At 38.6% G+C, this 144,179-nt stretch overlaps 3 protein-coding genes across 8 annotated transcripts; 1 reads left to right on the forward strand and 2 right to left on the reverse strand.

Moving 5' to 3' along the window:
- Positions 1–9,656: 9,656 nt before the first annotated feature.
- Positions 9,657–45,403, reverse strand: AGL (amylo-alpha-1, 6-glucosidase, 4-alpha-glucanotransferase). 4 transcript variants are annotated; one of them, XM_066192378.1, is made up of 34 exons: positions 45,191–45,403; positions 43,801–43,950; positions 40,844–41,054; positions 39,822–39,988; positions 39,178–39,381; positions 35,674–35,855; positions 35,353–35,464; positions 34,930–35,050; positions 34,648–34,750; positions 34,446–34,543; positions 33,708–33,847; positions 31,809–31,996; positions 30,155–30,278; positions 29,424–29,587; positions 28,788–28,889; positions 28,400–28,552; positions 28,169–28,319; positions 26,916–27,040; positions 26,691–26,803; positions 26,460–26,594; positions 25,839–25,969; positions 25,142–25,278; positions 23,372–23,505; positions 22,039–22,214; positions 20,286–20,388; positions 18,839–19,064; positions 18,326–18,437; positions 17,817–17,952; positions 16,509–16,621; positions 15,581–15,792; positions 14,962–15,059; positions 14,307–14,394; positions 14,082–14,215; positions 9,657–12,716 (listed from the first exon to the last, which is right to left on the reverse strand). In XM_066192378.1, the coding sequence occupies exons 2-34, from the start codon at positions 43,880–43,882 to the stop codon at positions 12,599–12,601; spliced, it is 4,593 nt and encodes a 1,530-aa protein (XP_066048475.1). In that variant the 5' UTR covers positions 43,883–43,950; positions 45,191–45,403; the 3' UTR covers positions 9,657–12,598. The 4 variants fall into 4 exon arrangements, with proteins under 4 accessions (XP_066048475.1, XP_066048476.1, XP_066048473.1 ...); XM_066192379.1 differs by lacking the exon at positions 45,191–45,403 and adding an exon at positions 45,091–45,146; XM_066192376.1 differs by lacking the exon at positions 45,191–45,403 and adding an exon at positions 44,367–44,673.
- An 8,394-nt stretch (positions 45,404–53,797) lies between these two features.
- FRRS1 (ferric chelate reductase 1) lies at positions 53,798–69,344 on the forward strand. 2 transcript variants are annotated; one of them, XM_066192382.1, is made up of 18 exons: positions 53,798–53,927; positions 54,033–54,107; positions 54,837–54,985; positions 57,529–57,718; positions 57,950–58,086; positions 58,719–58,813; positions 59,140–59,290; positions 60,122–60,301; positions 61,133–61,231; positions 61,757–61,904; positions 62,429–62,545; positions 62,854–62,969; positions 63,250–63,336; positions 64,261–64,358; positions 64,532–64,590; positions 65,339–65,482; positions 66,553–66,614; positions 66,720–69,344. In XM_066192382.1, exons 3-18 carry the CDS (start codon positions 54,938–54,940, stop codon positions 66,810–66,812), a joined length of 1,824 nt encoding a protein of 607 aa, XP_066048479.1. In that variant the 5' UTR covers positions 53,798–53,927; positions 54,033–54,107; positions 54,837–54,937; the 3' UTR covers positions 66,813–69,344. The 2 variants fall into 2 exon arrangements, with proteins under 2 accessions (XP_066048479.1, XP_066048478.1); XM_066192381.1 differs by having other exon boundaries at positions 53,798–54,107.
- A 1,639-nt stretch (positions 69,345–70,983) lies between these two features.
- PALMD (palmdelphin) lies at positions 70,984–118,523 on the reverse strand. Of its 2 annotated transcripts, none has more exons than XM_066192383.1 (9): positions 118,303–118,523; positions 96,031–96,076; positions 90,745–90,825; positions 85,052–85,182; positions 79,718–79,832; positions 78,788–78,821; positions 78,581–78,691; positions 76,784–77,881; positions 70,984–72,622 (listed from the first exon to the last, which is right to left on the reverse strand). In XM_066192383.1, the coding sequence occupies exons 1-9, from the start codon at positions 118,344–118,346 to the stop codon at positions 72,579–72,581; spliced, it is 1,704 nt and encodes a 567-aa protein (XP_066048480.1). In that variant the 5' UTR covers positions 118,347–118,523; the 3' UTR covers positions 70,984–72,578. The 2 variants fall into 2 exon arrangements, with proteins under 2 accessions (XP_066048480.1, XP_066048481.1); XM_066192384.1 differs by lacking the exon at positions 118,303–118,523 and adding an exon at positions 101,778–101,909.
- Positions 118,524–144,179: the final 25,656 nt, after the last annotated feature.

Raw genomic sequence — 144,179 nt, forward strand, 5'->3', positions numbered from 1 at the left:
CACCTGGCTTCTGTTTGGGATTCCCATTGCATGGTAATAGATAGTATTAATAAAAGTACAGTAATAGAATTTGTAACAAAGACTCGGATCAACAAATGAAATACAGGCTTTAGTAGTGCAAATAGCTCTTGTTTGCAAACACTGCTCACTGCAGTTAGCAGAAAAAGAGACAATGGATCTAGAGGCTGAAAACAAAATATGTCTGCAGAGGCCTTTTGACCTATGTATTTTTTTATTCATTCCTAATCCATTTCCTACAACATCACTGACTCTTTCATCAGACAGAGCATGGTCTTCCTGTGTGAGCTATGCTTGTACCAACTTCCTCTTGGCAAAGTCAATTTGTAAACCTTCGTACTCTTCTGGCAAGACTTTCAATCCCGAGGCTTGATTTACCAGGCCAAAATTTTCCATCCTATAGACCAAGCCAGAGATGACAATTTTAACTAGGCTACGAAATCGGCCTTTTTCCTCAGGTACTCGAAGATCAGGTTCTTTGGTCTCCCTTTTTCAAGATAAGGCAAATGTTAACAATGTTAACAATGTCATGTGACTTCCTAGATGAAGTAATAGCATGAGAATACACACAACTCCTAGTATTTTGAAGAGGAGAATCTGTTTTGGAGGACAATGGGAATGGAATATACAAAGTCCTGTCATTGCTTCAGTATCACATAACCCTGGATAAAAAGTGCACACAAAGACCTGAACATAGGAGAAAATGCAGGAATTAACTGAAGAGAACATAACAACAAAGAGCTGCAAACAGATGAGGGACGAGCATCTAAAAATGCTGGTTTACTCATTGGGTACCTTTCTGTGCAATGGAAAAAGGGAGTCCCTTGTGTGTAAGCAAGCCAAGCAATTTAAAAGACCAGTGAAGTGCATCTGGTCTATACAGATAAATACTGCTGCCCTCAAGACAACAGATTTTTCTGAAATAAATAAATAAGCCTCACACTAGTACTATTCCCTTCCATATACTAGTCATGAAAATGCTTTGAACTTAGACTTTACTAAATTACAGATAACCAGCTCGTTAACTAAGGAAACGATCATGTGTTTTTGAAGCATTTGCTCTTGTCTTTGCATTTTATTGTCCCCTTTTCTCTTGTATTACTCGTGACGTTAACCTTAAATGCAAGATGATCACCTTTTTGAGGCAAAGAGCAAGTATTAAATCTTTGAAGCACAATGAATCCTTATTAGGTATAATCAATAATAATTATAGTTGTGTAATGGAAAATAGGAAGGTGAGGAAAAGGAAACGGCTGAGGTCATAATAATTACTTTCTATTAGGACTGGCAGGCAAAACTAGTGAGAGAAGCTGGTCACCTGAGAAAACAGATACCTAAATATTTGGGTTTTCCTTGGAGTTGAAATAGTTGAGTTCAAGTATACCAAGTATACACCAAACATGATATATAGCTTTAACAAACTCTGGAAGTGGAGTGCACAAAGTAGGTGTATCTCTGAGGGGGTTGCTGTGGTAACCTCTTTGGAATGCAGCAATTACCACCTACCTGGCAAATTGGAAGTGTTACATTCCTCTGCAAGTAATCCACTCCTCCATTTAGCCAGAGGTCAGGGAGGAGAAGCAGGTGACTCTCACGGAGGGAACAGTCAGAGCCGCAGAGCTTTCTACCAGAGGGGCAAAGATGCACGAGGTGTTGACTTCACAATATAAAACCCTTTCCACATGGAACGTGAAAGCCCTGTCATACCCATGAGATAAAAAATAATTTGGACAAAACCAGAATTTGAGCTCCATGACACTTCTGTTCTAATGTCTTATGTTTCTATGGAGTGCAGGTCTGGGCCACCCCTGGTCTTTGGTGGGACTTGTTTGTTAGGATGGTTCCACAGAGAAGTTGCTGACCATCAAGGCTGTTGTGGGTACAGTCCCTCACTGCTGTGCTAGACCTGACTCGGCGTACAGAGAGCCAGGGTAATCAGTTACTGTGTAGCACATCTGGCAAATTAAACTGTAAGTCCTCTAATTTTAGCTCTGCACTAAGAATCTACTGCCCTGACTTCCTAGGGTCATCAGATCACTACAATCAGGGGACTTCTGCTCATGAGGACTGAAAAATTAGTTTTCTTGGGTTCCTCCAATCTGATGTTCCATCGACTAAATTCCTTACAGAATGCATTATTTTTTTGTGATACATTTGAACATTATTATGATATGCAACCTTCCTTATGGAGAAGTATTAATTTACGGCAATCCATTATTATAAAGACTTTCAAGCTTAGTTTGATGTTATCCACAGTATGAAAGACAGGCTAATATCACCCTTTCACAGAAGAGTAGAATCCTTATAGCAACTGTCATTATAGAGATACAGCAATATAAATATCCTTAATGCAACTTTTAATTAGGTTTAGTAAGTGAAAATATTTGGGAGAGTCAACTCAAGGTCAGTTGTCTAAGGACCACTCTGCAGTGATTCATGAAGTACTGAGTGAGAATTTCCACAGCCACTCAAGTAAATACATTATCCCTGGTGTTACAGCAACAGTCACAGCGCTGTGTGCACAGCTGAGGCACAAATGTGCCTTTACAGCACTTGAAATAGTTCCTAACATTATTTCAAACAAAGTACACACTGAAAGTATACAACTGAGGAAGAAGAGAGGGCTGCAAAACAGAAAAGGATAAAAAGGAAAATGGAAACCCATCTCAAGTCAGAAGTACCTGAGGAAGAATTCACATCTCATAGATAGTTAGTCCACAGCCTTTAGCTGTGGAGCTGGATACTTCAACTTCAAATATAAGCTTCACTGAAGAGTTTCATCTTCAGGTAATTTTTTATATTTCCAATGCTTCCTCTATCAATGTGGAAGCAAAACAAAAGTAGGAGTGTGTGGTTTCCAGTAACAGAAACATGGTTTTTTAGCATAGTAGGTAAACCTGTGGTCTACACATCCAAAGGTCTAAATTATAGAATAATTTTTTAAAAAATCAACCTGTGTAGAAATAATATATAGACACAGCTTTCATGAATTAGTTCCTTAAGTGTATATGCCATGTAATATTCTGCAGAATGTGGCATGGTGAATGACATCTTAAATATACAATGAATATTTGAGTGTTCCATTGTATGAAACCATATTACGATCCAAAGGAAGAACTGTTCTGGAAACTTTAGTGACACATTTCAGAACTCAGCCTGTAGACCATGCTTGAAACAGAGTCCAGAATGTTGTGTACAGCTAGGTCAGACATGAGCATAGGCTGTGAGGTTTCCTGAAGGCTAAACATGTAATGTGATAGGTGTGAGAACAAAGGAACTGTAAATTGTAGGAGGTTGGTATTTATATTTTATAAACTAAATATTTAACTAGAGGTAGTGCAATCTCAAGGCACATGCACAGGCAGACCTGCAGGCCTGCTGCAGAGCACGGTGACATCTGGCATGGTGTGCAGTGCTGTATAATCCTTGACACATGTACAGTGGGATCACAGATCAAGTACATACAGATCCTGACCACAGGGCAGGCAGAAGCAGCTCCTGAGGAGGGCAGTGCTCAGACAAGCATCAGTGTTACTGGGGCACTGTGGGAGTGACCTGAGCAGGCAGAATTTACACTGTACAGATAGGAAACTAACTCTGCACTTGCTGTGTTTAAATGTCTGTGTTCTGCTGAACTTGCTGCTGTCTGAAATTATGACCCATTACCAGTCACTCCTCACCCACCTGTTAACAACAGGAAGGTTTTTCTTTTAATAGTACCCCTAGCAATGGAAGCAGCATTTAGAAATCACATGCAACAGTGGCAGCAAAATCAATGGTTCTTAGCTCAGAAGACAGATTCTGCTAAGTAGGATTTGGGTCAGCAGCATTCTTATTTTCAGCAGAAAATGGTTACTGATTAATTGTGAGGGGCAGTGAAAATGACCAGGCAAGAAACAAAGATCAAAACTTTCCAAAAAGAAGTGTGCTCACCAGCTAGTACTACCTGCCATCCACTTTCCACATGTTCTGAAGCTACCAGAAGTTCTTAAAGTACAGCAATCACAATTTTCCAAGAAAGTAAGATAAGGGCACAGAGACACTCACATACTATGCCAATGTCCCTTCAGTTAATTCAGAGCAATCCTTAAATTTTTAGCACTGGAAACATACAAATGTAAGCGGTGTGTACTAGTCACTGTCACAACTATTTAGCATTTGAAAGCATCTTCATGTCAGTTTCCTGTGAAGAAATTCAATGCAACATGACATTTAACAAATCATTAATAGTGAAAAACACTAAAGATATAGTGTCCTTGACTTCTACTGCTACCCTCATGTTTGAAAAAATATATGCATCAAACAGATACATGTTGAATGAGTATATTTATTAGCAGTACATTGAGTATATAATTATAGCAAATTAAATAGAGTACGCTGAGAATTACATTTATGAGACAAAAGATACTTTTACAGCAATTATTATTCCGAGTTACCTTTTGTGACATCAAAAGACTTTAAAATGTTACATTCAAGCACATAAAACCTTTGAGTCTGATGTAGTACTTACATTTCCAGGGATTTTGATGATTTCTGGGTGAAATTCACAGTAGCATTTTAGCTATGCTTAAGAGGGTGAAAGATGGAGAAATTGAGTCCACTTTAAGACACCACAGTGAACTGGCTGAAGAGGTGGAAACAGGGCTGACAAAATAATGCCAAATTTTCACTTCGGCCAAGTAGAAATGTTTATTCAGCCTCTAAAGGACTTCTTCTCCCCGTGAGATTTCAATATTTTAAAAGTTTCTAGTTTTCAGAATAGTGAAAAACAGGTGATAATTGAAATAAGTTTGGAATTTCATCTGTGGTTACAAGTAGTTCCTCAAGCTGCTCTTCCCTTCAGTGGTGCAGAACTCTTGGTCAGGGCAGTGCTGTATTCTGGTGTGACAGCAGCAGAGCCCTGTGGCTGTGCTGTCTGCTCCCCTGAAGCACAGGGCCATACAGACCAGCCAGGAGGCCCAGACTGAGGCAAACTGCAGCTCCCCCTCGCCATCATTTTTGTTGTACTACAGCATGCAGACACACCAGACGTCAGAACTTCCTCTCTTTCCTGCTTCCTCCTTTTGAAACACTCCACAGGTGAGGAAACATCTTCCTTGTCTCTTTTGAATGTTCACTTAGAAGTCCTCCTCCCTTTCTGCCATAACCCATCCTCAAACATCACCCCATCTCGGACCACCAAGTAGTAGGGTTGCTCTTCAGACAGTCAAATATGAAGTTAAAATTCAAACACTGGGGTTCTGCCCTCCAAGAGATTATTTTTGAAAGAGCAATACTGCAGCTCCCTCTTTAAACAAATACTGAAGTGCTTTATAATTTGAATGGCAGTAGTCACAGAAACACCCACTCCTCACAATTAAATGGAGCCTTTTTATGTTAAATGAAACCAGGGAGGATAGAAAGCAGGATGACATTTAACATCAATATTCAACTTAGAACAATTAGTTCATAACCAATAAAAGCATCTGCTGAAATTTGGAAGAAATGCTTAATTACCTAACTGAAGGCTTCTTATCTCCGCTACTAAACTAATAAACATGCACTTTTAAAATATTTTAACTTTTGGATTTCTCTGCTCAATCTTCCAGCACAGAAAAAACAAGACTTTCTAATAACACAGATACAAATTAGAAATTTCCAAATCCTAATGCTTTTAGGGAATTCTTGTAAGGTCATCTCTGAGAACATGATGGAAATAACCAGAGGAACACCTGTCTACTACTATTACTGCCACCCCCCGCCCTGACCCTAAACTAGGATTTATTTGCTTTTAATATTCCCGAAGAGAATATTTTCACCAATTTGATAAATCCAAAGTACAAAATTCTACCAGATTTTTGGGACTACAGCTGAATTTAGAGTATGTTCTGTTAGACTCTAGCAAAGGTGTATGACAAGGAAGGCAAAAAACATCTCTGCATGAGAGCTTTAAGGAAACTATTGTGACAATGAACCCCAGCACACAACAGACTCCCTACCCTGGAACAAACAAATGTATCACATTGCAACATCTAATTTTTGCTTTTAACTGCTGCTTGCAAAGGTGAATAAACTGTCTAAAGACAAAATTATTCAAAAATAAACCTGCAATTGTTTAAGGCATGGAAATTAAATTACACTATATTTACTCTGATCCAGGTGATAGCAGCATCTGGTTCTTAGATTTAGCTAAATGGTGCCTGGAGGCCTTGGAAAAGCTCTGCAGTAACCTAACTGCTCCTAACACATGAATCTGGCCCTCCAGAGGCCTGCAGGGAGACCTCCAGCAGTACTGCCAGCCAGGCATTACAAGAAAACAAAACCAGCTCTTGAACAGCTGTTCCAGTAGGCCTGATTACAGGCTTTACAAATTACAAAATTACCTTGAAAATGTGGGTGCTCCCACGCAGCTTCAGCAAGTGGAATAACTGCTAGAAAATGCAGTCTGTTAAACATACAATGAATGCCACTAAAAAATATCCATGTGATGTCACAGTTAAGTTAAAATACCCACAATTATAGTGAAAGATTGCCCAGGCAGAATTATTTTGAGGCTTCACATTATTTTTTTTTTTTTTTGTGCAAAAACAAAGCATTTAAGGAAACAGAAAAAAATTGTGAGTAATTACAGAAGCCTTAGATGAACTCTGATGCAAATATTAAATAAATGCCTAACATACACCTGGTTTCATATCCTAGCATTTCCCACTCTTTAGGAGATAAATAGATTCTTGAACTTTGCAATAAAACAGAGAAGTAGATTACTGGATTTTTAAATACTGAAATACTTATTAGTTCCAGTTATCCCTTTAAAAAAATCAAACTGTAACTAAGCCGTCAAAGATGCATTTTCTTTCCCACTTCTCCTACATTAGGATATATCACTGAAAAAAACAAAACAAAACAAAACAAACTTATGATTTTGACGTGCGGGAATGGAGACTTGAGCCGTTCCAAGGCAGCAGAGCGGGTGTAGCCGTGAGAAAGGCGGAGCCCTGGGGAGCGCGGGGGAGCCGAGCGGCCCGGCCCGGGCAGGACACGGCAGCGCCGCAGGGGCCAGCCAGCGCCGCCCTCTGCTGCCACGGTGGAAACGTACATTTTTATCTAGAATAAAGAGCTGCACTATTCTTACCCTAAGTTCTCCTTAGGGATAATACTACGACACGTCTTGGTAACACTTAACCTACTATTGCCCTCCAACGACCGCTCTTGCCAAGACACTCTTACCTCATTACGTGGCTGCTCTTCAGAGTATTACACAAGCAGCTGTGAGCCTTACTCCTGCATTTGGAACCAATTTCTCATTGCATACTATTAAAACAGATACCCCTCTCCAGGTCTAGTTTGTATCTAGACAACGGCGATAAGACCAACTACAAAGAAATCTAAAAAACAGCCCCTGAATGTATCCCATAAAAGAGCAGATTGGTCATTTTGCAGAAACCTTTTCCTTGAGACGTCACTTTCAAGAATTATCTTTCAGCTTTCTCAAATTATGTGGTTGTGACACTAAAAATCACCTTAAAAAGACGACTTCCACTATTATAATTTAATCCTACTCTAGAGCATCATGGCTTAAAATAATTGTACTTAAAAGTCTGTAACTCATGTGACTGCAAATATCTTCCTTCAGAAATGATGAGAAGACATCATCTTATGCTTCTTAACACCACACAAAATTAAGCTCCAGTTTGTTTGCCAGCCTGAACTCAGAAATAAAGAACTCCACAAGGAACTTAAGTCCATTAGTACCTGAAGTCCACATCATCCAACGTAAGACCCTTGCCAGGCTGCAGCGTAATTCTCTTCTTTCACGGCCAGCTTTCATTCTCACTGCAAAAAGGCACTGTATGAAGAGTAGTTTCTCTGTCTGAAGTTGTACTGAGATACTGCCGTGGCACACAAAGGGAAGGGCTCATGGATCCCACAGATTACATAAATTTATATGAATTGAGGCGAACAAGTTTATTATTTGTCAAGTTATTATGATCAGTGGTACTGAACTTTGTGTAATATGATGAGAATGATACACTGGGTGAACAGCAACCTGAGGCTGAAAGGTTGCAAACCGAACAGACACATGGCAGAGATAAGATTTCTGAAAGAAACAGATTCAAGGAGATAGTACACAGTGAGACAAACGTGTCACCGGCCAACGAGACGGACAGTGCTTACAGAAACACAGAACAGCACAGATGGCCCAGACTGCCACCTGACCAGCCACAGTATTTCTGTATTATTCTTAGGTTCACTTCGTACCACCATACGTTAATTCTACTTCAAAATCTGACCCTGTAAAAACCAGCTATCGCTAAAACAATTAGCATTCAACTTTGTGCCTTGTTCAGCTGCTCGTGCTCTGAAATCAACGCTCCCGATTAAAAATGGCCATTGGCCCACTTGGTCCCCTGCACTTTGATGCAAAATTCACAACTGGGAAGCCTCTGTTTTAATTTAGTCAGTAACTTCTGAGAAATACCAAATGCACAGGCAATCTTGTCGAATGTGAATAGAGCTGACCCCTCCGTTGTACCGCTACATTAAAACAACAGGCGTACAAGCTCCCGAGTTTGCACAAACCTCCAGATGCTCACAGGCAGGCACATTTTCCTTGTTACGGTTTCCAGGCACATTGAGCAAGGAACGCAAGGTGTCAGCCGGGGCAGGCTCCAGCGGCTTTCCCGAGGAGTGCGCGGCCGAGCCGCCCGCAGCCGGCGGCGCGCACAGACGGCTCCCGGGGGCCGGCGCTGAGGGGCCCCGGCCGCGCTGAGGCCCAGCGGCCGCCGGCCCGCCCGGCCCGCGCCCCAGCCGCCCGACGGCGGATGGCCCTGGCTGTGCTGGTGAGATTAGCGGGCTCCTGAGGGGGCAGCTGTCCTGACTGCAGGTGCTTCCCCACACGGCATCTGCAAGCTCCAGAGGAGCTTTCAAGAGAAACCTGCCCGTCACCACTGACATTCCATCCATCTATTCCTCCACTGAGCGGCCTGAGGGGCCGTGAGGGCTGAGGTGGCAGCTCTGACCTTACCAACTCCCCCAGCTCAGTGACTTGTCACTTCTACATTTCCTTAACTATTTTTCAATAGAACATTTATTAAAAGTATATACAGTAGAATGATAAATTACTTCTTAAAGAAAATGCTTGAATGGAGAATTAGAAAAAAATCCTATTTTTATAAAGCATGGAATGAAACGGGGACATCGCAAAACACTCGGTACACCAGGCACCAATGCTGAGAGACTTTGATTTTACAAAGCAGGCCTGAAAAGTGAAAATGCCTTCTCCATAGTGATAAGAATTTTACTCCAGAAGTTAATCACTGTATCACTTGGGTATCTGTAAATCAGTTAATCAAGACTTGTTTTGGTGAATTTGCAATCCTATTACCTAAATTATATAAGCATTCATAGCAGAAGGTCTGCTAGCCCAAACCCACTCAAACCCAGCTAGGAGAGCTGACATTGACACCAACATAAGAATCTCAAGTTTATGCTTTTTTTCTGTTGTCGTTTTTGTAATAAATCTTATTAGCACTTTAATATTTAACCTGAGGAGTTAACAACCTCTCCCCTGTATGTAAAATCACAAGAAGTGAACACTGGCTGCAAAGTTTGACTTTTTTTAAAAAACAACCACAAGAAAATGTTAACTTTGAATTAAATAGTTTTATTTTGTGCATTTCAGAGAGGAATAATGACATTTTCTAAAATCAGTTGTTGCTGTGATAGACAGACATGTAAAGCTCATGTTTCCATTTTACATTACAACATGCAGTGTGAGAATGATACATAAGTTTACTTGAATTCTCAAGTTAATCATCTTTGAATAAATCAAGAGCTATTAACTGTGTGAACATTCATAACAGTTAAAATTATTTCAATTGGGAGGAAAAATAATTAGTAATACAATATAGATCAAGAAGCACCAACTGGAACACAATGGATACACAGTTCTTACTGAGTTATTTAGTTTATTTCTATTTTACCAATTGTAAGTTTGCATTACTAGAAATTTTTGATTATAGGATATAAAGGATAATGCTACAGCTCAGTATCAGTCAATGCAAGTCAGCTTTTTTTAGGGGATAATGACTTGATCTATATGGGTATCAGCTCATTTTATGTTAGATTTAACTTTTTCTTCCTTCTTAATTTTTAAACTGTCTGGCTTGACAAAGTGTTGAGTAGCTTTTTGAGAAAAAAATAAAAAAGAAACACCCCAAAACCAATAAACCACCACCCCCCAAGAAAGTTAATAACCTTAAATCTTACTTTCGTTGCTACTTAACAGCAAAGTCAACCAATACGTATTTTTTCCCTATTTAAAATATTTATCACTAAAACTATGCTCAACTAATCAGAGCATAAGCAACATTATAAATGGGCATGTTTAGAAGTTTCATACATATGTATTTTTGTGTACACAGTGGTGATTTATCTTTAAAATTTTACAATTAAATTAGAAAAAAACCCTAGCAGTGACAAATATGCAGTCCCTATCAGCAGTGCAGGTTGCAAAACTGGAAAGCAATCTGTACATAGCATAGGAAGGTTTTGATGAAAAATTTCTCTTTTTTTTTCCCAACACTTAAAGAGTGTTATTGCCAATGAATATAATTTTGACACCTGGTGGAAATCTTCAACAGTCATAGCTCTTAAGCTTCACTTCCAATTTTAAAATGTTTTCATGAAGTAAGAACAAATTATTTTCTGCCATTTTGTACCTGTTTTCTAAGCCACAGGAGCCATAAAACATACCTTGAAATAATAAACAAGAAATAGGTATCCAGGAAAACAGTAAAGCTAGTGAAACAATAGGACATAAACCTCAATATAATTATCAAGAATTTTGGAACGTTCAGTGCAGTATGAAAAATACTTTCTATGCCTCTTGCACATTAAAAAAATAATCTGTAGCTGACATTTCAGTAACATTTTTGATCAAATGACATTCCTTATGCATTGTGTTGAGAAAATAAAAAAATCCCAACCCATGTACTGCAGCTCAAAAGTTCAGGTATAATATAGACGTTACCTATCCCTAACTTCTAAGGACTGAACACTTCAGCAAGGGAGTTAAAATCCTTATTAACCTTTCAAACAAATAGTAGATGAGTATAGCCACTGCTTACAATTCATCTCTTGAACCTGTTAACTTGCCGTTACAGTATTTACCTGAAATACATCTCCCTGAACAAGACAGCATGTGTGCACTGTACTTTAGACAGAATACAGAAACTTTAAAATACAGATACAATACAATCTTGATCTATGTGTTTTAGTGCATTATAATTACATCCTGTATTTATTTTTTCAGCATATGTTGTCTAACATTAAGAAATAGTGCTTTTGCTTTTCTACCTTGTGATGTGGGAAGTGCTCTCAACCATACTCTGCCTGTTTATTGCACTATGATGGAAATATTGTATGAAGAGCTGAGAATTACCAACTGCTCTCCTCAGTTTGTGAACCCTGAACTTAATAAGGACATGCAGGCATCCAAATATGAAAAAAACACATTTTGCATCATGTTCACTGGATTTGTTCCCAAAGGACACCACACAGAGGTAGCATGCTTATTGTTATTGGTGCAATTTCAAAAGGCCCAGAAGCCCCATATTCTCCTCTCTGATAGTAGGCTACTATGTCTTTCCATTGTGTTAAGCATTTCCACCTGATTAATAGAGCGAGGATTTTCCCAAGAAAGGATCACCTGAGCCCTTCTATCTCTTCAATAAATTAATTTAATAAGCAGTTAAGCACATTGGCCTTCCCTAACATATAGGTTGTGCGTTGTATGCACACTTCCTATGAATTACCCATGGTGAATACCAGATAGAAATTAAAAAATAGGTTTGCTATATGGCTCATGGTATTTAAATAATTCTAAAGACAGATAAACATTGGATGTTACCTCATTATTGCTTGAGCTAACTCTCAAAGTAAAGTTTTCAAAAGTTTACGTATAACTTCAAAGTTTGATTTATTACAGTGTTCATGCACTTTATTTCTGTGGTTGCTTAGTGGAGTGTTCAATTGAACACAAACAAAAACATCTCCATTATACAGTTCAATGGAGAGATAACATTATGCCTTCTTTAATGCATGGTGCTAGAGCACAAAGCATACCAAACTCAGAAAGCTAGAGGTTAGTCTACTCCCCCTTAAGCATGCATTTGCAAAAACATCCATTTACTCTTTAAGAGACAAAGAAAAAAAAACGTAAGAGCTGTGCTACTTTTTTTTAGCTCAGGAAGGAGCAAACGTACTTCGATACATCATGATTTTGTTTTGAAAAAACTAAAAAACCAAAGCTACTTAAAATTAAGTTTGTGCATATTCTTAAAATTCCTCCTTACTAAAAGTTTCTGCATCAAGTGTGCACTGCAGTTTTATTTTATTGTCATGCCCTGATTTTCGAAAAACCTAAGCCCCACAAAGTGATAGGGCACAGAAGCTGCTGGCATTCAGCATCTCTGGAAGTCAGGACACAGCTTAAGTGATTGTGCAGAACAGATAATTTCCCTTGCAGTGTAAGACAAGTGTTCATTTATGCCCAGTAGTAAGACCACATAAGTTTCATCAAATCTATCAAAATAAACTTTTACAAGTCATAAAGAATTTCAAGGATAACACCAATCGACCAGGCCTGAGTTTCACAGCTGAAAGGACAATACTGCCCATTCTCATTGGTTAGCTCTGGAAGCCCTTTCCAGGATGATCTGATAAAAGAAAACACAAGTGAGTATGGTTGTTAAATCATAGATCAAAATAAAAAGAACATTTCATTTTAAAGCCTTTTGGAAGATAAACTCAGTAGGAAACTGAAAAGCTTGACTAAAGGTCTGCTCTCCTACAAGCACAGTATATCCTTTGATAATTGAGATCTAGTATTTTTTTCACCTGCAGTTGTTAACTGTAGTGTAAGTGTTTCTTCTTTAAAGCAGACTCTCTGCTACTAATAATAACTAAACTTACACAACCGGTGTGCTGCTCCTGTTTCTCACTCCGGTAGTTTTGCATTTGGAAGAAGAGATAACAATGGTGTTCAAACTACACTTGAAATTGATTATGGCGCTAAAAAGTGACCAGGGCTGGAAGACAGCATGATTACACAAACCTTGTTTTCCTCCTTAGGAACAAACCCCCCCCACAAACTAACACACAAAAATAAAAACAATGCCTGTTGCTACACTATTCGTTCTGTACAGAAACAAAGTATCAAAACAGAATTTAAAAAAAGTACACTACTTTAATAACACAGAAAGAAGCAAAGAGTGTTACCAAACTGCAGGTTTTTTCTGATACTATCAAACAAGAGACTTGGTCAAGAAACCACAAGGCAAAACGTTGCCTTGCAAATCCTTTTTTCTTCCTTGTGTGGTCAGACAAACTTTTTTGTCATGAGTCCTGAATTACTCTTTTGGGTACAAGTAAACGTTTGTGTGCTGCAGAACAGATTATATGGAAGAGGTATCAAGGGCAAGGTGTTTTGTTTATTTTAGTTTGTCTCAAATGCTTATTAGGTAAAATAGATGGCAAAAGAGGAAAAACAATGTGTGGACTTGGTGGCTTGGTTTGAGGGAAAACTCAAAATGCACGTTCCTCTGTCTCCTTAGAAAATCAAGGTTATTAGTATGACAGCTTCAGAATCTTAATTTCCTCACATAGAACACAATAAATCCTAACATTATTTTACATCATTTTATCTGCTGCAATTTAAATCTGTCACTACTTGCCCTTTAACTATTATGTTTTATGAAGTTTTTTTAAAAAATTTTAATTTTTTTTTTAAAAACAACTCACTGACATTTTTTTTCTGAAATTTCTTACATGAAATAAGATCCTAATTTTTATGTAAGGTTTATTTCACCCAGTCTTTGTATGGATAAGTATTAGGAATTCTGCAGTCTGTAAAAAGCACTAGATCTCACCTGTATTTGAAACCTGACTTGAGATCTGCAATTGCACATATAGCAGTCAACTTCCTATCTAGAAAAGAGATCCTGTTTATACAGTAGATTTACGGTGGCTATCACTAGCTTGGTATTTTGAATATTCTGAATCTGTGTTTGTTGTTACCTTACCTTTCAAGATGAACATAGTGGCGAGAAAGAAGATTCTTAATCGTAACTACAGTTTTTGCATATATCTCTGGACCAATCAACCTAGAGAAATACAGTTTGGCACGAAGAAAATATCCAATTGGCCACAGCCATTCCTAAACAAAGAATAAAAAGAGATGATTATCAAAGCAGTTGATCTGAAAAAATGACTACACTTTTTCTAAAATTGAAGGAAGTAGCTCTTACAGGTCCTTGGTGATAATTAAACCCTCTGGATATGTTGTAGTTGTCATTGTCAAGAGCATTATCATAGACTCCACAGTACACCATATCACTGCAAGAAACAAAAAAATGTATTATGCAAACAAAGTCTTAATTAAAAATGATACGCAGAAAAGGAAAACAGAAATTAACCAAAAGACTTGTCATCTACATTTATTGATGGTTAAGTTAGGGAGGTCTCCACCAGGTTCTGCACTTTACATGACAGTGGAATTCCAAATAAAGTTTAAATTTGTAAGAAAATAGTCGACTTCTTGAAAGGACTTAAGAGTCATAATTTTACCCTTTTACTTTTACTCAAAGTGCAGTACTGTACACTCTGTTGAACACTGTATGACCCAAGATGCGAATTCAACACCTTTGTTATGATACCAAATTTGACTTGCTTACTGTGAGGCACCCAAAACCACCCAGCCACTGCTTACAAAAGAAATCAATTGCATGGACTTCCAGAACAGCAAAACAATTTTTCTGGAAGTATTTCCTGCAGCCTTATTTCATCAGTATAAATGAAGATTTCACACCATCACCACCACCCCTGCCCCACATTAAATAATTTCTACTGTTGTGTTTATCATCTTTAGGAATTACCACTTGATCTTATCTCTACTGTACTTACTCTGGGTCTAAGGTTTTCATGCCTAATGGACCAAGAAGCTTTTCCTCTGCTATCTGCAGAGCTTTCCAAGCTCTCTCAGGTGTAAACAACTCAGGGGCCTAATAAAATAATAAAGATTTAATGAATGATCTCTGTGCATATATAAATGCAGAAGATAACAAAAAGCCTGAGTTTTGTGTTACTGAATCAACTTCTGGAACCTAAAAGTCAGAGTAAGCAAGAAAACAGAAGGTATCCAGTGCTCTTTTCAATTTTGATTTTATTTTATATACCCTTGCCAAATATTATTACTGAAGCTCTTTCAAATCCAACAAAGACAAAGAATCCATCCTTTTAGGCCAATTTGATGGGAAAAGCATCCTCCCAAACCTAGCCACAAAAGATATTCTGGATACAGTGAACACAGCAAATTGGCAGGTCCTGTCTTGATACATTTTTAGGAGATAGTCCAAGATGGATGAATAATAAAAGCATGGAAACAAAGTTGCTTTCAAAAAGTTATTCCAAGCAATGTATGTTCCTGATAGAGTGCCATGCAGATGGACCTTAAATTGTTCATTATAACTGAACTAAGCTTGCATTTAAGTGCAAAGCCCTCCTCCCACATCCCCACACTTACCACAACCATTGCTATTGGAAAATTTGGCCTGAGTTGGTAATCACACCATGGACTCGAAGCACCATAGCTGTCCTTATAAATGCCACGTTTGTGTACAAGATCTGGATGTTTTTCATTAGGATCTGCTGGATTCTCAGAGACAAAGAACAGCCTTTCAAAGTGTCCTTGAATTTTCCTGTCCCACTCATCATACGTGATAATCTCCTCCTTTCCTGCAAGATGTTACACAGTTTTAATTTTCTGCAATCAGCCACAGTGACAACAGCAGAAGTATGCTTCTTGAATTTCTGACACTTCATATAACAGGAGCAGACCTAGGATCACTCTCTCAGTTTGTAATTCCCTACATTTAGGCCAATTGTACAGATCACAGGAGCAATAGCTCACTGAAATTTCTAGTGAGACTAATCCAACGTCGGAGTCTCCACAGGGCATATTTTCACTTGAGCTAGCAAAGCTTAAAGTAACTTTGTGATTAGAAGGTTAGTTCCTCCAAACCATAAGGGACTTCCAATGATATTTATGTAAATATTCCCAGCAATGGGTTTTCTGTGTTATGAATATTGGGGGAGGGACAGAAAGAGAAAACAAAGAACTGTCCTGCATTATTTTACTTTGTATTCTTATGGCAAATGATACAATCATCATAACACACAGTAACCTTATCAGTTATAATGATTTTGAGAAAAGGTATTCAGGCTCTGAAATTCCTTTGTAATCCACTGAACAAACTATTTCAAATGTTGAGAAGACATTATAAACTTCTAATAAATTTTTATAGTAACAAAAGGGTTTTGATCATACAAGATACATTCTCAAGTTTTTGCCCTTTTACCCCTAAAACTTCTGAGGTTACACGGTCACTATTTCATTGCTTTAGTTATTTTTATAGTGCAGTAATACAATTATGAGATGTTCCTGTTTTTACCATGTCTTTGTACAGTGACTCCATGGAATGGAAATATGTTTTTTCCAGATAAATCCATTAACCAGCGAACAGTCGACTTGCACAGGCCAACAATTTCCACAGCAGAGCCATCTCTAAAATAACAACGATAAAAAACCTCATCATTTACTTCAAGTAGGCTATTAAAGTTCCATGAGTAACTGAAAAATTTAGATTCGTAAGTATCTTATTTAGACAATTTCTTTTTTTTTTTTTATTTTCCTACTATTCCCCGATTTCTCAGTCAGGGAAAGAACTTGCTTGTAAACTGGGTAGCAAATACCTTTTTTCTGTCCAGCAGCCTTATTTAAAGTAGTATTATCATAGCCAGCTAATTAGCACAAACAGAAGATAATTTTATACCAGTGATTAAGAACATGGAAAAAGGATCAACCCCAAATGTAGTCCTCTGATTGAACTGTGTTCAATATGAATTTTCTCAACTGCACATACACTTCTGTAACTTAGGTAGAAGTTCCACCATAAGAGATTACTGAAGTCAAAAGTGAGGGAATAAAATAAGAACCAAATGCACTTCTTGGACTTGCTTCTTTTTTCAGGTAATATTCATCTAATCAATATATGCAAATATTTCATATTGCATCACATTCAGCTTTACTGTCTACTGGATGGAATTTTCTCTCTCATATCACCAACTCAATCTCTTTCAAAAAGCACCTCAATCTTTCTTGGCTCCCAATTAAAATGCTGGAATTCTCAAGCAAGGTAACATTTTCCTCAATTCTCACCCATGGATGGCAATTGATTTGAAACTAATACTGTACTAAATTCAAGCAAGGATGCTTGCAGCAGTTTGCTAGCACGTAATAAAGAGCCTATTTCAAAATCCTTAATCTCAACTCTAAAAATGAAGATGTAAATATTTTTGAATTCAAAACTAAAACGTATTCAAACACCACAATTATCAATATGTAACTTATATAAGAAGCCTGAATAACAAAGTACTGCTAGTACAGCAAGTATACGGTATTTCCTAAATTACATTTAACTACTTGTATTCAGAAGTCAACTCCTGGCATGGAGCTAAGACTGTGACAAAAGCCACGGACTTTATCTGCCCAGGAACACAGCTTTTGACTTCGAATCAGCACAAAGAAAAAAATTCCATTAACACTTTAATCGGTAGAAACATTTAGAACATTTGAGAGATAACCTCTCAGACGTGTCAATAGAACTCACAGTGGTTCTGCCGAAGAATTTAAGCTAAAAAAAGAATTAAACCCCACCACCCCCCCCTCTTCCTGGCTAAAGCCCAGCTTTCCTTCATACCTCGGAGTAGCTGGAATTCCTCTGTTGTGAGCTTTGTCGCTCTCTCCCATTTTATCCATCCAAGTGCCACAATTGAAGCGGTTCCCTCCAAAGACAAAGCCAGTTTCATGGTCAACGCCTGCAGTTACATTAAAACCTGGCAAGAAAGGATATTGGCTGTTAAGTTCATTTTTAAGAAAAAACAAAACCCCAACTACCCACACCCCCAACCCAAACATCCTAATAAAGAAAAAGACCTTTCAACAAGAGACCTGAGGAAGGTTTCTGAAGGCAACTGTACTTTAAGTGAAATTTTAAAGATAAATTGTACAATAACATATGACCAGTTGCTAATAATAAACTATTATTTAGGCACTTTAGAAATATTAAAGTAATATAGTTTTAGGTACAATAAAGATAAAATCATTCAAAAAAATATGCTCAATAGAAAGCAGAAATAAGAGGAAAAGGAAATAAAAAATTTACTCATTAACTTCTGTTTCACACACCAAGTGTTCTGTGTTTGTTACCTTCATCTCTCATTTTTTCATCAATCTGAGGACCAGCATTCCTTTCCCGGAAATTTATGCCTTCCATATGTCGTTGCATTGCTTCCTGTATTACTTCATAAAGTGGCTGATCCTAGATTCATTACATGTTTGGATGACATGTGAAAGGCAAGATGAAAAACAAGTAGAAAGCATTTCTTAAACCTATAGTTTATAAGATATTCCGAAAAACCTCCCAAACCATCAAAAATCTTCAAGTAGCATCCCTGGCAATACATTGAAAAAATGTTTATATGAAAAGTTTTATACAAGACAAAGAGCAACAAAAAGATTAGAAACTTATAGAATTTTTTTCCACCTTGCACTTTGTCTAATCAGGTGATGCAAGAAGTGCCTAAAATATGGAATTCTTGCGCTATAATCAAATTTCACCATAAACAACAGATAGAAACAGGTTCTTGTAGCTAGAAAAAATTACATCTTTTCATTAAAACATTATAGTTTCTTCAGTAGTTAAATTAGAAGAATTTTTACCACAGTGCCTGCAGGCTGAGGAGAAGAGTCATCCCTTGGGTACATTCTAGAAACAGGACACCTGAGAATGTCTAATCCATTGGGAACAATTTTACAGTACTCCTGGATACAATGAAGCCACCACCACACAGCATCACGACAGTTGTATCTGGCATGTGTCCCCCCGCCGAGCAGATTGGGAATGAGACCATGTCTTAAAGTCCCAGCAAATGCTAAAATGATGTTTCTAGAACAAAAGAAAACCACAGTCTTGACTAAGTTGCCTTCAAGGCCTTCATTGGACCAAGTATGAAATACAAAGCATATAGGGTTACGTTAATAGCAAGACGACAAACAGGATTTTAAAGACAGATACCAAAAGTTTGCTGTTGAAAGCTACAAATATTCAGTTTAGCATGAACTCCCTTTACAATAAAAAACCACCCATTCCCTAACAAATTCCTCAACATGAATACAATAAAATCAGTTTGCACAAAACATACATCATCCATTATAAGGAAAAGATAATTTGCTTTTTAATAGTTAGTGATATGGACCTAAATCCAAATCCCACTGAGGTCACAGGGAAGGCTTTTATTGACCTTGTATATGATTACCCTGGTATCCAGTCTGATGGGTGGGGTGGAATGGGGACAGAGGGCAGGAGTAGATGGGAAATTTCTATTAAGATACAGAGAGGTGAGAGCAACTGTGGTTATGAGAGGTTTCATTTGAGAACCATTGCTCATACCTTGCAGAAAACATGGATTCCAACTAGCTCTAAAAGGCAAAATAAACATCCTAGTTGACTGCAGATCTCTCTGCATGAAAAAGCTAACAGTTGGCCAAATGTACAACAGCAGAAATACATGCTGATTTACACCAACTAATTTTTATGTTTCTATTATGTGCCAAGCTCCATTCAAATTAATATTAATGAAAATATCAAATTCATCTGGCTTATGTATGGCTCATTTATGAGGTTGAATATTTATAGCTACCAGATTGCAACAATGCAACTAGCTGATTTCTAGTATCAACAGACAAATACTAGCAATTACAAAAAAATCATGACACACCTGCATTCATGCCTTTCTGATTAAAACAGTATTTTGCTACTTCAAAATTTTACATGAATAATTCTGAAAATATTGCTCAGCAACAATGATGTTAAGTACTAGTGAAACAGTCACTTTGTTCAAGGACAAATAGTAGCGGTGCTGGGGTTAAAACTACCTTATCTCTGTAGAACATCAGCTTTGTGTCACTGCTAAGATGGCAAAAAAGTGTTTGAGCAGTATTTTTAATTCCACTTAGAGGGAGCTCCCAAATATGTCTAGTGCCATTGAAGTTTTATACCGCACATCAACTGTTTCGAACAGCTTGTGCATCAGCTCAGGTTTTGAGAGCACTGCTTTTTCCTCACTGCCTACAAAGCCAACAAGAACCAAGGCTAGGCCAGTCTTACCTTGCTTCTAGATAGCGCCCAGTAACTAACATTAGACCTCTTAGTGCAATAAAAGTATCCCTTCCCCACGAACGAAAAATTCCAGAGGAAAAGTGAGGTAAACCTGAAAAGCAATGTCATTATTCATCTAATTAATCAATATAGCAGAAATCTCCCAGCACACATGTATAAAATAACCAGAAGTAAAAAATATATCCTAATTTATAACTTTTTCCAAGATTAAAATATTTCAGACAGACTACCTCCTAGACCAAGTTCTTGACAGAATTAAATACACCTTATTCTAGAACAATGCCTTCTAGAATTTCAAGATCACACAAAAGCATTTCTCATCGCAGTAACAGTGACATTTTAATTTTTATTAAACCATCTGGCAACTTAACCAAAAGTTAATTGAAAGAAACAGAAAAAAAACTAGAACCATGACAAGATGGTAACACTTTGTTGGCAAGAGTTTATGTATGAGAGTTGTGGCATCTCAGCAGCATAAAGGGGATGAGACTGTTCTCAGACACCATGAAGGACATCCTGCTTCTCTTTTCCAGCAGTTTATAGAACTACATTTTACAGCAGACATTATAACATATAGCTTTAGGAATGATTCTAACTGATGAGGCATAACAGTTAAAAACAGTAAGGTCCATACTTGTCTTTTCTTCCATTTGTTTCCTTTTATGATTTATTAAACAGAAATTCCACATGATAAAGTTTCAAACCAGCAGTCTCCTGTGCATGCTTGGTAGAACAACATTTCACTTTTATCACTTACTTTAACAAAGTATTTGCTAATTCTCAAATATGGCCTCCACATCTCTGCAAATTAATAGTACATGGCAGCAGCACTTAAGAACGATAATCTGTGTACAATTTAAAAATCTCTGGCACAACTACCAGTGAATAGGTGAAAGGAATATTTAAAACCAAACCCTTCAGTACAGTTAATCTTTATGACCAGTTTAAGGGAACACTGTGCCACTGTGCTTCTAGGTAACACTAAAGCAGGCAAATGGAATGTCATTAAAATCCAGAAACTAAAAGCAATAAAGCTACACAAGAGTGATGGCAAAAAGAAAAGCACTCCACTGAGATGCCACTGTATCTGTGGACATTTAAAAGTTTCCATGGCTTCAGAAAAGGAATGAGCCAACTCAGAACCAAAATAAATTCATTCTGTGCCACAGAAGATAATACTTTGGGCATAGACAAATACCCATAGGAAGATTGCCAGATGCTGGCAGAACATTTGGAGGTATAAATACTTCTTGCTGACTGCTTTTATGCTCTTTCCTTTTGGAGATAGATCAGGAGTTCTTCTGGTACTTGGAAATCATAAATTCACTCTCGTTACTCCATTACAATTTACTTTTTAAATTCACATTTATAAAAGATAAACTTAAACCCCTTATGACAAGTATACTCATCTCAGGCAAGTCTTCTGGAAAGGAAAACATCATTTTTGTAGCTCTCTATTTATGGTATCAATAAATACAGCAAAAAATGTCTCTAAATAGAGCATTTATACATAAAGCTCTCTCTCCCAACCCTCATGAGTACTACTAGAGAAAACTCTCATACTTTTAACATCAATGAATCTTTACCTTAAACACAAGGCAAAAATGAGTGAAATCACTACATTTTATAGATAGCTTCTGATATATGGCTTGCAAACATGATGCAGAAAAAATGAATATAGTTACTAAAACCAGTTTAGCTGCTTTGGAAGACTTCTTTTTTAAAGGTTGTTCTCACTTACCAGCTGCTAAGGAAACACAACATTGTTCTTTCTCATTTGTAATCTCATTCAGCCTATAGGGAACATCATGTAAGGAAGGAGACAGATCTGGCAGACAAGAGTATTTTCCTATCCCACATAACTGGATTGAACCCAAGGAAAGGTGTTTAACAAACGTTGATCCATTCTGCACAAAGCTGTAATTCAACATAATTAAATTAAAATAACTTTGTATTCAACAATAGCAGTCTATAAAATGTACTTTTTTCTGTTTACTGAAGGTTATGACAAGCATTATATGTAAGCAATATAAAAAACTAGCAACAAATTAATTCTAGTATTTCACATTAACTGATTTTTTATCTAAGATTTAATCTGTAAATCATTCATTTTCCTAAAAGGGCCGTCCAATGTTAAGAGCAAATCTTAATTGATTAATGCCAATGGAAGTGTTTATAACATGTATTTCTAGAAAAGTTAAAAAAAAGTTGTTTTGGTTTAGTCAATGCCTATGCACAGACCTAAGACTTCTAAAATACAATAAAAAATATTTTACTATGAACAAAAGTTTGTCAAACCTAGTCAGTATTTTTAAAGATCATATTTTTACATATAATACAAAAAATGCAAATCAAAAAATCTATTAAGGCATTGCTTAAAATAATCCATCTCCATTCCTGACTAGTTGATCTCCAAACACTTTTTCATAAAATATAAGAAAAAAGAATATATATGTATATATACATTCCATGATTTCACAGCCATACCAAATTCTATTCCCATTTCAATGTCCCTGTTTTTACAAAACAATACCAACTTGCTCAGCATATTCATAGCTAGAATAAAGTCTCCACAAAATGAATCTCCCTTTTCTTTGCAAGAAAAAAGAAGACTGAAAATTAAACAGTTATGTCAAAAAGTAAGCAGAGTGCTCAGATAATGGGGAGTAATAATGGAAAAGTGTTGAACAAAGCACCAGCATCAAATACAATCTGGTATTTTCTTAGTTACCTGAACTTCACGGTATCATTGCATTGGTACCAAAATTATAGGGAAAAAAAAAAGCTTCCAAAGTCTGGCTGAAAAGACTCTGGCTTAGGGTTTCCTCCTCCTACTGCTCAATGCCAACAGTAGTCATAAACTGAAACCCTGGAGAGTATCTAAACTCTCAGTCTTCCAAACCAGCACTGTTAGAAGATGGATTTGACAGTTCTCTACCAACTGTACGCTTTCACATTAGAGGAGTATGAAAAGATTCAAATTACAAATTCAAATTATTCTTCGGTAGATAGAAGCCAAAAGGTTTCAATATACACAGATGTCTTTATCACTCTGATAAAAAGGCCAAGCATACCTTGACATCTGCTGCCATGCCACATCCAGAAGAGTTGTGTATGCTCCCACTAGAATGGCATCAAAGTAACATGGGATGAGGTAACGAGGAATTCTCTTCAGGTACACAAACATGGCCTTCAACCATTTACCAACCTATTAAAAAATAACAGAATTAGAACTTGATCCACCCAAGTTCAAAAGCCAGTGCTTTCAGGATCCATATTTCTACAGTTTTCGTACATGTATAACACTCCAGTTATGCTGTACCCTTCTGCTCCGAACTTTCAGCTAAAGGACATGAACTCTAAGAAGAGTAGTAGAGAAAAATGTGTATTGCGTCTATACTAAATGAGCCAAAGTGTGAAGTATAGAAGGAGACTATATTTTGCTAGTCTAATAGTCCAAAAATGAACTACCATGAAGCTGTAATTAAGATTAGGTAGCAAAGAAAAGTCACAACTCAAAAGGCATCATTATTATCCAAGCATGGGAAGGAAGTTTTGCTTTGCTAAAAAGACAGGATTGAAGAGATGAAGTTAAGACCAGGAATAAAAATTTATCAGAGCTAAATTATGCAGAGCCACTAGTGAATGACTGCAGGTCTGTGTCTTGGACTCAGGATTCTAGAGCTTCATATCCTTGTATCACTGCCACACATTTGACACCTGGAAAGTACTTTTCTTTCCTTCTAGTCCTGCTAAATAACATTATGACAACTTTCTAGCAAGTCACTAAAGATTTAAGTCTTGCAGATGAAGAACACACCTGCCAAAATATCACATGATGAGACTACACTAACAGAAAAAGTGTAAAGTTTAGTTCCATATGACTTAGGTCTTTGAAACAGAATGAGACATTACAAATTAAGAACTCAAAAATAAACAGAAAAAAAGCAGTAATCTTTGCAGAGCAGTAAATGTGGCAAGTATCAGACTAAGTTATTTTCTAGAAAAGCTCTGTTTCTCAGGGCAGATCTAGCATTCACTTCAATATATTAAACTGCTTTATTCATTCTTCTGCTTTGTATTACTAGACTTGAGTTCAGGAATAAAATGAAGTAAGAATATTAAAGCCTTTATTATTGTATTTGTTAGGTAACAAAAATCACATCTCGTGAAATAAATAGAAAAGTTTTCACGTGGGAAAAGAAACTATGAAAAGGACTGCACTGTAATATGGCTATAAACCAAACTTGAATCTCAGAAATACCTGTCTTTCCAGTGCTTGGCTGACTGTAACTGTATCATACTCGTGTATGCAGTAGTATTTAGGCACTCTCTTGAAAAGTACTTTCATAAAAAAACCAACCAACCAACCAACGAACCAAAAAAAAAAAAAAAACCAAAAACAAAACAAAACAAAAAAAAAAACACAAAAAACCAAAAAACAACCCCACCCCAAAAAACAAACAAAAAAACCCCCCAAAAACCACCCCAAAACCTACGGAAAAAAATATTGCTAACTTCATTTTTGGTTTGAGGAGCAGTAAAACAAGGAGGGACCCCTGCAAGCCTTCATGCAAGAGCTAAAAATACCTTCATACCCTATCTATTTTTCATTTCCCTTTTTGCAGTCTATTCTTAAATAGGATTGAAGGGGGGGAAGAAAAACATAATAGTGGTTTAACCTACTAGAAGAAATTGTCTAGACAGGAAATATGTTATAGACAGTCTGAATTAAAAACATAATAATTAAACATAATAATTAACATAATTAATAACAGTAATTGAAAATGAAACAAACTAGCAATTTAAAACCCCAAAGTTACCAAAGAAGTATTTTTACTCACTTCTGCACAGGTTCCAGCACGTGAAATCAGACGATTACTAACATAATCAATCATCCAGTCTCCAGATCTTAAATTATCACAAAATGGATGACCCAAATCATTCTTTGGTCTAATGTCTGCCATCACTGACATTAACCCTGAAGATACAAACCCAACTCTCTATTAAAAGACACATCATTATCACAAAGAGCAATTACAATTCAGGAGGAGAAAGCACATAGCAACAGATGTTTTAACCAGACTGCTTCGCTCCATCTGCATAACAAGTTAAACTATAATCCAACCCTAGTTTCCTCAGCATAAATCCTGGAAACTTAAAAGGAATCATTGCAAATAACCAGCATGATGGAATTTGTATGTTTGATAAATGACGGACACTCCTCAGTAATCTAGTAGGTTAGGTTATTGCAACTTTTCACTGGAAGTGTATTTGTTTTCCTTTTAAAGTCAGGGCACTGCAGTTAAAACACATCCTAGGCTGCAGTGTTAAGTTTCAAAGCATTGAGAGAGAAGGGTTTTGTTCTAGTTTGAGATTTCCTGGATACACCACCAATTAGTAGCATGGTCAAGCAGAAAAAAATTACCTTTTTTACCAAACAATGGCAGCAGCAAAACAACAGCATTATGATGTGATCTAGATTGAGCAGTTCTCATTTGCTTTTTTATTTGACGAAAAAAATAATGCTGAGTCTATTACCTTGGAGGCCTGCATACTTTAGGGGTGACCAGTTTGGTATATTGTAACAGCCTCCACCATCTTCCTGTTCTTCTGCCTCACATCTGTACAGCACTTGATTTAGTTCGGCCAAAGTTAGTTTAGATGCAATTCTGAAAAAACAGGGGAGAAAATAGAAGCATAACCCCCCCACAAAAAATCAGTAGGGAAACGGAAAGGATTTCACAAGCAATTCTCATTTCAGACTTAAATTAAAATACTAAAATATATACAGTTCTTTCAGTAATCTTGGAAATTAGGAGCCTGATTTTTCAGGTGTTCCAAGATGTTCTCAGATGTTTCAGAGTTTATTTAGAAACAAAGTATTAAGCACAAAATCACACCCCAACACTGAGAAGCAGACCATGTTAGAAAGTCCAAGTTAGGCAGCAATTACACAAACTGGGAAGTTTTTCAGTATTAGCCCCACTTAGTATTACACATATAAGAAGATCTCTAAGAGTGTTCATTGCACCCTGACAATACAAATCCATCTGTATCATCACCACCAAAACTCAACAATCCCTCAGCAGGTGTGCATAATATTCTCTGCTCCCCTAGTAGCTCTCTTGCTTCCATGCCAGAAACTTAAAGAATACTTACGAAGAAAATGGTGTTTTTAATATTGGTGCAGAGTGATCATCAGGAAGACTCCCAGATTTAAAATGAGAGTTGAACTGGATCAAATGATTGCGGAGTATCCCCACAGCCTCTTGTGCCTTGGGGTCCAGACTAACTCTGTAAATAAGAATACAGCACTTAGAAGAACTATTTTCTAGTCTCCTATCGCTCTCTTCAAACTCACACAGCCACATGGCAATTATGATAACGTACCTGAATACTATTACACTTCCTGGTGTTAATCTTTCAAATTCTATTTCCTGAACAAATTCATTTGGCCCTTTTATAGCAGTTCCAGCTTGCTTTATGATTTTACTGTCTTTTATCTTAAAAAAGAAAACAAATTGGCAACTGAAATTCACTGTCTTTTCTTCTAATATGAAATGCCACAAATTAAAAAAATATTATATCGGAACACGGATGAAGGGGGCTAATTACCTGGATATGCTCTCTGAGTTCCATTGTGAAATTAGGCAATCCATTTATGAAATGTAGATCCTTTTTGTAAGGACTAGAACTTCTCTCAATAGTTCTTGCCTCAAGTACTACTTCATCTATTTTTCCTAGAAAAAGTTAAACCATGTTGCAGTTCTTAGGATATTTGAAATGAAAAAAGTGATTCTTTTGAAATTATGAAATGAAAGCTAAAATGAAAACCCTGAGTATTCAATATCCAAGTCTCTGTTAGCAGAAGAACAGAAAAATGGCAAGTATTTTAAATATCTATAAATATTCATTACACACATGCCGTACTGTATTTAAAATGGCAATTTTTAATATTTTATAATAAATTAATCATAAAATCAGATTATGAGAGCATATCAACCTGTCTTTTACTGGTCACTAGCTTTCTTAGTTTCCCTATTATCTTTTAGGAGACTGTGCTAGATGACTTTCCAAACTGCAGCTACAAATGGTTTCTCTTTAACAGGTAAAAATTTATTATTAATATACAAATTCTATTTTTCTCTATCCTTTTAAGTCATTAACAGACATAAGGTATACAAGTCATGTAAATATCTTAAAATATAAAGTGACTGATTTTAAAACAAGCACACACATGCACTCAAAGAACTGAGTATATTTAAAAAGTCAGTTTGGAAAGCTTCTCTTCAGAAACACTTCCAGGTACTATATAGAAGTCATTACACTATGCTACTCTTAAGTATAGCAAATACTCTGCATAGTTAATTAATATAATGTATGCACTGCATACATATTGTCTTTACATTAACTTATTCAATAGAGTTCTTATTAAGATTTTTTCAAGCTACAAAATAGCTATGTATATTTGAAAGCTGAACAGCAATGAAATCAAATAGGATAAAATTTTCACCTTTTTCCTCAGTATAACAGAACAAACAGCAATCCCCCCAACTCCGTACAATTAACCATCTCACTATTCGTTAGTACTAGTTCACAAACAAGACCATAAACCCCCCGCCACAGCCTCAGGGGGAGCTTGCAGCAGGAATATTCTCAATATGAATGTTTCTGAAAACCCTAAGCACAGCAAGTCTGTTACTGGTTCTTTAACCACTTTTGGGACATACATATTAGTACATCCAAAAGGAGCATTATATACTGAGAGTTCTCATATGGATTTCATGTGCATATCCTTGAAGTCAAAAAGCATGAGTAACTTCAAAGTTTTGTACATGACAACAGCTCTTGGAAAAAAGTCTGTTTACCTGGGATACACATTTCAGGTACTTCTTTACTGTAGAAACAAGTTTTGGGATCCCTGAAGGCAGTTCGACACACAGCCACAACAGACTGGTGTGTGTTAGGGCAGTGTCTTGTCACTGCAACTATATCTTCATCAACTTGGTCTACATACACCTAGAAAAGACAAAACATTGCAACTGTGCTCACTCAGAGCACACATATGAAGAAATCCCAGTGTTACCCTCACTTCTTGCCTGATTAAAGCCTTTAGCCCCAAGCTCTTGATGCAGCCGGTTGATGGCCAGCCTTCCTGCCAGAATTCCTGTTTGGAAATTAACTTCACCAGAGGACAGATATGCTGCTGGATTCCATTTTGCATAAAACCTCTCTTCAGATACTACAGAGATCTGTAAAAAAACAAATTTAAGCAATTATCAACCACTCTGGGAAATAAATACTACCACACCTTGAGGTCTGAATTGTGTAACAAATTAAAATTTCATATGAAGCTGCACAATCTGAAGTAATACCAGAAAGCAAACTGCTTGGAATTTCAAAGAAAGAACATTAAAATAAGTGTTCTAGGATGAGAATAGAAGATATTTTTAAAGGTAGCTTAGAAGTTGAACTGGAGACACGCACCTGGTGTGGTACTAGTTCATCATAGCCCTTGGTACTTCCTGTGGCACAGCATGCCATGGAAACAATCATTGCACTAGGAAGAGCATCATATGCTGATCGGTGCTGCATCAAAAAATATATAGGCAATAAATAGTGAAACCAGGAAAATTCAATCCTCCCAATTCAGCATACAGAAGATACACTCAATTTAACAGAAGTGCTAAACCCATAGTCAACACTTTCTCAATTACAATACAATTTTTGGAGAAAAAGTCTAAAAATGAACTAAGAAAAGAAACTTCAGAAAAATCATCAAAATAAGCAGTCCCCACCACCATCTCTCATTCCTGCCTGTAAACAAGCTTAGGAGAACTAGTCGACAAGCAGAAACAGAACCACTTCCACCAGCTGGATGAAAGACTCAAATCAGCTTATTTAGTTACTTTATATACTTCTCCCCTTCAAAGACTAAATCTTGAATGTCAGAGGGTATTGTTACAAATTTTTTTTCTGTGTATGAAAGCTTGAACTGAATTGCATTTGCTCTAAATATTATTTAGGATACCCAAATTACACCAAGCCCTCCCACAGTTCAGAAACATCACTTCAGAAAACATTGAAGGTAAAATACTTTGTCTGTTTTGTTTAGGTGCTCACCTGAATTGGACACTCGTTGTCATGTGTAATATCCATAAACAGTGCATGAGCAATAGCTGGCATCAAAGGTCTCAGACGTGGCTGAACGAAAGATCCGACAGGCTCACCTCCAAAGCGATAGACCAACCTCCCCTCCTCATGGCTATTGTAGGCAGTCATGGCCTCTAAAGAACACAATACCTAAGTGTCTGCGTAACAATAACTACCACACAGGACAGCATGCACAAAGGTGTTAATGTGGAATTTAGAAGTTATTTTGGTGTGTCCAATCATAAAATCAAACACATATAGCTATATTATCTAGTGTGGAAACACAGCCTTGGAATATTTAATTTACTATAACGTATTAAGGAAAAGAAAGCTAATGGAAAGAAAAGGATAAAAAAGCAGAGATCAAACTATTTCTCACAGGTTTTAAAAAACTCATGCAACAAAAATCAGACATGATGCAGGACTTACATAGCAGAACTGTGCTACAACTCCTTTTTCCTTCACTAGACCAAGAGTGAAAGATTTAACCTTCTGTAAACTAACAAAGGAGGTCTTCTCTTATGTTATGGCTAGTACTGTATTTTTTGCCAAGTATCAAAAAAGCCACAATACAGAACCCATACTTCTGATTATATGGAGTATGAAATTTAAAATGCATAATCTGGTAGAAAACTTTCTTGGAAAAAGCATGTAAACTATAATCTCTCGTTGGAAAGAGACCACACACGCAGCAAGCCTACCTCTTATTAAGGAGGTAATGCCCAGCCTATTCACAAAGATATTGTCCAGCTCCTCATTTCCTGTGAACAGTTCAGCCACTACATACAAATCGGCTCGCAATTTTCTAGCTGTGTCCAGCATGTACTGCAAAAAGCACAGCCAAAAAAGCCACAGAAAGGGGAAAGGTAGATACAAAAAAGGACAAGTTTCAAAGCTAGGCAGGGATTGGACAATAGGAAAATGCCATGCAGCAAAGATAAACAGAAAGCCAAAATTAAGGAACGAAACAAGTTGTTACATAGAAGAGGACACACAAACATAAGCAAAACCAAGAATTAGCATACAACACAGAAGAAGTTAAACAGAACATGAAGAAGAAAAGGTAATTGCATAAGCAAAGAACATGAATATGTAAGAAAAATAAAAAAAGCATACCAATGTTAGTTTCACATTTAAAACTCCAAACCATACACGACAATCCTACATAATTTTCAACTGCTTATTGTACCTCTAATCAGGCTGGTAATTCCCAGGCGGTTGACAAAAACATTGTCAATGTACTCACTGCCCGTGAAGAGTTCAGCTATCACATAAAGATTAGGTCTGACTGATCTGGCTGTTGCTAGCATCTCCTATAGATCATAATACATTTTTAATGCAAGACATCCACTGTCAGCTATGTATACACAAACATTAACATAAATGTTAACAGAACAGAAATAAATCATTCATATATGCAGCACATTAAAAACATTGATAACATGGAGGTTTCAGAAAACCATGGTTATATTTTACAGGTATTACTTATGAATTAAGTAATTCTAGAAACTTTTCTGCAGACTTTAGGCTAACACTCTAATTTGTTTTAAAACAATATCTTCAAACATACACTAGCAAAGACTGTGTAAAAAGAGATACCAATTGAACTAAAATCTAAGCAGCACTTCAAGCACTTTAAGCCTTTGCAGTTACCACTCCAAAAATAGTAACACTAAACAAAAGAATGGCAGAAGATTTGAAAGGGCTGCATTTAGGAGTTCCTTACAACTAGTGTGGGCAAACCAACTTGTTTTTGAGAGCTCTTCCCAGATACAGGTAAGCTCTGTTACAAAGTTAAGAGCAAGGGCTAACAAGCTGCACTATTCCAAATCTATTTAAAGCTAATTTACTAGGCAAGTACAACTTCTGGATGTGGTCAGCTCCCTGGGAAACAAAAAGCCCTGGTCTTAGCAATACACCTGCCAGACTAAACTTTTTGCAGGAGTTGATTATCAGCTTTTAAATTCTGTGAAGTGAACCAGTTCCTGTTTAATTTAGCAATGACAAAATATATATGGCAAAAAAATAAACCAGTCAGACTTTCAATCAAGTCTTGGCAAAGACTCCAGCTCAAACTGACATACTGGATACTGGTGAGGGAAAAAGTTAGCCAGGTCCATCCACATCCACAGCATTTCAGCAAAAGTAGAGAAGTAAAAGATACAATAGCTACTTTTTAACGTAGCTGAAACCACCTCTGAACATCAGACAAGAAACTTTGCTTTTACGCTACGATGAAGATTCATTCCCACCTAAACTCTGCCACCTGAGTCCTGCACTGTTGCTGTGACATCTGTAGGATCTCTTTCACAGACAGGAAGCTGCTTTATAATAAACAAGCTTAATTTTGCGTACCTCAGCTACATGAATGGGTGTTGAGTGACAGTTGTCCAGACGAACACCATGGAAATACTTGGCAGTGATTTCAGTGTATTTTTTCATGTGTGCCCAGAGGTATGGGCAGTCTTCAGGTTTATTACCATAACGCAGTTTCACACTGTCTCCCCAACAAATGAGCTCTCTTCTCAAGTACACATTTGAACCTGTAAAGGAAATAAATTCACTTTAGTGTATATAAATATATATATAAAATAGAGTCTGGACCAAAATGAAAATGTGGCATTTTCTACGACTGGAGAGCAGAAAAAACACTGTAATGAACAGTAAAAGCTCTAAAAAACCCCATATCAGCTCAAAAATCTATATACACTACACTGATGTACAACTTCCCACTCTTCCACGGGAATATGTAACTTCTATAGTGGTACTGAAACAATTCTTCAGATTGAAATAAAATTCCTTTTAATTCTTCACAGTAGTATAAAAAACCAAACCAAAAAAACCCCAAAAAACTAAACCAAAGAAAAGCAGAAAAAGAAAAAGCATCAAATAAATGAACAAAATTAGTAGTTTTGTTTTTCACAGTGGCTAAACTCAAAAAAATAAACTCGCTGTCTTATCTTGATCTGTCACAGCCACAACTTACAATTTTATCTTCTACTAACAGCAGACTGCGATAGATTTCCAAAGGCAGTAAGTAAAAAACAGGAACTTTAAATTACAACGAATTCCCAAAACATTCACATAAGCACCGCCAACCCTTTTCTTCACTAACAGCAGCACAGCCAGATGGACAGAAAAACTGTGTTCCTTTGCATGTATGCTGTGATTTTTTCAAAGGATCACTTAGAGAACTCAGAGCATTTGTTTTGCAGTTCCTTTATCGTGCCTTTCTGTACCACATTTTCACATTTTGTTCTCAGCTGAAATAATGTGTGGCATAAAACAAAGGCATAACACAAACATAAAGCACTCAAACCTGTAGCAGGGTTATGAGAAAAACCTCAGTAATGGAAATTAAGGATGCTAACTAAAGCCAGTGATTGAGAGCAAAAAAACCCACAGAAATCTGTCTAGAAGAAAGGTCAGAAAGCAACTGAACAAAAACACTCCTGACACACACATCAATCCTTGAGAAGAAGAATAAAAAGTAAATAAAATTTAGTGAAAGAATTGTAGATTACTTTGCAGAAATCAAATGTTTTCTAACTGCAGATCACTCTGAAGTATCATCAGATTAGCAGACTCAAACTTTCAGACTGTTTTTAGTAACAATTAAATTGGCCTTTGTTTAATTTAATTTACCAGGTGAATGGCTACTCTGAACACAAGCTTTTTTTGCTTTTATTTGATTTCAACACTGTCCCCAAAGGAGACAGAACACAGTATTTTAGTGCATGGTGATTTCATGCCCTATTTTACCTTCACAAGTAATCTGCATACTTAATTCGGATTAACTGGGTCATCTCTTGACTGCCTGACTGCCACTCAGTGGACTTTTCAAGGATCCAGTTTTTGCTCACTAATGCAGTAAAATACTATTCACCTTTTCATTGCAGTAGTTTTGCTGCCACACTGTCATTGTCTCATGGAAATGCCAACAAGCAGTGGTGTTGGAACAAAGTACAAAGTAAGCAACAAAGACAATGACAAAAGTGGGGAGGCAGGACATCCCCATTTCAGTGGCAGAAAGCTGGTAATTTCCCTCTCAAATCTTGTAAAACTGTACCTCAAATTCCAGTTCTTACAGTTCATCTGTATGCTGAATGGGAAAATAAAGTGCAATAAGCTTAGTATCTGCTATTCTGCAGCTTCATAGGAATACATCTGGAAAAAAGACAGATTAAATAAAATCCTTTTTGCTTTGGCTAGAATATCAAATGGTTTATAAGAATTCAAATTTCTTTTACAAACCTGGCTCTGCAAAGTTTCTAAGAGGATCATCTCCCATAACCCAGCCATTATGAGCCATGAAATAACAAGCTTTATCTGGCTGATGTATCATAGTTTCTTCTTCTTCCACAGTCAGCTCTTTGAATGGATATGTAAAATACCTACGGAATAGAGAGGCAATTAAAAGAGAAAACAAAGAGACAAGCACAAAACACATACTTTAATTTCAAAGACAATGAATTGCAGCTTAGGTTACTGTATCTGCTTGCACATAATACAGATAAAAAAGAGAGCATCTTGCATAAATGGAGAGTTTTCTATTTTGAAGGAAGCTTTGAAGGAGCAAGAACAGATGCTGCCACTATCTTGGTGTCAGCTGGTAATATAAGATTAAAGCCATAGCTCTTTAGATATGAGCGGCATCAAGAACATAAAACATGAAAGGTGTAAACTTTCCTAGTTCCACTCCTCTTCCACCTACAACAGCAATTTGCACTATGTAAGGTTTTGATGTGCTTTGAGTACTGTTTCATGCTTTCTGATCACATTTATTTATGAAATAGTTACTGCTGTTGCTTAAAAAAACCCTGCCAATTTGCTAAGTGGCATTTGTCCATGTGAAAGAAAACATATTTCTACATATAAATACAATTTTACAATTATAAATACAATTTTTGAGTTCATTTTACTGAACCGTGGACTTGCTTTCCCTGGATAGATTCTAATAGTTTCCAAACAAACAAGAAAACATGTATATACCTGGTAACCAAGGGATGTTTTCTAGTGATAGGTCCCAGCTTAGGACCATTGCAAGTGATTCGTTCATAAACCACAGTCCCCACAAGGCAATTGACAGCCTGGAAGGAAATTAATTAGGCATTATTGAAATACTGAATTGTTGCAGATAAATGCAGTATTTGCAATTTTAAACAGTTCAGCATTAAAACAGTAATTTCAACACCTGTTCTTGATGGTGACTAGTTTGTCTGTATTGCTCAGCATTTAGTTCCTCAATCCTCTTGCGAAACCAGTTACAACATTCTTCTATTGCAGCCGGTCCATTGCTTATCAGGAGGACATTAAAAGCAGAGAACAATTAGAAAAAATATTTTAAAAACGTGCAGAATAAATTACTAAAAGGAATCAAAAGTTAGTTTTTCCTCATGTCTCAAAATAATGTCTTTTTTTGGCTTTATAAATTTAGCTTCACTTGGATTTTAACTTGTAATCAGTAACACGGTACCTGTGTGGTATGAATGTTGCTAGTGCTATGTTCATATCTACAGTACAGCCAAGCCGTCTATAATCAGGGTCCTGAAGTATTTGGAGATGTTGATTTGGATCAGATTTAGTGCCCATTTTGCCTGAGAACCAAACAGAAATGAGTACTCCAAGTAAAATCAGGAATTATATTTAACAGACGTACAACTTTTATAATTGTAGCATAACCAAGATGTGGGTGGATGAAAGCATTGAAGGGCCACAAAGTCTTTAAAGATTTTCCTAGCCCTCAAAGCAGTCTTGTATGCTTAAATCAGCACAGTGGCTGTCTCACATGGTAAAAAACCAGCATTTTCCTGTTTTCTCTCTAACTGTTAAATCCTCCTATGCCTCTTGAACTGTAAGTATATAACTCACACACTTCGGCAACAAAATCTTCCTTTACCTTGACTTAGAAGGGTTTTAAATTGCTGCACAGCTTTGTTAACATCCACTTGGAAAAATTCCCATAGTTTAATTTTTGGATATATATCTTCGCAAATTATTTTACGTAAACACTGTAAAAATAAAAATTGCATTAGTTACTAAAGTTGTTTGTTAATACCATTAAGAAAAGTTTAAAAAAAAGGGGGAGTAAGGGCTTATTTCACTAAATATATCTGCAAGGTATCCATTTTTTGTGCATTTCCACAACCCTAGAAATATTAAAGGTTTATTCAGCTACTTCTGCAGTTCATTAGATTATACTTAGTTCTCATTCACTTACATTCAAGTGCTGATCATTTTCAATCAAGGGAGGGACCCCTTTGGCAATACATTTTCCATCAGCCACCATACCAGTCAAATGCCACAGAGCTCTGTCCAGGATCCAGGCTGGCTTCAGGTGAGGAGAATTTACAAGGTTATAGCCACATTCTGGATGCATCCTGAGCCACTCACTGTTAGTAGCTTGGTGAAGAAAGGGAGGGAGAAAAAACAGAATGTGAATACACCAGCAGAACGCTTCATTGTACTTTGTAAACATCTTAACACCAAGAAGCTGAGGTACTATACAGTTCATTCACATCTCAACTGAAGTTGTCCATGTCAACAGAAAATCATATCTTGTGTGGAAATGTTCTTATTGATTGACTTTTTTGATCAAAAAATACAGCCGCAGAGACTGCAGGAAAACTTTGTTAGTTACATAAAAATATGCAATAGTATCATAATTCTAAAACACCAAAAATACCCAATCCTAAAACACAAAAAAAAAAATCAAATTTTTGTTCCAAGAAATACATCAATTACTGAATGTAAGATAGATATTCTTTGAGCATTGAAAGCCAAACATGCATCCCAAACTTATATTATAAAGTTGTTTTTTTTTTTTAAATATTCTTCATCTTGTCAAGATGCCACACACAGCCAGAGAGGAAGAGTGCACACACCCGAAAAATAATTAATACAAAATAAAGTTAAATGGACACTTAAGAAGGGATTAGCTGTGACACTTGTCTCCATAGAAAGAAGCTGAGTTGCAGGAAGCAACGTCACTGAGTCTTACCCAGCAAGATGAGTGCACTGTCTGGGGAATGCAAATGGAACACTCATTCAAGCCAAACACTACACTCTGTGTCTACTTGCCAAGCTTTCCCTGCAGCATCAACAAGCACCAGAAGATAAGCTGAACATTAAAAATTAACCCAGAGAAGGTAAGGAGATGTTAAAGGCCATTCCAGACCAAACAGATTATTCCCTCCTGCTCTTTTCCTCTTTATCATTTACTGCTTCTGAAAAAAATTTCTTCTCCAGAAAGCAAAATCAGCTTGTTCTGTTCTTCTCCCAAGAACTATAATTTACTATAAAGGAATTTCGTAAGTAAATACAGTTAATTCTAAAAAGACAACACATAATTTAAACCTAAAGGGTTAGCATTTAAAAAAAAAAACAAGGTCAACAGGCCTTCCATTAATTCTGCTACGGAACAGAAGGATGTTTCCTGATCAGAAGCTAAAGTCCAGAGATTCACAACGTAACACCAAGAGAAATCTAACTCTGCAGAAGAAAAATTATCCAAAACATCACAGGTGATTACATTAGCTACAGCTAAGAAGAAAATAAGTATGGTAAAGAGTATCCAAATAGAATAAAGTAAGTATAGGAATATGGAAATACCAAGATGAGGAATTACAGAAAACTTTCTAAAATTTATTACATTTTTAGAAAAATCTGAAATGATTTTCTTAAGTGACTAACTCATTTTTACATAAATTAAACAGAAATCTGATATTTAGCTGTGATGCCCATGGCCCAAGATTTCTTTTCTTTGATCCTTAATAAAGCAGGGAAAAGGTGGTGTTTGATAAAATTTACTCAAGTGCTATATTGCAACTGTACAATACTAGCCTCTTGTGAAAGAAAAGGAACACATAATTTGCTTCACTTTATTTTTACTACCTTATACAATTTATTACAGCCATAGAAAACTCAGAAGAAAATAACTCTGTCTTTTTTCTATCTCCTGGTGAAAAGTAAACGTGGATATATTTCTTATTTGAATACACCCAGTTACCAGAGAGGGTTTGCAAGTTTATCTGTGATACTCCTGCGAAGAGGCCAAAGGCTCAGGGACTTTTCACATCACTGCATGACTTCACTTTTCAAGCTGGGCCACAGATGCAGCCTTTCATTAGAGCCTCAGAGAGACATCCAGAGCTGACTCCCACTGCTCCCTGCTGTGCCCACAGTGTGGGCTTCACTCCAGAGTGAACACCAAACACCTCAGCCTAACGCCTGATCCTGCAAGGGATGCTGCCTGGCTCCCACAGGGACACAGGGGAAGCAAAGTCATTTTTACACAATGGTCTCCCCTAGAAAGCACAAACCACCAACAGATAGAACCACAGTAAGTTAAATGGTCACGACAGGCAACAAAGCCATCAAGGATATCCTGCTTAATGATCTAAGAACCACAACCATCTGAATATTTCTATCCTCTTAGAAGACACTTCAAGTATCTTTTTACCATAGTACAAATGTTGAGTCATCCATCCCAATGAAGATTACTTTAACTCTGTAACCCGAAAAAGTCCTTCTACAAATATAGACAAATAACATGACATTTTTCTTCTCAAATATATTCTGCTGCGTAATTATTATAGTTATATCTTTCTGTCCATCAAAAAACATTCTCCTCAGTAGCATGAAAATATACACTGTTAAAAAATGAGAGGAGCTCAAGCATCTCTAAGAGAAACTGGACTTCTAGTTGAAGTGTAGGAAATTTTTTATCCAGAACTGGGAGGAGGTTTAAAAGCCTGGTTCCCTCAGACACAGAGTCAACAACTATAATTAGTAACCTCTCAAAAAAAAGACAGGGAAAGCACTGCGTTGCAGACTGATCGGACAAGAATGTTTGGCAGCAGAAAACACCAAAGAACTAAAGCCAATAAAGCTTGAAATTCACAAATTATTTATGTTCAAGCATTTTTGAGCCTCAAAAGACATAAATCTACATAAGCCCTTGTTGTAGTCTCTGCTATGAGAATGGTAATTATAAACTTTAGGATTAAAGTATGCAGTAACAACTGCATTATAAACAAAGAAAACTTACTATCCAAATAATCAACAAAATTACAAAGTATTACGTACTACAATTTAAATTTCATCAGATCACAGAGAAGAAAATCCACTGTCCCTCAAGCAATTAAGAAATGTAGCACCTTTGATGTATTAACATCTCTATGCTTAAAAGAAGCCTGCCCCAAACACAAAGCTCTCTTCTTTCTTTCCCTACAGACTGAGCTGTAACATTTGCCCCGTTACTTAATCCTACCTTCTTGTCCCAACTCTTCCTAGTCTGCATGTTAGACCTAAATTAGAGCAGTTACTTTTAAGCAGCTACAAGCATATTACCCTGTTTAACAAGAAAGTACCCAGTTTATGCTCATCAAACAATTCATAATACACAGACTCTGTTCAAAAATATGGGAACTGCACACCACAGATCACGAAGACAGGCATACTATATAAATACAGATACGCAGCTTATTAGTTCTAAGAAGGGCTCTCCTCACTCTTTCAGTAGCAATAATTAGTCCTTTTATTCCTGTTACAGAGACGTACCAGTTATAATTGCAAGGACTTGCCCTGGATTTGAGAGACTCAAAACAGAAACAACTACATTGTTTAAAACAGGTACTAAAAATGGGTTCAAGGGGAGAAGTTCAGGGAAATAATGAAATGCATTTATAGGACCAATCCAGTTATTAACACACAAAAATCATACCAGTATGATTGTAGACTACATCTGTGATGCAAAGCATATTCCATTCATTTTTCATTTTCTCCACAAGTGCTCCAATATCACTCCAAGTGCACTTTTTATTATGGTCTGAAAATTCAGGATTTACTTCTAACTGGTCAGCCAATGAATAACATGATCTAGATAGTCCAAGCTTCTGTAGTGGTGTAAAATGAATCATGTTGTAACCTATGTAATAAAAACCCATTTATTTAATGAGAAAAAAAATCAGTCAAAGGCAATTGAAAGAAGCATAGTAAGCTGCACCTATGTACTTAGAGCTAGTGTTTGGAATAACCAATGTAAATTAATTTGAATTTCCACCTTGAAATTCTATGTAATACAATCCTTTGAAAATCACCTTGTCAGTTCTACAAACTTCCAAGTCTATCTGAAATGAAAATAATAAAATAAGTGGTTTCCCATATTGGGAAAACCCTGAATTTTTGCACCGCTGCCAATACTTTAATCAATTCACTGACTTAATCAGTTAACAAAATTCAATGTAGTAGAAAACATATAATCAACAAAGAATCTATTAATTGTTTACACTGAAGCTCTTCCACATAACTTTGGGTGTTGATCATAAAACAAAAACTTCTATCATTGAATATACGTATTAGCATTACCTGTTTCTTTTGCCACTTTAAGCCTATCTTCCCATTCGTGAAACGGTCCCAGACACTTGGCGAGGTAAGTCTGGAGCGTAACACAATCCAAAGGCAGGACATGATTATCAGCTCCAACATGCAAAATGGGATCCACAACTATGTAACCTCCACCACTTTTTTCATTTCTAGGGAAAAATAATTTTCATTGGTATAATTAACACCCATTGTACCATTTGGTTGGTTTCAGAGAGAGAATTCAAATAGCACAGGTTTCCAGAAACACAGTAGCCCAGTACCGTGGCTGGAGGGAGAGGGGAAACAGGACTGCATGACACATGAAGGAAACAGTAAACACTGAAATGTTCATCCCTTAGGCATCATCTCTCTACTGGACTTAAAGAATGCAAATGGGATACAGAGCTTAAAATTCTGGAAAAGTGAGATACCTTTGCTATTTTCTAAGACGGAATACTGGTTCCTCCTTTTGGCATATGGAAACACAAAGCATGACTGCCCATCTATTACATGTAGATCTACATTTTGAGCCCCATCCTCAGGAAACTACCTGAGCTGAATGTCCTAAGCCTGGAAGAATTTAACCACCCATATTCCAGAAATGCAAAACACCAGACTACAATTACCACAGATAGTGGCATTCTCTTCTGCAGTTGTCCCACCAAAAGAAAAGACGAAGAAAAGTATCTCTGTGCTAGGTAGAAAACAACCCTCAAAGTCAATGAATAAAGTATAAAATAATTATTGAAATACTCAGAATGCTGAAGAATTTGAAAACTTGTAAAAATAGATTGCTTCTCCAACATTCACAGAAAGTCCATCAACTTGGTTCTGTATGTTCTCCAGAATACCCCCACATCAGAAAGTACTATACAACCACCAGTCACTATCTTTCACGGGTAGATTCAAATTGGTCCCATGGTTGCAATTTGAAAAATGCATAGAAAAAGGGGGTTTTTTTCAGGTTAAGATGTAGACCAAGAGAGCAAACTGCATTTGGCTGCAGGTAAACAAATTTCACTTACCCAAGACTAAAATAGTACTGGTATGAACCAGAAATTTGGAGATCCAACTTGCAGTATTTGTCAGAGTCATCTTCTTTTCCTGTAGGATTGTGCCACGACAGTGTCCTAAACTTGTGGCGATCAAATACTTCTCCAGAAGCAGGATAGTTTGTGTACACAGTAACAGGCTTGCCCTGAAGAGTTGGGCCCAATCGGAATTGTAGCTCAAAACCTCAAGTTAGAAAGAAAAAAAAGAAAAGGTAAAATCAATTGATCAGGAGGACTAGGTATTTCTAGTCCCTTACCACAATTCCTACCTTGCTACTATGTTAATAACACGATGGTATCTGCCAAGAATTTCAGCAGAATTATATATTTCTGTTTTTCTACACCATAGAATCATGGAATATCCTGAGCTGGAAGGCACTCACAAGGACCACTCAAGTTCAGCTCCTGGCCCTGCACAGAACTCCCCAAGAGTCACACCCTGTGCCTGAGGGCATTGTCCAAATGCTTCTTGAACTCTGTCAAGCTGGTGCTGTGACCACTGCCCTGGGGAGCCTGTTCCAGTGCCCAGCCACCCTCTGGGTGAAGAGCCTGCTCCTGATATCCAACCTAAACCTCCCCCGGCACAGCTCCATGCTGTTCCCTTGGGTCCTGTCACTAGTCACCACAGAGAAGAGACTGGTGTCGGCCTCTCACAGGGAAATTGCAGACTGCAATGAGGTCTCCCCTCAGTCTCCTCTCCTCCAGGCTGAACAGACCAAGTGACCTCAGCCACTCCTCAGAGGGATTTTCCTCAAGACCTCTCACCATCTTCACTGCTCACCTTTGGACATTTTCTAATAGGTTTAAATCTTTCTTATATTGTGGCACTCAAAACTGCATCATCTCTCCCTTCCTTCCTAACATTGTTCTTTGCATACCTTACATATATCCCTTTTCCTTTACTTACATGGCACTATTCATCTTCTTTCCAATTGGTTTCTCTTTGTTATCTCTTTTCCCTCAAAACTCAAAAATACAGCAAAACACCATGATCATCTGAGAGTTCACTAAACAATTAAACTCCTTATGCTTTTAACTGAAAAATTACATATATTTGTGTGTGATCTACAACATACAAATTGTTAAACTTTCCGAGATCTCAGCAACCCAAAGGGAGTCTTGTATATCTGCTGCAGGTCACACACATAGAAAGAGGCTTAAGGTTAAGTTTAAGATACATGTGAAAATGAGAAAAAATGCTTAAAAATTAGAACCTAAAAGCATATGTACTCTACTGAGCTACACATAAAAAAAAATCTTTTCAGTCAGGAGGTTTTAGAAAAGGTTTCCACTTGCAGGTATGAGGGTGACCATCACAAGTGACTGATTACAGGTTTCTTCAAAGTGAATGAAACAGGTCTAAGTTCTTACACAGCACACGCCAGTCACGTTGTTAAGTGTAGAAAAACCACCTAACAGCCCTAGCATTCTACAAAATTGGGAGTAAAAGAAACCTGAGTATTTGCAAAAAAAAAAAGAGAATATAATTAGTATACAGATAAAGTGTAAAACATTCTAGACACCAAGTTCCTATACCTTAAGTTGAAAAAACCCACTTGCTTACTAAGTAAAATCATGGGGACTCTAATACCAGAATTCAATGTCTCAATACACTTAAATATAAGCGTTATCCAACTCTGTATTTCTCTTATAAAAAATCACCACTGTACCATAACCAACACAGCAAAGCAGTTGTTTTCAGACCTGTATGGCTCCCAGGTGAAATGAAGCTCATTTGAATGCGATATATACATGTACAAAACCACATTTGGAAGGTTAAATACACTCTCTTCAGTACTGGCCTGACATTTTGTTACAGGGATTACTAAAATTAGAGCACAGGGATATATGCCATTGATATCTTATTTCCTCTAAGAGTTATACTGACATCAGGAACGCTGTGCTCAAAATTAGCTATGCCCTCTCAGGGACTGCTACCAGCAGAAGCCCTTTGAATGTTTGACAGCCATGCACTTTTGCTTAACTCCTTTCAAGAAAATTTACACAACTGGATGCATAAGTTAAAAACAGAAGTTAGGATCAACTCTACACTTCTTCACTACTGACACTTCCCTACATTACGCTGGATAGAAGATAATGGAATCAATATAGTTGAAGAGAATTTTTATTCTCAAGAACCAAAATTTTGCTCCTGTAAGTTCCTAGATTAGCAACACCACAGAAACTCTTAATAAAAATTGTTGCACAGTTAAAAATGTTTTTTAAAGACAAGGGCTTTAGTTTTATAGTCGAAATTTGCCGATCAGCATGTAAGTGAACCAATTAGGGGATAGTTTTTGTTTTTGGAGTTTGTGGTACAAACAGACTTAAAAACACTCTCAGGGAGAAATAACATCAAGTTCTTAGAAGTATGCAGCAGGATACATACCTCTGATAATACAACAAATCTGATAACAAGATTTAGGAGTTGCTAAAGAGCTTATATTCTGAAACACTACTCAAATTTGCAGACTTTGCAAAATGCTAGTATTAGTGACAGATTTCAAAATTATAAGATTAAAACATGGGGTGCTGCATAAGATGATAAACACTGGAGACCTTGACTTATGAGGACTTTTCCAGGTCACAGAAGTACAGGCTATAAAAGGAGAAGGACAAGTCCTGTCTAAAAAATGCTTTGCGCTTCAGGCCCATGAAGACTGACGGCTCTTGGCCAATCTGCTCTTCAGTTCTCAAGAGTTTTACCGAGTCAGATTAAACTGCGTGCGGAGCCCATAGAGCTCTGCAGTGGAAACAAACCAAACCAAAATAAACCAACCCAACCCACAACCAAACCCAAACCCAAACCACAGCCCCCCACACACCCCCCAAACCCCACCATTTCAGGCTGAGCTCTCTTTCCACTGCCACCCAAAGCTGACGAGCTCCCGGACACTTCCTTCTCACCCGGCCCCAGCACTCCGCCCTACCCTGCTCTAGCCTGAAGAGGGTCTTGTCCAGCTTCTCCATCTCGCCGAGGTGCAGCAGCCGCGTCTCCTTACCGCCCGGCATGGCTGCGGCCGCCCGTCCGGCGCTCCCGCCGCGCCGGGACGCTCAGTGCGGGGAGGGAGAGGCGAACCCTGCCGTGAAGGAACACAGACAAGACCCCGCGGGTCAGCGGAGACCCTCGGCAGGACGCGGCCGCTCAGGAGCGCCTCACGCCGCCGGCGCTTACATGTTCCCCGGTCCCGGGGGAGCGCGGAGACACGGCAGTGCAGGGCAGGGCGGAGGGGAGGCGGGTACGGGACGAGCTGTCAGGCAGCGCCCAGCTCTGCCCCGGCCGGGGACCGCCGCCGGCAGCACCTCGGACCAGCTCCCGTCCCACAGCGCGGCCCGGCCCGCGGCCAGAGCTACAGGAGTGCCCCCGGGGAGGGGGAGCCTGACACCTGTCACTCTTCGCCCCGGCGCTGCCGGAGTGCCCCGCCAGGCCCCTCACGGCCGCCCCGCCGCCCTCCGCGGGGAGCGCTGCCCACCGCAGCCGTCCCACCATACTCACGAGCGGGCCCGCAGAGCGGCGGAGGCGCCGCTCCCCGCGGAGGGCGACGGCTGCCGAGGCCGAGCGGAGCCGGGGCTGGAACTGCCCGCAGCGGCCGCCCGGGGCGGTTCGGCGGTCAGCGACGCACTCGGCCGCAGCCGCACCGCTCCTTTCCTGCCCTTTTCTTGCCTTTTCTTTTTTTAAACAAAGTTTATTGGTTCCGCGGCGGCCGCGCTCGGAGACGGGCGGCGCCGGCGCAGCTCCCGCGAGAGCCCAGGACCCACCCCGGCGGCGCTGCGGGGCGGCCGGGCCGGGACTATCCCGCCCCTCCGCTCTGTTTCTGCCCCGTCAGGTCCCGCCCCTCCGCTCTAGACCCCACCCGGGGGGCCTGGAGCCCCTCCGGCCTTGGCCCCGCCCCGCCGGTCCCGCCCGGCCCCGCCCTGCCCGGCCCCGATCTTCCGCTCCCGGCCCCGCCCCGCCCCGCCGACCCGACCCCGCCCCTTAGCTCCCGCTCCCGCCCCTCTGCTGGCAGCCCCGCGAAGCTCGCCCTGAAGGGAGAGGATTCCTCAGGGGTATCCCGGGGGATACCTCAGGAGTACCCCAGGGCTCTCCCAGAGATACCTCCGGGGTACCTCAGGGGCTCCCCTCGTGGCCCGCGCTGTTGCGGCAGCGAGCGGGCTGATCTCTCCGGTAGCCGGGGCCCTGCAGCCCGGCAGGGCTGTCGGACAGCGCGGCGTGGTGGTACCTGTCTCCTGTCACAGCCTGTACAGCCACAGCCCCGCCGGCGCCTTTACACTCGGCTGCAGCGCACAGGCACGAGAGGTGGCCCTGCGGGGCTCGGGCACCTGAGTCCGGAGCTCTGTGCGGTTTGCCGGGCGCTCCGCTGAGGTCTGAGTGGCTTTAAAGCTGGGTGGCTTTGCCTGGAGTATCCCGGCTGATGCCTCAGGGCCCAGCCGCTCCTCGCCGTGACTGGAACGCCGCTCCGCCGAGTTCCCTCGGCGTTCCCGCCCCGCTGCCTCAGGGCCGGCACCCGGCGCCGGGCGGCCGGCTCCGTCCTGATAGGCTGCGCTGCTGCAAAAACATGATGTCAGCCAGAGTTTAAGTGCTATATATAGTGTGTGGACAAGACTACGAACTCCGTGGATCTGTCTTTGCCCAAGAGGTGGCATGGTTTTTAAAAAAATCCAAACATCAGAACAAACCCACCCCCCCACTGCCTTGTTTTGCAGCACACTGTCATCCGAACTGCTGACAGTCAAACCTTACCACTGCTGTGTACTGCAGAACACCTGGGACTGTTGCTCCAGGCCTCTCACGACCGAAGTCATTAACTGCACCCCAGTGTAAAGGTCAGCCTTGCAGCTTTGGAAGGTCAGTCTATTTTTATTGCCTAAAAATACATTAAAAAAACTGCTTCTCAATTTACAGTCACTGCATTATACTGAGTTTGTTTTTTCTTTTTTTCTTCTTCTTAAAGGTGGTATATTTTGTGGAATTGGAAGGAGCTGCAAAACAATTTAGCCTTAACCATTTGGGCCATCTCATGCATACCCTTATAAGTGTATTTTGCTGCAGAGTGTTCATCCAATTACAATGCTTTTAGGGAAAATCCAAAGGTCTTGATATTCGCGGAAGCACTTTCACTCATTTCAAACTGAAGTTTTTTTATCATTTGGTAGCTTTTCTCCTTTATTTTCTCTTTCACTTGCTCCTCCCTCTGAAAATTTCAAGAACTCTGTTCTTCATTACAGTTAATGTTTTTGGTATTGAGAAAGGCTTTCATGTTGGTGTAGGTGAATATGTTAACTTGTGTGTCCTTGACATTTATTAAGGTTTCTAGACAGAACGGGGGAAAAAGGAAAAGCACCCCTGTGAGTGCAGTTCCCTCAAGATTCACCTCATCAAGGCTCATTCAGATATGATTCAGATGTGACACTTACAATCTGAATTATTTCACATGGCTATTTCCTGAGTGCCCAGCAGAATTCTCCCACTGTCCTTTGTCTTTTCCTGCCTCCTTATTCTTTACTCAGCTTGCTGGCCTGCATTCATACACGGGTCAGACTTGCACCTAGCAGAGCCCTGGCTCTCCTGGTGTGCTGGCTGTTTCCTCTGAATTGATGTGTCCCAGAAAAGAAGATGATACAACATAGGAATGAGAAATACAAGAAGCTTCAACAGTTATGGAAGTCATAGGAACAAAAGCGAGAGAGGTAATTTAAAGTGATCTGGACAATCTTTTTTCTAGGGTCCTCTGTAGCTTGGAGTGACTGCAGTTGGTCTGCCACAGAGCCTTGCACAAGTGTCTTTTCCTCCAGGCTTGCTGTTGTCCTGTCACATACTTCAAGTGAACTGGCATTTAGAAATTCCATGAGCTGCTTACACAGAGAGCAGCTCTCAAAGAGGGAGGGCAAATAATGCCTGTGTAGCCAAGTCCTTTGCATAAACAGTTATTCTAAAGTGCATGTTGAATACTTTGAGAAAAGCAAGATAGGAACCAAAAGGGTATTACTGAAGGCAATTTCTCTCCTGTTGCTAAGTTTTAAAATGTTTAATTTCCTTACAGAAACTCACGCTACCCTTACTAGGCTTGCACTGGCACGTGTCCTCTGCACTATGCATTGAGACAGATTTTGGAATGTACTCAGGTTTAGGAAAAAGAATTTTTTAGAGTCTTGGACAAGAACCATTAGGAAACCAAGCCTGAGCCAGTTATTTTGACATCATTTGTGACTGTAGCTAGAGCAAATGTCAACAGTGTAAATAAAGGACTAGATTCACTACACAGCAAAAAAGTGTCCTAGGTACTGTGAAATCACTTAATAATTGGAACAGTATAATTTCATTGGCCTTCAATGCAATATATATAAAAAATACTGTTTCAAAGATAATGAATTCTGCAGGTCTCTTGATGAAGTGCAATCAGGAACAGAGCAGACTTCTCTAATCCTTTCTCCATCGGCATCATCTCTCACTGCTGGCCCATCCCTTACAGACTTTGGGTCTGTGTTTATTTACCACATGTAAATTTAGCAGTTTTTCTCTGTATGGAAACCATACCAGCAAAACATGAATGCTCAAGTGCTACTTTGAGCTTTGCACTTTTGTCTAGAACACAGCCAACACCAACTGAGCATTTGCTACACTGGCACCTAAGGGGTGGTTTTCACAGTGCCATTCTATCTTCAGTTGCAGTTTCTCTGTGCGTGATTATGATATACCACAGCAGGAAATGATCAGTAATAGTTGCTTCAAGATAAGAGTACATACAGTCATCAGGAAATAATTTTGCAGCATTTTCAAAGGTACTCATACCAGAATTCTTCAGTCCTTTTACATACAACTTCCTAGTGGTCCTCTTTCCTTGCCTCCTTTTCTGCAACACAGTGTTACAGAACACTTATACTAGTAATGGTGGCAATACACTTTGGGGAGCTTTTCACTTGGTGTCACATCTCACTAATGTCACATTGCTTATGCCTGTTCTAAAGGGTAGAAAGTACTCTAAGTTCCCACACTGTAAAGTGAATAAATGATAGGCTGGAATAAAAAATGCCAGAAAAATTAAGCCAGAAATCATATGAGATGGAGAGGCTAGGACACCAACATATTTAGCTTGTCCTTAATGGCCTTTCATGTAAGGTGATGTTGGTTTGACCTTTCAAAGATTAACATTTTGGGTTTGTTTTCAATTCCAGTTTGGCCATTTTTTTACTGTGTGGCCTCAAACAATCAATGGTCCAACATCCATGGAAAGTTAATTTTTAACAGAGTTTAAATTTTAATAGAAATTTGTAAAATTCAATGCAAATATCTTTAAAGAGGACCAGATAAAATGTCATTTAAGGTAGCTTTTCACATAAGTGCTTTAGATACATTTGACTGTGCTTTAGCTAACAGCATTAATTTGATATTAATAATCTGTAAACATGGGAACTTGGCAAACAAAACTAAGTATCTGAATTATATTCTTGTACCATTTAACTTAGTTAAGTGTAAGATTGATTCACATTTCTTAGGCCAATTTTTGTTGTAGAAAGAGAACATATCATACCAGTGTGCTGAACCACTACCAGCACTTCTATCTTCCTGGGAATTGTTCCACGTAACACTAGTGAGATATGCTGAGATTTAAGACTTCAGCTGAAATTTAAGATTTCTGAATGAACTGTAGCAATGTCGTATCAAGCAGATCTATTTCCTCCTCAAAAATAAATATTCAGAGTATTTCTTGCACACTCCATCTCCTTTGATGTTCCTTCCTAAAATATCAAACTAAACTGAGAATACCATGAATATTTTCCCAGTCCATTAAAATAATAATTCTTAAATCTTATCTTAATAGGCCTTTGATTTCAAATGGTAACCAACTAATTTTGCTTTTCTGTTCTATATATTTGACCTCTGATGTTTAAGCAAAGAAATAATTACATGACGTTATCTGAAAGCTAATATTGGGGACTGTAGTCCTGCTCTGTAATCTTTCAGTGCAGGCAGAATTCAAGCCAGGATAATTTGAACAGGCTAACATGGTGTAATATATTGCAGAAGGAAAATATTTCACCAAATGTATGACTACCACAAGCATTTGTTTTAAAAGATATTAAACATGAGCAGGAAGAACAAGGAAGATGATGTAAGAGTGGTTTGCACTAGAGTGCTGCGAAGCTGGAATTCAGACTGGCAAATCTTTTGCCATACAGCAATCAGCGCACAACATTTACAGTTGAACCATCTCCAAATGCTGCTACCAGAAAATAAAAGTCCTTAGTGTTTGTCTCATTGATATCATCAGGTTATTTGGTTATCCATGAATTTAAGTTTAGGATTACTGATGAGAAATAGTTTGCCCATAACTGGGCAGTGGTTCCGATGTGAACACTCAGGACCCAGGAATTACTGCTGTATTTTGGGACAAACTGCTGCTGCTGTCCAGATTTTTTGAGTGTCCTACCTCTGCACAAAGCACTGGCTGTCCATTTCAGCTGGAGGAATTAGTGTCTCGTACAACAGCTTTGATATTTTGCTTCTGAGAAAATCTGGAACTTCCTCTAAGGTACTGGCTTCCAAACTGAACATGTACTAACCTGACTGTGCAGGAGGCAGCTTTCCATTGCATGTCTGGGCTGGGCCCCTTTACACCTTGCTTGATATTCCCCTGTACTCATCACTTGAGGATTGCTGCTTACAGGACTTGAAAGCTGGTATGAAACAACCTTCTCTCCCTTATTCTTCTCAAAGCTCGCAATGTTGGATATGCCTTTTACCAGCTCTGTTATGGCCTTACCGGTTTGTTAACTTTTGAGAGTCTCTGCAAACATTTAGGTGAGACTTGGTAAAGTAGGAGCTAAAATCCCTGCAGCCCTTCCCATGGAGGGTACTCAACCATCCCGGCATGGTTCTCCCGCAGGGCGCTGGGCATGTACTAGCTAGAATGTTGCCACAAGTAACAGTGCTGTGTATCATTCCTCCAGCAGGACTGCTAGTCCCAGAACCCAGAGCAGCTGCAAAACCCACAGACGTGCTGAGTCTGAGCAAAGAATGCATTTAGAAGCCATGAAGGAGTCAAATTAGGAGCTGCTGAGAAAAGGTGAAGAAGTGGAAATGAGTTGTCTGTGAAAGGATTTCTGAGATGAGATGAAAAAGAGTAGGAAAATTAGTTCCTAATCCAAGTGAAAGGGCAAAGAAAAAAAGCTGGGGGCAAAGATAGAATTGAGATTGGCTGGCAAATAAACTGATAAGTGTGTGTGAGAACACTGCACAAGATTTTAATTAATCTTAGCTTCACATTACGAATTCTGTAATCAAGTCTAAAGTGCCTTACACTGAAGCACTTACAGGTCAATGCCTCTGCCAGCAAGCTCTTTGCTCCCTGTAAAGCAGAACAATAAAAACTTATCCCTTCTTGCTGATATAATAAAATTAATAATTTAAAAAAGCATCACAGCAATGGTCAGAAAATACAGAAAACTCAATAAAGTTAATAATGCAATACTTTTATCAGATAAAACTTGCTAGTGTGTGTCAGATAAAAGCACTGACCCACATCACTTGGACGGGATGAAATGATTTTACTGAAGTCCTTTATCAATTTATGTGTGTTGTGCACTGCATAAGTAGAGACTCTCAGAAAAGTGACAGGTTGTGTGTCATTTTCTCATAACACCTATCCACACCTGTCTCAAATTGATATCAGGGAACCAATCGTAAATATTTCGTTTCAGATAAGCAAGGACATACTTAAAAAAATCTATTTAAGTCAAAGTGAATACATATTTTGGTAGAAAGCTATGGAGCAGGAACTTCAGCTGTTGTGTCACAATAGAGATGCAAAACCAAAGCAGGTTTCTGTGCAGTCGACTTACAATCCTCACTTGGCTGATTGGCTACTGCCACCAGGTGGCTTATTACAGTCATTGACGGAAAACTGTAAAATGTGTCTTACCTCTAGGCAAACAAGTATTTTTGTATAAATACTGTTCCAAGTCTGAACTTTATGTGTGACATAAATTCAAAAATTAATGTGATTAGTAAAGAACTAAAAAATGCATACAGTAGAAGGAAATTTCTGAACATAAAGAATGCTTTAATCTAGTTTGTAAGTTAACAGTAGGTTGGTAAAACAGGTAAGTATGAAACAGTGCCAAAGCTCAAGGGAAAAGAAATTATTAATTATGGAGAAAAATATTTCATGCTACATTGTGAATTCATCATCAGTTATTTCCTTTTAGATGCTAAGGATTGTTTCAATCACTCAACATTCCCTTCTGTGACAAAACACCCCCACCATACACAAATCGGTTTGGTAGGAAGAATTCTTCATATCTAAGATTAAAAAATTGTTGTTAATTCCCTAATACATCTTTAAATAAGAAGATAATGCTGAAAATGTTGATAAATGCTGAAAGCTTGAAAAATCTTGAAATGCACAGTCTCATATGTGTAGTTTACGCAAGAGAGAGATGAGTAAATATTGGTGCCAGGACTGGTATCTTTACAGAAAGCCTGGTGGTATCCATCATGTATTTAACAAATCCAAATGCACTTTTTCAAACAGGTTTCAGTATTTCAAAATAGGTAACATTAGTAACAAAAAATTCTTTGATCCAGTTATCCATCATCTTAACAATCTGGTAGGGATGCAGCCTTTTTGTACCTCACTCAATTTGAACTCCAGTGATGTTTTATGGCGATAACCTTGCCAGTAACATAGAGCTCAATGCACATATATGAAACTTGAGCAAGGTCTGACCTAAAATTCCACAGTTTTACTAAACAGTTAGCTTAATACCTAAGAGGAAAGTTGATTAGAAGGAATCACATAGTAACATGGGTTCTCTTCAATGGCTTATTGTTCTCCATATAGCTTTGGGCTTAAGAAATAGAACAGCTGTCAGTATAAACCTTGGACTGCACAATAGTTAATTTCCAAAATTATATATATTTACTTAATTGCTTTCTCGGTTCTTAAACAAGAGAAATTCCCCTTTATATACTTGGAATGATGTCTCCTCTGCGAAATGCCTGTTGCTTTCAAAATTATAGCTTTCACTTACTTCCTTAGGTGCCTATAATAAACCATGCAAAAAAGCCTCATCAGCTTCTTTTCATGTTAGATGTGTCGTTCCTTTGCTACTTGACGTCCTCATCCTCTGACACAGGTCAATGGTAGGTTACACAGCTTTATCTCTCTTCAGGCGTGCAGGAGGATTCAAACCCACCCCCCAGCCCTTTCTGTCTCTATCTCATTTGGTTAAGTTAGAACCTCTGCTTTCTAATAAATACAGAATTGTTATGAACATACTAACAACAGTTGCAGTCACAAAGAAGATGTAGCCGTGGACTTTTTGTAGTTCATATACCCTAATGCATTCTATATACTTCATACTGGACTTGATACTTAACAAAGTAGCATGCTGTGCCCTTTCATAGAAACATTTTCATTAAGGCTGCAGAACAATTGATTTTATTATTTTTTTAAGGAGACAGGTATGTTTGAAAAGAGCCTTTCCAGATGGATTGATGATTGCCCGTGCAGTAATATGGGGACTTGTACTCAGTAGTTACAGAGTTGGTTTTTCTTCTCTCTGGTTCTCTTGGTTTTCTTGCTTTACAGCTCTTTAGCAATACCTAACATCTTTTGAAATTAGAGAAGCTATACAATGATAAGCAAAACAGTATTCCCTCCCTTACCCTCTTTACTTTTCACAGAAAAATTATTTTTTCTTCTTAAACTCTCATTACCATTTCCAACAGAATTGTAACTTGTGTTTTCTTTCTTCCCTCCTCGTGGGTCTTAATGAGGAAATTACTTCCATATATACTTATATATAATATAATATAATGTTTCAGATATGTATACCCCATCCTGTCAATGAGCCAAGACCCTAAAATAACATCTTTAAATATTTGCGTATTAATTCCACTATACTCTGTGAAAGTTATGAACCAAAATATTTCACGGATGGCTGGGGGAAATAGACATATTTCACTTCAAGCTATCGCTTATGCATTATATTTCTTTAGTTACTGAGCACTGAGTGAGACCTCAGCTTCCCAGTGACTCCTATGAGCAAGATAATGCAAGTGTAACAGCCAAATAATTTTTCTGATTAGGCAAAGTGATTCCTTATTGTTTTTCACATTAAATGTATTTTTAAATATGTTATCACAGAGTACCTGTAAAGGTAATGCTGATTTTATAGAAACTCTTTTTTAAAGAAAAGAGTGAACACTAACAGACCATTTCCTAGTCTGTTGTATTTTAGTAGATAATTTTTTTTAGAAAATATTGCTGAATTACTTGTATTAAGATCTCTAGAGCTGCTCAGAACTACTAGTAAGCAAGTGAATCACTAGAGCTCTCCAGTAAAAGTGTTTTTAAACACAACACAATATTTCTATGCTGTGGGAGGGCAAAATTCACGTTGGATTTTTAAGTAATTGTCTTTTTGTGCCACTTTGTGAGCAGTTGAGAGCTTGGATTTAAACAATACAGAAGTCAGAGAAGCCTGTGTAAGCAAATGCAGTTTCTGCCAGCAAAGCCCCAGTTACAGCCAGTATTTATTTGCTTTCTTGATAAGAAAGGCTTGATTTTGCAAGCCTGTGTATGTGACCACCTTTCGGCCCACGAATAGCACCGCACATGAGCTCTGCAAGCTTTGACAAGGCCAATCTCTCACTAAAACTCCAGTTGTTAACCCAGGACGAGCATCCAGACCTCCAGCGTTGGGAGGCTTCAAGGAAATTAGGTGCCCTAAGACCTCCCAGCGCCCCGGTTCTGGGGGCTCCCGGCGGGCAGCACCGGGGCGGGCACACGGGGCGTGGGCAGCGCTCGGTTGGCGGCTCCGCGGGCGCCGCTCCCCGCCCCGCCCCGCCCCGCCCGGGCCCTCCGCGCCCCGCGGGCACCGCCTGCGCCGCCCCCGCGGCCGGGAAAGTGCCGCGGCCCCGGGGAGGCTGGAGCGGATTGGTCCAGCCGCGCCGTCCCCTTCACCCTTTTCTGCCGCAGCGGTGCCGGAGAGGAGAGTGGGACTGAGGAGCTGCCGTAGCCTTTGTAGTAGTGTTTTGGTTAAACTGGTGCCGGTGAGCGCTCAAAGTGGACGCTGCAAGTTTTTTGGGTAGTGTATTTGCTTAATAGAATATCTGCAGCAGGTATGAAGCAAAGTAAAATATGGTGGTGTTTTGTAGCTGCTGCCTTTCATGCAAGATTTTCTGGATTGCTTTAGAGAAAACTCCTAAACCTATGTGCCTTAATGAGTAAAGGTAAGCTATGGCTAATTTTATCTGGAAGCCATACCATGTTCCTCTGGTATCTTTTTTTCCTTCTTGTTCCATGAATATTAGCTTCTTATTTTGTTTTTTTTTGTTAACGTGAATAAGAGATGGCTTTATGATCACTGTGACAGTAAATGTGCTCATGCTATAGTTGAAGTTACTTGGGGTAACAAACTACGGGTTTTTTGGGTTCTTCACACAGATAAAAGTTTGCAAGGTTGGGGCCTTGAAGATTCTATGCAGAGCAGCTGCCCAAGTAAAACCATTAAAGCAAACAAGTGAACAGGGCAAAATCCTTGCCTCCTGTTCATTCTTGGTGAGATATATGGAAAAAAGACAAAGTTACCATATTTTTAAAGTTGTTTCTTCTTCTTCTAAAATGTCTCTTTGATAGGGAGTAAATGCATAATGAGCTTTAAAATTATGCTGCAAATTTGTGTTAACTAATACTTGGGGAAAGAAGGTATCAAAAGTTGCTTGTAGGTTCCTGCAACCAGAAGATAACTGCACTAGAAGGTAATTAAGTAATTACTTACTGTGAAGCTCTTTGAGGTCTGGGGAAGTGTCTGACAAAGCAAAGGAAGCTGCAGGGTCAGTGCTTCATTACAGCATCATGCATTTCAGCTGAAGTGTGGGGAAGCTGTATGAAATACATGCCTGAAGTAAAGATGCTCTTATAAACCTTATTTTTTGTGTGTGTACTGTTTCTTTTTTCAGACAAGCTTCCTGGATACAGTAAAGGTTAATACATTTATATGCAAACCAAATAGAAGAGATTAAAAAGTAATAAAAGTTGTTTTTCTACAAGTAGAGAGCCAATGGCAGTTTTATTCAGACTGTGTCACTGTAACAGGACTGGCTGTAAGGTAAGTACCTACACTCAAACTGTTACAAAAAGTAATTTTGAAACACATATGCCCTTGAAATTCTCTTTCCTAGAAAGAGCAAGATGCTGAGGTACATGTGTTTTGTTGTTTTGTGTGCGTGGGGGTGTGTGTGTTTGTATTTTAAAAATAGTGAATTATTATGAATATGTTTTCTGTCCTTGCTCAATCCAGCAATCCAGGACCACCTTTAACAAAGCAGAAGAGGCCAACCCAGGCTCTTTTTATGGATTCAGAGGGAGGGTGACTCTTGGACAGCAAGACTGTCTGCTTTCTCTTTGTAGGGGTTTATTTCTAAATGAATGTGTTATAAACCCCTTATATTAATATAGGTTACTCCCCCTGGCTCTTTCCTTTTTTGTAGGCCCTCTTTTCTGATGGTGCTCAGGAGAAACTTCTGTCGATGGTAGTTTTCGTACCTTTGAGCTGACAGTATGTTTGCCTTGCCTGTTGTCACATCTCCCCTTCCTCTCTGAAGTTATTTTTAGATTCCACACTATGCAACTAATGAAACAGCTCGAAAAAGATAAGTTCTGTGAAGAGATTCTTGAGCTGGAGTGTGAACATTGTGTTCATGAGCTATTAGGCTACCAGGGCTTTCTTAGCTGTTGATACCTGCAGGGGCTGTAGGAGTTGTTTTCAACACAGAAAGAAGTAACTTACTGCACTCCATTTATCCAAATCTCTTTCAGATTTTGGTCTTTTTAAAACTCTGTTAATCTCTATTTAATATTTTTCTTCTGCCAGCTTTTGAGTCAGTTGAATCTGATAAGAGTATTTCTTGTTTCATTTTACATCCCTGCCACATCCTCTGCTACTTAAAGCAAAATACTCCCCTACTCTTTTTCTTGGCTCTGATATGCAGCCTTATCTCTTGTTGTCTTGAAAATTTCTCTGGTACATATAATTGTACTGAATCTTAGTCTTTAGCTTGATATAGCCATCTTTAACTTATGCATAAAATCAATTAGATGTTAACTTTTGACACTTTGGAGAAGTGCTGGAACTAGAAGGAAATACTTAAATTTAAAGATAATGATCATAATGTATTCTTGAATATTTGTGAGGAGTTGAGTGTCCGGTTTTTATTTTTCTAGTTCCTAAAACCTAATTGTTCAACACGCTCTTACCTCTGATTTTCTTCTGTTTAGTGGTGTAATGTTGCTGAGGAGCCCATATGTTGAAGTAAAAATATAGCATTGCCTTGGAAATTGTGGATTTCCATGTATGAGAACTTTGGAAGAGTTCATGTTGATGACTCCTGTTGTATAAGACTAATGATGTGCCTTGTCTTCCTTTGACTGCTTTTTAGGTGTCAAGAGTTCAGTCTGAAATGGCTCTGTGTGTTTATCTTCATGTCCATCCACTCGGTCAGGGAACTTCATAACCTGATACTTCTTATCACTTGCTGCAAAACAGGCATGGCCCTGCCAGAAGGCAGACCACCTTGGCTGGCCTATGTTCCACCAGGGCTGATAACTCACTTCTTGTGCCTAAAGATTGAAAGGAACTTTATCTCTCTTCTCCTGGCCTTTTGGATGTGGAAACACTTCATTTTGTTGGCTAAGGTGTTCTGTAAGCCACAGTATAGCTGTAAGCCCTGCATGCTACTGAACAGCAAAACAATTGCCACTGCTTTTATCAAAACTGCGTTGTGGCAGGGCAAAATACTGTATGATGAAAGCTGAGGTTAGGGGTTCATAGAATTGTATTAGGATCTGGGGTCCTACTATCCCATGTCTTTCATGCGTGCTGTTCCCTTGACAAGGGTGTGACAAGCAGTCCATTCGACTAATTGTCTAGAGGTCCAATATCCCAAAGGAAAAGTTCAAAGGAGAAGTCTTGTGCTTGTCTGCAACAAGCATATGTATTTCTTTGTCCAAATCTTCATACCACATTCTCACTCTTGCATGTATAAAATGTATTTCTGGCATTTGGTGACTTTAGCTTCCCTGCAGAAAGAAGAACTTGTTACTGGAGAATTATTTGTCATATGTGAAGAAATAGACACGGGTTGTGGAAACAAAAGGCAGTCTGTAATGATGCAAAATTTGAAGCTATGATTATTAAAAGTGGACTTGATACTAGCTGTGTAGTTCCTCAATACTATCAACCTTCATATATCTGTGAAGCATGTTTTAAGATTCATTTCCTGTGCAGATATTTAAGGAACTTTTTTGGGGGTTTTTTTGGTTTTTTTTTTTTGAGAGAGAGTGAACAGGAGAGAGATTGGCAAAAGATATTTTAAAAGTGCTGTCAAAATGCATAGAGGGAAATAATCTACCCAGTGGATGGAGGGATCCATTGACAACCTGTGGATTGCCTGAAATCTGGTATCTAAACATTCTAAAAATGCCTGGCAATTATCAGAAGCTATTCAGCAGCTGGAAGTGGTGTCTTCTCATGAATGCTTTTTTTAAATGTGGTTTTGTATTCCACTATGCAATTGATTTCTAAAGAGGAGTGATGACCTGTAATGTAAATATTTATTGTGTTTAATTGCCTGTAAATTTTATTTTATACAGATGGGGCTGCCTGGTTTTGCTGTTTGGATGTTTGTTTGCCTCTATGCATCTGTGGTTGGCTATCCAAATGGAAGAGTAAGAGAAGCCTGTTCTAGCATGGTACCCTGTCATGGGAGCTCTCCTCAGCTGTCACCTGAGCACACCATTACAGTGAATGGGACTGAATTTAAACCTGGGGACAGCATAGAAGGTATTGTGCCAGTTACAGCATAGAGTTTAATTTATTGTTTCTTTGTATTATAGTATGTCTTTCCTCAGTTTTCTATACTGGATTTATCTAAGGTTGAATTTTGTTTAGGTAATCCATTAACCCTCATTCAGTACTTGTAAAATGAGCATCTGGTAGTCATTGCTGAAATACTTACTTCCTTCTTCCTCTGGTCTAGAGTTAAACTTCTTTTTATTTTTCTTCTTGCTTTAGTCCATCTGTCTGGACCAGATTTTGAAGGCTTTTTCATCCAAGCCCGGGATGCAGAGCAGCTGGACCGCCCTGCGGTTGGTTCTTTTGTGTTGGCTGACCGGAGGCGTTCTCAGCTGCTGACGTGTGGGCGTACCAAGGTACAGTCCAGTGCCTTTGAATGTTTCCTTGGGCCCTGAGGGGCTTGTTCCAGAATTACGTCTGGAATAGGACAGAGCTGATCCATGTAATCTTATTCGAGTTCAGTGAGTCTCTGGGGAAATTGGGCGAACTTGGAGTTTAGAGGCATGACTCTCACTGCAGCTCTGGACTATTCTTGTGAGCTGTTTAAACTATCCTGGTGACAGAAGGCTGTTGACTGCTGCAGGAAGATGCAGCATTTGTATCCTAAGTTTTACTTTTACAGAGTGAACATAGTGTATTCCTAATATTAAAAGGAGGAGCCATTGCACTGTCTCTTCATCCTCTAACTGTCAAGAAGTAGAGCATTTCCTTACTAAGAAAACCTCACTATTTCTGCATAAATGCTGCAGGGACCTCTGCTTCATTGCTGGAGTCTTCTGGATTGAAAGTCATTCCTTTTAGTCTTGAAGATTGTTAGGATGAGTAAGCTGCAGTGCTCACCTGAACTGACCATGACTGACTGGGAAAAAGCCAATTGCATTGGGGTTGTGCTGTGTCTCTGTAGGATTTAGCTGCAGCCTCTGCTGACTGTGTTTAAATAACAAAATATGTATCCACTGTGTAACTCTTGATATGTGTGTGTTCTCAGAATTCAGCTGTCAGTCACACAAGTAAAGTGAAAAAGAAAGACATAAAAGTTTATTGGGTAGCTCCTGGAGATGCTCCAAAACATGTACAATTTCTGTAAGTAAACCTTGTATCAATTCTAATTTATTAAAATGCAGACAAGATAAACCTGTACCATTGTCTGTGTCAAATATTGATCAGCAACTGAAAAGCCCTTGGGTCCCATGGCCTCAAAAGTAAACACCCCTTACTTGCTGCAGAGTCTGTGTTAATTTGTTTTTTAGGACGGGCTTGAAAGTTGTTGTTGTTGTTGGTTTTTGATGAGGGTTTTACAAATAATTTGTGTGAACTATAGATTATTTTTCTTTTTTTTCCCCTTTTTAAAGTATCAGCCAACTATAAATGTATAAATTAATGACTCTGTGTGCGTTGTATTTTTTAAGAGTCACAGTTGTGAAGAAATACAGGATTTTCTGGGTAAAAATTCCGGGTCCCATTGTTTCTCAGCCTGATGTGCTGTCCCCAACACCACCTTTGTATGCAACATCAGAGGCTATGTCAACTTCACACCCATTTTCCTACATATCAAAGCCAGTAAGTAATGATAAATCTAAATCTTAATGCTTGTGATGAATGGAATTTAATGAGATGACATGGATACAGCCTATTAACAGAAAAGGAGAGGTGATGGCTGAGTAACTGTAATATCTAAGGCTAAGAACATGACAGCTACCCTTAGCTGAATTGCCTGGACTTTGCAGGGTCAAATGTTCTCATGCTGCACACAGGTCAGAAGATTAACAGAACATTTAGAAATTAACGATCAGAAAATATTGTGCATCCTTGTCACAAGAGATGGGAAAAGACTTAATCTGGTCTTGACTCATCACTTCCTATTTAGCAACTGCAGGCTCAGAAGCTTTCTTCTCTGAGTTCATCTGTGGTACTGACTTCTGTTACTGAGTTTTGAATGGATTGAGCAAGCATTGCTATTTGATCCAGGATAACTGTGACTTATAATCAATGTATTTTCTCAATACATTTTCTCAATATGTATCAGTGGAGTTTCTACTTTAAAAAGCAAGCTTAAAGCTGTAGTACCTTTCTTTTCTTTCTCATCTTACAACTGCTATTACCTCTCCAAATATTAAACCAGAGGAAGTCTTTTTTCTGAAGTTCTTACTGACTTTTCTAACTTATTCTATTGTAATACCTTTAAAGTAAAAATTCAACTCAAATTTAGCTTGGAATTTACTATCGTTTTACTTAGTAGTCCTAGGGTAATTGTAGACATGGTTTAAGAGTTTGGTGTGTAGACATAGATGATGTTGTTCCTTGTATGGTTTTTTAATACCATGGGTAGAAAGTAGGAAGAGAATGGAAACTCTCATTGCTCACAATTTTTTTGTTTGCCTAATTGTTCAGTTTAGTGCATCAAGTTGTGGAATTATGAAGTTCTGCATTAGGAACCCTACAAACTGTGATCCTGGAAGTGCTTCCTGTTTTTTTCTATCCTTCCAACAAGAGGAGAGTTCAGTTTTTATTGAAATGAGTGGTCCAAGTGAAGGATATTTAGCATTTGCATTTTCCCATGACCAGTGGATGGTGAGTGTTCTATTTTGTTTTCCGTAGTTACTTTTGTGATGTTAGTAAAGTTTGAATGGAAATGCATATGGAAAATGGAAATACTGCCAGATGTCAGACAACATGTGACTTCCCTATAGTGCTAAAACAGAAGTTTTTTCTTAGGTGAATAGTCACTTTTAGCTCAGGAATGAATAATTGGAGTAGAATTTCCCTATGGATATCTCTTGTGGCAGAATTCGCCCTGAAATTCAGACTGAAATTCCTGGTAAATCAATCTTTATTTACCCATCCAAAAATCTTACCCCTTAGAAGCTGAGCTGTTATTCTGAAAACCATTTTGTTACTCCTATACAGTCTTAAAAATGTTTAGAGATACTTCTTTCTAGCTTAGGTTAAAGTGAAGGGATGATGCTGTTGACAAATGCATAATCTATAAGCTACTTGTTGCACAAGGAGATGCTTTTTATATTCATATCCCTAGTGCAGGCACGCTTGGTTCTTAGCAACACTTTTTTTACAGCTTTGGAGGAAAAAATCTTGTAATTGAAGTGGATTTTTAAATAGTTCCAACATCCATCTCTGTCTTGTCTAGTTAATTGAGTAAATTCTAAATGATTCAAGAAACTTCTGATAATGTGGTTGTTACTCTGAGAGGGGAGTGTGAATCATAATGTGTGTTTCTATGTGTCATCTCTTTGACTGAATGTGTCTTTGAAAAATGGGAAATAACAGCTTGATAACTACAGAAATCTCTCAGGTCTTGCTGCCTATATTAAATCAAAGACCTTTTGGGGACTGCCAGTAGTGTTTTTTATTGGGCTATAGATATTTCTCTTTTCAACTCTGCAGGGTGGTGATGATGCTTATCTGTGTGTTAATGAGGATCACCATGTTCATGTGAGCACTGCCTGTCTGAAGAAGCGAAGTCATCCTCTCTTGGATTCAGAGGTATGTTTTAAAACAACTCAGACACTTCCACAGATGTAGCTTTGAAGTAAGGCATGCTGCTGCTTTGTGCTTTTGTTTTGCACAGCAGGTGTAAATACTGAGGTGGTATAATAATTCTCTAAGGTGGTATTGGCTGGGCTCTTACTTCCTAGTAAATGTTAACTTTAGAAGTCTAAATTTAATTTGTAAAGATAGTCACATGATGGGAACTTAGTCTATTTAGAAACTTTGTGGTTAGTATTAGTCTGTCCCTTTGCTAGAACTGCAGCTGCAACTGGTGTGTCCTGGGTTAAACATTGTTTATGGGCTGCAAAAATTAGTGATAATAAGTTCAAACCCTAAGTTGCTATGTTGACTTACTGACATACCTCTTGCATGCCAATTTAGAAGGGATCCCCCTTCCTTGGATCATTCACATTTTTTCTTTATACATCAGTGACACTCCTGTCTTTTGCAGGGTTACTTTTAAGCCAATTACTCTGCCAATCTGAAAGCACTGGGTATTAAATATCTCCTGTTTTGTAGAATGCCCTTGAAGATGTGGCATGGAGGCTTGCAGATGGTCTTCTTCAATGTTCTTTCAGAAGGGGTATACGTCTCCCTGCTTATAAACAGAGATTTAATCTGGATAACAGTTACTACATCTTTCTGGCAAATGGGGAAGCTAGTGAAGGTAAACTTGACTGGTTGCTTTTCTTTTAACAGTGCCAAACGAGTTAGTAACACTTCTGTAAGATATGGCTTAGATGAGAATTGGTGTCTGAACTAAGGTTTCCAAGTTTGAGGGCTTTAATTCAGTCACCTTTACTGCTTCTCTAAATCATGGGTTTGCTTGTGGAAGTTTTGCAAATTTACTCATACATGTGTTGTATGCTCACTTGAGGACAGGAACTGATAGTTTCTTGAGAACTGGCCACATCTTTTTTTCTAAATGCGGACTAGAATCAAAGGGAATTATTCTTCATGTCTTGTGTATGCAGTGGAGAAAAAAGGTATTTTCTGTAGCTGGGTGAGTTGTGATTTGTACATGAGGTGTGCAGCATAGCTTAGATGATGTTAGGTTCTTCCCATATTGTGTGTTAGCTTGTGTGATTATGCACAGCAGTCTCAACAGGGCTTGAATTCATGAATGAGGAATGGGCTAACAAGTGCAGTTGCTTTCATTAGCAAGAAATAAACCTCTTTGTTACTGCTCAGGTGGACTCATTTACAAACATCGTCGTCAGCCCCTGGTCACTGACGGACTGTACAACGTCACAGGTCTTCCTCAGAATATTGGAGGCTCCCGGGCCCCACGGCTTATCAAGGCTCATGGTAAGCTGCACTTCCTAGTTTTGTCTTCCAGTTCTAAATTTGCTGAGGCTGGAGAGTTATTGCAGAGTTGGTATTCCCTCTTGTCTTTCTGACACTTACGTTGTATATTCTGTTGGCTAGCAAGATGAAGTTGTTAATTTTTTGTTTCAAGAACAGTGTTGAAAGATTTTTTGCCCAGGAAAATGAGCCCACTCTTGCCTTTTCCCTTAAATTTATAACTGGCACTTGTTTTTCACTATTTCAAGTTGTTATAGTCGCATTTTTGGTTTAGTTCTATTTGAAATGAGAAACCATTTTTCTATTTTCAGGAGCACTAATGTTTGTCGCTTGGATTACCACAGTTAGTATTGGTGTTATTGTTGCACGATTCTTCAAACCTGTCTGGTCTCATTCATTCCTACTTGGAAAGGAGTTGTGGTTTCAGGTGGGCAAAATCTCCACATATCTCCAGATGTATTTTGTAGCATTATTGCAAGCAGAATTATAAACCTACTAGATCCAAGCAATAGACTAAACATGGTATGATTTACATCTTTCTTTAATCTTACGAAGTGGAACAATTGAAAAACAGAAGTTCACCTACTTTACTGGTAAAGTCTAAAGTGGGGATTAAGAATACCTTTTAACTGTAGGTCTATTTAATGTCTTTTAATGATGTATTAAGAAAGCTGTAGAGTTTCTAAAAGCACATTTAACTTTTCAAGGTGCATCGTATGCTTATGTTGACCACAGTCATGCTGACAAGCATTTCTTTTGTGTTGCCTTTTGTATACCGAGGAGGTTGGAGCCAGGTAAGTGTGTTCTTTTTGTTTTGCTTGTTAACTCAAAGGTAAAGGTGGGACTAAATGAATGAGGAAGTCCATTGGCAACAAATATGTTATGACTATTCCTATGCAAATTTCTGTGAAAGCTGTGCTTAAGTAGGCTGATTTCAAATCCTAGCAACACTCTAGAGGAATGTTGTCTCTTTTAAACTACAGCTGAAAACTTTCGGTATTTTCCTTCCTTCCTCTTTCTCCTAAATAAATTCCTTGCTCATAGGATCTTTATATGCTATTTTGGTCTTACTGTTTCCTTAGACAATATGAATTTGGGAGGGGAGTAAGGGTGTGATGGCTGACATTAGCATGGTAAACCTGCTGGAAATAAGTGTTTTTGTTAGCTTAGATGTATTTGCATCCAGTGATAAGCTTAGTCTGGAGCAGTAGCTAGACAGAGGTTGTATACCTGTTGCTGTCACCTGTGTTCTATTTGATGCAAGGTGACATCAAAAGTTGGAAAGTCTAGAGAGCATCTGAGTTCAAGGTGGGAGAATATGGTCACATGTGTGAAGTAGGGAACTTGAATAAAATATTTCAGGGTGAGAGAGAAGACCAGTGCTGGGATGAGTTATAGGCCTATCCTGAAAACACAGGATTGAGGCTGGAGAGCTTGGACTATGGCTTCTATGTTCATACTAGTCTGCTCTTCAGCTGTTAGAATTTCTCAATAAAGCCAAAAGGTTGGAAAACCCTGAGCAGAAATACCAGTGTGTCTGTTCCTGAGGCAAACAATCTCCATCTGGCTGCAGGGCAGCTTATTGTGTCCTGTTGCCTCTGCCAGTGCTGCTCCATTGTAACTTACTAATACACGAATAAATAAAATTGGCAAATTTTTGGTGTCTTTTCTGTCTGCTTATATAGATATTATGTTTAAGAAAAATGTCCTCTGTTTAGCAAGCAGGTTTTCATCCTTATCTTGGCTGTGCTGTGATGGCTTTGACAATCTTTCAACCACTTATGGCAGGTTTCAGACCATCTCGTCATGCACCGAGGTACAACTGACTCATTAAATTCCAGCCACAGGAATTCAATGTGACTGTTTCCTTAAACATTCTTTTTACAATGGAAGACTTTTACAGCTTGAAAGTAGGCAAAAATTGTTCTTTGATTTCTGCTCCCTTCCCTCAACTATGTAATCAATAAAATGTGTTTCGTTGTTTTGTAGGAGGCAATTGTTTAACTGGTTTCACTGGAGTACTGGTACGACAGCTAGAATATTAGCTGGTGAGTAGAAGTAATAGTTGTAACTCCCATTTAACTGATTTAAAGGAGCTTTGTCCTTCATCTGGGCTGTTGTTCTTCTAAAACATCTATAGACATCCAGTCTGAAGATCCTTTTTCTTGGCCATCTTTTTGTGAGTTTTAAGGGCCATTGGATACAACTTAGAGAAAAAGTGACTTTAAAACCAAAGGAATTACTGAAAAATCTGAAATTCCTCTGTACTGTGGACTGGCCCTTATCTTCATAATTTCTTTTTGCCTAGGAAGATATGAGAATAGTGTTCTTACTGTAGCATAGTTTAATGTTGTTGAATGGGAGACTGGAATTTCACTTATATATCCAGAAGCTGGGTTTAATTCTAGTAATAGAGGCAAGCTTCCACAGGAACCTTAAGCACTGTTATTGTGGTGACTGGTGGTGTTGGTAGACACAAATGCTGGTGTTTTTGTGGCTGGAATGTGATAGGGCACTAAGCAGGTTAAAAACCATCTTGGCCTTTTCCTTTCCTTCCTGTCTTCATGGTAGGCCCTCACACTACCAAAAAACTCGAAAACAACCCCACCCAAACAACCCCCTATCCCACCCCAAAAAACCCTCAACAACTTTCAGCTGTATGAACCCCTTTAACCTTGTTCCTCAAGCAGTTTTAGGTAATTCATGGGAAATCTATTTACAAAAGCATTGAGAGCATTTTTAAACCACATTGACTCATCATTCCTATTGGTTTTTTATCTTGTGTTTACTGAATAGTTGTGACTATGTTCTTGGGAATGGATTTGCCAGCACTTGACCTGCCAGACCCCTGGGACACCTATGCAATGATTGGCTTTGTAGCTTGGCATGTTGGTACTGATGTTCTTCTGGAAATCCACAGCTACTGTCTCGTTCGGAAAGGTACAAACCCAGCACATCTCCTGTTGTCCCCTTGCTTGCTTGGGGATAACGTGGATTGAATTTCAGGAGGTATTTTTTGACCTCTAACTTGGAAGCTGAAAGGGAGCAACTCTTGAGTAATAGTGTCCTATCTTCTGTAGACAAATGAGTATGGAAGAAAACCAGTTTTCAAGACAAAAGTGTTCTAGAAGAGTGGGGGTTTTGCCATTTAAAATAGTAGCTTCTCATTTCTCAAACCACATTCATAGAGGACTGAAATGTGTAAATATTTTATGAGACTATTATTTTTTTGCTATAATTTTGATCCCAGGTGGGTGTGTTAAATCCAGATTAATTCATGCAGATTTAATCTGCGTTTAGCTCTTGACGAATTGCTGTTATTTCAGGAGCAAGCTTAAATGCTTGCCATTTTGACTGAATGGGGAAGGAATGTGAAATCCTGACTCCAATATGTCTAGGGAAGAGTTGAGTAGTAACTTCATTAGAAATTATCTTCACTGGCTGGTGTCACAGAGAGGAGGTGACTGCACATATGAATGACCTTGGGTCTAAGGCTGACATGAGACAGCTGCAGAATTGAAGAAGTGTGATTAATTAAGAGTCTGTGTAAGGTAGCATGTGGAGAAGGAGTGATTACAAAAGATGTGAATTTAAATTTAACTGCAGTAATTACTTCCTAGAAATAGGGAAATTAACCTGAAATGTTTGGACAATGAGTGTTCTTGTGTTGGCTAATGAAAATACTTCTTAATGAAATCCAGTTATCTCAAAATATAAAAGGAAAAGGTGTAAGCTTAAAAATCAGTGTTTTGATTATTCAGTCTAGCAAAATGTTTTTTACTTCAATGTTCAGAGTTTACTTTTTGTAGGTCAGCTCCAGAATAATTTTTCATTTGTGCTGTGAGCATGATAGTAGCAGGTCATGAAATGTCAAATGAGACTTCCTAGTCCTTTTCAGATTTGATGCTGTGTAAGACTTAGTCACAGGATCAAGACTTCTGCAGTATGAAAATTAAACCCTCCTTCCTCTTAAGGGCAGTCTTGACTTCTGTTTTTCTTTCCATGAACAGCTGAAGTGATAGAGGATGACAGAGTACAGATACTGCAGTCACTCACGTCTGCAGAAGCAGAGGTGAGTCACATTTCGGTAACTAACTACTGTGAAATGGGATGATTCTTTCTTAAACCAATAAGAAGACTTGACTGTTCAATGACTTTTCTTCCCCTTTTCTTGCAGGGTCGTCTGTTTAAACAGATTGTGTTAACCATCTATGTCTGTGGAAATATGGCATTCCTTGTTGCCTTCCTGATAGCAATCAACCAAGTATGAAATAAATATTTGAGAATTTTGTGACAAAATACTGTGCAGTGGAAAAATCTGCAAGGAATACTTTTTATTACAACTTCTTTCTCAACATGTCCCTGAAGATGTAATTGAAGAATAACAGCACATGCATGTCATGCTCAGTGTTAGGGAGAATGAGAATTCAAATCTAGTGAGGAATATTGCTGTCTTTTGATGGGACTTTTAATGGGAACCTTTGCCTGAGTAAGGAATGATATCTCTGTTTCTCAAGCACACTCGTTAACTTGATTGAAGCTTATAGGTTAAGAGAAGACTGAGAAGGTGTGCTGAAAATGTTTTGATAGTCAGTTCCCTAAACCCCTTGTGAATATTATTGGGGGAGTTGGTAAGACATGACTGATCCAGATCAATATGTTCACCTTACTGTGTTCTAATGACATGCGATGTGCCAGCTTCCTGTTCTTGGCAGTCTTGTGCATAAAGAAACCCTCAACCAAACAAACCACGAAACTTGGTGAAAAATTGTCACAAATAAAGGTTGTGCTAAATAGATAAAAGTAAAATGCAAAAAGCACTGTCTGCTCTAAGAGCAGTGTACTTACACAACAAGTATAGAACTTTGGGAATTTTGGTCCTTTAGTAAAACCACCATTTGCCTCATTCAAAATACTGCTCTGTCTCCTCCTTCTTGGTGCCTCTAAATCATAAAGAGAAAACATGTTTGCAATATAAATGCATTAAAACTTATTCTAATTTATCCAAAACTTGAACCAGGAAGAACCTAGTCTTTGGTTGCTTGAATTACTTGACTGTGAGAATAAGAAAGATTTCTGCCAATTGATGCTTTAATGGGAGTGAAAATATTTGCTCTGGAATGCTGCAGTTGTATTTATGCCATTGAGCAAAATGTAGATTGGGAGCTAGGCAGACTTCAGGAAAAGCAGCTTCTGGTAGTGTTAAGTGAGAGCCCTTTGAGTTGGCATATCTAAAAGACAAAGCTATAAGAATTCTGTAACAACTCTATTCTGCAAGAATATTGGAGGGCAATTTTTTAGTCAACAAAAGGTTTCTCCCAATATATGAACTAGGTACCAAGATTAGAAAGACTATATTGTTTAACTTTTTTGGTTCATGTTTTGCCTAAGTATGGAAGGATACTCTTGAAAGGGCATTTTGGAAATGAAACCTTGATATGCTGTGTAGTTAGTGTTTTGCAGTTGTGTTATGCGGCTCTAAACAGCCTGTTCCCACACATTTTCATTTTTCTTACTGGAGAGTATTGATTTTTAGTTGTAACAATGCAAAATATATTTTAAAGCTGGGGCTACTAAGGCATCTGGGAATTAAAGTATTGGGAGTATTGGATAGAGTAGTGAGTAGTGAGGCATGACTTGGTATAGACTTTTACAGCAACATCTCTACAAATATGGCCAGCTCTAAAATACTTGTAGGTGGGGGTCAGGTGGTGGTTCTTTGCCTTTACCAAAGCTGTCTGGTTCTGGCTCTTCTACCTTCCCCAGCCCATAGTGCAGCCTGTTGCATGGACAGGTAATATTCAGGAAGCTACGTGTTTGTCTGTAGTCAACGATCTTTTCGGCTGCTCAGATATCTGATTTAGCCATATGGGTGTTTATGGAGCTGGGATTAATCCCTTTGTCAGCAGCATCTGACTGTGGGTGAGTCCAAGTTGAATCATCTCCCTTAGAAAAGTCATGTGCAGATTGGGAAAGGGGGCTACAAAGAAATGAGTTACAACCCAGGCTGAAGGACAAGAAGCATGGGGCAAACTGTGTGGGTGTGGGGGTTTTTTAGAGAATCTCAGGCTCATCTACTGTTAAAGTTTTGTGGGACTATTTCAACTACTGTGAGTTAATAGAAGAAAAATCACTCAACCTAGGCATGATTGATGGCTTTTTAAATTAAGGTTAATGCCGGATTCTTTCTGTAATACAATAGCTGTCCTGAGGGTTGTTTCATTTACACGTGACAATGAACACGGGTTTTAAAACATGCATGTAAATATCTCAATAAAAGTTCTTGTCCCTTTTAGTAATGTGAAAATGCTGTCAAAAAGAAACTAGAAAAGTCTTGTTTAGGAGCAAAATGGATTGTCTGTTTTTTCTAGATGTTGTTTTATAAATTTAAGCTATGTAAATACTTCCTAGAGAAACTAATTTTGAAATTGAATGTTAAAATAGTTCCACTTTTTAAAACAGTTTCTTTTCCTCAAGAAGAAAAAAAATTTCCTTGTTTCACATCTAATACAAATTCAAAATTGGAAAAATTCTCAATTGCTCTGGATAATTTTTATCTTACTGCTTGCAGTATTGTCTAGTTTCTTATGGGAGCCCTTATGTGCAGTATTGTAACTTAATTGATTGAAAGACTTGCTAATTTTAAATAATTTCTATTCACACCACTACTCCTGTCGTTTTTCTGCATAACTAGTAAGGGGAAGCAATTTGTCATTGTATTCCAGTGTCTTCCAAAGTTTTCTTGTGTGTTCCTTTGGAAGAAAAAAATCTGTGGATGGCTTTGATATTGGCAGGATATAGATGACAGGTAGAAATTTATGGTTAGTCTCACAAGTAGTTTACTGTTTTGATTGTTAGGTGTAGCCTCCAAGTACTGGTCATCCACTCTTGGCTTAGCTACAAACCATGTTATTTGCCTGTGCTTTGAACAAGAATTACGTGGTGCAAATGTAATGGAGTTCACAGCTACTTTGTTTTACTTTAGGTAATTTTTAGCTAGTTGACATTTCAGACTGCAGCAAGAACCAGGGGAAGGCATATTTCATTTTTCCTTCTTACACTGAATGCTACATTGTTTTCTGTTTTGTCAAAAATCACAAGATGGTGAGAGGTCCAGTTCCGTGTAATAATGGCCAGGTTTTTCCTTTAGCCAGGGAAGTCTAAGGAGAGCTCGCCTGCTTTGTGTTCCATTAGTTTGTAACACTGTGTGGCGCCCTTGTTCAAATAACAGCACTTTTCCTTGCTTTCTCTTAACTGTCACCGGGGGGTTGACGTGTAAAAGTTTTCCAGAACAGGAAGTGTTCCTAAACGAGCTAATTGGAAAAAAGTTCTCAATCTTTAAATTCAAGCCAGCTCATACAGAAGACTTTCTGGAAAGGGTGTTTGCTTGATATCTATTCTCAAGCTTTTGTTTGAGCAGGTATGGATGATTTTCTTTTGTCATGTGGGTATACGCTTTTCCAGACAACTGAAGATGAACAGCAATCACCAAGGAAAAACTGCAGTATCCTGCATTTCTGTGCAGAAATTAACACCTCGGTGGTTTTAGACCTTTGGTGCAGACTGAAGTAAGAAGAGTCCAAGTGAATGGAAGGAGGGTCAATAGGGATGATCTGCTAGTAGATCTGAGAAATTCTTTGCTCATATAAATCTGATTCTGACTTCTCTAAGGGGTTTGTGTGGAGGGGAAGCTGTTGCATATACCTGAGGAAGTGACACAGGATAAATTCATCAAGATGTTCTTGGAACCACCTGTTGTAGTTCATACCTGACCTACTTCAACCACTGTGTAGCTTCTGTTGGTCTTCTTGTGCTGTGCAAAAGTGACTTTATCTAATGTAAACCACAAAACTGCATCACTCTGAACCAGCCATTTATGACAATCATCCCACACAAATGACACTGCACTTAAGGAGTGCAACTTCAGCTTTGCTTCAGAGAGATTTTTGTCTTGTGGGGCCTTAGAAATCACTTGGCTTTAATAATGAATTAGAGTTTTGTATGGTATCTCTACTGATATTTGAAAAGATGATTTGCCACCTTGCATTTCTCTTCTTGTTGATGCAGAATGCAGGAAAGCTCTGGGGCTGTAGCACTCAGATGATGGACATTCCTACTTTCCAGAAGCACAAAACTTTTCAGTCTTTCCTTTAAACTACCTTGACTAGTATTGTGATGGTAGTTGCTCCATTTTCCATGTTATTTAAGTTTAATAGTACAGATTCTTGAAGAAACAGAGGATGAGTGTCCATAGCCATCTGCTGCTGTTACAAAAACTGTTTGTGATTACTTCATATTACTCACCTACTCTCATTTCTTGGTGTATCCTTAAGAATTGAGGCTGAAGCCTTGTGCTTTCACTACCAGCAAATAACAGAAGAAGCATAAGGAAAAAACCCACTATAAAACAACAACAAACAACAAGATAGACATAGAGGAAATGTACTATAATAAAATTTATTTGTTTTTATTTACTATTCCACTTTCCAGGTAACCATTTCTGACAAGTATTAAAATTTGAAATTATTACCCACATCAGACTGGGAGCCACCAAATGTTTAGAGGCTACAAATCAGTCAATTACTACCATCGTGCCTCAGTATGAGGTAGTAACTTCAGTTTCCTGCTTTGAAAAGAATACTTGTGAAAAATTAAAGCTTTTTTTTTTTTTTTTTTTTTTTTTTTTTTTTTTTTTTTTTTGCTGGTGCATAATTTGAGTTAGCTATACCAGAATAACACAACCTGAGCTTTATCTGTTTAGCATTACAAATGAGGCTAAGACCTAGTGAATTAAAGCTGTAGTGATTTGAGTATAATGGTGTAGTGTGCTGTGAGGCACTTTTTCTCCCCAAGAACTATGTACTGGAAAATCTGACTTGGATGTGTTTTTTCTAGGTGTGATTTAACCTGCTTTTAGGGCCCTTACCTCCTCTATTATGTGGAAAGAGTTAACCTGTTTTTTGGTGAGAGCCTTAAGACTTGCTGGAGAACTGTGCCCAGCAACAGTTGCACCTGTAACAGATCTTTGTTTTCAGCTGCAGGACAAGCCACTGGCAGCTCAGTATTTCTGGTGGTAGGCTTGCCTGATTTTAACCCCCCAGTCAACTGAAACCCAAACAGCATGGTTGTTGGGTTTCTTTTTTTCTCTGTTGTTGGGGGGGGGGGAGGGGCGATTTGTTTGTTTTGGTTGGCTTTTTTTTTGATAGGCACTGCATCTCTGGCAACCAGTTTCTTGGAAAAGCGGGGCTATCTCAGCAAGCTGGGAGGTGAAACCACGCTCAGGGGGTGAGGCTGTTCATATTATTATGCAAGGATTGATCCATGAGGTTGTGGGTGGGCAGGATGTTTGTGGGATGGTGAAGAGAGCAGGGTGTGAGGATGGCTACACTGTCATATGTAACATAGAAAGGTGTATGGACTGTGGAGCTCTAGAAGGTGGCTAAATATTTAAATATGCTGGCTTAATTATTTTTGGTTTGTTCTGCTATCACTTGGAAAGGAATGCTTTACATGTCATCCAAGGTAGTATAACTGGAAAACACTTGTTATATTTACAGTTCTTCCTGCTCCTCTCTCACATTTGCTTTTTATTAACCAGTGCTTTTAGAAAAAGAATGCTGGAACAGCATTTTCAGTCAAAATCAGATAGATTGGCATACTTGAATGTGAAACAATGTCCCATGAAGTTCCATGGAGATAGGTGTTTATCTGCTCTGTGTATATAGCAACAGCATATTTCTGATTGTAAGAACAGGTACGAACATGTCTTCATACTTGTATATACACTGCATTTATGGCCTTAGGTAACTTTCCACTACTTTTAACAAAATCCAGGGTGTGATTTGATTTGTGTGTATGTGGCAGTTGGTCAAATCTGAAAGTCTGTTAAAGTCCATTGCATTATGCAGAGGGCAAAATAGCCCATGAAACAGAGTAGCAAAACAAGCATTATGATCCAGAAAAAGTATGTGGAAGAAGGTCTTCTTAGCTTTATCTGCTTTGAGTGGTAAATTTTACTTCCATGCCATTACAGCAGTTAAAGCACCTTTTTCCCCAGCTTTGCCATTCTCATCCTCAGAGCTGCAAAAATAAACAAACAAAGCCATTGCATTTTAAGTCTTTCTTTCTATTTCTGAAGCAAAATCTCCTTATTTAGAAAAAATGAAGAATACACATACCTCCAGTGGTTAATCCAGCAGAATAAGCATTGTTTTAGTGTTATAGAAAGAAATCAGTAGAAGGTGTTAGTTCTGGTAATTTTGCAATAAAGTGAGTATATTAAGAAATTACTCCATAATTGCTATTTAAAAATTACCACAGCAATCTCCTGTTTTATCTCTGTTACCTTCACTAACACATTGCACAGAATTGGTTTTGCCCTTGACAGGATGCTGACAGATTAAAAGGATGCATGAATAATTAAACAAACTCTTTGTTTAAACTGCACTCCTCAGTGGGAGCTGTAACTGTTTGGAAACCTTTTCCTTTTCTCAGAGATGCTCAGAGAAAACTTTCCTCTTTGCTGGTGTTGTGAGTCAGAGTGGGAGTTAGTCATGTTCCTGATTTGATCTGATGCAATAACAGTACCTGTATAAACATTCGTGTGGCTATTGTCTGTAACTGGGTATAATGTGGGTACGTTTGAAAGGGACAGTGCAAGGCCAATGATTTCATGTTAAGATTATTTTTAGAACAGTAATATAATGCTGTTGTTTGATATGTAAAAGCCTCCTCCAGCACATTGTTGATCTGAGAATGCAATGGGAATAATCTCCATTACCCTGACCTGTTAGTTTGAAGAGTAACCAAAAATAGCATGTCTCATTCCTGCACTCTGCATATGTCTCTCTGCTGAGGCACGAGGGGTCAAAGCAGCTGTTTACTTGATTTACACATGTCAGCAAGTGTCCAACTGAAGTTATATTTTGAATGCTGAAGTTGATGCAAATCATAGAAGCATCTGAGTGTAACTTTATATCATAGAGCCACTGATGTTAACCTTAGCTCTTACAAAGACACTGTGTACTTTTTACAGGCTGAGGAATTCTGAGGGATTCAAGCCCTGGTCATGGTTTGAGAACAGTCAGTTTGATTCCTCACTAATAGCTCATAGTCTGTTTTTGTCTTGCTCTATACATTACAGAAGCAGATGGTGTGCATGAATCTTCATTAAAAAGGATTATTATATTTTATTTTCAACACAAATGGAGCTGTCTCCATTGTGTTTTTTGAAGGTTGCAAAGCTTCCAATGGTAGGAAAAAATAGCTCATCTAGACTAGCTAGCTGCCAAAAGCCTTGGACCTTCGTGTCCCATGAGAGCCTGTTTCACACTGTCAGTAGGTTTTGCTGCTTATTCAGCTTTAGTTTTGCATTTCCTTATTCATTTCACTATGTCTAGCCTTTGTTCCCTCCGAAGTACTTTTCATTTCCCTAATGAGCATTGGATCTTCAAAACATTTGCACTTGAATTAATTTACCTGAAACTTAAAGAAGAAAATAAGCTCTAATAATGCAAATCTGGGTGTACTAATTATAGCATTGTCATCCTTTTCTCTCTATGGTTTTTCAGGGGGCACATACTTTGAGATAATGGTGGGGGAAGGAAAATTGCTGCTATACGGAGAGAGGTATGTCCTACATCTTTGTAAGATTGTGGGCATGAAAAGCTCCTAATTTAATCTGATATGTCTCTGTATAGATTGGCACATGGAACAATGCCTCTGCTTCCTTGTCCTTGGCCATTGCTAACTAATTCAGTAACTTGTTCTGAAGGTTCATTTCTTTCCTAAAAGAAAAGAAAAATTGTTGTATAAGAGACCATCGTTCTGGTCTGTCCTGTGCTTCTTTGCTTTTCATTGTCTTTCAGAGTCCTCAGTGCTTGTTTAATGTTTAAATGCTGCAAGTGCTTCCCAAAACTTTAGTTTCTGAGAGGATTAGTTTTCTGTTTTGCTGTTTGTTGTTTTAGTAGTGAATGATGAGCTACCAGAAATAACTGACTCCACTCTTTTCTCTCATGGTGTTTAGGGTGAACCTGCTAGGGTGGGCACCAATGGCTGCTTTGAAAACAATACATTTCTCTGAGAAACAGTTCTGTATAATACATTGTTCTAGATCGAGAGGCTTTCCTGGTTTTGTTTCCCTTTTAGAGGTCTCAGTAGGATTATAGGGCTGCTTGGGAAAGATTGAGTCACTTCCTGGCTTTTTCCACTGATCAAAAATGTCCCAGGGAGTGGCAATAAATAAGTGGAGGGCTAAAGAAGAATATGGCTTAGTTCCAAATTCTAGTAGGCGTGAAGATACTTGGAGACAGTGCTGACTGGGGGAATTTTTTAGGCAATTGCCAAACTGCTTGTAATTTAGCTGGGATCCATTTTTCCCAATTGGCCATTTGCTTATTGGTGGAATAGTTAAAAGTAAATGGCTGAGAACAAATACAGATTTACAGGACAGATTCTCAAATATCTTTGCTGTATTTGCACTTAGTCCCCTTTCCTGAAAGTCAATATTTGTTTTCCACTAACCTCTAATGAGAGAGAACCCAGATTGTTTGGGAAGTGTCTGAGGGAAAGAGAAAAATGTATGAATTTCAGATGCTTCTCCTTGGACACAAAAATAAGTGGGGTTTGGTAAGGATAGAGATGCTCAGCTAACATCCCATGGCCTATATGGTCCACCTGAATGGTGCTGCCAGCTTGTAGGTACTACGTGGACAAGTCTTTCCCAGGACACGTTCAGAAGCACCCACTCAGCAGGCTGTAGGATGAATGACCTGTTCTGGTAGAAACCGGAGGGTGGGTGAGTGTCCCTTCTCCATTGTCCTATACTTATGTGATGGAGGAATTAAAGGACCATTTCCAAAATACAATGGGCTGGAGCAGCTTCTGGAATAGTTTATCTTGCCTGTGCTAACTACTTCTGCTTCCACTTGCTGGCATAAGAGCTGCTGGCAGCAGTCCTTGGTACTGGAGGACACAGCGAAGGACACAGGTGGCAGGATGGGTGCTTGAGGAAAGCAAAGGTCCTCCCAAGTAATGGAAAAGTGTAGGCCTTATTGATCAGAAAGGATGGGCAGCACTGCTGGAACATTTTTGAATGTTGTGTTTATGACTCCATGATGTTGATACTCCTAAAGGCTGAGAGCCTTGCTTGCTGAAAAGCTTTTCCCAATAAGCCCCTACTGATGCAAAAATACTTGGAAGTTCTTACATGATCCAAAGGTCATCCCCTCTCCTGGTTTTACATGTAGCATAAAGAATTCCTGGGCTGTCAATAAAGCTTTAGGCAGGGCCCAAACTTGCATTTTTGCTGCAAATTGTCTGGAGGGGAGAGAATATGGGATCAGGACCCCTGATCTTCCTGTAATTCAACCACAGTCTTCTTTCTTTCAAGTGGAATGTGACTACTGTCTGAAATCTGCTGCTCTGTAACTATACTTAAATGGAGTTTATTGTATGCTTTAAAGTGCAACATAACCATAAAGAAGAGTTTTCTATGTTTCTGGAAGATCTTGCTATTGCTTTCAAACTTTTATTATAAAACTTTATAGTAAGAAATAGATACTGTATGTGTTAACAGAATATAAAAAGTATTCAAAAATAACTCTGTGGACTATTGGACTAAGCATGTTCAGTGATGAAAACTGCTTCATTATTTCCAGAAGTTATTAAAATATCTAACTTGGGTTAATGAAAACATGTTAAAACTTGCATACAGACTATCAAGACAACATTGGCAATGTTGATTCCTTACAAATATAAAGTAAAGCTGGTTATTAAGCGGTCTTTCTTATTTAAGGGGTAACTTGGATGATCTTGGAAGTAGATGGAATGCAGACAGGCAGAAAAACATGCCAGTGAGGGAGAAGGAGTTGTTAAGTAGCAATGCTGTTAGTTACCTGCAAGAAATGAGAACTAATTCTGCTAATTTTTGTAGTATTAATGGAACTTGAAAGAGAACCACTTTTAATCTTTGAAGTATACAGGAATGGAATTTCTGCGATTAGTTTATTTTCCAAATTTTGATATGGTAACTAGTGCATTGCCAAAGACAAAATAATTCAACAGATCCAAAATGTAGATTAGTATTTGTTAATAAACAAGAGCAAAGAAATTATCATTAATAGCATATTAGTCGGAAACAATCCAAACAATATAAGAAGTGACACAGTTGCCAGCAGATAAGAGCAATATCAATTTGCTACATGAGCGAACAGCAGTGACATGATTTTCCTTTTCTGTTACCTGTTAGCGAGGGATCTTCTGTGCCATCTCCAGACATCTGGCTGTGAAGATGAGTATGGTGTGTTGGTGAGCTTAAGCATTCCTCTTGTTCTTGCAGGGAGATGGAATTTTTGTGGGGTACCTTGTTCAGCCTTGCACCCAGACTGCTCGCAGGGTTTGTCTGTTGGGCTTCTGTGGTTTTCCTGTTTGGTGGCTGATAAACTTGACTGTAATGGCCTATGGGATGATATGCTGGCTTCTCAGATTTGCTGTCATCTTCATCATCATCGTCAATGATAACTAATTCTGCACGGATAACCCCATCATATCGGGACAACTCCTGGTTTGCTTCTGCATCGTCGTCATCCACGCGCTGATAACCCATGAAAACCATTGTTACAGGTTCAGATTCATCCACGTAACAAGGGACAGCCTGGACAATGTTGTATCGAACATCTTCCTCGTCTTGAGGTGCAGGGGATGCTTCATTAGGGTGACAGGGATTTAAAAACCTTGTCTCACTATGTCTTTCCCTTGTATTCTGGTAAGGTTTTAATTCCTCATGTGCAGAATTTCTTTCTTCATTATGAATCATCCTGTTCTCAGGATTAGTGTGCTCTTTCTTCTCTGTATGGGAAATTACTGGAGAGGGAGACTTTGGTTGTATTACCTTTGGAAGATCAAGGCCATTCTCTTTATTTTGCTGTATAAAGGGCTCTGTTTTGGAGGAGAACTCTGACTGATGATTGCTAAATCCATTCATCTCTCTTTTTTCAGTGCCTTCCAGATTTGGTCCAGGGGCTAGTTTGTCTTTCTGAGGAGTAACTGGCCTGCAGAATTTGTTTGCAAAGACAGGTTCGTGGTACTCTGTGGGAGACTGAGAATTTTTTTCAGTTGCCTGCCGTAGCAGGTCTTCCACTTCAACAGGAGCAAGTTCATCCATCCCGTTTTGTGTTGTGCTCCCATTTGAGGACACTGCATAGACTGATTTTCTGCCATCATCATAGACTTTAATTCCTGTCTCTTTAAACTCCTTTGAGGGAAGAGGTATTGTTGATAACACAGTGTTTTCACCTGTCTTCATGTCTTTTTCAACCTTGATTTCCATGGCAAACAATGCTGTTGAAAGAAACAAGTGCTTAAACGGGTGATGCAGTAGCTGCAAGAAATGCAGTTCTGACAGTGATAGAGAACAACTGTCAGAATGAATTATTAAATTTGTGAAATTATCACATACGCAACCAATGTATTAGATTCTCATTTTGAGTGTCCCCTAGTATCCTGTGGAAAAATTTATTTTCATTCTCTGAGGAAAAATCAGCTGTGGAGGAGACAGTTTTCATTACAGGATAGACTGAGAAATCCAGATTTAGCCTTGGCCTCAGGCACTATGCTGGGCAATAGCAGCTGAAGAGCTCAATGTACTGTGATGCCAGAGAGTCTTGGGCCCTCTGAAGGGTTAGGAGGCTTTGTAGTAGTTGGGAAATAACTAGAATACTGCTGGCTGCCCAACAGCTGTAAGTGCAGATAGAAAATGTGAAATGAATGATATGAAGGGAGTCTGTATTAATTTATGACAGGAAGAGGAATGAAGTGCTGGAAAGAAGTGTCAGTGGTGAAAGGAGTTACTCTCAGTGGCACATACCTCACACCACTGTCTCACCTCTCAGTTTTGATGACCGAACTGGTAACACAGCTTAAATGAGAACAAATGTCTCATAGCTGTAATGTCTATTCTTTGCTTAAAGTGTATTAGATTCAATATAGAGGGAGCTTTTGTATGTATTGACATCTTCTGGAGTTACTAATAAGCAGTACCTTTTCTCTTTTCTTCATCATCCATGTCAGCATGTGCTGTACTTCTCAGTGCAGAAGGTCTGAAATACTTGGGAAGGTCAGGGATGCTGGCATATATGTAGTCTGCTGCCTCTGAGTAAAGAAGATCCGCAGATCCACAAAGCATTAGTATGTTTTAACTTACTTCTGCAAGAATCTTTTAAAAAATATTCTTTTGACTAAACGTACCTTTTTCAAATCCAGCTTTTTCAGTCTTCACAGACTAGGTGGGAAAGAGAACCATTAACAATAAATGTGATAGTTACTTTTAAGTAACAGATTGTTAACTAGACAGTGCTTTGGTTTCTCTGATAGTTTTTAGCTTTTGTGTGCACAGCTTCATACAGAGAAGGGACTCAGAGTGAAATGTGCTCAGTTGGAGCATGGCGAGTGAGAAAGTGACATTTCTGTGGTCTTTTGCCAATGTGATTCCAAGTCACACAGCGAAGGACAAAAATATAATGAAGTGTTAAAACAGTGACCTAGCCTCCCACTGTGGCCCAATGTGGTTAGCATCAAAGGTTTTTTTAAAGGTCCTACTTTGGCTTTCCAGTTTTATTTATCTCCCTGTGTATCTTCAGAGAATGTGTGTGTTAATGTAAGAACAGCTGGAGAACTGAAGTTTAGTTTCATCACTGTACTTTTTGGGACTGTTTAAGATGATTTAAAAACATTAAAATTACCTTTTGACGGAGACTAACAGCTGATAACATTGAGATGCATCATAATCTCTGTCAGGGACTTAGTGGAGAGCATGATGCAGTTTAGCTGGGCCATCACCTGAAGGAGTATGAATAGACCACCCTCTGAACCTGCTCTGTACCTGGTGTGTCTGTCTCTGGCTGTGATGCAAACTCTCTGGGTGTCAGTGGCAGTGCTGTTTTTAGAGATGTGCTGTTGATGAGTTAAGATAGGAATTGCTCTCCCACCCCCATAAATAAGCAAATGGAGGCATATGGGCACTTAAACAATGTAACATCTTGACTCCTCTCCTGTTTGATTTGCTGTTGCTTCCAACAAAAGCTCATGACCACTCATGGGATCCAGCTACTTCCCCTTTCCTTGGATATGATGATGACTGAGTAATAAATTCTGTTTCTGGAATGATATAGCACTAACCTTTATTATGTCTTCTGTTGTTTTCTCAACTGACTTCAGTTTCTTTAAAATTGCTTCTTCCTTAGCTGAGACTTCCATTTCTTGTCTTTCCAGAGCCTCAATTTCCTTCTCCAGTCTGCAATCAGAGTTGCATTTGATTTAATACCAGGCAGAGAACAACATTGTAGAGTTGATGCATTGGGAATATGGACATTAGTAGGGCTGGTTCTACTTACCTTGACAAACTTTGCTCTTATTTGAGATCAGGTGATTATTTCACACACACAGAGAAATATGTGTGAACCAAAATTTTCATTTAAAAAGAAAAAACCTCAAACCCAACAACAAACAAAGCATTCCACATATAAACGTGAACTGTTTTGCTGTTGGGTTTTGACTTGGCTGATGGTTTAACTATTTTCTTTTACAAACCTTTGTTGTTATGTGAAAGGAATATTGAGGTTCAGGGTCAAAATTTCTTTTGGGCTATTGACACCTGCTGTAGGTTTGTATGTTACAGCTCCCTCCCCTGCCCTTCTTATGTGTTAAGTCTATGTTGTATGGTTTCTTTCATGTTAAGGCTGAGGAAAATGATTAGGGTATCTTTTTTCCTGATCAGAGGTTTTATTTTCTTAGTGCATGACAAACCCTTCTAGACAGAAAGGTCCAAGAAAAAGAATTGAATCTCTGTGTCAGAGAGGGAGAAATCTATATTCCTGATTGTATGGGTATAAAGCACACTGCTGAAGTAAAGTATGTTGGTCAAATTTTTCTCAGCTGAAAAAGGCAGTGACTTAAGCAGGTGTCCTCTTTCCTATTCTTTATTCTTTCTAGTCAAGACTACTCTTTTCTGCATAAGTGCATAATTGTTGGGTTTTAGATGGAATTTGCCTTATTAGCTGAGTAGTTGGGAAGTCAATTTTCCGTGAAGATCTAGAATCCAACTCCAGGTTTAACTCTGAAGTAGTACTTGAACTGAATGTCTTATTCTGTAGATTAGAGCTGTATAACTTTAGTCTCCTGGTTCTTTTTAAAAGAACTTCTTTTAACTTTAAGAAAAAAAGATGAAATCTCAAAAGCTTACATATTTGAGTGAGATATGCCTTCTATTTTTTTTTAATCCATGCTGGAAATCAATGACTGTAGACCTAAAAAGCTGCAACTGATACCATGTTTTGCTGAGAGCAGTCCGAATAGTTACAACTAGGTGATCTGAGACAAAGTTACAGATAGGGTTATAGAAGTGTTGGCCTATAACCATGATGGAAAGAAGTGTTTTATTTTTGTATTTTGACTTCTTTACTGTGTGCTATGATTCACAATAGTATGCAAAGTCACCGTGAATGATTAAAGTCTGCCATCCTTTTAAAGTAATCAGACTTGAAAAGCTGAATGCAAGTCGAGAGGTAAGTATTATTGATTTACTTCTGTGTGGCTGAGGAATCTGAATTACCGTTATGGCTCTTGCCCTAGTTAAACTCAGATATGTAGAGCTACACTAACAGGTTGCTATGTGGACTTTTATCTGTTGGTGACAACATCCTCTTTTCTGACATACAAAGGTATCACAGACCTCAGAATGGATATGTGGAAAAACCCCAAAGTTAAAGCTAAAAAAAAAAAAACAAATTTAAAAGCTGCTCATACTTTGGTGCTGACCTCTGCAAGATGGCCCTGGAACCCTGATCAAAGGTACTGATTAGAATGCTAAAATTTGAAAACTTCTACAAGGGAGATGAATGTTTTTGGAGCTATCAAAGAAAGTATTGACCATGTGCCATATTTTTGCACTTCTTATGGAACAGTCTTTGTTTAATATATGGAGATGTTTTATTTTTAGATGAGACTTGATTGCAATTCTATCATAATTTGAAAATCATTAAACACTCACAGAAGCATAATGAGATGAAAAATCATTAACTTATGCTGTAGATTTATTTCAGTCTTGGCTCTAAACACTCCTAGACACACAGATGTAAGAAGAGAAGGAAAAATTATGGAGATACTTGAAAAAACAGAGGTGGGGGAAAAAAGAGAAAACAAACCCCCAAATAATTTAAGATTATAAACAACATTTATTTACCTGAGTGATCAAGAAACAAATCACAGTTTATATATGTTCTTACAGCCATACCAACACCCACTTTATATGGTAATTAAGAGATCTAATTTTCAATGCTCAGTGGGTTTAGAGAGAAATACTCATACCTATGTAATGGGAATTGCATCTAGACTCTTAAGTATCTCTTTTGCATTTATACTTGCCAAAACAGATTTTATGGTCTGATTTCAGAGCATATTGTGAGTGTGCATACTGGAACTTGTGGAAAGAAAACTTCTGAGAGATGCAATTTGTATAGTTCAAAGAAATTGAAGCCCTTATAACACTATGTGGTTGAAAAGTTAGGCCAGGATCTTTCTGGTGTGTTTAAATGTTTAGAAACTTCTAAGTCAATGACATTTTAATGAAGTTATATCACAGTTTCTTGAAAGGGTCTAGCACTGTTCTAGCAATTTTATGACCTTTTGTACAGCACTGCATTTTTTTTGAGAGAAATGGAAATATGACAGCTACTGCATTAAATCAATCCTGTGAATATTTGTCCTTTTTTCAAGTAGCACTGGTTATTTGGGAGGGGAAAATAAGTAGCATAGAGGTGTGGATGAGAGAAGAAACCTTAGAAGTCAAGACACTAAATGAAAAGTTGGTCTGCTAAAGTAGCAACTGCATTAAGAAAATCTATGGAGATTGCCGGGATGCTGCTGGCCACCAGCTGATCTACTGGAGTTGGCATCACTGCCACCCCAGGGAAAAAAAAAAAAAAAAAAAAGGCTTGAGAATGAAAAGCAGATAGGAAGATACCACCCTGAGGAATTCCAGACTGAGGGGAAAAGGCGGTTTGGCAAGTCCTCACACGTTTTGGGGTGGGTCAAATGCTTTAGCAGCTCGGTAGTATAGCCTGAGTCTGCTTTCATGCATCACATTACATATTCATTACATACACATCATGATTTCATTACATCACAGTGCAATGGAATAGACCTTACTTGTTTTGCATTTTTAAATATGTTGTTTAGCAACTGATTCCATCAACAATGAGTGTTATTAGCTGAAGATTAAGTGTGAAAACAAGACTCTTAATTCTTCATTCAGCTTGTACCCTGACTAAGGATGTGCTCACTTTGTTCACTCAGGCTTCTAACGTGTAAAGAGCGTAAAAAAGACAGATAATGTAAATGCAATTTTTTTGTCTGTAACCAAAGCATTCAGCCATTTGTCTGCAAGGTGGCTCAGGCTGCTGCTCTTCACTGTTTTGTCATTGATACAAAGAATGGAACTTCTCCCTTTTATAAAAAAATGCTCAAATCTGAACTTATTAGCAGACATACACCAGCTCAATTTGACACCCAAGTTAACAATATTTCAAAACAGAGGTCCCATTTAGGAAGGTGATAGCAAGGCCCACTATTGTAAATAATCTGCCAAGAATTGCAATTGTCCTCTCAGCAGAAACAAAAAAAAAAACTTGTCTAAAGGTTATCAAAAAAGTCTTTAAAGTGATTCATAATTTTTTTAACTGACAATAAAACACACAGAATGATTAACAGAGTCAACTGAGTATCTCTGAATCAAGTGAGTTTTAATAGTCAGATGCTACGAAGAAAGAATTCTATGGAGCCTCTCAGTTTGTTATGTATGGCGTGTCTTCATGATCAGTTTAGCAATGTTTGCTTTACAGGGCAGGTCAGAGGTCAGGCTGAGCTTTGGTGATATCTGTGGCATAGTAAAAGCACTCTGCAAGAAATGTATGATGCATATTTTATATTTATTAGTGGACTTTATTCCTAGGTTTCTGTATCACAGCTGGCTGGTTTGAAACTGGCCTGGGTGTGCATAAACAAGATGTAATGCTGTTTGGAAGGCAATGTGGATGTTTTTCTAGATGCTCTTGCTAAACAGCTATTTGGGAGTGGTAGGAAAATTAATTTATAGCAAAAGACGTGAATAAATCTGCCTAAATTCTTAGCTCAGGCTTTGCTCATGCTCAACAGGACTTTGAGTCTAATCTTTCCTCACACTCTTAGAGAAGGGCTGAACTTCTGTTGGGTCTGTTGGGGAGATGCTTGCTCAGCACCATTTCCTTGTCGCTCCTCAGCCCATTCTAGCTCTGGTTGCTGTTCTTTTCTGGCACTCACACTGTCACATGGACCCCTATTGTATGCCTTCAAAATGACAGTCTCCTAGGATGTTTTCAGGGTATGCTGTCTACCTCCTACCTCTGCAACAATGAATCCTACAGAGGTCTGTAAAAAGATGTTCTGTAGAGAAAGTGCTACTGAAGTCAGCATAATTATAGGACGAACTAGCACTAGACTGCTACCTGTCAGCCAGGAGAATTATTATCTGTGTCAGAGATGGAGGAAGGAGGGAAGAGGATGGGAGATCACCAGAGAAGGTAGTCTTGGTGACAGCTCTGCCAAAAGAGTGTGTGTAGGAGGACAGTGGAAGAAAAGTAGAGAGGGAAATGCTATTGAATTGGAATAGAGGAAGAAGCCTTGAAAAAGGGTGATGAAACTTTTCCAGAATCTAAAGGAACAGAACTATTTCATCTTTTCTGTGAGTGCTAAGGGGTAGTACCAGTCAGTATGCCTGGACCCAGGGAAGGAGCTAACTGTGTGCACAGCTCTGTGGTGTTTGAGAAGGGCTAACTGGAGCTAATAAGCACCTGGAACCATGTCCATGGTAAATAAAAGTCTTTCGTGTGACTGTCTCTGCAGTTAAACGTCAGTCCTGTGTGATAGGGAAGCACTAGGCAATGAGATTTGTAGAAACTTCTCTAATGAAAGGTTAAAAAAGACCTTTGCTAGAGCAGGTTTCTGGGACTAAATTGGATACAAAACACATAGAAAACTAAAGGTAAGTGTTACTAATGGGGCTAGGGAGCCTGTGCTGTTATAGTGAAAGTCAGGTGTTAAAGGCTGTGCCAGGACCCAATGAAACTGAAGAAATTTCAAAATTTTTTGCTATTTTGAAGTTCTGATTCAACAGTTGCTATCTCAGAGCAAGCCCCATATGTTGTGGCTTACACCTACTGAATACAGCATGGAAAGGATATCTGGAATTGGAGAAACTAATACTCTGCAATATAGTTATTGTGCAACTTCTTACAATTTACACTATGGAAAATTGCATTCTGTATTCTTTAATTCTGACTGACTCGAAAACATGAGAAGAATTGCTTTACTCTGCATGTGTTTAGCACTTGTTGACATTTTCATCTTTCACAAAATAAAGTAGGACTTTAAAGATGGGACCCTTTTAACCCAGACACAAACACAGGGATACTTCCCTACCTGAAAATGTCTTGTTCCAGCTCATGAGTCCGTTGTTGGTCCTCCTGATTCTGCTTTTGCATTTCTTCTTCTTCTTTTGGAGTCATAGAACTAAAGCCATCCAAGAGCCATTTTTCTCTCAAGGCCTTTTTCTGACGGGGAAAAATAGACAAGTAAGTGAATGCTAAACATTAGGGTATTTAGCCATTCCTGTATTTGTCTTGCAGCTACGGATGTGATCCACAGCACTGTGATCTATCCAGCATAAGGCAACATGACTGCAGTGAGTGCCACTGGAAGAGAAATACTAAACAGCTTCTGTGTTTTGAGATTGTTAAGATTTTGCTTTTAAGTCAATGTCCCATTTTATTTGTTCATCCAGCAAAAATGTAGAGTATGTCAGCTGCTATCCATAACAGATTAATATTGGTAAGTGGATCTAGTGGTGTCTGTGTCTTCAATGAAGCAAACCAGTTGTACAGCCATACATGTAACAGACTCATGGGAAAGACTCCAGTCAGAAGCACAACAGTTTTATTTCAATAGCCCTAATTTCTGGGGTCCTGGAATTGCATAGTTTCTGGAAGAAGGTATAAAGTTTCTTACAGGAGTAAGAGATCTCTAGGGAGTTAGTGATGCAATGCTTAACCCTGAAACTTAAAATGATCTTGTGTACTTATGACAGTGAACTCACATTTCAGCTGGTGAAGATGAGTGGGGTAAGAGGGGCAGTGGAAAGGTGGAGCAAGGGCAGCTGGTGCCTGGTTAGTGTTTCAGCAGACCTGCTGTGTATATAGAGCTGCTGTTGTAGGGACAATCCAGAGCTTAGGTATTTATGTCCTGACCTGGTTAGTGCCTGTGGAGCTCTTTCTGTGCAGTGGTGGCTTACAAATGTGTGTATTGCATGTGCACAGGTAAGTGTATCTCTCTCAGCTGTGTTTTCAAATTTTGAAAAATACAGTTGTATGCATGGATTGCTTCCTACAGCCTCTTTACACTGGGAAGGGTGGTACCTAAAAGTCATTAGAGCTCTCAAAACCACTCCTGGTATTAAAAAATATTCTTGGAGATAAGTTCCCATTTGCGGGCTAAAACCTATAAATCATGCCAACTTTATTGCCTCTTTTTACTCCTTTCAGTCTAACTCAGGGGTATAAATGTAGTAGCTGCCTTGGGGAAAGAGTTGGGAGTTTAGAAATACTCTTTCGACAGGCAAGAAAGGAACACACATATCAAGTCTTTAATTAACTATGAATGTCCCAGTTATAATTTATGTTCCTTGAGCTGTCTAATTTCCATGTTAAGTTTTTGGTTTTTTTCCCCCTATACAGTTTTGTTAATTGCAGGATGTGGATGTAGATTACATTGAATTTTGACTACTGCTGCTTGAGGCAGAGTGTGCCCAGCACTGGTGAGAAGGCTGCACTAACCTCAGTGTTGCTTGCAGGGGCTGTTGGAATCCCTGCCTGCATCCTGTGTTGAGTCACTTAAGCTGTTTCTTCCTACACTTTTCTATTTATTGTGGACTTTCCATGAGGTTATTACTGAGGCCCAACTGGCAGAGGAATACATATGTAGGACTTTATTGCAGTTAAAAGCAATTTTCCACTTGACACACAATGTCTCAAAAAGTGTGTCTAAAACAGGCTTGCTGAGAAGTCTGTGCACTCCACGGTGCTTTTAAATTTTTTTTCTTGTGGGATGTCAGAGCAATGTTTACAGTTGCCTTAGCCTGCAGGACAGAATTCTGTCTCTCCCTACACTGGATCCTAGGAAGTCTTGGCAAACACAGGTTGCTCAAATCTGATGTCCTGAGCCTTGACTCTGTCTGTAGAAACACTTGGCATCACTTTCTGGTCGTTCTGTTTTAGGCTCTAATGAAATAAATGCAGATTTTAAGAGGATATTTTTACAGGATGTGGTAGATGCAGGTAGCCTGGTGCTGGCACAACTCTTATTGAGCAGAAAATACTGTGTTCTCAAGCTGGAGGGCACGTAGTTATAAATTCCCTTTCTATCAAGCTGCTTAGATTTTAATGATAAGTAGGGCTTCTAGAAAAGTGAGGTTTTCATCTTGGCTGGAACAGTGTTAGTCTAGAACTTATGGCCCCAAAAATAAATATATAATTCCTTGTGAGATTTAGAGTGGGATTGGCACTGGCACTGTAGACCTCAGAAACCAATATCATCTATTGAAATCAACAAAAGCTTCTGTATGCATGGGGTTAGGCCCAAGAAAACAAACTCCCTAAATACCAGCATAACACAATAGTGTTATTTTTGCATGTTTCTAGAACAGTTTGCTGCTACTCCCAACTAAATGCCATGTAATCTTTTTCATTTAATTAGCCATTTTTGAAAGAATGACACATTGTGTAGTTTGGAAACAACCTTTGAATAAAAGATGGTTTCAGGTCTGTTCCATCCAGGCAACAACACAAGCCAATGCAGGAGAAGCTGCTTTGGCCCTGGCAGGTTTTTTTCTGCTATCTAAACTTTCCTTCCACGACAAAGTGTCTTTAGCTCAGAACCAGGTTGTGCATGTGTTATAGCCCTGACATGAAAGCACTTTCATTTTGTTAAGGGAAAGGGATACTTGTACACTGTGATGTGATAAAACCCTGGGAAGGGCCAGAGTGCTGGAGAGTAATCACTTTGTTTTGTGGTTTGTGGTCACATCAAAAGTACAATGACAATATCTTGCAGATTCTGTGAAAGATTTTCAGTGTATACTTCAGTTATAACTCCACTACCATCCTTAACAAGGCTGGTCTAACACTGAAAGATTCATCCTTCACTGGAAAGGCAAAGGTGTTTGGAGGTTGTGTGTCTTGCTCTCCCAGGGCTGTGGCAGTTAACCTTAGAACATTTTGGGGAAGGCATAAATAATTTTCACATCTTTTCACCAAAAAAAATGGGGTCCAACACTTAACTGTTGGAAGGAGGAGGTGTATGATGAGCACCTACAAGGTGGCACTAATGGAGTTCAGGCATGTCAGAAGCCTGAAAATTGTAAAAAAAACTGTACAAGCTCTGAGAAAGTACATGCAAATCAATGCTGACTGCACTTTTCAAACAATTGTCTGGTCCTTTCCCTTGTTGCTTCAGTGAGAAGGATGCCGGGTAGAAGGAAGGATTAGTTGCTGGTGCATCAAGAAATACTGGATAAAATTTCCCCTGTACTCACACTAGCAGCCCCCAATACCCCTTGCAGTTCTGTGAAACTCTGTCCACACTGGTGTATTTGCTGGCACGCTCTCCACTTCACCTGAGAGAAGTTCTCATGCAGGGAATAAATGTTCCTTCTCCACTTCCACCAGATAACTAAGATCTGTCACAATGCCTCATCTGTGTCTTTCTAGTAAGAAGTTTGCTTGGGGACAGCAAACAAAGTCATTGGGAAGCCAGAGCAGGGATTCCTATTTGCAAAAAGGAAGTTAGAACTACCTTTTTTGTACAACAACAACAACAAAAACAAACAAACAAAAAAAAACCCCAAAAAAACCCCAAAGAAAAGCTCCAATCAAAAAACAACAACAACAAAAAAACACCAAAAAAACCCACCACAAACCAACCCAACAACCTTTTAATAAACCTGTTGCTAAGGGTTATAAATAGGAAAGACAAAATGAGGAACAGGACAATGATACCCATCTAACAGAAACATCTCTATGGCAGTGAGATTTACTAACCTGCAATAGTTTCCTAGGGGACAGGTGTGAGTTATGTTGATAGATCATGGAGCTCTGGATTTCACCATGCACACAATTGGTATGTGTATAAATGAGCGGCATCAGCCTGAATTGCTAGGGAAATGATCCCTCAATGAAATTTACTGCAGTGTTTAAATATTTTAGAAGGCTAAATCTGTTTTAAAACAATTTATGCACTGGATCCTTTTGTTTTTTACTCTGTTGAAAGAGTTGAATTAGTCCGAAGCAAGAATGTTCATTAAGGGACAAAGCTTTTGGGGCATGAAGCAAAAGATGTTCCTGTACTAATGTTGTGTTTGATATTTGGTGCCTGTCTTGTTCCTGAGCTGGAAAAAGTAGTCTACATTTTGTATGCTCCAAATAACTAATGATATGTATGTATTTATACAGCATACGTGTGTATGTAAGTATTTATTTAAAGTATATATTTAAATGTGTGCTTGATTCTTCTTTTCCAAGTGAATAATTTCCTCAACAGATCCTTGCTTTGCCTCGTATACATGCAATAGGACTGATTGAATTTAAAAGCTTTTCTGTGTGATATCTGTATGATTTCTCATACAAAGGCAGAGAAACCACAACCTCTGTTCTCTTCCAATGTAAAACCATTTGGGGAGTATTTTTCCAGGAGTGTTTTAGCCTCTCTAAAAACTCCATTAAATTCCTTCAGAATAAGTTCAAGGTTGGTTTTTGCTTTCTTAACTTTTAAAACTCCACTGAACCTATTAATTTTAGCTACAAACATGTACTAAGTCAGTAAGGAAACTGCCCTAGGGCTCTGTCTGCACACAGCAGTAGTGAGGATTAGCTGCTTTCTACAACAGATCAGTTTATCCCTCTACAAAGAAGGGCAGAAGAGTCATTTGGATTTATAGACATGGAAACTTGAAATACAACTTTCAGTACTCAATGTAGCCATATACCGTGATGGAGGAGTCACATGTTTGCTACTCAAAGGTTACAGGACTTGGAAGATGTTCTCCTCCCTTTCAGACAAGATGTTACACAAATGGTCAAGCCTGTCCTTGAAGTAACTACCTGCCAATAAAACCTGGGCATGGCTGTGTGTTGGCTTGCCTGGCCCAGTGAATTAGTTTATCATGGCTTTTCATTTTCTTGGCTTGACACAAAAGAGAAGGGTGGATGAAATTCAGGATCTGGTGTCTGTTTTGAAGAGGAGTCTGTTTTAAATATGCCTCTCTCACATTTGCTGGAGGAGACACACCACACTCCTGGTGTTAAATTCAATATATCTTGCTTGAGACTGTTTATCAGCTCACATAAAAGAGTATGTAAAATACCAAATCTTGCATATTTCTAGAAGCATAGATCTTGTCTCATTTCCCTAAATGACACGTACTGCCAAACTGCTATAAATATTTTAAGAATAGTGGTGTTGGGTGGAAATCACTGCAATTTCAGTTCTCTGCAGAGGTGGATCTTTAGGTTTCTTACACCTTTGACTTTGTAATCCTGAGTTTACCAGGCCATATTTGAGAACAATATTTGTAACATTTATACTTTTTTTTTTTTTAATGTACAAAGGAACAGCATTATTTTACTAAAGAATAATTAAACAAGCTGATAAAAGTCTACAGCCAAATAAATAGGCTGAGTTTTTTCTAGGAAAAAATGTAATTAGACCTCATGATTGTGCTGCACCCTGTACCGAGTGAGGTTGCTGTTGTGGGATTAGGGAGTGAACACACCCAGTCTGAAATGTGAGGCTTAATTTTCATCAGTGAGATTTTCCTGGTTATGATCTCATTTTATGCCATGAAAGTGATCAAGTAACATTAACTCTCCAGTGTAATTTTTTTCAAAGAGTGATGCTTATTAAAGTCAAATGGAGTCCTGGCAAGACTCCACAAAGCTGTGAAAATTTGACAGTAAAAGCACGACTTAAATGGATGAAGATTTGCATTCTGAAATCCCCAACCTTTATTCATGCTGTGTGACTTGAGGCTATCTTTAGTTACATAAATCTAACACTTTACTTACTTTTAAATGTTGATGTTTCATTTTTTCCTCTTCTACTTTTAAACGTTTCTGTGTAATTTCTTCTTGCAGTTTTCTTTTGTCCTACAAATTAAGAACAATAAGGCTTTGTTTAGAGAAATTACTTGTTAATAAAATTATTATGTAAGTGTTGTTCAGTAGGGTGAAATCAATCCATGCAAATAAAACTTTATTTTAAAGCTTATGTGGTGCTTAGGCAGTGCATAATTCTTTGCAGCAATAACTTTATCCTACACAGGTATGATTTCCACTGCTCTTTCTCCACAGTACATTTGATTTTGTTAATGACCACAAAGGAGGGATGATGCAAAATAAAAATTATTTAGTCTTGGGAAGGGTAGGGGGCAAAACCAGGAAGAAAGTACAGTTGGGCAGAATTCTACATGCAGAGTCAGACTAAAACTGAGTCCTGACCAAAATTCCTAAGGCAGCCCACACATCGTTTAGGAGAGGCAAGAGTCTGCATGGTCTACAGTGAGCAGCTGTGATACATCACGAAATGAAATGGGCTGTCAGTGAATCCAACACTGAGCTTATGAATCCTGTGGCTAACAGCTGAAATAAACAGGAATAAACAAAGACTTAGAAATTTATTTTGTTCGTCAAATAATGGTAAAGGTGAGAAAAGAGAAATGTAATATACTTCGTATATGTTGTTGCTACCACTTAACTGAATTTTTTTTTTTTCTTGTGCACAGGCTATGTTCATGGCTGCTGATCTTTAGAAGGAAAAACCTCATGTAGTGCTGGTCCATCCTAGTGCTGCCTTAATCCTTTTTATTACAGATTAGAGAAAAAAGGAACAGTGAACAATGTCTGAGCACTGGCAACATTGGAGCCTCTCCTGTTTTTGGATAGCAGTGTCACATGGAGTAACCTTGTGGCTCCTCTGTGTGAGGCCAAACACTGATTTAGTACCTTGTGTCCTCAGCAGCCGGGGGGAAAGATATCCTGCCAAAGGAAAGCAATTTTAATAAGGTGTTTTAGTAGGCTATTGTCTTGGTCAGCCTTAATGCAATAAAATTCTGTTGTTGGGCATGGCACCTTGCCATGTGCCGGTCAAGAAATATTTGTGCTTGTTTCTCGATACATTATAGGGAAGTAAATGGAATCTGTTGTCCTGTGCAGAAATATTTGTTGACTGGAGGCTAATCCTTCTTTCCTTTCAATTAGAACAGCTTGGCTCTTTTAAAAAAGTGTTAGCTTTTATATAAAGAGTCTGTTTTCAGACAAGTATGGTTTAGGAAGGAGTTAACTTCTTCACACACAGAGGAAGAGCCTTGCCCTTTCAGCCCACCTGAGGAACCAGCTGTTAGTAAGGACAGGAGAAAGTCAGTAAGGAAGTGCTGGACAGAAGGTTGGGAGTTGCTCTCCACCATTTCCCTAGGATCTGGGATTTGGAAACAGGAAAAGACGTGGTGTGCTTAGCTGAATCACTTCACTGTTACTGGAAATTAGAAGTTAGCAACTGGCCACAACTCTAAGGACACTTTTCTGAAGGGTAGGCTAGGAAGTAGAAGAAGCCACCAAGCTTTATGGGGGCCGAGGGCAGGATACAGGCTGGCCAGGCACTAGGGATACTCTGCTGGGATTTAGCAGGTGAACATCAGTGTCACTATCTCTCACAGTCTGTAAAGTATAGTAGTTATTTATAAACCCTTTACAATTTTTCTTTGATGGTGTTAGTCTGCCTTTTTAATATTCCAAACAGAACGGGTGGAGCTCTTTCCTCAAAATACATGCTATTTTTATCTCTGCAGTCGTATTGTGTTTTGCCCGTGCTCCTTAATACAACTAATTGAATTACTGATTTAGGATCACTACAATATGTAATTTTTCTGCAATGACCCTTATGAGAGACTTCATCCAAAAGCTGCTATGCTGGATTTTTCTTAGCTAGTCCTGATTTTGAAGACAGAGTATCCGGTCTCTGATCTTCACGCTTTTCCTTACTTAGGAAATATTCCTGATCTCATGGTATAAATGGCCTTTAAATAAGCCATCATTAGATGAGTAGTGTGACAAGAGCTTGTGTTTATAGATTATTACAATTCTTAAGGAAAACTCTTTTTGTCTTTACTAAAGTTCTGGATAAGATTCTTAGCCAGAGAATAAACTTTTACTTGGTTTGTACTATTAAAAAATATTCTAAGTCTATTTGAATATTCTTTTTGTACCAGTGGAAATGCAATAAGAGTTTGGGTAGTCTGAAATGAGTACTTGTACATGAACTATTGTGCAGAAAGAAATCTGAGTATAAAAGCAGAAATTAGTGCATTTTAAACTATATGTATAATAAGGAACCTATTCAGTAAAGAAACTTTTGCCTGTTTTTTTCAGAGGTCCATGTTTCTTTTATGCCCAGTGTTTTTTTTTTCTGAAAGTTTTCTTCTTGCATCCTTTGCTGTTCTAGCATGTTTAAATTTCATGGTTGGTATTAAATATCCATTATACATTTATCTAGATTAAATTGGCTGAAATAGATTGTCTTTTATATGTCCAGTCTATATGTCCATATATCTATATAGTTTAGTCTAATTCCAGAAGCTAAGAGGTATGAGGAATCTTTTTGAACTTTCTGTGCCAAAATAGCTTTAAAAACCTGTTAGAACCTTTTCTACAGAGCATTCTGCTACACTTTGTCTGACACATCATGTCTTGCTTTACAAAGCTTTGACTGTACATCTAATGGAATAAATGTTTATTCCTGGATAGCTAAGGGGGCATGATTCTATTAAACCTTGTGCTCTGCTCCTGCAGATAATCATGTCGCTGGAAGAAGTCCTTGAATCCTCTCTTACTGTGCTCTTGTTAATGTGAGCAGGATTTGCTTTTTATGACAGAGCATCTTCAGCCATTCCTTTTTGTTGTGCATCAATGCCAGGTAAGACTTGGTGTAAATTTTCACTCCTACTGAAACATGTGGGACTCTTTCCTGACTTTTGTGCACAGAAATGCATTGTGTTCTAAACTGGATCTTTCTGAAAGAAAGGGAATCACATCCACAGAGCAGTGTCTTGTGAGCTATCTTGTCTAAGTCCATTAGTTTGTGTCAGTGTTCTACAGTGGTGCCAAAGACAGTGGTCTTGGTCCCCTGGCAAATGCCACATACTTTCAAATTCCATGAAGCAGCTAATGTTTTAGCTAATGTATTTTTATTTTCATGTAGTTTTCCAGGTAGTAAAACCCATTAGGCATCAAAAGTATTAAAGCTTTCATATTTTAAGATATGAAAGTTTTGCTAACCAATGAATGCATTTGTTTTTTTACTTCTAGATTCTAGACACACCAGCAGCAGGTGGTAGCTACATAAAAAAAGGAAAAAGTTTCCTTTTCAGAGCGGTGGGAGCATCGAAATATTTAATAGCAAAAACATCATGAACAAAAACAATAATCATGTTTTCCTTTTTGTTTGCTATATGGAGAAAACATTTAGAGTACTTTGAAAACTCCTACTGGTTCTGTTGCTGTCAAGGAGACAGGAATTTGACAACAGAAACCAGGAAGTTTTAGTGCAGGTGCAGTTGTTGACTGCTCTGAGCGCCCCTTGCTATCCTGTGAGATCCTTTACAGCAGACACCTGGTAGGTGGCACTTGAAATTCCCAGGTATTTTACTTGAGCCAAACCTCCCCAGAGCCGCGGAGGAGCTTGCTATTGTAACTGCAGTGTGTTGTTTCCCTGGATAACTCCAGCTGCAGGTTGTTGAAGCTGACAACTTCACCTTATTTAGTTTACTTTGTTTCTGCAGTCAGAACATTCCAAATGTTTCAACTGAATTCTCTGGGTTGATGGAAGTAGAGAGTAAACAGCTCCTTTACGCATCAAGTGTAATAAATGAAGCCATAGGCGGACCCCACGTATGATTTTCTGTTTCTTCTAGTGCAAGGCACTGTAAGCTGCCCTAGTTTCTTAAAACAATACTGCTCCAGTATTCATGTGGAAGCAAAGCTGCAGCTGGAGGATGCCAACCTCCATATGTTCATAGGAGTCCTCGCCAGCCAAGGGCGCTGCCCCATTCCTGCTCCCGGATCCCAGGGACATAAAACATTGTGAGGCCTGGACTTCTCTAGAGTGCCAAAGCAGCACTGTTCCCTTTTGAGTCCATACACTAGAGGCAAAGTCCAGGTTCTGACCCTGGTTCAGGCAACATTGCAGTTAAACAAACAAACGTACTCTAAACCCTCTGAAACATTTCAAATTACCCTATTGTGGGGTTGCGTCAGGTCTCAAGTAAATATGATAAACGATCCTGTTGGCTTTTATCAAATGCCATAATTGAAACTCAACTGAATTAAAACACAACCTATTAGATTCCCGTAGATTCCCAGTTATGCCTTCTTACATTTATTTTGATTCCAATAAGGTATTTTTTAATTCTGCCCACCATTTATTCTGCTAGCAGTGTTTCACAACTAGTCTATCATGTTAGGATTGTGACAAATACCTTGGTTTTCATTACTGGTTTTTAACTAAGAGAGCGAGTGACTCTTCCAGAGATGTTCTTTCATCTCAGAGGGCCAAACTTTGTTCCAGTTTAAGTCTTTTGTAACTAAGTTCAATTGGAGATCAAATCAGAGGAGAATTTGGCTTCAGCCAATTTTTATAACATCAGGTTGTATTACTTTAAAAATAGTTTAGTTGCTCCTTTTATACACTAGAAAGAATCACTCAGATTTCCTTTCAGAATAGAAACTGAAAATGTTTGCTAATGTCTTCAGCATTCTTCCTCTGAAAGCTGGCAGGTAAGAATTTGCTTAATCCAAGCTTGTCCTTTTTTACTTTTCAGACAGAGATACTTATGACAGATCATTAATAATTCAGAAATTGCATTTAATTCCACAGTGCAAATGAAAAATCTCTAATCTCACATTGTGAAATGTAAAAATTGATTTGTTCTGGAATTCTCTAGCTGCCTTTTAACCTTCAGGCAAACATTCAGTATGATGACAGTAATGTGTGTTTTAGACTGTCCAGCAGTGCTTTGCACACATACTTTCACTGTTTGAATTTAATTTTAAAGTGCAATACAACCAGTAAAACCCATAATAAAGCCAGTACAGTCAACTTAGCTGTCTTAAAGCAATATCTTATAAACTAGAATTATTAAGTAACAATTTCAAGCAGACATGACATGAAGTCTTTTCTTTTTCTTTCCTGGGATAAAGCATTATTCAGCAAACACACAGCAGCTCATTAATAATATTACTTCTAAGCCTTTTTTTTTTTTTTTTCTTCCTTAATAGTGAATTATAAGCATAAGCACTTACTGTTATGGCCTGGAATCTTTCTTTCAGCAATTCGGCTTCCTCCATTCTAAAATCAAAAACAGACAAGTAGTGAAGTCAAACAGAATGAGACCATAAGCAAAAAAACCTCCTGGTGGAGCGACAAAAAAAAGCTGAGGTGATTTGATCCAGTTCCAGAGCAGAAAGAGGCAGAATTTTTGACTTGTCAGAAGAGTCCCTGAACAGATGAGCAGATCAGTCCAGACAGACACATGTAATGAGGGTGTGGAGAAGAGGCAGACAAGGAGAGTGCTGGCATGAGTTGACTGACAAGTTGGAACAGTGGAGCACAAGCTCTTTTCCTTCAGGAGCTGCCAACTCTTTGTTTTAATGTGCTCGGTTTGCATGCCACTGCTTCTTTAACTGTTAAATGCCCAAAACAGACTCTTACAGGACCATGGTTGATTTAAACTTTTATTATGTTCCTATTTCTTTTTCCTCTCTTTTTCTATGTTTGTGGTGATAAACAGATATTTAAAACTTATTAAATCTATTTAAACTGATAAAGTTTATTATTTAGATTATTTATCTTATTTCACCAGTATGTTTTAACCTGTTGTAGTGTTAGCATTGTAGATGGCATGGAGTTTTTTTGAGATGGCTGTTTCAATTTAGTTTTGTAGATGAAATTTTTAGAAAGGCTGTATTCATATCTGGAAGAGTTTTAGAACTGCTAACCTGAAGTAAGATAAACTTTAAGCAGCCAGGTCTTTCATTAAACACAAGTGTTAATCTGTGCAATTACTGGTCAGCTATCTGGGACTCAGGGGAAGCTTTGTCTAAGTAAGGATTTCAGGATCATCATTGCAGTTGTTACTGAGATGAATCTAAAATGCTGGTGGCTCTCAGGCTGGATTTTTATTCAGCTGACTTGCTGCAGTCTTCTGCTGAAAACAGCATTCTGTGCCTTAAGGGATGGAGCACATTTTGACCTTTCCATTTACCTGAGTGAAAGTCACCCATCCAAAATCAATCTAGGAAACCTGCAGAACAAGTGGAACTGCCTTAGTAAAATCCAGTTGTGGAAAAAATTGTAAGCAAATCAAACAGCATAAAGGTGTAATGGGAATCTGGAATTCCTTTGTTACCTTCAGTATCACGTAACTTAGGTCTTTGTAAGGACACCAGCAGAAGTGTCAGCATGTTTGGGTTTTTCCTGCTAATTCACTGACATGACTCAACTCAGCAGGATTTGGTTTTGTTTTACATGTTGGTACAGTGACACGAAGCTTAGTGGCAAATCAAGCTCATTATTAGCAAATTCTAAGATGCTACAGAATTGAACACTTGATGGTGAAATTACAGCCTTATTATTCAATAGAAACAAATATTTAATTTCAATTTCCTCCTTTATAGTATGTCATCGCTCCTCCGTATACATGAGCGGATTTTTGTCCTCTGCACTGGGGATTAAGGATTCATTAATGTTTTCTTTGCACTCTGATCCACCCTGAGGTTTTGTTCAAACTTGCAAAGACCCAATTTTTTATTCTCCAGTGAAGAGTTGATTTCTATTTTTTAAATATTAATATGTGCTTTTTTTGGTCAGCACCTGAAATTTTAAAAATTACAATATTAAAGCAAAGGCGAAGTTCAAAGACAAGTATATTGAGGTGTATCAGGAGACAGACTACATGGGAGTTTAAATAAGTTTTGTTTATGGATAAGAGAATAAATTCTACCACCCTGTGAAATCAAATATATTGTTGCTGCAGAAGCCAATAGAGAGACAGTCTTTGTGTTTAAGCTTTCTTAAGTTGGTATAGCCTGCCTTACCAAACACTGAAAAAAAATGAAACCAACTTATTTTACCCTTGTCCTCTGTGAAGTTCATCTTAAATTTTAAGCGTGTATGTGGACTTCAGAATGTTTAAAAAAATATTTAAAGCAGCAAGGGATTAGATCAGAAGTGAGGATGTCTGTTTTGGGTTGGAATCTGTACTCTGAAATAAATGGGATCTACACTCAATGGGTCGGGGAATTAGATCTTTGTTTCAAGATCAAATTAAAATCAATGGGTTTGCATTGCTTAGAATTTTTATAATCTAAAAAATTCTCCTTAATTTATGTTTGAAAATTATTAAAGTGTTTTTAAAAATCCTAGTTGTGGATGTTATATAGTTACAGACTGGAAAAGTATTTAACATGTCTTTCCCCAATCTAAACCAGTAAGCTGAGGTAATCTGAAGAAGGTTTCTAAAATGTTGCTTCTGTTTTTAGGTGACAATAATTAAGAAAGTATTTACAACCCACTTCAAATATTTTAAATTGTTTGAATCAAATATACCCCCTTTCTAGGCAGGATTTGTTGTTCAGTCAATAGGTTGTTTTCCAGTTGTCTTAATCCTATTCTAAATGGGATTTATGTTCCAGAGAAGAAATGGACCAGCTGTCATTTTGTCTGCCTGGTAAGCCTGCCTTACCATTAGGAGTATCCATGGAGTAAAGGTTAGGGCAGTGAATCTGAGCAGCTGTGTTTTCAGTCTGCAGGATTCTTGGAACAAAGTTTCTCAGAACCTGCCTGCCAGCAACACATCCAGAGGAAACTATCTACCTATTCTGCAGCTTTAATAAAAAGTTTGTTTTTCTTTTGGTAGAATAGATTCTCTGAATGATGCAGAAAATGTTTGTGTATCATATAATGAGTCATTCACGTTGGATTTTTTGGCTTCACTTATTTCTTTGTACGTTTCCCTTTTGCACTGTGTGCCTAATTTAGGAATAATAATGAAAATCTACAGCACAAGCTAAGAGAGAGTTCCATTACAAAGCCTTACAGAAAAGGGGGTGGTAATTTAGAAGAATGCAATATCATGAACAAAAATCTAGAAGGACCATAGAAGCACTTTCACAGCTGAAAATGCAAGTACTGTTGTTCATCTCTGGAGCAATGTCTGAGCCCTGGAATGGTCTTCGGAACTGTGGTGGCTTTCCCTGGCCATACTCTACACATAATATCAGCCTCAGTTCTACTCTTGCTCATACTCTTGCTGGGATTTCTTTTGAAGCACATAATTAGCCAACGGTACAGCGAGATATAAATTATTGTAGAACAAACAATTGCCTCTGAGAAGAAACATTACATTAAAGGTAAGGAGAAAGAAGCTTTCACTTTTTCAAAAAGTGAGTTTGAAGTGAATGGAGTTGATTAGATTATTATCAGCTAAAAACATAGCCTGTACTTTCTGGAAAGAGTGGTTACTGAGTTCATGAATTCACATTTTGTTCATCTTAACTAGTTTGATAATTTTGGTTTGTGATGACCTGCCTTTGGTAAATGTGTTTGAAACACAAAAGGCTGTTTTGGACTCAGTACAAAAAGGAATTCTCTATTCTTACAGTGAGCAAATGTACTGCCCTTATGCATTTGTCTACATGTAGACTCTGACAGCAGGAATAGGGAGCAGATAAATTTCATTGAAGGTGTCTCAATACAAAGGTTTACTGCAGCCATCCTGACAGCTGGCCCAAAAGTCTGTTGTCTGGGGTGCCTCAACTGATTGAGAGATAGTCTCTTCTCCAGCTAGAACCATGGTTTTGCATTTTACAGGCAGAAAATAAACCAACCAGAAATAGAAATTTGAAAATCTAAATAAGGCTCATGTCCCTCCATCAAAGTATGCATTTGAAATTATAAAAAAACTATACATTTTAGGATCTTAGAGGAAGTTTATAACAAAATATATGCCAGCTCTTGGGAGGGATTAAATTTTGCTTTGAAAACAAATTTTGGAGAAGTAATGCCCTAGTAGGCAGGTCTTTTAACATAATGAATTTCTTGTGTCCTCTTACTGAAGCCAAACAATATCCAAATATCTCAGATTTATACCATTTTATAAAGTTAAATTCTACTTCATTTACTTGTTTGAGTAGATACACACCCTAAATCTCTGGGAGGAAAAACCTTGGACTATTATATTTCAGTAGGTACTACTCCCTTCCTGTTGCTATTCATAACTATGAATATATTAATTCTTCAAACTCAAACTAAAAAACCCATTATTTGTCATTATCATCAGGTTCTTTTTTAACACATTGATTTTTAAAGTCAAATTTTATGGTACATCTGCTGCTCGGGGATCTTTCAATGCTATGGAGAGGTTTTAGAACGCAGCACAGGCTTAGGTGTCCCTTCTGTGGTAGGGGTGTATCTTATGTTGATAAGATACATTTGAACCCAGCTAAAAGTGCCATTGTGCTAAATATGAACCATCCTTCCAGTATTTTCTAAAATTACACAGTGAAATTTGTTGAAGTATACCGACTATTTTTAGTGAGTTAACCATGTTTTGTATAGCCTTTTCCATGTTCCCAGACTTGTAAGTTCTCAGCCTCGTGTATTTTACGAACTTTTGAATGTGGAAGGCTTTCCATAGCACCTTTATCACTCTGTTGTGTCTCATCTTAAAATCCCTCTTCACGGAATAATTTTAAGCATAATTATTGTGGTGATATCAAATGTGAGACTCTTAATAGAACGTGTTCAAGTGCCCAGATAAGTGATAGGACTGTGTTTTGTGGAAGTTTGGGGGGTTTTTTTCCAGTTTTTTTTTGTTGTTGTTGTTTTTTTAAATGTAAACTGAAACAAGTAAAACCTACAAAGAATCTGAAATACTCAGGATGGGTGCCTTAAACTTGTTGTGGAATGCATTGCTTGCAACCTAGCATTTTCCTGCTGCTGCAGATATGCGCTTCTAAGAATGGGGCAGAGTTTTAAATTGTACCCAGCCAGCTGTGTGGGGAATTTTTAGCAGGGCTTTGAGAACAAGCTTTAGCTATTGCATAGTTTGGTTATGTTTTATTGAGTGAAAACAAACCACCCCATTACCAGGGCCAAATCCTGCAAAAAGTAATAAAACCCAAATAGGTACTGTGATCTCCATAGGAAGGAAACTACATCTCATATTCTTCTGATTCTTATTTTGTGATGCTCTTGGAGAACACAATGAGAAAAGTCGTGGTGTTTGGATCTAAGAGAATTCAGTAAGATGGCAGAGCAAAATTAGGGCCTTGCAGACATATTTTAGTAAACACTTAGGGCCAGGTGTACCAGTGCCGCAGTGCCACAGTACCGAGGGCTGCAGGTGAAAGCCTTAAATGTACAGATCATGTGCTCTAGAAGATGAGCTGAAGTAGGGATTCCTTATGAGAAAAGCTCTTTCTGCAGCTGGAGCTGGGGAGGGTGTGGTGTAGAAGAGGCAGGGACAAGACTGGAGGTGGTGGAGCCATTCAGCAGCCTGTGTGAGTTACATCAGCTGGCTCCCTTCTCCTCAGGCATGGGCAGAGCTCTCACGATGCTCCTCTGAGAAGCTGCCCAACTAGTCTGTGCCTGTAGCCCTGCAGCTCAGACCTGCAAGATGAGATGAACCTTATCTGATAGCTCCCAGCAGAGCAAAGTGGAATTACTGCTTTCTCCTCCCACACTTCCAGCCACATTTTCCTGTCACTTCCCTTCATCTGATTAATCTGTGAAGCAATTATATTTGCTAATCTGTCAGGAAAGTAATTCAAAAGAAAACTTGAAAACAAACCTAAACCCCCAAATCCATGAGAATTCATGTCAGTGGGCTGAATAGGTTCAGTAGGAGATGACAGGAACAGTAGCATTAGGGAGTTAGAAGAACTCTAATTCTGATCAGGAGACAAGCAGCAAGAGGAGAAAGACGTAGGAAATGTGACTTCTGGCAGCAGAGAGATTAACTCAGCCACCTTGCAGGCTTCGGGCTTACCTTACTGAGTGGTCCAGGGACCATGAGAGACCTCATGCTGACATGTACGATAAGCATGTACGCTTAGCTATTTATATGAAGCTTGAAACTGCTGTGAAAACATGATGACTTCAGACTCTGGCAATCCTTCCTGTGCTTCCAGATATTCAGTATCCTCTGCTGTGGGTGGGCAAAAAATATCCCACATACAATTTGTTTTGCGTAAGCCGTTCCAAGTATTAATGGGAAAAAAAAAAACCAAACCAAAAAAAACCAACCTTGATAAGACTATGCAAAACTGTATTGTTAGCTGAGGTGATAAGATTGTTTATGTCAGATGATACATGTTGCAAATACAGGCCTAGTTTCTTCAGTAAAGACCTGTTGTTTTTTGCTGAGGAGTTTGTTATTTGGAAGCAGCAGCTGAGGGAAAACTCAGAGCCTGTCAGTCAGTGAGTGTGTTAATATCAGCTGTCCCCTGTTTGCTCCCAGTGCCAGGGAGGTCATCTCAATAACATGGGGAGGGCTCTGGCTGCCTGACGCCGGCTGTGCCGAGTGCCAAACCGTGCAGCACAGGCAGCTGAACCTGAGGAGTCCTCAGATGCCTGTGACAGTATGTCACCAGCTCGTATTTTTCAACAGATTCAAATATTTCACTGCTGCTGTACACAGCATGGTACATTTACCTAACCCTTTACCTTAGAGTGGTGGTTATTAACTAGGAGCAAAAAAATTTGTATAATAGTTGCTTATTTTTGTCTTGTTTTAATTGTCAGGATTTCAGAACTGTTTCATGGCTACATTTTCTAATCAGAAAGATAATGTTGTTCTTATTTCCACCTGACTCTGAAGTGGATCCTCTTAGTGATATTCTGCTGTTTGCTTGATATTTGCTCATGGTGAAATTTTGTAAGAAGTTTGAACTGATGTACTGGCTCTGTGAGGCTGAAAGGAGACATCCTGCTTCTGTCTCTATATCCCATATTCCCACAGTTAACGTGGCTGGCTGCTCATTCAATCTGCTCACTAAGCTGGCTGAGAACTATCCAAGCTAAAAGATGGCCATTGCTATGCTGATGAGTCAGATCATTGCCTAGGGAAGCTGATGAGTGCCAGAATGTGGTAAAGAGAGAGGATAGAAGGTAAAACTGTGGCTACTGGAAAACCCAAAGGAGGAGGAAAGAGCAATGGAAGAGGAGGGACGTGTAGGAAGAAAGGGAAAGTGATGGTAAACTGTTAGATAAAGTAAGCTGTTAAATGCAAATTTACATTTACAGACTGTGTAACACAATGTGTGGAAACTCTCTTTTTTCCTTTTCTTTCCCCCTGGAGGCTGAATAGGCCTTTGAAGCACTTTTGTCAGATCAAAGATATCTTTTTACCATTCATGAATGCAAGCAATAATCTGGTTGTATGATAGAATATTTTGGGGACTATAAAATTTCTTTTCTAGTCATAACTCCTTAAGATGTGAATGGGCTCATTACCCAGTGATTTAAGGAGAGCCAAGCAAATCTGCATGTGATGGCACTGCTTCATTAGGTATCATTTCTGAAGAGTGTCTTTGCAAATTTCTCTGCAGCCTGGCAAGTAGGACCTGTAGTTGGTTTGGAGATCCATTATGGTCTTCATAGATTTCTTGCCATCCTAATGCACTTAGAGACTGATGGCCTGCAAAGGCTGGAGTTAAATACTATTTTAATAACCTATTTTAACAAAATCTTTGAAAACTTGGAAATTCCACTGTGTATAGCCTGTAGGTGAAATGACTATTTGAAAAGGGTTTGATGCATTGTGTTAATCTAGAAAAGGGGCCTGTCAGGTAATTTCCCATTTCACCAAGTATTATAATAGCCTGCTGCCAAATGGATCTAGCTGTATTGTCAGACATATAGCTGATGCAGTTACAAGACATTAAGAAACCTGTTCTTGGGGTTTGAATTAGAAATTTAATTCACATTTCTTGCTTATAATCACACTGAGTTGGACACAATGTTGGCATATGAAAAAAATCAGGAACCCTACAACCACTCTAGTTACTAAACACCTATCATCCTCTAATTTTGTTGGTCTGTTCTCTCATTTTGGCTAACGCAGCTCAGGACTGTAATCAAAAGTTATCTTTATGTCATGACTGCTCAGTGTTTGTATGACAAGTTTTATATTCTCGGTTTCCAGTGGGCTGTCATTAATGGGAGAAGAACCAAAACGTGAGTAGCAGGCACAGCAATCTGTCCTCCCAGTGAAGGAACACCACATATCAGTGTAAGTAGTGTCAATACCTTTTCACATAGTCTACATTTCAAAAACCAGTAGAAGTTAATAATGAATTTATTTATATGCGTATATTCTTTTCTGCTGAGATTTAGGAACATTCTTTATGGAAATACCCTTTCTCCAATTGTATGAAATAATTGGTCTGCCCATATTAATACTTGATTCTCTTAGGAGACAGCCACCTAGATTAGTATTGCTTGGAATTTTTACCATGAATCTCAGTAATTGTTGCACTGGTTTGTTGTTGATTTGTTTAATGCCGTAGCTCAGAAATGGAAAAGCTAAAGCTAGATGGATCAAAAACTTTAATAACAGCAATGTAGACCTCCAGCTGGAAGAGGGAGGCACATTGGGGAACCTGATGATCTGTCTGAAGGGAATGGGACCTTAAACACAGCTGAGGGATCAGCTCTCTCTAGTTCTAAGAAATATCCCACATCAATGTATTCTGAAGTGATTCTTTTCACGAGTTTAAATGTATGGAATGTATTTCATGATTGACAGTTTCACTTCATATGTGTCATATCTAGATAATTTAATGCCTTTTAAACAAATAGGCATATTTCTTATATACCCTTCTAGTCTCTCATTAATTTAATAATCTGTAAATATTTCAATAAAATACTGACAGGCCATGGATTCAGGTTTCTATTTTGAATACTTGTTGTATCATGGTTGGTTATAAAAATGAAATGAATTTGCATTTTTAAGAGTATCCCTCTACCACAACAAATTGAAAAACTTCTGTAAATAAGAGATCTCTTGGGAGATGGCAGTTCTTGGCAAAGACAGTGAGCTTTAGTAACCATTTGACTTCAGGGAAAAAAACTCCTGTTACTGGGAGATCTGATCATTGGCTTTCTGCAGCTAGCTGAAACAATTCCATAAGATATGTGCTTTAGTTCTCAAGAAGTGAAATACAGATTAGCAAAGGAGACATTTCCACACATTATGACCACAGCTTCTATCTCTGATTAGGTTAGTTTCTCTGGGTTCAGATAGTGACTCAGGGACTTGACCTGACAAATAGTTCTGTTGGGGGTTTTCAGAGCTGTGTGAGTGTCCTGTACTGGCACTAATGGGGTTTTCCAGAGCTGATCCAACACTGCAGCTGCGTGCTGCCATATGCAAATTAGCAATTAGAATTGGCAGTGCTGGTAGTGGAATGGGTCTCTTTGGTGGCTCCCACTAGGGGCTTCAAAATAAAGTAACTCTTCCTCCAGATCCTTATTCCTTTGACTGCAAACCTTTTTCTTAATTGCTTTACAATTATGGTATCTTCAGCAGAACTGATTGCAATACCTCAGGTTCTGGCTTGTACTTTCTCCAAACTGGTAATGCCTGCTTTCCAAAAACCCTTGTGAGAGCCTCAACCCCTTCCACCTCCTCCTACTTCAGCTAGACATTATCCTAATCTTCAGTCTTTCTCCTATCCTCTATTAATCCCATAAACCCTGAGCAAATCTGCCTACCTCTGTCAGTATTTGATGAAGAAGGTCCAGGGTGACAGCCCTGTGTGCACTGTCTGCACTGACAGGCTGCAAGAAACTGACCACAGCTTGAATCTCTCCATTTAATTGTCCCCAACAAGCAGTTAGGAAATCCACAGAGCAGCTCTAAGTGCTCATAAGACCTGAAAATGTTTTTTACATACTGGTCCTTTTAATTTTGTTGTGTATAATGCTTGTAGTGTAGGACTGTCTTTGAGTTAGTGAAAATCTAAATGCCAGATGTGAAAACAACATGAATAATACAGGAAGTGGTGTATAGGTCAGATTTTGAAAGATCATGAGCAAGTGGGATTCTAACCTGGTTACATGGAGATTTCCATCAGAAAAACACCATGGCTGTTGATTCTTCTTGCTTCTCTCGCAGAAAATTACTTTAAATTCTCTAATTAACTTTTTCTTGAATGTACTTATGCACTTGTGATTTTCTAATTCTTGGACATAAAAGCTCTCTGTAGCAGAGCTTGTCAAAACCATTTGATATAAAAGGCTAGAAACTTACACAAATCCTCCTCTGCTAAAACCATGTCTTGGAATTCTTTTTTCTGTTTCATCCCCCCCCTCCCCCCCCTTTAAATGCTATTTACATCCTGTCAATGAATCCTAAAATAGTTAGATCCTACAATTTATTTTCCTACATTGTCATTTTAGTTGTATTTTCTAAATTTAGTTTTGACCTTAATTTCCTTATTTTTCCTGAACATTTGAGTTGTTTGTCAATAAACTTTTACCTGATTTACAGGAATACTCCTAGCTACTGAGGACAACGACTAATCCCTCTAATTTTCAGTTTACCTCTATTATCTAGAAACTCTCATTTTCAAAAACAGAAGTGGGATAGGAATTAGTTTAATGCTTTTGTTTGTACAACTTTGATTATTTAATTATATTGTCACTTAATCATTCGAAATAATTAGATCCTCCTGGGCAGTAAAAAGGTTTACAATAATTTATGAACAAGGTGCAATCTCTTTCCATGTTAATAAAGTTTCAGATTTGTCACGCATTCTGGAACTACAGGCTAAATTAGTACTATGCCTGGATTAATTTCAGCACTTCAGAAGTTTACAGAGAGTCTCTGATGGCTTCTGCCTCCAATCTGTTTAATGACAAAACAGATTTGCTAAAAAAGGCTGTTGGGCTTTTTTTCTTTCAAACTCTGGTTCACAAGGCCCATATCAATAACAGAGCCTTATGTAGGAATAGCTGAAGATTTCTATTTTCCTTCACGCTTCTGCCCATCATGAAGGTTCTTCCTTAGCAGTGTTTCATACTTTTTCACTGGCAATAATGCCTGAATGTCGCAAACAGATCTTTGCTGCGGCCCTCTCCAGTACAGAAATCACAAACTGCTCTATATGTGTTTTGTAGATCTAAGAAAATGAATCTTATTTCTTTTTGTTGAGGCTCACACATGTAAGAATACTATCAAAAGCAGGGCTGTCTTTTCAGAAGGGATGAGATTCCTCAGATTAAGGCATGCCCTGACACCTCAATATTCTGAGGAGAGTTTGGGAGTCATACTGAATCCTCAGATGAATATTAACTCTGATAGAAAACCTGTAGCTAGAATGGCTAATGTTCTAAAGAGTTTGAGAGTTTCTCTGATTTGAGTATGAGTGCAGCTGTTGTGGGGAATAGATTGTCCAATCTGGCTGGAAATATTTCAAGAGAGATGCTGAAATCTGACTGGAATGTTATGAGAAGAATAGTAGGAGAATTTAACAGAAAGTATGTTCTACAAAATGAGTATAACTTATTAAATAGAAAGTTAATTGGTTCTTCAGGAAGACACAGTTTCTTACTGATGGAAATTTGACAGTAAAAAGAAAAATGATAGAAAAATTCAGTGACTGTATGTTGAAAGGTGAAATTACTGCATGCAAGAAGAGATTTTTAGGAGGGACAGTAATTCCAGGGCAGTGACAAAAGCAAACTGATGAAACCTATCACAAAACCTGAGAATGTTCTTAGCATGCTCAGGAAAGTGACTAATTCTATGATACAAAAATGGCTTTATCAAATGCAATTTAAAAAGAGTTCTTATTGATATTTTTCCAATTTCCTTTTGACTTTTCACATCTCCTGAAGAAATTCTTGAAAATTTTAACAGTTCAGAATCTACCCTATTTGTCCTGGATAGATGGTTATTTTGGCTGTCAGTACTATAATATCATCTACAGTCCTATTGTACCAGTTACAGAATGTGTTTACAAGACATGTGACAGTTGCTGCTGGATCCACTTGCTTGCAGCCTTCCTTTTGGAGCTTTGTACATTTTAAGCAGTAACCTGTTATAACCCAGAACCAGTGATTTTCAAACAGGGACTGAATTTGCCATTCTTTTTGGTGTCATGAATCAAGAATTGTGAATATAAAGATATCTTTTCATGAGCCAAGGCAAATTGTGAATGAATCTATGTAAGTGAGGAAAATCAGCCCTGCTTCTCTGTGTATTTCCTGCTTCCCATCTGACAGATGGGCAGAATGGTGCTTTCCTAACTCCCAGACAAGTGTGCCACGGTTGAATATGAACTGTTCCTACCACAGCCACTTAGATGATTGAATTTGGAATGTACCTTAAATGATGGTCAGTCATTTAGTAAAAATAAATATTGGGAAAAAAATCACTTTGAACGGCCTTTTGATTTATAGATGTCCATGCAAAATAACAATTGCAACCAGCCATAGTAATTAATAATGGAATACTGCCAAAATTGTGCTACCAGAATCCAGGCCAGTCCAGCCCAGAAGAGAATGGAATCATCTGCTTGATTTTTGTTGTAAACCCCAGGACTCATAAGCAAGTGCTCACCATGAAGTATAAGCTGCCTGTGTTTCAAAGGATGTCTCTGTTGTAATTTGTTTCTGTTGAAATAGGCCTCTGTGCCTTACTGGTCTCCAGAACTTTACCTTTTAACAAATTATTTTGGATGGCATGGACCCAGCAGCAGACTAATGTACTGTAGTCATCATTAGCAAATGTGCTTTGCCCTTGAACATCTCCTATGCTAATCATTTTATGCCATTGCCATCCTTTTCCAGGAGTAGCTGCCCTTGCTAAAAGCAGCCTGGCCCTGTCGATCTGCCAGGGGGAGGTCCTGTCATGTGATTTAGTTCCCCTCAAAAAAAGTCTGTGTGCGGCTTGGCTGACTTCTCAGTTCGTTGCATGCTGACACTGAGTGTAGCAGGCTGACTGTCTTCACAGAGGACTATAGTTCAGCTGATCTGAGAGGTATTTTCCAACCCTGAATGACTCTATGATCTCATCTGCTGCCCTTTCTAAATGAGCAACCAGACTGATGTCATGTGTTAACAGATGAGGGTGCTGGGTTTGGTGATGAGGCCTGCATATTACTTAAATGTGTATCCAGAATGTAAAATCCATAAATGTTCTTCTTACATGTGTACCTCTATAAATTAAATATCTGAGTTCCTTCACTCAGAGCTCTGACCACTGACAGAATGCAGTCTGTGCAGGCTTTTACCACCGGGGTTGCATATTGTGGTGCAGTCATGCCTGGGCGTTGTAGAAACATTTGGGCACACAGTGGTGCAGTGGTGAGAAACTAAGAAAGTGAAAGGGGTCTTCATAAAAGCCTTGGCTTTGAATCTGTGATACCTTGTATGTGCTACCTTTTCTGATAATGTTAGAGACCTTATCAATACCAGGTGTGCTGTTAGAAAACATGTTTAATGTCCTTTAAATAGCATAACACGATTCAATGTTTACTGTGAACAAAGCTCACATAAAACTAACTGAAATTACTTAGCCTTCTACCCTCTTAGCTTTAGCTATAACTAGATAACTCCTTTTCCAACTCAGCTGTCTGCATTTATTCTAGGCAGTAGCCTAGCTTAGGGTGTTTATGGTGGTTTTTCCTTATGGTACCTTCCAGTTTGGGATAGATGCAGAACATTTCACTACCTGAAAAGTTACAAAATTTAATGGGAAGGGTAGAGCATAGTATATGGTCCCAAATATTTTATGTGATCCCAAACACATAAAATATGAGAGTAAACTGACTTTTCTGTTGAATAGTCATTGGTAGCGGGACATTTCTCTGGTCTGTAGTATTAAGAATGAGCAAGGTGAGGGGAGAATTAAACCTCAGAAAGCGTATTTCAGACCAGAAGAGGAAAAAATTAGGAAAGCATACAGGAAGCCTGCTACTGGCTTTTGATTTGGTTTCATTTTATTTGCAGTACTGTTCCATGTCAATGGCTAACTTATAGATGTACTTTAACACCTCTGGAAACACTCAAATAGATCATGCTTGAACTTCTGGAAGACATCTAATTGTAACTGGAACCTCAAAAACACAAAAACCAGAATATCGTGAGGTTCAGAGATCACGATGAACACTAGGAAAAAGTTAACTGATACACGAGAAAGTAAGTTGCTGAAGAGACAGTTTCATGATCTATAGTTTGGCCTTTTGTCTGGCCTTCATCAGGTACATAATAACAAAGCTTGAAAGCTGTTTGATCAGCAGTTCAGCTCCCACACTAGGAATGAGGCAGGGCTTGCTCAGCTGATACCTCATTCTGACAAAGAAATTGAGTTACAGGAGGGACATAGAGCAGGAGTTGGTGTGGCGTCAGTAAAAAGAGTAGTAGAGTAAACTTCTATCAACCACTGTTTGCAGGAGAAGTAAGAGCATGGACAGGTTAACCAACAGCACATCTAGTATTACTCGTTCAGCTGCAGCAAAGGAAGCACTTTCAAAAAAAGGAGACACAGAAACTGACGTTCCTCCTGGGATAAACCTGCCAGGGCTTGTAGAGCTTGGCTGTTGGTGGTGGGTGGGGAGATTCTAGACATGTTCTGTCAAACTCTGGCATCCTCACTGCCTATGGAAAAGGGCTGTGTTGTCTTCTGGCAGGTAAATGTGGGATGACACAGTAGCTGTGTGGAAACAACATAGTAACACAATCATCAGATCACATGAAACTCATCGAGAGCGGAAAGACACTGCTTGAGATGGCATCTAATGTAAGAGAGAGCTCTTCCTCTTTTGAAGTCCTGATGTGATGATGGTTCTTTCTGAAAGTACCAGCAGTCCCCTTTGCTTTCTATACTGGATTAAACTAATATCGCCAAGGAAGAGTCCGTGGGTGCTTTACACCATGACTCTGTCAGCCATTTGGGTACTAGCACACACTTCACAGTGTCTGATAGTGATCCTTCCAGCCTGCAGCATGCGGAAATTGTTATTAACAACTCAATGTGTCTAGGACTTAAATACATGGAACTTAAAACTTATGAAGCCTCAATTTACAGAGCCTGACTCTCTGCGTCTGTTCACCAGTTCCCACCAGTTCCCAGTCTAAGTTCCTAAAACTGATGTGAAACCTTCAATTTTCTGTCAACAATGAACAGAATCAGGTCTATTTGTGAGGAGCTTTGGGTCCTGTCAAGCAGCATGAAGTTCCAAAGAGCTTTAGTCCTCTGAGGTTCAGCACAAAGTTCGCTCCTGGGGTTTGGGGCAGTGGGGGAGTAGTTTAATTATTTGTAGAGATCAAATTTATTAAAGAAGGTTCTGGCTGTGCAATGTAATTTCTTTTTAACATCCATTGGGATATTGCAAGCTTGGGTTGGTGGAGGGGCCAGCCAAAAAGTTTAGCACCTCATCTGCACTAAGGTAGTTAGCCAAAGGAACATTACTCTTGCAGTGCTCAAAATCGCCTGGAAAGCTAGAAGTAATATTCAATGACATGCTTAAGGTGGTTTTTGGCTCATTCATAGACTGTAGGGGATAGTTTTCTAAAACAACGTTTCTTGTGAATGCCTTTGTAAAAACACATGCAAATACAATCTTCAGTCCCCCAGCATTGACTTCGTAAGGAACATTATCGTTGTCTTCTATTTTGAGAGATGTTCTAGAGTTATGCTGGGAGACATAACCTGGATTCAGCCTCTACTTGGAAGCCCTGAAAAGCTCTGGGTAGATGGGAGTTAATCTCCTTTCTGCAATTTTTCTTACCTCAAGAAGGTAATTTCTGTGTACTTTGTGAATGTCTTGAAAAGTGTTTATTTTTAAAAAACAGTTCTTGAACTTCAAGCAAAAACACCACTTTGGGAATGGACTCTCTCCATCTTTATGCTCAATTTTGCATGGATCACAATGCAAATACCAAAACATCCATTACTAGTTTAAGCATCTCTGAATTCTAATTCTTGAGTAATATGTTGATTGAGTTTAGTTAGGTTTCGCTATCCAAAACAATGTCTTGAAATAAAAGGATTAATTAGAAAAAAGTCTCATCTTGTTGTAAAGAATTTGCTGACTCTTTTGGACTCGATTGAGCAATCCCAGGGCATAGTAATCTCTTCGATGCAGGAGCTGAGGAGGTGAAGAGCATCTATAAATTAAGCATTTGTTGTTCAAAACATATAATTACAAAATCTGTCTGGGCAGATTCAAGTTCATGCTTGTTGCCTGGAGACAGAGAATATGGGAAATGACAGCTAAGTATTAAGTCTATAGAGGACTGTTTGGGCAGGGGGCAAATACACAAAACAAATTGCATAGAAGTGCTTCAGTATATTGAAATACCCTGCTGTGCAATTGGAAGTTTCTGCCAAAAAGCTCTTTTGAGAACATAAATCTTTTATTTCTAGTAGCAGCAGCATTGACAAATGACAGTCAAGACATACATCATCCTGGGTATTATGTAGTCAGCTGGGAGCTCTATGCTTGCTGTATGAGGAGGAAAGAAAATAAGATTACCCTGGCATTTCCTGAGCCTTTTGGGTTTTGTTTTTTGGCTAGTCAGCCATTACCAAAACAAACAGGGCCAAATTCATTCTTTGGGTATCTTTGAAGTCAGAGGAGTTATAACTGTACTAAGTCTTAGTACACTTCTTAGTGTAAAGACCGTACTGAATCTCACAGGAGAATCCCCTTTTCAGAGCTCTTCTTTAATGGTTGCAGTGTTTTGCATGGCTTTTCATTATTCATGATGAGTCATGCTGCCGCCTGTTCAAAAGATGCATTTGCAAAGAAGTGGCTTTGCCTTTTCTCAGTTTTCAGTGAAACATGAAAAAAATCTCATGAAACAATTAAGGATCATGCCGAGGCCCATCAGTGTGCTGTGGGAAAATTAGGAGATGGGTCAGCTAGGGTGAAAGGCATTTCTGTGAAATGTTTTGTTTCTACCATTGCATCTAAAGGTCTCTTGGTGCCCAAAAGACTTAATAGGGTTCCTTTTGCTCTTTGATTGCTGTGTCTTTACCTCATCTTCTCTGAGGTGTGTAAAAAGTCATGGTAGGCCTGGAGTCTTTACAATCTTTCACCTAGGTTGCAGTCAAGGTTACTAGCAGGGAAAAATATTTGTTCTCTTTTCCCCTAACTTTTAATGTAGGGACTTATTTTATCTATATCATACATACTGATACAAAAAGTTGTGGAAGGTTTTTCCATAAACGTTTGTGTGATCCCACTAGGAAGAGCATAATCCATGTTCAGATTTTTTTTCCACTGGCTTCCTTGTATCCCTTGTGATGGCTTTTTTCTTGGGGAATTGTTTTTTCTGTACCTGTTAATCCCCATGGTAGTTTTCCCCAATGCCCCAACTTTAGCATCATGTTATAATGATTTCAACAGGACTGACTCACATCTCTTGCAACCTTGAGCAAGTTGCAAATACTTGGCATTCCAGTTTATGTAGCAGACAAATACTTGCCTTCAAGGACTTGCTTCTGGGAGTCCATCACAGTGAAACTAATGGACAAGCCCAGGCTTGGAGACAAATGTTTGTTAATTTTCCTACTTTATTCTCTCTAATGTAACATCTGCTGTATTTTTCAGTTTGCTGTATGCTCAGCTAGCACTGCCAACACTGGCTGTTTCCAGACTAATGGAAACTTCCTTCTGAGTGAAGTAGGCTGCAATGCCATCTATTTGAAAATGGAAAATATCTGTAATCTTTACGTACAAAGATCTTACCATAAATATAGAAACAAAGCACTGTTCATGCCCAGATCTCAAGTATATCTGAAATAGCTGTGAGCTGGAAAAATGTTTGGCAATGTGAAGGAAGATGAGTGCTCTAAACATCTCATTATGAAATGTAAAAAGTTATTATTACATTTTGCTTTTGAGCTCCCTATTCCCAAAGGATGGCCTTTTGAAAAAGGAAATGTGGCAAACAGGAACAGAAGGCACTTAAGTACAAGCACAACTGTAGCCTGAATTGTTGGCTTGGTCTTATCCCATTCTAGATAGAGGAATTGAAGGTGAATGGATTCACACCCAAATTCCATTGTAGTCATCACCAGTAACTTTAGAACTGAGCTCAAGGACCATGTTAAATGCGAGGATCTGAGCCTTTGTCCTGATGTACTTTTAGTTGATTGATCCTTTTCTATAATTGGGAGTGGGTCAGGTTTTATGGGTGCATTCACAGTGACAGAGAGGTCTGTAACCTACTGAAGGGAAGTCTTGTGTAATTTTTTTGACAGGGATTCAGGATCCTACAAATCTGGCCTTTTATGTTCTCAAGGCAGCATTTTCAGGCCTTCCAAAAAAAGCACAACTAGTGTTTATTCCTTTTCTGTAATTTGCAGCTGGAGTTGCACAGTATTTTGTTCAGGGTAGAAAATGCTGCTATCTTGAGTTTTTTCTCAGATTAACCTACTGTATGGAATAACTGTATATTTAAGGCAGTTTTGCACAATTAAAAATAGAACTACACAAATAAAACTGTAAGTAAATGGACATGTAGAAAATATTCCAACTTTCTGTAACAAACTTTAAATAGATCAGATTTCATTGTTAACTATTAAGATATTGTGATCTCCCTGCCTCAAAATCAGATTAGGAAATGGATTGTTAACTGAATATTAATTGTTTATGTCTATATATTACAGAGGGAGCCTTACTTTTCTGTAGCTTTCATGTGGCATTTGCCAGAAAAGCACAAGTAAAAATACCAGCAAGAAGTCCTGTTTCATATAAGTTTATTTGCATATTTATATAGACTATGTTATTGCTAGAAACGGTTGCTTTGTAGGAATAGTGTGTCATCCATCACTTGGTGTCTGGACCCCAGCAGACATTTTGAGAAGGAACTGCCAGTAGCTTCTGTGTGTTTGTTTTCATAAGAAAATTCCTTGGCAGGCCTGTGAAGTGTTTGCTGTGTCAATGGTCTCTCCAACGTCTTTCTTATATGTGTTAATTGCCCAAAATTTGCTTTGGTATTTTTTCAGGGGTTATATTGTAGACTGAAAGTAAATACAGTTTTATAAAGTAAACCTGGAAAAATTAATCTCTTGTTCCCTAATTTTATTTGTTCACATGTCTATGTTGACTAGTTCAATCAATGCCTGGCTCATCCAAAATAGAAAATCACACATGAATTTGAGAATTAAGCTATCAGCATAGCACCACTGAGTCAACTTATACCTCAGTGAATCCATAATGAGATATTTTAACCTGTTTGCACTGCTTGACACACTAAATATTAGACTAATAATATTACCATCTACTAAGCATGAGTCCTTCCCAAGGTGGGAATATTCCTTATCAAATCTGGATAATCTTTCCGTTGAAATCTCTCTCAGGCAACAGACGGAGTGAGACTCTCTCTAGCTAAAGGCTAATAGGTAAATGGTGCTCACTGATGGCTTCCCTTTCACACTCACTGCCTGCCATCAATCTCCAGGAAACCTGGCTCTTGGAACCTCCTTTGTAATCAGTATGGGCAAAGGTACTTCAAGGTGTGCAGGAATTAAAAGGAATAGGAGAAGTGTGTTGGCTTAAGTGTAAGCAGAGGAATACTTTCTGTAATTATGATAAGTGAAGGTTTGGTGCTACATGGAGAGAACGATAGGTAGAAAAAACCCTATAGCCACACCCTTGTAGTGTTTGCTAGGAGTCACCTTGTCCTTTGGCACACATGGTAATGCATAATACTGGAGAATCTGACACTGTATTTCCTTTGCAGATTGTGAAATCCTATTGGAATTTCAAAACTTGAAATAGAAGTATCTCTCACGTTGTGATCATGTTCAGTGAATACCAGTTTACTCTGATTCAAATGCTTTCATAAAGTTACTCCGTTTTGTTACAAAAAATGCCACCTGGAGACAGTTGGAAAGGTGTTTAGCTGTGATTATCACTGCTGAGTCCAGCTCTGTAGCACTGTTGGAAGTTGTGCGCACTGCAGTGTAACAGGCTGTTGCTGCTGCCACTCTGAGTCAGCCCAGACTTCCCCTCAACACCCAGCCTTCCTACCCTCCCCTGATCCCTTTTACCTTCAGACTTCCATGGCAAGACTATTATGCCTTTTCTTTCCTGCTCCCAAGGACTTAAATTAGTGAGCTCATACAGGCTCCTGTTGCTCTGTGTGCACATAAACCTTGCTATCAGCTGCAGGGCTGGTTGTGACTGATTTGTGCCAGTCCCAGGCTGAAGGTGATGCAGACAGTGCCAGGCACACAGGGCTGCTGTTTGCCCTCTGCCTTTTGCTCTACAGAGCCGTGTTCTGTCACTTCTGACACAGTCCCACCAAGAATTTATTTTAAAACACATTTTTCTGATGCAAACAGAAAAGGAATGGCACTGTAGCACTGCTGAAAATCTGGAAAACACCTATGTTTGTCTGGGTCATGGATTTTGGGAGGAATTTACCATATTTCACCAACCAAAGCATACAAACACTGAGACAACTTTTTATGTCCTTTCCTCAGGAAAAGAAAGGCTATAGAAATCAATGGCCATTTGTTAGACTAAAGTGGCCAAAATTTGATTTCAGCATCAAATTTCTCTGTGCCTGAGATTGGATGTATTGTAATTTTTAAAGTAAGTGAAATTTTTAAAACCAGAGTCAGTAAAAGTCTTCATTACATTAACCTGCACCTGCTTAATACCTCTCACAGGAACTTAGTGGAGGAGTTCTTTGTTGAGATAGGTATCCTGAGATTCAACTAATTTCATGCCAATATTTTTAGAAGTTTATGAAAAATGTGATTCCACCAATTCCATGTTCAAGCTTCGCCACAAAAGTAGGGTCGATTTCAGAGTTCAGTGAAGTGCCCTAAAATTCATACCACATTGATCAGCTTTGATTTTCCTTTCTCATTTTTGTGTCCTTTCACACAGGGCACGTAGGTGCCTTGTGCAAGCATTGATATTTCTATTGTGATGTGCATGGTGAGTTGATTGACAGTGGGATTGAGATTTGACATTCCCAGGTAATCTGCATGGGAACACTTTGATTTGTAACTTAACACATTACAGCAAAAAAACCCATATTTTATGTTATGTGTGTGATCTAAATGAAATAATGAACACCAACAGCTATAGTGAAAAGCATGGAAGAAACTTGATAATTTCTCAACCAGTTCCTAAGAGATCAGCTTGTTTTCCTAAAACAGATAAATATCTCTACCAAAACAGATACAAAACACTGAATGTGCAAGGCTATAATTTACCTCAAGCAGGGAAAAATCACTGTGGCTAATTTTTTTCTCTGAGACTTAAATCTCAAATGAATATTTTGCTTATCACTATTAAATCAGGGTGTGACAGAAAGGTAGATGGCCGGGGAAATATCTTCTTCATGCAAAAGAAAAGTTCTGCCTGTGCAGGCATCTACAGACAGGTTGAGGGCTAGGGAGGAGAGGGGCAAAATACAACAGAGCAAATTGAGATTGTCCTCTTATTACAATCTGAGGATATAATTTAGAGAGGCAAGAAGGAGAAGATTTAAATACCTTTTTTCAGCAACTTAAACAGAAGGTTAAGGTGCTAGAGTATTTGAAAGGTGAAATAACCAATTTTGAGAGTGAGAAAAGCTGAGCAGGAATTGTAATTTATGGAGGTTAAGGACTGCGAAGTTAGGTCAGACAAAATCATCATGAGAATATGACTTCTGATAATGGAATCATCACATGAGATAGCAGGAAACTCAGTGTGGGGGATGTTTAAAGCAATCCATTGCTGGATATAGCTCTGAGGTCTGAAGAATATGCACAGAGCAAAGCAGAAGTAGTATTTGTTTATACATTTATTATACATATATATATTTTTGTTACTTGGTGATGGCTCTCCTCACAGTGCTTTTTGATGCTTTTCCTGATCACACAAATTGTTTAAACAACTAGAACTGGCTAACTACATTCTCATATTAAAATAAATTATTCTAGTTCTGACAATGTAAAAGTCTTGTTTAAATTAAGGCCAAACCACAGGATCTGTGTATCTATGTAAATTGGAATTATTGCTATGCATTGCTGCTTTGTTGATGACCAAATCAGCACATTGACCACTGCATTTTTCTGTATTCAAGTCACTCTCTAATACCATTTCATGTCACAGAAGCAGGTTTGGAACAATTAGATTAAATCCACCTACATTCCAATAACACCACCTTCTTTCTTCTCCATTGGTTTTTTTATCCTCTCTCACCATTTCCCCCTTGTCTCTCAAGAATAGCTGCAGTCACAGGCACACATATACTTTAAGGTTTATGTAGCTCTACCTTTAAAATAGATACTTATCCATTGTGAGCTGGCACAAATGCATTGAAGTTATAGTACATTCATACAAATAGTTCTCTGCCCTTTCCTCCCACATCTGAAAGCACAAGAACTCATACTCCAGATCCACATCATAACTGTAGATGTATGAACTCAGAGGGTTTTTTAGTAAGTAAGAAAAGCAGAAGTAAGAGCCAGGTGAAAATACTATATAAAGACAGATTTTGATAGAGAATCTGTTCAGAAAATAGATTTTAAGAAATAGTGACCTTACCTTTTTTGTTGTTGATGTTCAGAAACCGAAGTGTGAGACTGCATTTTGATGTCACATTTATCAACACCACTTTGCAATTGACAACAAGGTAGAGGACTGGAAGCAGATCAGTCTGAGATTATAAATCCTTTTGATGCTATATTATTGTGCTTTCTTCATGCACATATCTATCCAGGTGAAGTCCTTTTTGGGGCTAAGATAAAGAGGTGGAAACAGATATTTCAGAAATGTCCATGGTGGGCTAAGGAATACTTGCTAAAGACTTTTCCCCTGATAAATCAGTTATCATTGAAGGGACCTACTTGTGTTGTACGTCAGTTAAAATCTAGTAAATTTTTAACCTGCTAACTAAGAGACCTGGGGCTGTGTGATTTATAAGTGGGTGTAGCCCTCACTTTGGCATTTATTGTAGCCCTTTGTTCTGGATATATCCCAGCTAAATTAACGGGTGAGGTAAAGACTGTGATTTACTGTAATTTCTGAACAGATAAAAGTGCTGAGCAGGTGCTAAAGGTTGTTTTTTAAATAAATTTTCATATAATGAACTGTTTTAAATGAAATAGTGTCTTGACAGTACTCAGGAAAAAACACAGCAAATGCATTTTAAAATGGAACTTTTGTGATCAGGAATGCTGAATTTTCTTAACGATACAATGAGAATGCTGTACTGGATGTGTAATCAATACATGTTTTGTTTCATGTAAAATTGCTTTGAAAGCAATCATTTCATGGCACCTGTTGGATTTTCCTGTGTCAAGTTTCATGACACCTCAATTTATCCATTTAGATGTGTGGGAAGAATGAGAGGAAACATGACTCTGTGACAGGATGCCCTCTGTGCCATATCTCAGACTCCGCAGGATTAACATACACTTCCATAACACAGAATATCTCCTCAAATCTGGAGGGGGCTTAGCCAAAGGAATATTCATTTTGAACTATTCAGCTGTATATGAGACAAAATGAACAATCCAGAGAAGCTGCTTCCCTAAACAGATCCTCAGGAACAGATATTTGCTTCAGGAACAAAGGGCTAAGGCAGCAGGGAGATGGGTCAGAAACGTGAGGGGCTGTAGCTCTTTGCAGTGGAAGTTTCAGGGACTGGTAAAATCTCTGAACTATACCAGAAAGGCGTGGTCTTTCTAATTCTTTCCATTTTGGCCATGTGGGATCTCTTTCCTTTGTGGAAATATTCAAAGGCCAGCTGGGGTATTGTTACATGTTTTGTAATATGAGTAAAAGTAGCTTGGCACAGGCTTTGGTTAGCACAGAACACCAGCTGTGTGGCAATCTGTGACAAAGTCCACGCCACTTGGCTGATTCCAGCTGTGTTCTGCCAGCAGAGTGCACCAATTCCCAGACATGACTCCTCCTGACTGAGATTACCAGCTAGAAATAAGGTCTGCTCCTTGCTGATGGGGAGATCTACTGACTTTTGAGACTCAATAGTCACAGAGTTTGGCTTCCTTCCAGCAGAGACTGAAGGCTGGTGAACTCTGTCATGGTATCACCTCCTGGTTTTCCTTCTTGACTTCTTCCCATCTTTTGGGTAGGCAAACATAAAAGAAGTGGAAAATATGGTTTTGTAGGTGTCCTTTCTTCACTTGGCCAGGTAGAACTCCTACAGATCACTTTCTTCTTCTCTCTGTGTTGCCCTAGTTATTTTTTCTTCAGGAAAAGATAAGAAAAATACATTAAATGCTAGTAAGGAAATCATTTTAAAGGAGGTTAAAAGACTAATCTGTAACGGCGCCGAGTATGAACTCCTTTAGTCGAGATTTGTGTCTTTAGATTGCAGAGGAACCCAAACGCTGTGATTTTGCAGGCATTTCCTTTACGAGGGGCTCTGTGCATTGCGGTGTCTGTGTGTGTGTCCGTGTCCGTGTGTCTGTCTGTCTGTGTGCGGCGCGGGCTCCCTGCGCTCCGGCGCGCCCGGCTCTCCCTCTGGCGGCCGCTGCCGCTCCCGGCCTTACTTTCATTTGGGAATATTTCTGTCTGCAATGGTTTTTAAAAGGATCTCTAAAAATACACACGTGGAATTGGTTTTTTTTGCTACAAGCCTATCAGCATTTTTAAAAGGGAGTCAGAATTTAAAGAATGATAGAATTATATAATTTTTATGCATCCCTTATATAAATATATGTATTTAATAAAGACTTACTGTGTGCTGTGTTCAAGAGTTATAAAGGTTTAATTCTGGTCTACTGTGAATGGTTTGGTCAATTTTGAGTAAAAAAGATGCCTGAATGATGATGTTAAACCAGGATGAGTTTGTAAATATTGAGAAAAGACTGGGGTGGAGATGGACTTGCCAGACTTTGGTAAGAAAATTCACCTTCACAACCTTTTTTTTTCTTCTTCTTTTTTTTTTTTTTTTTTTTTTTTTTGTTTTTTTTTTTTTTTTGTTGTTGTTGTTGTTGTTGTTGTTGTTTATTCATGAAAGCGTTATCTGTGTCTATGTGGTCTATAAGACAGGATCATGCAGTCAGTGCTATACAATCAAAACTATGCACACATGTACATTTAGGACCACTGGACCACTTTGGCTTTACATGATACTGAGACTTTTGCTACTATTACATTTATAAAACCACTTCAAAGCAAAAGAACACCTTTTCCTCCTCTGTTACAGTATCGTCTTTTTCACTGTTGCTCAGTTTAACCAGAGCAGAAAACAACTGAACACTTCAGGGCAGCTAATGGATTTAGGCTGCTTTATTTTTGTTCTACTGGCCAGGTCTGAGAGGCAGAAGCAAAGTGTGTGAAGTCTCAACTTTTCTGTGTAGTTCTCAGGTACTGCCACCTAAATCGGTCAAGCTGTATGTATTTAGACTTTCCTAAAACTGGGTAAAAATACTGAAATACTGAAATGCAAGTTCACAGCTTGACTTGAAGTCTCTACAGATTTGCAAATATTACCCATGATCACTAAGAACTGAGCAACTGCAGGGGATAAAAACTGTGTTTCATTTGGCACCAGATCACCATTGACATTAGTAGCTTTGAAATTCCTTACTAAAGAAAGGAATTCTTAAGAGTGTTGTAAACTTTTCCAGATAAATATACACAATTGCTATTGTCTTCTAGCCCCTCACAGAGTGCTGAGAATAGATTATTTTGGAGTTTTCTTACTATATTTAATTTCTGTCTGAATAAAAGGAATTTGATTTCCATTGAGGCATGTCAAAATACCTTTAATTCATTCTGTGAGATTAGATTTTAAAAAAACAAACTGAGAGTGTCAAAGGTCTTAAGCCAGTAAAAAAAAAAATCCCAATTTTTCTTCTGTCACCTGAATGTCACTAGAGAAACATCCAAGACACTAAAGGAGACGCTGCTTGGTGCTTAGCTCTGTGTCTTATGCTGTATAGATGCTCTCATTTGATTGGAATGTAAAAGCAATTTTTACTCTTATAGGGAGTAAGATTACCTTAAATTGCCTCCTTCCATTATCTTTGATTTTAAAAAAATTGCCTGCCTATCTGTTTGGCTTTTACGTAGCACCACTTTACTTTGGAAGATGCATCCTGATTCCACTTTTCAGGGGAGCATCCTGAACATAGTACAAAATAATTTTTTTCCCTCTGTATGTTGTGCTGTTAGGATCTCATGCAGAAGAATTTATAGTGCATCTAGATTAGTAGTTTAGTTCAGATCAGGAATGTGCTTCTGAAGCTAATCTGCTTGTCCTTGGTAAATGTGCTTTGATTCATACCATGGGGCAGTCTTGGGGTGCTTTATTGGATCTCACTCAGATTAAACTGAAAGGACAATGTTTTCCAAGAGCATTTTCAATGCTCACTGACTGCATTCAGTCCCTAGTGGGACCAGATTTGTTCTTTTTTGAGATAAACCCTAATGAAATATTCATGGTAGCATGTCAGGTCATCAGCACCAGCTGTCTCACTGCACATCTCTGTTTCCAGTGAACTCCAGTCCTTGCTGGTGTGTACATGGCCTCTGGCTTGTTGTCAGGCTTCCTTTCAGCAGAGGTGCTCTCTGACTCTTTGGTCTTGAAAGTACTTGTGAAAATATCTTAACGATTACTCTGCTGTGGGGCCACAACCCCAACTGCATTTCTCTATATTAGGAGGGAAGAAGGAAGGAAATCAATTGCTTTCCAGAGCCCAGTCTGAGATTTTGCTGTATACGTGTCAGATTGTTCAGTGCTGAGGTTCTGCTTTACTTAAACTGGCCATGCTGGAATCAGCTGTGTATGGGTTCAAATTATCCCCAGTCAGAGCATTCCCCAGGTACTTTCTGGAGCTTAACTTCAGGTTTGCCCCATCTGCAAAAGTAGAGGAGAGAAAAAAGACACAAAGGGAGATTTGCAAGTGACAAAATAGATCATCCTCTCTTTATGTCATATAAATAACTGGTTCTGGAGTCTTCTGGGGTAGATTTTCACTTCCATTTTCTGTCTTGCATTTCCAAAAACCTTCTCCAAAAGAGAAGTGATAGAGGCTGAACTTCAGATACCATGTTTTGTCATGTTGTATGTTTTTGATAAAGCTTGACTCTAGTGAGACCAAAAGAAAACTATATTTCAATAATGAACTAATGCAGTCCCAATGGAATGCTTCTGGACTGACAGGGACAATGGCAGGGCAGTGTAGCAAATTTCTGGATTTTAATGAGATAAACAAAATTCTGCCCTTTATATGATACTATTAGTAGACTGAACTGAGTTAAATTAGAACAGAAGCACTTTGCAGACTGAGACGTAGGTATGCTGTGAAAAACACTAAACTCTACACAAGTGACATAGAAAAGATTTTGGGTATTAATAACAGCCACACATTAGGAAATCGAATTGTTAATGCTTCCCTCAAGTCTGGTTTTGGTGTGGGTATTTTGTGTTTGTTTGTTGTTTGGTGTGTTTTTTTGGTTCTTTCTCTCTCTCCTGTCTGTGTCCCCTCCCACCTTCTCTCCCCCTCTTTTTCCCTGCTCTGTAGCAGCTCTCTGTAGATTGCATTGACCTTTGGAATAGAAAAATTCAAATCTGAGCAGATTGAAATAAAATATCCTCATTTAATGGGAATACCTGGTGGCTGTACGACAGTTCAGAGAAGTTCTGAGTTGATTCTGGTTTTCTAAATTTTATCATGATTTAGGACTTGTAGTTTTAAACTGTGTTTGAAGCTAGCACTCATTAATACATCTGAGGTTGATGTAACTCTAGCACCTAAGATAAGGAAGTGATAAGAAAATTATCCTCCTTAAGATTTTAGGTAATTATTCTATAGAATTAGGATAATCTGTGGTAAAAGTACTCTCCAGTTACAACTTTAGTCCAAGCAAGTGGTTTGAACTGAGCTCACAAAATACTTGATGTGCTTCAGATATGAAACATGCTAGTAACTTTTGTTTTGCATTGGAGCTCCTAAGCAAGAAATAAGCTTCACAGAGATGCTATTGTAGCAGTGTGTTATTAACGCCTCTTTGCAGTTAAATGAACCCTTGAAGAAATTGGAATAAAATTGAGATGTCTTAATGAAACATCATTTAAAAAATTGTATTGTTTACCAACCTAATAGTTACTTCAAAATTTTGCTTTGTTAACTGGAAAGCATTAAAAGCTCAAAACTGCTGTGAAGGATGTCATAAACAAAAATATTAATGAAATGTGCTCATCTCCAGATATGTTCCCATGGATAAATATCAGGGCTCTTTAATTGACAGCTATTAAATATTGTGGTTATAATGGCTGAGTTAGCAGCCTCAGCTGCTGGCTGGTATTCAATTTTGCCAATGTTTTTCTCTCTTAGCTATAAAAATGGGGGTGGGGGGAAGGGAGAGAGTCTTGATCTGGTTTTTACTAGTGGGAAGGTGCTTAAGATGCCAATGAAAAACTCTCCTATCCCCTCTTTCAATGTGTATAGCAAGTGTATTCAGCCTGTCCTTGCCTTCCCCCTGTAAAATGAAATTTGTTATTTGAGACTGAGCTGTGCAAATTTCTGTGCTTCTCAATGCTTGTGCTACAATATAAAGATCATAGATCTCGTTCCCCTGTAAGGACACCTCTTTCTTTCTGCAGCAGAAACTCATTAATTTTAATATACACCAGTGAAGCAGCTGAGTAGGCTTTGAGGTCTCCGTCATAGCAGCATGTTCTGTTGTTTCTGCACCACTGAGTTCATTATTGTTTTATTAATAAAGCAAGGAGGAATACAGTGTGTACAGTCCTAATGCTGTCTTCCTTAGATATCACAGGACATCAGCACTCTTCTGAAACATAGAGAGCCTGCTTGAAAATTGAAATGAAACATTCTTTGTTCTGTTTAATCCCCGAGTGAGGAACATGGGGCACCTATTTCTATGTGGTTTACTTCTTTATTTGCTTCTTACTCTACAGTTACATAGGCCAAGGCTATGAAAACTGGTGGTGTAAGAAATAAATACAATGCCATATAGGGCCAACATAGGACTTGTCTGCATTTCTTCCACCAGCAGCTGTATGAAAGGTGTTTCCTCAAGCCTCCAATATTTAACTGTGCTGACGTGATTACTTTCAGAGGTACACTTCTACTTTTGGTGTTGCCACATTAGCATTGATAATTCTTTTAAACCTTGGGAACCCAGTTCCACTTCTGCCAGTTCCCAAGTGGGGTGAAAGTCTCAGCCCAGGACGCATAAGGAGACATTAATCCAGTATTCAGAGCAGTGAAGATTTTTAAGGGTGGCATGCAGTGGTGCTCAAGATCTGCATGTATTGGTTCAAGTCCAATTCAGATTTGAATTCAGAATGAAGGCTTCATGCAGCTGTCCAGCCACTTTGCCCCACTTCTGTTCTGTTGTTACAAAAATAAATAGCAAATAGAGAACCTGTAAGTTTCTGTACACTGTCATTTGAAGTTAGTACTCAAGCAAAATAAGTAGTCACTTCTGCATATCCAAATATTAGGCATGTTTTTAACTTGTTCATTAAAGAAATGTCTATTTAATTTTGGTTTTGATTTCACTGATTTTCTCAGGACTTGGATGTGGAAGTTAAAACCAAGCAGATATTTTTATTGTTTCTAAGACCAAGTTTCCCATCTTCTTTTCTCTTTTTAGATTCATCTCTCCTTACAGTCCTTATGTAAAGATGCCCTTTTTTTTCTGGTTTGCCCCAAGACTTATTTATTCTAATTTATAAGCCTCAAAGTCTCCTTTGCATGCAGTAATTCCCATACCCTGAAAAATGTGCATCACAAGCTCTAGCAGAGGCTTATTTAACCTGCCTCTCCTGTTTCAGGATAAAGAATGAAGGAAAACATATTGGAATGTCTCCCCATGCTGCTGTCTCCCTATGGTGATTGATTAGAGTCCTGTCAAGAGCTGCATGCCTTGATTGATGTGTGCTGTGCTAGAAGGATGTGCTGTGCTTGCTTGTTTACAGTTCCATGGAGGACAGAAATGTTCTTTGTAGCATCCTTCTGTTTTGCACTTGGAGCTGGGGTGTGGCTGGGCAGCAGAGAGGCAACCTTGCTCTCCTGGCCTTGTCACCTACAGAACAGGTTAGGTGAATCCTGTAACAGGAAGACGAAGCAGCTGAGCATGTTTGGCTAGGCAGACTTTTGCCTGGCATGCGCAGAGACAGAGGGCTTCTGTGAAGATTAGAGTAGACAAAAAGCCAAGCCTTGGAAATGCTCCAGGAAAAGCCTTTCCTCAGAACCCGGAGCGGCACGCTGCAATCTAAAGATGGAGCAAAGTTTATCGTATGTGTTGTTCTTCCCCGTGTCTATATTACTGCCAATGCTTTCACAGTTCTCTGAGAGTTTTACCTGCCACCAGAAATCCAGAATTTAGCCAGATTAGTGTTTCTGAATCTTTCACAGTGCTCTGTTGCCAGACATATGAGAAGGAGGTGAAGGTTTTGATGTTTTGGAAACGTCAACATTGCGGCCTTGGATCTGTGTAAGCCAATTGGAAAGCTTCTGTCACCTTTTATCACTGCCCCATCAGGCAGAAGATAAGATTTGCCTTGGAGTAAGTAAACAACCTGTTTATATTTAAGTAATTCACTGGGAAAGTTGGTAACACCCTTTTACTGTAGGAGGAGAGGTGTTTTTCCTGACCAAATGTCTGCATTCACTGAGTTAGGGCATAGTCAAGATGCTGGTGGCTGGCATGCTAGAAGTAACTGGCTTGTTATCAAGAAATCTCTGCTAGGTGACTGAAGAGATTTAGAATCAGAATAGTACATTGCAGTATGAACTGATTCATACATTAATATCCTTACTCCATCTTGAGCGCTCAGTTAGACAAGGGGAGCTGCATGCCTGGCCCAGAGTCTGGCAGTGGTAGCCGCAGAGAGATGCTTGCTGCTTGAGAAAAGGTAAATTCTTACTGTGAGAGATCATCATGAAAAGCATTGAAGATTCTTACTCAAATAGAAATTCAGGCCTGGAGATAACTGAGATTTAGAAAATGTCAGGTTTTATGAAAAGAGCCAGATGATGGCAGCATAGAATGCAACAGAAAACTGAGGAAATTCCTGGGTTAAGTAGCATGTGACCTGCCCTTGAAAACTGAGTCAGGGATCAACCTTTTCATCTAATCCTCCACTTCAACAATGGCTTTTGAAATATAGGTTTATAGTTCTGGAAAGAAGAAAAGAAAACAGTAATTTTTTTTCTACGTGACTGTGTTCATCTTTCAAAAGCTAAGCAATAAATCAGCTCAGAAATCTTTTCTATGTGGCATGAGAGATAAACAGTTCTGCTTCACCCTTTCAGACCCTGAAGTCTTGTATTCTCTCCTCAGCTGCATAAATTCTTCTAGCAAGTCCTACCCTTCACTTTCTTAATTTCTTGTCATCAAGACTAAATCTATAGCTACTGAAGCCTCCAAAGGAGAATTCAGAATATAACTCTAGATATAATAGGAAACATAAATCATGTGCATGTTATTTTTTCAAGAGAAAAGCTTAACAACACATGTCTGAATCAAAGATGATTGACTTGGGCATCTAAGAAGCTAATGTCTTTTTTTTTGGTGTGTGATAGAAAAGTGCTGTCTCTATGGCAAAATATCAGCCTTCCTCTTTCATGGAGCACTGTTTAGTGGTATTGGCAAAGGTCAAACTGATCACTGGGCAGGGACTGGTTTCTCCAGATCTACTGGTCATGGAAGAAGAGAGTTGGGTTTTTAGCTCTTCAGAATTGCCTCTACAGAAATATCCATGCAGCCCTGGGCAAGCGAGCATGTGGCAGAGCACTTCCAGGAGGACATGGAGACAGGAAATGAAGCAACACAGAGTCACACAGCACTCACAGCTGCTTGAATGTGACCCACACCTAAGTTGATACAATTAAGATGAGAGATTGCACCTCTTTTCGTTGGTAATTCTCAATTTTGGGAGAATTTCCACAAGCCAAACTGCTCCAGTGATTTTATTTTAATGTGTATTGGAAATGTTCCCATCACAAGCTCATAGAAATAGTTTCCTGGATAAGCAAAAGGTAAATGGCTGTAATGCACTTAAACACTGACTGCTTTTTTGACCACAGAGACCACTGAAATAATGCTTGTTACATCTGCAGACTCCTCAGTCTCCTTGGGATTTAATTAGAAATTTCAAGGACATGAGTACTTTACAATGCTGAACATTTGCAGACAGAAGAGTTGCTGCAAAGAGGAATGGAGACTGTAGCAGTTTCTAGGTGGAATGGGAGTGCAATATGTTTTAAGTTCAACTGATTTCTGGAATGGCAAACTGTCCTTGCTGCTGTGACAAGCTCTGGCTCTACAGATCTCAGTTACTGCACCTTTGACCCTTGGTTTTAAGCAGAACTGGCTCTTTTGCTTGCACTTTCCCCTGCCACCCAGAAATGAAGTAGTCTCCTATGGAAAGCAAGGATTGTCAAGCCCTGTTTCACTGGGCTACTTTGAAAAGCACTAAGAACAATGATATTTATCCTTGTATTTGTGGAAACACCATCTGTGAGACTGCACTCATTGTGAGGTTCTACCCCAGTGCTTGCAAAAGTCAAGATTCTTGATTATTCTGGATCTAGTGATTGTGATAGTAAATAAGGACATTTGAGCTAGGAAAAAAAAAAAAAAAAAGGATTTTTCTTGCGAATCCTGCCCAGGACAGCTCCATTTTATGGTAAGAGAGCAGGCTTCAAAAGAAAGTTGACTCTCATTTCTGTTCCTGTCTTAGAAATAATAGAAGTCTGATGGATTATTCTGGCTGGTAAAGGCAAATTCAAACCATTCAGTAGCACCAGTAAGGAATAGAATACCCATAAACAGAGAAGAGACACACTTCTAGCCTATGGGGAATAGAACAGGAAGGAGAAAATAATTAAGAAAAAAAAAGAGAAGAAAAAAGGTACCTGCTGCTGCTTACTGTCCAATGCAAACTAAAATCCTAGCCAAGAGAGACAAATTGCTTAATGCCCATACAGTGCTTTGAAGATCTAAAGTACAGAAAGTGTTATTATTATTATTTTTACTACAGCTAAGAGCTGAGATTGCTCTTCTAAATGGATATACTGAGTTTGATCTTTAATACATTGTATTAAAAAAGGCCTGCATGAAATATTTCTGAAAAGGAATGAATGATATGGTACATTTATCAACACAGTAATAAAGCATTTACAATTAGACCCTCAGCTTTAAATGGGCTTGGAGGAAAGGAATTTCTGAGTCAGCATGTGGTGTCATCAAACATATTTAAGGGTAGTTTAATAATAGCCTTTTCACATCCTTTTAGTGCATATGACTATACAAATAAAAAAGGGAAAATTGCTCCTGGGGGTAGGAGCGCACTGTGTTCATGTTATTCCACACCTCTGACTGTAAGTACTGCCATCAGGAGGGTGAACAAAGCATGACCATGAAAATGGGCATCATAATTGTGCAGTGATACTGCTAGTGCCCATTTTTCAGGAATGCTAAGTGGTTGCATGTCAGGGGTAAGCACACAGAACCTCCACACATGGCTGTGCTGCTCCCCCTCAGAGATCTACAATTCTATTAATGAGAGCTTTGGTCTCTTTCCTAACCTATAATTTTCAGGTACTGGTGTGTCTGCAGTACATTTTCTCTCTGCTGTTATTCCTTTGAAGTGAACAAGAATATCTGGACAATGGATCTTGGCACAGTCAATTTTAAGAGTTTGAACAGCTTCAAGAAAACTCTTTACTCCTAATTAGCAGCTAGTTTAATACACAAAAGTTTTGCAGCTGTCACATGGCTATGCTGAAAATCATTGCACTCTTGGTTACAAAACATTGCAACGCTGGAATCAGGAAAAGACACGCTGGTCATTTACTACAGAATCAGTAGCATTATTTTTATCCTTTCTGGGGCAGAAAGGACCACCGGAGCTGGGTTATGAGGACAAATGTGATATTAAGACTGCTGTGACTTTGTGTGACCAGGCTTGGATTACTGTGGATGGCAGAAGTTCTTAGAAAAATCAAATGATGGGACCTGGAAGCTGAACTTCCTGGATTCTTTGAATATTCTTTTTTTAAACTCTCTTTACATAAAACTATGTTTCCCATTTCATTTTAAGTGCAGTGAATTATTCTGTAGTAACTTCTCCTGGGAGCTCTATTAATATACAACATAAATTTTGTTGTTTGTCTACTTAATATTAATTTGATTTCTTGAGCAGCATTTCTATTTGCCTTCTTACAGCAGATAAACATAATATGAATATATCTACAGCACATTAAACAGATTTGAGACTGAAACCAGGCTCATCCTGGAAGTAAGGTTGGAAGAAGGTAACATTTTCAAATAATAAAGCTCACTAAGGAACTTGACATAGTTTCATTTGGAAATTATGACTCTTTTCTATGCTGACCCTGATGCATATTGCAATCTATCACATTTTCTATCTCCTACTGTTCATATTCCCCAAGATGGATAGAAAGAAAATTATATTGTCTTTGAAACAATTATTTTTTCTTGATTATTCTTACTTCAGTAGTGACATTCATGACAGTATTGGAAAATGTCCAGAGCCTCCCACACTCCTACCTATAACAAATACAAAAAATAGTATAATTTTTCTTGGCCACATTATCTACTGGGACACTGAGATTAAGATGAGGTATGCACATTTACTGTGCACATGTACATTTTGAATGTCTGCAAAACTGAAACCAAGTTATCCACTTAGTATTCTGTTCTTTTTTTCAATGTCTGTATTTGAAGATCGTTTTATCTGAGTTGTACTTATCAAAAGGAATAAACTACTTTTCATAAATTATTACTTCACATATAGGGTGAAACCGTGCAGATTGCAACTGATTTGAAAATAGAACTTGTCCACCTGTGCTCCTCTCACAATTTCAGTTTGCTGTGACTTTATTTGTCACAACTAATTAGAAATTGTTTCCTAGCATTACTGTGTGCTATTATGTATTTCCAAGTTTTACCCCAGAGGAATTTGTGTTTCAGTTCTGAGTGAAATTCTTCCTGTACAGTAGGTGATTTGCAGAGTCCTTTGAAATACTTGTTGATAAAAGGTGCTATGTAAATTATCTTTACTACCATATGGCCTCTTCATGTTCCCAATTCAAATCCACTGGGAAAAATCTCTCAGCAACATCAGCAGAAGCACATCTGCTCCACACACAGTCTGTGACAGAGTATTCTTTTGGTTTGATTGGTCTTTCTATGCAAGTTCAAATATATTAGACATATGAAGAAAAACCAAAGCTTCTCAAAAATGAAACCCACTCTACAATGTGTTAGATATGCCAAACACTGTTCTCAGTAGAGACTAGCATTACAGATTTTAAAGGGACCTGGTGAGAGGTAAAATCACCTGTAAGATCACAGCTAACAAACCACCTGGACTTTCAGTAGTTTGTTGCAGAAATGCTCCCGACATCGCATATTAAAAGACAACATGATATATTTTACTAAGTTCTCCTTTTCCCCTGCTGCTGACCACTGGTGCACTGGTACAAAGTAAGTGATGACTTGGTACAGTTATGTTCTGTGATGCTTTCAGATGAGGGAAATAAGTACTTACCCATGGGATAGGCTGATTATCATGCCTGCAATGCAGGCAGAGTTTTCTTCTGCTGCTTATAGAAAAGCATGTCAAACTTGTGTCAGTGATTCTTTCCATTGCAGCCTCTTGCATTCTGAAAACATTCTCAAGATAAAAATGACAATGCCAGTGAGAATTAACCTTGACAGCAGTATAATGAATTGTGTGGGAGGGAACACTCAATCTGCAGACTTTGAAAGAAAATTTTATTCCACCTCCAGTCCTGCAAGACGTGGTATTGGACCAAGGACTTTCAGTACAAGTAGCAACAGCATACAGTCTAATTCACACACAATGAGAATAATCCTTCTGGTGCATACAATATTAATACTCCAGGGTTTTCTCCATCTGTTTTCATGTATGCTTAAATTGTACCTCTTTGAGGCAGGAAGTGACTATTGTTTCATGCATTTACTTGTGCCTAGCACAGTCAGACACTCTTTAGGGGATATAATCACTACTGTAGTACAGATAATTTTCTTTCTTGAAGAACTCACAGGAATGAAGGAATGATACTACCCCAAGGCGGAAGAGTTGGACTTGATGGACCTTTCCAATTTAGCATACACTGTGATTCTGAATAAACCACTTTCTAAAAATAAGTGTATTTTTTGTAGCTGAATGTAAGTGTAAAAGTTATCCCATTACTTTGCTTTAGTGAAGGTCCAGTTTTCGTGCAATTTAACTTGTATAAATCTACTGAAAAATGTACAAGAGCAGCAGAAAAGACTTTCAGTACTGGTGGGAAGACAAAACCAATAATAATGGCATATGTGGTAAAGGTAAGAAAAGGAAACTGGGCTATCCCCTCAGAGCTCTCAGCTCTGAGGGGATATGCCACACATAATTTATAAGGCATGATTTCTGCTATAAAACTCTGGCAAAAACACCTTAACCAGATCTTTAACCCTGAGTACTAAGAAGCTGGACTGCCATCCTACAGCCATATTAGGAGGAGCATTCCTATTTGGAATCCTGCTGCAGTAAAGAAGGCAACTCTCATGATTGTATTACTGTGGGTTTATAGTGCTTCAGGTGAATTTTTTTGTAAGTTAGAGGTATTAATCACTAAAAGGAACCAGGAAACGGGTGATGAACTTTAAATGGCTTCAAGTAAAAAATGGATTGGTTTTCAAGAAATTCTGTGGGTTTCTGAATATAAAATTAGAGGATTTAATGGCCCTTTATAGACCATATGTGTTAACAATATTGAATATCTAGCAAAGATTAAAAAGTATTTGCACAAAAGGAGGGCTTTGTCTCTATATACCAACTTCTAGAAGAAAATTTGATCCAAGGCTGCCTCTTTTTTTCCCTCTTAGTATACTGAGTACCCTCAACAATTAATTCCAAGTTGTTACTTTTTAGTTTATGAATAGGTCACAGATAAGGAATAGATTAGACTCCTGTTTGCATATTCACTTATCCTTTATTGTCCTGCTAGCCTGCACTTTCTCAGGTGCGTGCTGAGCATTTTTCCAGAAGTGTGTGCTGGAAAAGCAGAGGCAAGGAACATCCAGCTTGTTTGCTGCTCTGTTGAAGTGTGTTTGTGTTTGGCTGATCTGAGAGGAGAATTACATTGGTCATCAGGAAAGCTAAGATGTGTGTTTGTGTCTTTTGGGTGATGAACATGCGTTTCAAACACACCCCATTAAAATATTCCCTCCTGGGATAAAAGTGCTTTTGCAGAGACAGACTGCTGAAAGGAGATAGGAAACTGGAAAATGGATATTTTTCCAGGAAAACGGACATTTTTCCAGGAAAACATTCAAGTGATTTTTGTGTTTTAAGATTTTTTTTTTTCATCCTGAATTAAGATAAAAAGCAAGAGTTCCCAGTCTCTCTTGGGATAAAACCTCTGTTTTAAGAGAACCAGACTGGAAATTTTGGTGCTTTTCTAGCTGTTAGCAGGCAATACGGGCGTCACCTGGGACCGGTTTTATTTCTCAAATTCCAGTCATTTCTTTTTAGCTAATGGTATCTTTCTTTCATTGTAATTTTGACCAGCTCAAGTAGCCAGAGGAGGTGGATGTGGTGAGGAATGTGAGTAAAAGACTGCAGTGACTTATTTCACTACGGAAAATTCAATTTCAACTTCCTTGAACTGCAAGGGATCACGAAAATTTCAGAAAATTCCTAAAAAAAGAGGGCTCTTCTGCGGGTGGGGAAATCCAGCACCTATTATCGAGGAAACCCGGGAAAGTTCTGTCGCTCTTGAGCGGCGCAGTGTCACGACAGCGATCCCGGGCGCGCCCTGGATGCTCCCTGTGCCGTCTGTCTGTCGGGCTGTCTGCCTGCGGAGCGGGCAGGGTCCGCGGGCGGCCGCCCTGAGGCGGCGCCGGGCCGGCTCCGCAGCACCCGCAGCCGGGCCCCTGGGCCCTGGGAAAGGGGGAAAGGCCGCCAAGGTGCTGAGCAGCGAGGAGAAAAGTGTGGGACACGGCCCTGCGACCCCCGAGCCCTCCTGCCCCAGGAGGAGGAGGCAATCCAAGCGCCGGAGCTGAGATCCGTGGATTGGACAGGAGCTCCATAACGCGGCCAGCAGGTTCCTCAAGTCTCTCCGATGAGGTGATGCAAATGTCTTTCTAGGGCTTGCTTGTTACAAGCCGTGCCAAAAAAAAAAAAAGATCTCAGGCATGGGAAAGCACGTCCTTCTGAAGGAAATAATGTGTGTTCTTGCCTGAATCTTTTCATATGTGTGCTTGTATTTTAAACTTTCTGAAACAGTCAGAAAAAGTGTGGTTGCCTAGGAGAAAGAAAATATACAAGTTTTAATGATATTTCATTATTGAACTGGGCCATTCACCTTTTGGTCATAATTCTTAAAGCACTTAGGGTCTGATGAGATAGTCATTGTCCACACTAGGCATTGCCAGGGAGTTTTTCCATGAGGTGAATTCACTGGCAGTCAGGCTGCAGGGACTGGGAGCCCAGCCACAGACCACAGCCTGCAGTGACACCACAAAGCAGGGCCCAGTGCTAGAAGTGAAGAATTTTCCTTAGCTGCAGTTTCTGGTCACTGGCCTAAGTACAGATAGCCCCCAGCCTCCTCTTATGCTGTTTGCTTTTCCAAAGGCAGTGTGATATTTAATTAGTTGCACTTCATCTATTTTTATAGTGGAAACAAATATTTGCTATTTACATCGTGTAGTACATGTTAGAGGTCTGATACAGCCTGAAAGAATGTCAATGCAAATGGTTTTTTAAAATTTCCACGTGCTGCTCCTGCAGAATTTTACCTGGGCTGGGCCCTGAGGGGTCCTGTCCGCAGCCTAGAGCTGGGACTGTGCTGTGCTATCTCTAGTTCACTTCAGACGGCTCCAGCTTCCCAGGCTGTCTGTCAGTAGGCAGGGTTTGACTATCTGCCTCTTCCCTGATCATGTCAAGTAAACTGCTATGAAGTGGGTGGCCCAACCAAACAACTTTTAAGCATGGTAGTATGTTCAAAGTAGCATAGAAAAATAAGCTACTTTCTCACCTTCCTACTTATTTCCTGTGTGCAGTTACAATATAAAGTCAATGTTATTATTCACCTGAGTGAATGCTGTTTGAAATAAGCAGGGATTGCAGAATCAGGTCCTCATCTGAATTATTGAGTGTATAAATTGTATAAATCAGGGACTAAATCAATTACAGTCACTGGAGGCAAATCAAAATCCTTTCTGTTTTTCAGTGTGTAAAGAGTTTAAAGAGTTGTTGGTGGTTTTTTTAAAAAATTTTTATTAGCCTTTACAGCTCTTACTTGTACCCTTGACAATTTAACTGAACTTATCCAAACTGCGATCTCATTCGATTTTAATTTTGTGGTTAGAGCATCATTAAGATAAGCCATCAAACAGCCCTAAAAACACAATCATTTGCACCCCAGTACTTGGAGTTCATAAAGACTCCAAGTCTCTTAATGTTTCACCACAAATTAGTCTGGATTGGATGCTTAGGTAGAGAAAAGGTTGTGCTGTGATAATACGAAGTCATAAGAAATTGTTCTTTAAATATTTTGGTTTTAGACTGCAGCTGGCAGTTCATCTTCATCTGCAGCCTACCATTTCTTACTGGGTTTTTGATCAGTCAGGGGCATTATGTAGTTCTGTGTCACATAACCTGAGGCATTTTCACACGCCTCTGCAGGGTAGACCAATTTGATTGCAACTTGTAAATTCACCACTTAGGCAAACTGTTATGTAACTGCAGGAAGATGTCTAATCTCCCTTTGCCCTAAGCTGTCACACATGGCTGGATTCTTGGTGACTGCAAAACAGTGATTGAAGGTAGTGGAAATTATGCTGCTCTACCAGCTGAGAACTCAGGCCAAAATATATGTGGATATCATAAAACCTCTGCTACAGTTTGAGCTGCTTTGATGTTTTGTCCTTCTATACGCCTTTACAGTAACTTCTGATTTGTATTGTCTGGATGCAGACAGAATCGAGTTTTTCTATCAGCTTGCATGGATAGATACACGCTCAAAAGTAACTCTTGCTCTCTGCAGTAGGAAACCAATGAAAGGTGTAAAAAGCCCTTTGGTTTTTGGCAGATGAACCTAAAAAAAGTGGGGGGGACAAAGCTCTGGCTGCTGCTGAGACTGATCTGGTTTATCAAGATGCCAGCGGTGGCTCCTGGAGCACTGGGGGTCAGTGTAGTCCAGTGTCATACCCCAGCCAAACATGGTTACCTCAGTGGCTCAGGTGTGCACAGAGAGTGCAGTGCTGCTGTTTTCACTCTCAGTTCAGTGAACTAAGTGGGACTGAATGATTTTCCTCCCCTCCACTCCATCTCTGATGAAGACAAGAGCAGAATGTGCTGCCTACAACCATTAGTGTCTGTAGAACCTGGAGTTTGGGACAAGAGACACCTGAAAGCCCAGTGTGTGACCTGGCTCCCTGAAGGAGTTTATATGGAAGGGTTTTGAGCTTAAATGAGGTGAAGGAATTGAGGGTGTAATACAGGTGTGTCAAAAATAATCTAAACATGGCTCACAGGGTTAAAATGAGCATTTACTTGCACTGGTAGTGTCTTACTTTGCTTCTCTTAGAGGTTATCATCCAGTGAGAGTAGAATCGCAGGAGTTAAATGGATGACAAGTGTTAACACTTTTAAGGCCTTCAATTCTGCCTTTTTCTTCCCACCTGTTAGATCTAAAGTATTTTTTACTGCTGAGCTGTAACCCAGTGCAGGTCTGTGCTATCATTTTGTTGATCCTTCTAGAAATAAAATAAAGGAATTTATGTAATCCTTAGGTAAAGGAACTCCCATGCTATAGATGTTGCTGTACCTTGAGCTCCTACTAAAACACCACTGAATAATAAGCACTGTATGTTTATATAGATATATGTATATAAAATTTACTGTCCATTCTCATTTAGTCATAAGTATTAAATATCTATCTGAAATAGAAAGGATATTTATGTGAACAAATATGTGAATATTCTGCAGGTGAGTTTTTAAGTCTTAGAGAAAGCAATTATTTTATTATTTGGATGAAGCAATTATTTAATTAAATAACGATACTATTTTATTTCCATTGGTATTCAATTAAATAATTAGCATGTTAATTGACACACATTCTTTATTACAAAAAAGCACTGTAGGAAATGTAGTGTAGTTTGGGGTTGCACTGTAAAAATGTGTCTCAGTGAGACCAACAGAGCCGCGGCCTGTGCTCCCACCAGGGGGCAGGACGAGACAAAGATTAAGGAGCGTCAAGGGGACAAACCCAACTGCCCGGCTCTTAATCCCCCCCAACATCAATTTTTGCAAAGGCCCAAGCTCTGCAGCTGTACGACGATCTAAGTGAAAGGAAGTATTCTGGGTTTTGGTTTGCTTTTTTTTTTTTTTTTTTTTTTTTTTTTTTTTTTTTTTTTTTGGGGAGTTATGTAAACAATGCCTGGCTTCTGCTTCAGTGAATATATACATCTCACTGCCTCTGAGATCCTCTGTGTTCTCAGAAACGGAACTCCAATGCTCTGTTTACAGAAGCACTTTTTAACTATGTAAAGCTATAAAATAAATCTGTTTGTTTCAAATCTTGTAAAAAACTCGTTCTTGAAATCCCCTCTGCAGTGTTTTAGCTATCATTTTTCTTACACAAAATTGGAAGATAGACACTGCAATTCAAGACTGGCATTATATTGTTCTTTGTAAAAAACAATGTAGTAGGAGCCTGAGGCTTATCATATGCCCAATTACAGGAGAACTCTGACGTCTTAAGTTTTTCTTGTGTCTAGGAATAATGCAGAAGGCAGCCTACTTTCTAAGATATTGCAGTGACCCACTTGTGCTCTGATGGGAGGAGATCACTGACTGAAGGCTGTTTAGCCCAACCGTAAGTCATGCTTAGCTATGAAATGCAAAACCCAATGCAAAAACTAGGTTTGTTCATGAAAGTGGAAGTGCTTCTAATGAATGCTGTTCATAATTAATTACAGCCTAATCCCAGATGATTTGAATACTCAGAGCAAGAAGATTGTGAGAGACTTTTTAGTAATTACACCACAAAATTGAATATCTGTAAAAGGTGAGAATCATCTGAGACTAGAAATGTGTCATCTAGTTACCATTCCAAACCACTGGAAACACACAGCTGAGGTGTGAAGCCTGTAGCAGGTACCTGTGGGTAACTAACAGTCATGATTTTACATGTATATTACCAGAGGTACCAGCAGCTGTGCAAGTGGGTTTTCATCCCTCATAGCTTTGGCAGTAAAAAAGCAACTTAAAATTAACAATACACTTAGCTTTGCTGAAGGAAAGGGTTAAGGAATGTGTTTTAGCAGTTACCAGCAAAGCAGTGCCCCCTTGTTTAAGAGAAAGAGATTCTCTTTATGACCTGTAGTTAAAGACTCCAATAGCTTGAGAATCTCTGGAGTTTTTGTAGGTAGTTAGAATAACTGCAAACAGATGTGGAAAGTCTGAATGCTCAGGGGGGTAAATAACTGCATGGAGGCCGATATATCCTATTTCTTACCTATCACTTCTGAATTGAAACTGAATCTCAACACTGATCTGACCTGTCAAAACCTAAACAAGTGCTTTGGGTGGTGGTGGGTTATATTGATGAAATATTTACAGGAAGTGACCACAGTGCAGGAGTCAAGTAGCACCTCTGTCACAATGACATGTTTGTGATCATCTGCAAGTTCTCTTCCAAAGCTGCCAGAGACTCTGTGTATGTTTCTTCTATATATCCTTGGGATGTTTTTCCCATTTCATAACTCAGAACTATAGGGAAAAAAAATTAAAAGTCCAGAGTGTGGAACACTTCATAATCTGTACTTTTAAGTACATACAGACTCACAAAGTCATGCAGGCTGAGTAGGGCCCAGCATCCAGCCCAACCCACTTCTCAGAGCATAATCTATACTGAGTTCTAAAGAGGTTCATCAGCTTTTTGAGGCCTCCAAGTCTGGAGACTTCTTGGGCTCCCTGGACAACCCATTCTACTGCTTGCTGTCCTGTCACTGTCAAAAACTTATTTCCTAATCAAGTCAGAACCTTCCGTTTTAGTTCATGGTAAGAAAAGGCACAGAGAAGTTAAGCAGTGTACATAATGTTAAATACTTCAGTAGCATCTTAGGTAGTTAAAGTGAGAATTCTGGCAGTTAGAGCTGGGATGTGAGAACAATCTGAAAAAATAGGCCTCTTCAGAATATTTTAGACTGAGAACAAGAAATAACTTTTCTAATCTTGATACTCTTTTTCTTCTAACTACTGGACCTAAAAGCTGTCAAACATGAGTTTATAAGGAATCTGGATTTCAGTAGCTGTTGGAACGTGTAAATACAAGTATTTCTTATGATGAATTAGCTTCTAGCTGATATTTTTCTGAATTTCATTAGATCAAAACATTTTAAGAGAGTCTTGGCTTCTCAAGTATTTTTCTATCATTTTTCATATAGAGAGAAACCTTAAAGGATGATTACAGCTAAGGGCTTATGTAATAGTAGGCAACATTTCCTCAAAGAAATCTGTGCTTTAGAGCAGTGACTTGAGAATGCCTAAGTTGTTATTTTTAATCCTAGTGTTGATATTACTATGAACTGCATGAATTCTTCCTATGAGAACAAATATATGGGAAAGAATATAAGAGATTATATGTAATCTGATGTGTTTTAATGAAGAAAAACCTCATAGTCAGCGCTCAAAACCTGTGTGAGGATAAACCAGATCCTACAGGAGGAACATGGAGGGGAAAAGCAGCTCCAAAAATACTTGTAACACAGCTAAGAATACCTATTTAAATTTATTGTTGCATTCAATGACTGTTATTTTTATATTGAAAAGAAAAAAAAAAACAGAGCAGGGATTACTCTTTCTCCTTAGGTGCTTGTGTTTGAGTTTTGATTTAATGCTTTGACTCACTTCCTTCATCCCCTAAGCTACGGGCAGGTTGCATGAAGGAGAGAAGCTCTCTGTTTCTTCCCATAACTGTAGACTGATCTTGAAGTCAGGAGGCTCTTACAATTTGGGACTACTCATCTGCAGCTTCAGTGGACAAAGTAGACAGTACTGGCTGCACGGTTGGCAGGGAGGGCCTAAAGCCTTGGCGCTCCTGTGGCCAGGAGGAGAAAGAGGGAGTACTGCACACCTCCAGCATACATGGGCTCTCATGAGCTGGGGGATCATGAGGGAACAGAATCTGATACATTTCCAGGTTATCCTTACTAACTCCCCATGTTGAGCATTACTTTCCATGGTTTGAAAGTTACTGATTCTCACTGTTTAGGAATTGGCATCGAGGCCTGAAGAGCTGATTTGCATGTGGCAAGACTCCATTGCATTCCACTGTGTTCAGTTCCTCTCTTTGTGGTCTGATGTGGCTGTGTAAGAGCCCATCAGCTGGGACGTCACATATATCTACTTCTCAGCCCCATCGAGGTGTGAATTGCAGCAATCTTGATTAAATACCTAATGATATTCTCATATATCTCTTCATGCCTTATGACTTAGGGAGAATGCCTCCTGTTGTGAAAAAAGTGCAATGTGGATGCAATGTCCTATTTCCTTGGGACAAAGGGGAATACAGGATATAAAAATAATCTAGAGATGCATATATATTGTAGGAGTAGGAATCTCCTTTATTTTTTTCCCTCCTTTATCTTTCATTTCTTTTATTACTTTAGTGTTGTGTGTAACATATTTTATAGAACAAATGTATTTAATGTTGGTTTAACTGAGAAAATGTAGAGGATAAAATAAAAGACATAAATCCAACAGAAAGGCTATAGATATCTTCTTGGCTTGCAGATATCTTCTTCAGTGCTGTTTCCATGGAAATTATTTATAGTGCCTGGAGGGAGTGAAGTGCAGGTCACAGATCTGCAGAGCTACAGTAGGCTTTCAGCCCAGTTAGGCAGAAGCTGACAACAACAAATGGGCATGTCTTTCAATGGAGCTCTTTTGCTTTCAGAGGAAAATGTAATCTCTTATAAAAATGTGGCTCTGAAAGAGAAATATTAATCTCCATGGCAGTTTGGGGTGAAATTGGAACCAAGAGCTGTCGGTTTTCATAATGAAAACAGCTTCAAACTCTCTTCTTCAATTTCCCCTCCCCCCACTGCTTGAAGTCATTAAGGGCTTCATCACATTTATTAGAGCAGAATTCTAAGTACCATTTCGGATAATCACTGTGTATTCCAGTTTGGCTAATTATTTTACTTGAATATCTACCTGGGATATGCTCAAACAGAGCACAATAGACAAATCTGGCAAGTGCTGAGGGTATTGCAAGTCATCAAGGAGCATATTTTGCATTTTACTTACATAAAGATACATTTTATATAAAATACGGAACAAATATGGAACGTTTTTATATATTTATGTATATTGCACATATGATTATTTTTTCTTCTCAAAGACTTACAAAATACGTTATATAACAATTTATGTGATGGCTTTTCATAGAAATGAATGCTTTGTACAAAGATTTTGTGAAGAAGGGTGTACAGATCCATAGACTGCAGCTAAAATTCAGAGTATCACTCTTGTTTTGTCACAGATTATTTGGTAGTATCCTCCTCAAGAATTTTGAAACCAAAAGAATTTTTTTATCCTCTTAATTAACTATTTTATTATTATTTTTTATTACGTTAGTAATTTGTTTCTTCATTTCTTTCTTCCTAATTTATTAGAGAACACGGAACACTCCCTATACTCTTGAAGATGAGGGTATGCCTAGGCAGAGTCTCTGTGAAGCACATACTGTGTTAATAGCTACAGTATAAGAGAGTGTGACCAGGCACTGTTTTTTCCAATTTGCTGGAGAAATGTAGGATGTTCAATATAGTAGTAAGTCACTTCAGAATGACTTCATCTATATTCCAAGAAAATAATAAATTCAGGAGGAAGGTAGTGAAATGAAACGTCCTGATAAATATTCTTTTTAGGATGGTAAATATTTGCAAGAAGATATTACTGTTTCTCATTTGACTTTGCTCTCATTCACCTGTGAACTCCTGTAGATACTGTTGTACACTCCGTTTCCAGTAGCTCCTTCAAAATACAAATGACTGGATGTTAATGATGACAGTGAAGTATTTAAGTAAGTCTACAGATATGAATCCAATTCAAATTGGTTTAGATGCAAACCCTGATTTTAGGTCTTGCTTCAAACTGTTCTTCAGCAGCTTTATTTTAGTGTCTGGCAGGATCACCTCCCTCAGTTTGGGGCAATGCTGCTCCCGGCTGACACAGCGTAATATCAGCTCATGTAGTTTGTATGTCTCTCCTCAGCTTCTCAGAAGGAAAAGAAAGTATTGAATTTCCATTTCTATACCAGTGTTGTGACAGGGTCTCTAATCCCCTCTCCACTTTGCAATGTTTGTTAACTTTCTTTTTCGTTTGGTAGATACTCTCAAAATTAGAACAGTGTTTCTAACAGGTCAATTAGGTAGGCCACTTGAGCACTCAGGTGTAAAAATCTTAGAGGTGTCTGCTGACTGGAGGTTAAATATTAACCACAACCTAGAAATTCAGCACTCACCTCATTAATCCATTTGAAACCATCTGTCATAAAAAGTTGCAATATGTGACACAACATTTTCCCCCCTTTGGCATGTGCCAATTGCTTGTAATCTCAGGAAAAATGAAATGTGTTGCTAAATTCAGTAATTTTGTAGCCGTGCTTTTGTCAGTTTAGAAATCTTGGCTGATATTTATTAAAATTGCCTTCATTAAAGTAGCTCAATTTGAAATCTCTCTATATGGCAATAAACAATTCTTCCTTGGTGTCATTTTTCTTGTTGGGACAGACTGTTCTTAACAGCAGCAGGCACAAAGCTGTTGTCCCTAGGAGATGGTCTGGGGGGAAAAAAAAGAGCAAAACAAACCCAGCCCATATGGTCCCTTCCTGTGCAAAATGTGTTCAGATTCCCACGGTGGCATGGAGTGGGTATGGAAGGAAATACCTTAAATATATGCAGGAGCATGCCCATGCAAGGTGTGGTCCGTTCCTATAGGCATGGATGGGATGCAGAGTAGGATTTGTGAACCTTTCCTGACATGCATGGTGAAAGGAAGATTGGGTACTGAAGCACATTGTGTAGTACTGAGGAGAGTAAATCTGTATGTGTTTCTAGGATATCATGCTGCTTCACACTGAATGCCAGCCTCTGTCTCTAACTGTGGTAAGAAAATCAGCAGCTGACAATTTCATCTGTTGTTACCTATGGTGGTGCTATGGAAATGTAGAATACTTAGCTCTCAAAGACTCACTTTTACATTGATGGGCATAACTGCTGTGAGCAAAAGCACTGACGCATCACCATGGCTGCCTGAACAGGGCACACTTAGGCATATAAAACTCCTTGACATGCAGTAGCCTGCTTAGATCCATGCTGATCCTTCTGCATAGCTATTCAAATAATCTTTATTCTTCATCACAATGAGCGAGATGGATTCTGTCATTCTTTGAGACAGGTTCAGTTTTGTCTTTTTCTCATTATGCTTAGAAGTTCCTTTTTGGTAAGAGAAGGCTTAAGACAATGACAGCCTCCTGAAAAATAAATTTTTAGAAGAGCATTAATCAGCAGTATTGGTTTTGCTGCAGATCTTTTATATAACCCCTTTCAGCACTGTAAAAAAACCCCTCTTTTTTATTTTGTAAATGGAAATAGAGATATCCTTTCTTTCTATATTTTGCCTTCAAATTCCCATGCATCTAATTGCAGTAGTAGTTTCCTGATTACTTGCTTATTTTTTGATCTACAAAAATTCTGAACATATGCAGTCAGAAACCAGAGTATATCTCACAGGAGGAGCTGTAAAATATCATTTCATAGGAATGAAGCAATATTTTAACCCTATGAGATACTTCTGTTTTGATGGGATCCCTATTCTTTCAATTGTATACCAACTGTATTAATGTTTAAGTGTAATAACACTATAGTAAAGCTGAGTGGTTTCAATTCCATGGTCAGGATAATGTTTTGCCACAGTACATCATCTTACTTATCTTACACTTTGCTAAGGAGTAGTTTTTAATTGATAATTGGTTAACGAACAAGTGCGTTGAGTAGCCATTGTCTGCTCTTCATTGGGGCTGACAGAAATTCCTGTTAGAGATCAGTACACTGCGTAGTTGCACAGTGACTGAGAAGGGCAAGTCTCCTATGATGAAAAATTTGCAATGAATTGGTTTTGGTTTGTTTTTTCTCTCAAAGGTGCTAATTGAAGCTTAGCAGTAAAAAAGACCAGACTGACAGTGACTAGTGCAAACTCTCAGACACCTATACCCACTTCAGAAAATTTTACTAGTGTAAACAACTTTCTTGGCTTTTGTTTTCCATTGCATCAGAATAATATCTTTATTCTATTTCACCAAACTGAAATATGTACAAAAAATGTAGGGAAACCATTTTCTTTTCAGCCAATGACTAGC

Source organism: Chamaea fasciata, unplaced genomic scaffold (assembly GCF_029207755.1).
Source record: "Chamaea fasciata isolate MVZ Bird 193981 ecotype frontalis unplaced genomic scaffold, bChaFas1.0.hap1 SCAF_10, whole genome shotgun sequence".
Lineage (NCBI taxonomy): Eukaryota > Metazoa > Chordata > Aves > Passeriformes > Sylviidae > Chamaea > Chamaea fasciata.

What these genes read in the sequence shown, in the direction of transcription:
- FRRS1 (XM_066192381.1), top strand. Translation starts at nt 54,938, where the DNA reads ATGGCAGTTTTATTCAGACTGTGTCACTGTAACAGGACTGGCTGTAAG. An exon ending in ATCCTCTCTTGGATTCAGAG is followed by an intron (nt 61,232 to 61,756) that starts GTATGTTTTAAA and finishes CCTGTTTTGTAG; the next exon opens with AATGCCCTTGAAGATGTGGC. An exon ending in CCATCTCGTCATGCACCGAG is followed by an intron (nt 64,359 to 64,531) that starts GTACAACTGACT and finishes GTTGTTTTGTAG; the next exon opens with GAGGCAATTGTTTAACTGGT.
- AGL (XM_066192378.1), bottom strand. Translation starts at nt 43,882, where the DNA reads ATGCCGGGCGGTAAGGAGACGCGGCTGCTGCACCTCGGCGAGATGGAG. An exon ending in GCAACATTCATACCACACAG is followed by an intron (nt 34,751 to 34,929) that starts GTACCGTGTTAC and finishes CCTCCTGATAAG; the next exon opens with CAATGGACCGGCTGCAATAG. An exon ending in GTGCTGGAACCTGTGCAGAA is followed by an intron (nt 23,506 to 25,141) that starts GTGAGTAAAAAT and finishes ATTTTTTAATAG; the next exon opens with GTTGGTAAATGGTTGAAGGC.
- PALMD (XM_066192383.1), bottom strand. Translation starts at nt 118,346, where the DNA reads ATGCAGTCTCACACTTCGGTTTCTGAACATCAACAACAAAAAAG. An exon ending in GAACATCAACAACAAAAAAG is followed by an intron (nt 96,077 to 118,302) that starts GTAAGGTCACTA and finishes TTTTGATTTTAG; the next exon opens with AATGGAGGAAGCCGAATTGC. An exon ending in TGATGAAGAAAAGAGAAAAG is followed by an intron (nt 77,882 to 78,580) that starts GTACTGCTTATT and finishes TTCTTTCAACAG; the next exon opens with CATTGTTTGCCATGGAAATC.